The 144,179-nt window shown below is 43.9% G+C and overlaps 3 protein-coding genes across 4 annotated transcripts; 1 reads left to right on the top strand and 2 right to left on the bottom strand.

Moving 5' to 3' along the window:
• Window positions 1-26,849: 26,849 nt before the first annotated feature.
• Window positions 26,850-63,671, bottom strand: ZNF333 (zinc finger protein 333). The gene is made up of 12 exons (XM_027582313.2): window positions 63,483-63,671; window positions 56,676-56,810; window positions 49,922-49,990; window positions 48,167-48,209; window positions 47,735-47,884; window positions 42,012-42,094; window positions 37,721-37,808; window positions 31,267-31,355; window positions 30,512-30,638; window positions 29,978-30,073; window positions 28,880-28,956; window positions 26,850-28,368 (listed from the first exon to the last, which is right to left on the bottom strand). The coding sequence occupies exons 1-12, from the start codon at window positions 63,669-63,671 to the stop codon at window positions 27,274-27,276; spliced, it is 2,241 nt and encodes a 746-aa protein (XP_027438114.2). The 3' UTR covers window positions 26,850-27,273.
• A 1,057-nt stretch (window positions 63,672-64,728) lies between these two features.
• ADGRE3 (adhesion G protein-coupled receptor E3) lies at window positions 64,729-112,860 on the top strand. Of its 2 annotated transcripts, XM_027582309.2 has the most exons (16): window positions 64,729-64,843; window positions 70,663-70,713; window positions 72,061-72,180; window positions 75,132-75,287; window positions 79,376-79,446; window positions 85,620-85,803; window positions 88,250-88,369; window positions 93,499-93,683; window positions 96,413-96,580; window positions 98,792-98,989; window positions 99,270-99,505; window positions 100,206-100,272; window positions 100,499-100,590; window positions 102,132-102,300; window positions 103,584-103,679; window positions 112,666-112,860. In XM_027582309.2, exons 1-16 carry the CDS (start codon window positions 64,819-64,821, stop codon window positions 112,672-112,674), a joined length of 1,947 nt encoding a protein of 648 aa, XP_027438110.2. In that variant the 5' UTR covers window positions 64,729-64,818; the 3' UTR covers window positions 112,675-112,860. The 2 variants fall into 2 exon arrangements, with proteins under 2 accessions (XP_027438110.2, XP_027438111.2); XM_027582310.2 differs by lacking the exon at window positions 75,132-75,287.
• A 6,951-nt stretch (window positions 112,861-119,811) lies between these two features.
• Window positions 119,812-131,020, bottom strand: CLEC17A (C-type lectin domain containing 17A). The gene is made up of 12 exons (XM_027582330.2): window positions 130,909-131,020; window positions 130,679-130,765; window positions 129,204-129,236; window positions 129,062-129,112; window positions 128,938-128,979; window positions 128,705-128,746; window positions 127,765-127,905; window positions 127,617-127,679; window positions 125,156-125,251; window positions 124,794-124,945; window positions 123,830-123,939; window positions 119,812-120,843 (listed from the first exon to the last, which is right to left on the bottom strand). The coding sequence occupies exons 1-12, from the start codon at window positions 130,946-130,948 to the stop codon at window positions 120,711-120,713; spliced, it is 990 nt and encodes a 329-aa protein (XP_027438131.1). The 5' UTR covers window positions 130,949-131,020; the 3' UTR covers window positions 119,812-120,710.
• Between the last annotated feature and the right edge of the window lie 13,159 nt (window positions 131,021-144,179).

Below are 144,179 nucleotides of genomic sequence, written 5' to 3'. Positions count from 1 at the left end.
GATCAACGAAACTAGGAGCTGGTTCTTTGAAAGAATTAACAAGATTGATAAATCCCTGGCCAGACTGATCAAAAAGTAAAGAGAAATGACCCAAATCAACAAAATCATGAATGAAAGAGGAGAGATCACAACCAACACCAAAGAAATACAAACAATTATAAGAACATATTATGAGCAACTCTATGCCAGCAAATTAGATAACCTGGAAGAAATGGGTGCATTCCTAGAGATGTATCAACTACCAAAATTGAACCAGGAAGAAATAGAAAACCTGAACAGACCTATAACCACTAAGGAAATTGAAGCAGTCATCCAAAATCTCCCAACAAACAAAAGCCCAGGGCCAGATGGCTTCCCAGGGGAATTCTATCAGACATTTAAAGAAGAATTAATACCTATTCTTCTGAAACTGTTCCAAAAAATAGAAATGGAAGGAAAACTTCCAAATTCATTTTATGAAGCCACCATTACCTTGATCCCCAAACCAGACAAAGACCCCATCAAAAAGGAGAATTACAGACCAATATCCTTGATGAACATGGATGCAAAAATTCTCACCAAAATCCTAGCCAATAGGATCCAACAGTACATTAAAAGGATTATTCACCACGACCAAGTGGGATTTATCCCTGGGCTGCAAGGCTGGTTCAACATCCGCAAATCAATCAATGTGATACAATACATTAACAAAAGAAAGAACAACAATCATATGATCCTCTCAATAGATGCAGAAAAAGCATTTGACAAAGTACAGCATCCTTTCTTGATCAAAACTCTTCAGAGTATAGGGATAGAGGGTACCTACCTCAATATCATAAAAGCCATCTATGAAAAACCTACAGCGAATATCATTCTCAATGGGTAAAGGCTGAGAGCTTTTCCCCTAAGGTCAGGAACATGGCAGGGATGTCCACTCTCACCACTGCTATTCAACATAGTATTAGAAGTCCTAGCCACAGCAATCAGACAACAAAAAGAAATCAAAGGCATCCAAATCGGCAAAGAAGAAGTCAAACTCTCACTCTTTGCAGATGATATGATACTGTATGTGGAAAACCCAAAGGACTCCACCCCAAAACTGCTAGAACTCATACAGGAATTCAGTCAAGTAGCAGGCTATAAAATCAATGCACAGAAATCAGTGGCATTCCTATACACCAACAACAAGACAGAAGAGAGACAAATCAAGGAGTCGATCCCATTCACAATTGCACCCAAAACCATAAGATACCTAGGAATAAATTTAACCAAAGAGGCAAAGGATCTTTACTCAGAAAACTATAAAATACTCATGAAAGAAATTGAAGAAGACACAAAGAAATGGAAAAACGTTCCATGCTCATGGATTGGGAGAACCAACATTGTGAAGAGGTCAATGCTACCTAGAGCAATCTACACATTCAATGCAATCCCCATCAAAATACCATCCACTTTTTTCCAAGAAATGGAACAAATAATCCTAAAATTTGTATGGAACCAGAAGAGACCCCGAATAGGCAGAGGAATATTGAAAAAGAAAAGCAAAGGTGGCGGCCTCACAATTGCGGACTTCCAGCTCTATTACAAAGCTGTCATCATCAAGACAGTATGGTACTGGCACAGAAACAGACACATAGATCAATGGAACAGAATCGAGAGCCCAGAAATGGACCCTCAACTCTACGGTCAACTTATCTTTGACAAAGCAGGAAAGAATGTCCAATGGAAAAAAGACAGTCTCTTCTACAAATGGTGTTGGGAAAATTGGACAGCCACATGCAGAAGAATGAAACTGGACCATTTCCTTACACCACACACAAAAATAGACTCCAAATGGTTGAAAGACCTAAACGTGAGACAGGAGTCCATCAAAATCCTAAAGGAGAACACAGGTAGCAACCTCTTTGACCTCAGCCGCAGCAACTTCTTCCTAGAAACATCGCCAAAGGCACGGGAAGCCAGGGCAAAAATGAACTATTGGGATTTCATCAAGATAAAAACTTTTGCACAGCAAAAGAAACACTCCACAAAACCAAAAGACAACCGACAGAATGGGAGAAAATATTTGCAAATGACATATCAGATAAAAGGCTAGTATCCAAAATCTATAAAGAACTTATCAAACTCAACACCCAAAGATCATATAATCCAATCAAGAAATGGGCAGAAGACATGAACAGACATTTTTCCAAAGAAGACATCCAAATGGCCAACAGGCACATGAAAAAGTGCTCAACATCGCTCGGCATCAGGGAAATCCAAATCAAAACCTCCATGAGATACCACCTCACACCAGTCAGAATGGCTAAAATTAACAAGTCAGGAAACGACAGATGTTGGCGGGGATGTGGAGAAAGGGGATGCAACACTGTTGGTGGGAATGCAACCTGGTGCAACCACTCTGGAAAACAGTATGGAGGTTCCTCAAACAGTTGAAATTAGAGCTACCATTCGATCCAGCAATTGCACTACTGGGTATTTACCCCAAAGATACAAATGTAGGGACCCGAAGGGGTACGTGCACCCCAACGTTTACAGCAGCAATGTCCACAATAGCCAAACTGTGGAAAGAGCCAAGATGTCCATCGACAGATGAATGGATAAAGATGAGGTGGTATATATACACAATGGAATATTATGCAGCCATCAAAAGGAATGAGATCATGCCATTTGCAACGACGTGGATGGAACTGGAGGGTGTTATGCTGAGTGAAATAAGTCAATCAGAGAACGACATGTATCATATTACCTCACTGATATGAGGAATTCTTAATCTCAGGAACAAACTGAGTGTTACTGGAGTGTTTGGGGGTGGGAGGGATGGGGTGGCTGGGTGATAGACATTGGGGAGGGTATGTGCTACGGTGAGCGCTGTGAATTGTGCAAGACTGTTGAATCACAGATCTGTACTTCTGAAACAAATAACGCACCATATTTTAAGAAAAAAGAAAAAGAAGAAGATAGCAGGAGAGGAAGAATGAAGGGGAGTAAGTCAGAGGGGGAGATGAACCATGAGAGATGATGGACTCTGAAAAACAAACTGAGGGTTCTAGAGGGGAGGAGCGTAGGGGGATGGGTTAGCCTGGTGATGGGTATTAAAGAGGGCACATTCTGCATGGAGCACTGGGTGTTATGAACAAACAATGAATCATGGAACACTACATCAAAAACAAATGATGTAATATATGGTGATTAACATAACAATAAAAAATTTTAAAAAAAGAAGTCCTAGCATCAGAAATCAGACAATAAATATAAATAAAACATATCCAGATCAGAAAATAACAAATCAAACTCTCACTCTTCGCAGATGACAAGATACTCTGTGGAAAACCCAAGACCCCACCCCAAAATTGCTAGAACTCATACAGGAATTCAGCAAAGGGGCAGGATATAAAATCAATGGAAAGAAATCAGTTGTAATTCTATACACTAACAATGAGACCAAAGGAAGAGAAATTAAGGAATGATCCCATTTACAATTGCACCAAAAGCCATAAAATATCTAGGAATAAACCTAACCAAAGAGGCAAAGGATCTGTACTTTCATAAGTGTATGAAAGAAATTGAGAAAGACACAAAGAAATGGAAAAACATTCCATGGTCATGGATTGGAAGAACAAATATTATTAAAATATCTATGCTACCTACAGCAAACTACACATTCAGTACAATCCCTATCAAAATACTATCAACATTTTTCACAGAGCTGGAACAAACGATCTTAAAATTTGTATTGAACCAGAAAAGACCCCGAATAGCCAAAGGAATGTTGAAAAAGGAACCAAAGCTGGAGACATCACATTTCAGACTTCAAGCTATATTACAAAGCCATGACCATCAATACAGTATGGTACTGGCACAAAAACAGACACATAGATCAATGGAACAGAATAGAGAATCCAGAAACAGATCCTCAACTCTGTAGTCAACTCATCTTTGACAAAGCAGGAAAGAATATTCAATGGAAAAAAGACAGTCTCTTCAACAAATGGTGTTGGGAAAATTGAACAGCCACATGCAGAAGAATGAAAGTGGACCACTTTCTTACACCAAACACAAAAATAAACTCAAACTGGATAAAAGTTATAATGTGAGACAGGAACCAATCAAAACCGCAGAGGAGAACAAAGGCAGCAACCTTTTGATATCTGCCACAACAACTTCTTGCTAGACTTGTCACCAAAGGCAAGGGAAACAAAAGTAAAAATGAACTATTGGGACTTCATCAAGATAAAAGACTTTTGGACAGCAAAGGAAACAGTCGACAAAACCAAAAGACAATCTACAGAATGGGAGAAGATATTTGCAAATGCCTTATCAGATAAAGGGCTAGTACCCAAAATCTATAAAGAATTTATCAAACTCAACACCTAAAGAACAAATAATCCAGTCAGACATACAAATGGCCAACAGACATATAAAAAAGTGTTCAACATGACTCAGCATCAGGGAACTACAAATCAAAACCACAATTGGAACCACTTCACACCAGTCAAAATGGCTAAAATTAACAAGTTAGGAAACAACAAATTGGCAAGGATTTGGAGAAAGGGGAACCCTCTTGCGCTGCTGGTGGGAATGCAATCTGGTGCAGCCACTCTGGAAAACAGTATGGTAGCTCCTCAAAAAGTTGAAAATAGAGCTACCCTACAACCCAGCAATTGCACTACTAGGTATCTGCCCCAAAGATACAAATGTAGTGATCTGAACGGGCACCTACACCCCAATGTTTATAGCAGCAATGTCCACAATAGCCAAACTGTGGAAAGAGCCAGATGTCCATCGACTGATGAATGGATATAGAAGATGCGTACATATATGTGTATATATATATACAGTATCATACTGGCACAAATAATATTCCATTGTGTGTGTATACACACACAATGGAATATTACTCAGCCATCAAAAAAATTTAATCTTCTCATTTGCAACAACATGGATAGAACTGGAGGGTATTATGCAAAGCAAAATAAGTCAATCAGAGAAAGACAATTATCATATGATTTCACTCAAATGTAGAAGTTAAGAAACAAAACAGAGGAGCTTAGGAGAAGGGAGGGGAAATTAAGATAAAATCAGAGAGGGAGACAAACCATAAGAGACTCTTTATCGTAAGAAACAAACTGAGTGTTGCTGGAGGGGAGGGAGGTGTGGGATGGGGTAAATGGGTGATGGGCGTTAAGGAGGGCATGTGATGTAATGAGCACTGGGTGTTATATAGAACTGATGAATCACTGAACTCTACCTCTGAAACTAATAATGCACATACGTTAATTAATTGAATTTAAATAAAATAAAATTTTTTAAAAATTTACTTTTCCCCCAGATATTAAATGAAACATGGATACTTAGAAGGGAAAGAAAATGTAAAAAATGAAAACAAAGAAAATCACCCATAAGTCCACTACGCAGACTACTGGGAAATTTTAGGTATTTTTTTCTAATCTTTTCAAATGTATTAGGAATAAATTTTCCGGGTGAGCTCATGCTAGGAAGAGAGCCTGAGCTTCCAGGACCTGGGTTTTTCTTCCCTCCTGTTGCTCCCACTACTTCTCCCTTTCCTTGTGCTATGAGAATATCACAGTAATAATAGCAGTGACCATGATAATAGCTTGTGTTTGACAGTCTGTACTAGTTTACGTGTTCTTCACACACGTGAATTTTAAATCTCACTCCAACTATGTAGGGTAGGTACAATGATTACCCCCAATTTACAGACTAGCAAACTGAGCCATAGAGAGGAGAACATCTTCCCCCCATCACCTCCCTTCACTGTCTCCGTGCCCCTGCACCACCCCAAGTCCTTGTACCATCACAGCTCTCCAACCAGCTGGTGAAGATCTCCCCAGATGAAGAAATGAATCCTGGGGAGCAGCAACAGGTGTTGGCATTGACACACGTGGATTTTGGAGGGCACCAGAGAGCCCAGTCTGTGGAGGCAGAGGTTGTGGGAACAGAGACCACAGTCAGAAGACTCAAGAAATGGAGGGAGCCAGATGCCAGCTGGGGGTCCAGGAGCAGAGATGGGGAGGTGGAGGAAGGAGAGGGATGGCTGCCATTGGAAGAAGAAAAGATAGAAAACTCTGGACGTTTGGGGAGGTAAAAGAAGTCTCTGTTATCTCCAGAAGACCAGAGCCTCACTTGAAGAATATGCCCCCCTTTTCCCCTTGCTGGTGTGAGGACCCAGACCCCCCATACCCAGCTTCTGTCACCAGTGGGGCTGGCTGGGCAAACTCACCACTAGTCTTCTGGGCTGTGGCTCCCAATGACAACAGCAGCAGCATCAAGAGTCCTGGGGCAGAAAAAAACAGAGAGATGACAAAAAGAGGAGATGGAGCTCCAGGTTCAACCCTTGTCCTCACGGCCATTGCATCCTGGGAGGTGGCTCTGATGCTGTGGCCCATGGCTTTCCCAAGCCTCTAGTAATTTATGAAGATTTGAGGACCAGTCCTCTTCCCTCCCTCTCCTCAGACCCCCTGAGGAACCAGTCACTAACAGACCCTGTCATGGAACCTTGGTGCTACAGGTAAGGGGACAGAATACACACAGGTGATGTCAGGGACACAACATAGAAATTCCAGCCTCTCCCAATGGAGGGGGTAAATATTTTTTTAAGAAATATTTATTTAGGGCACCTGGGTGGCTCAGTTGGTTAAGCAACTGCCTTCGGCTCAGGTCATGATCCTGGAGTCCTGGGATCGAGTCCCACATCGGGCTCCCTGCTCGGCAGGGAGTCTGCTTCTCCCTCTGACCCTCCTCCCTCTCGTGCTCTCTGTCTCTCATTGTCTCTCTCGCAAATAAATAAAATCTTTAAAAAAAATTTAAAATTTATTTATTTATTTATTTTAGAGACAGAGGAGAGAGAGCACAGCTGGAGGAGGGAGAAGGGGCAGAGAGAGGGAGAAGCAGAGTTCCCACTGAGCAGGGAGCTTGATGTGGGGCTGGATCCCAGGACCCAGGGATCATGACCTGAGCCGAAGGCAGACGCTTAACCAACTGAGTCACCCAGGTGCCCTGGAGCAGGTAAATCTTGAAGCACAAAGTCCATAGATGGGTGTGTGCTCTGCCCACAGCCAGGTCCTTTGTTCTCTGGCAATGGCAGAAATTTACCTTGAGGATTTCTCTTCCAGGATCACTCCCCTCTGTTTAACCCACATGTTTTGGGACACACAAGAAGAGCATGGGTTTGGGAGTCAGCCAGCCCCAAGTCTGAGTCCCAGCTCACGGTGGTATTGGTCGGTCAGGGAGCCCTGGCATCACAAGAGGGGGAGCTCATGACAGGTGAGGGGTGTGAACTATGGCATTGGCAGTTTGAGCCACCATCTCCTGCTTAAGTGGCCTCTCCAGGTGCAGCACCCATAGCTTCTATGGTTCCTTCCAAGTGAGCTCCTGGCCATCCTACAGTGCACTGAGGGCAACAGGCTTTCCCTTTATCTCCCAGTCTCGTCCTGAGTGATGGGTCACTGGGCAGGCATCATGGTATGAAAACCACTGCAGGTGTGAAGGAATCTACCCTACAGGCAATCACCTGGCCACCTGTTAGAGTCTGTCATTCCATTCATGGGACGCATGATGCTGCTGCAAAGGTCATTCTTTAAATGAGATTAACAGTGAAATCAGTAGACTCTGAGTAAAGCTGATATTCTGGGTGGGCCTCATCTAATCAGTTGAAGACCTTAAGAGGGGAAAAAAGACTGACCTCTTCCAAGGAAGAGAGAATTCTGCTTCCAGACTGACTTCAGACTTAAGATCACCATCAATGTCCCTGGAAACATTGGGTTTCCAACCTGCCCTACAGATTTTGGACTTTCCAACTTTAACAATCTCATAAACCAATTTCTTAAACTAACACATTTTTTCTCATCTCTCTATACACACACATATATACACACACATATATATACACACACACACACTTATATATACATTTCTATACATATATGTACATATACCCAAACTTGGTTCTGTTTCTCTGGAGAACCAGGTCTAATATAGGCCAGAAAATAAGAAAGCTCTGATAAGTCCGAACGATTGCCCTAGAAATAAGTGCCACCTATTTTCTTCTCTGAGAACTTAATATAATTGAGTTAATGCCATTAAAACTTTTTCCTTGCTCTCCCTTATACAGATTGTGGAAAAAAAAAAAACAGAAATAGAGCTAAAGCCAGAAATAAAGCAAAGAACGGAGAAAATTCTCAAATGGGATAGAGTTTCCAGGGAGCTTTAGTTGCTCTATCACTATTATTGTAATTCTGCCTACCTGGCAGCAACCTTAGAAGCCCGTTCCTCATGGTGCAGACACCAGGGAGCCCAGCCACAGAGGATGCCATCTGGTGTTGGTCTGGGTGTGCTGAAAAGACTTCGTGTTTAATTATCTCTAACTCCTTAGTAAACTGCTGGTCTAGACGCTTCTTTCCCCTCTGTTTCCCCATGATGAACATCTCTAAAATTCACCCTTCACTTTTTAAGTATTTCCTTAACATTTCTAGTATTCCTACTGAAAGCCTCCTTGATGGTTTCTATCTTTTTGATATAGGAAGACCTCCCTAACATGAAGATAATTCCACTGGTGTTTTGGCCCCTATGAGGTCTATGGTTCAGAGTGAACAGATCATTTTTTATCTATGATTATCTAGTCACAGAATCTTTATTCTTAAGTTTTTATTTTGAAATAAGCCTAGATTGACAGGAAATTTCAAAAACAATACATGGAGGTCCTTCCCCAGGCTTCCTATAAAAGATACATTTTATGTATTTATGTATCCTTATATAACAATAGTCAAATATCTAAACCAAGAAACTGACATCAGCACAATGGAGTGTATCGTTTTGTGACATGTTATCACATGTGTGGATTCCTGTAACTGTCACTGCAATAAAGTAGATAATATCCCGTCACCACAAGGCTCTCCTTCATGTGACCCCAACATCTCTAAACCGTGGCAGGTCTAGAACCAAGTTGTTTCTATTCTTCAGCAATACTCAACAGTCTGAGATTCATATTCATTGATAAAAGAAAATATTCCTGATATGTTTTAAAAAATGAGAAAAAAGTATCTCCAAATATTTCACTAGTCTCTGTAGTGGAATTGTGATGATTTTCTTCATTTACATTTTTTACATTTTCTTTGTTTTCCCCATGTCCGTGTGTAGTAAAATTGAGCACTGCCATAATAATATAGCATTAAAGAGGTGTCATAAACCACAGAAATTTTTTTCTCAAATTTTTCCTGGAGGCTGGATTCCAAGGTCAACATGTCAGCAGTGTTGGTTTCTGGCAAGAGCTCTCTCCTGACTTGTAGATGGCTGCCTGCACCCTGTGTCCTCATATGATCTTTCCTCTGTGTATGGAGAAAGAGTGGGGGAGAGAGGGAAGGAGGGAGGGAGGGAAGGATAGAAACAGAGAGGGAGGGATGAAGGGAGAGAGAAAACATTGGTGTCCTCTAGTTACAAACCAGAGCTCTTCACTCTGCATCCCCCTGGCCACATGCCTGCACTGCCCTAATCCCCACCACTCTTCCTCTGGCCTGTATTCCTTCCACAAAGTACTTCTGTGCTGCTCCTAGGGCTGAGGACTCCAGATGCCCCATAATCTTGGATGTGCCCCTCCACCACCCTCAAGCCTCTGTACCTTTACAACCCATCATGGGATTGCTGAAGATCTCCCCACAGGGAAATATGAATCTGGATAACAGCAACAGGCAGGGGCACTGAGATATATGGAGTCCGAAGGGCACCTCGAACCACAGACACTGGGGACGAGACGGTGGTCAGAAGCCCCAGGGAATGGAGGAAGCCAGCTGCTGGGTGGGGACCAGAGAGTGGAGGAGGGGAAGGTTGACTGCTATTGAAAGAGGAAGAGTTCAGGAAACTAAGCATTTGAGGAGGAAGAAAGTTTCTCTTATTGCCAGACGAAGACCATATCTGAGGATCTTTCACAGATCAAGCCTCTTCTCCCTGGCTCTCCCCTTGTAGTGAAGGAACCCAGACACCAAGCTTGCCATGCCCTCCATCAATAAAGGGGCCAGCTGGCCAGGCTCACCCCCAAGGTTCAGGGCTGCAGCTCCCAATGGCAACAGCAGCAGTACAGACAGCCCTGGAGCAGAAAGAGTGGTGAACGAAAGGAGTCAAGGTCCAATGCAACCCTTGTCCTTATGGCCACAGCCTCCACACTAGATGGCTCTCACCCTGCGGTTCCCTGGCTTTCCAGCAGGATCCCAGCGTCTCCCCAGACCAGGCTCCCACACTTTGCATGGAGTCTTGGGCTCAACCTCTCCCTTCCATCTCCTGGGACTCCCCAAGGAATCAGTCACGAGCAACTGCAAGCCCTCATGGAATCTCAGGTGCTACCAGTAAGGACACAGAATATATGCAGACCAAACTCCAATCTCAGGGCACCTGGGTGGCTCAGTTGGCTAAGCATCTGACTTTGGCTGGGGTCATGATCTTGGGGTCCTGGGATCGGGCCCCAAGTAGGGCTCCCTGCTCAGCCAGGAGTCCGCTTCTCCCTCTCTCTCTGCCCCTCCCCCCCACTTGTGTTTGCTCTTTCAAATTAATAAAATCTTTTAAAAGACAAAAAAAAAAAAAAAAAAACCTCTCCAGCAGAAGGGGTAAATATTAAAGGAGAAAGTCTTCAGATCAGTCTGCCATTGCCCAGAGCTAGACCATAAGAGAAATCTGCTTTCTCTTTCAGGATTCCTCTCCCTGGATTACTGATCTCCCTGTTCCAGGACATACAAGTGAAGAGTGGGTTTTGAAATCAGCCCCAAATTTGGAGTCCTCACTCGTCCCCTTACATGGAGCTTCAGTTTCACCACTTAAATTTTTGAATCTCAGTTTGCTCAATTGTAAAATGGGTATAATAAAAGTGACAATAGAGTGCCATTATTATAGAAGTATGCTCTCAGGATTGAGATATTGAAATAGCTAAAAGGTAAAAGGAAAAAGCAGCCTTTCCTCTCTTTCTCTACAATTTGTTCTTGACCCGAGACTCTCCTGCCTGTGAGTCACATCAAGGATCTGGCCCTATATGATTCTCTTCTCCTGGTTCTCCTATGTAGACAAGATTCCTTCCTTTTCACTGGTTGCCCTTCTCCCTGGGAATCCTCCTGCCTTTCCCTGTGTGGCAGAGCATGAGGTTCCAGGGGGGAAACTGCACAAGATGGCCTGAGTTCAGCCCCCAACTCTAACACTTTTCAGCTGTGATATTGGGCAAGCCTCAGTTTCCTAATCGGCAAAATGGGAATTTTAAGAGTCCCTACTCATAAGGTGAGTCCCTAACTGTACACATGGAGGAGAAAGCCTGGCACACAGTAAGTGATTAATAAGTGTTGGGCTTTTGTTCTATCCTGCTTGGGTCCCTTTATTACCAAGTGGTGCAGCCCGAATCACTTATCTTCACTCTGACTTTCTTCTTGCAGAACTTTACCATTTTGTTCACAAAGTAGTATATATTCATTATCTGAAAAGGAGACATAAGGATCTAGAAAGGAGACCATGCTGGACTCACTGGGTGGGCCCTAAATCCAATGACTGGTGTCCTTATACAGAGAGGGGAGGACTCAGTGAGGCTTGCAGAAGGAGGCCACATGGAGACAGAAGCAGAGATTGGGGTGATGTGGCTGTAGTACCCGAATCAAGTGTCTCAATTGGAAGGGGCCCCCTAAATATGAGGTGATGATTGGGTGGAAGCTGGTGGTGCAGGTGGTGACAGGAATTCACCCAAGGCAAAATAAAGGAGCTAGAAGTTTACTGAACATGCCACAGGGGAGCGGCGGGCAGGACAGCAGGGGAGAGACTGTCTGCCACGAGGCAGTGGGTGAGGGTCACTTTTAAAGGGGGCGGGGGAGGCAGTGTGGCAATATATGGAATCTTCCCTTTTTGGGGAACTGTGCCTGGTTGTAAGTAGCCCGTTGGTCAGTTAGGGCCTGCGGATATTTTGAGGTGGGCCGCCTGATGGGCCTGTTTTCAGATAGGGGGCTGCTGTGGCCCTTTCTGCGTTCCATTGCCCAAGCCCATTTGCCTAAAAGCAGCCTCTAAGGCGGCCACAAGCCAGGGGGCATCTGGGGCCCGCAGAGCTGGAGGGGGCAAAGAAGGGCCCTCCCCAGAGCCTCCACAGGGACTGTGGCCCTGCCAGCTCCTGGACTTCAGACTTCTGCTCTCCAGAAGTGTGAGAAAAGAAACTTCTGTTGTTTTTGTTATTTTAAGCCACCAAGATTGTGATGATTTGTCATATCAGCCACAGAAAACTAATACAATCCAGAATTTGGATCTGAATCTAGGATATTGGGTCTGGAGCCAGCCTGCTTGGCTTTGAATCTTATTCTATCGCTTACCATCTGTGCATCCTTTAGGGTCACGGAGCTTTCCTAAGCCTTAATTTCCTCATCCATAAAATTGGGCTAATAGTAGCACTTCCCACACAGGGCTGCTGTCTGAATTCAGTCAGTGATACTCATTAACTACCCAGGAGAGTAACTACCACGTAGTGTGTGCTCCCTAAGTGTTACCTGCCATTAATAGTGGAAGCAAGAAGACGCTAACGTGGATATTAGAGTTTGAAGTCTGCTTCTTTTCAACTATGGATGAAATCAGTCATGACTGAATTTGTATCCAATAATCTAGTCCACATTTTTCCTTTCCAGACTGAAATTCTAAGCTCCTCAAGCAGTTTCTTTTCCCTTTTCTCATGATAGCATTTCCCAAAATATGACACCCAAAGCCTTCTATTTTGGATGTGATTTTTACATTTGGTTTACATAGTGGACTGTAGACTCTATTCTTTTTTTTATTATGTTATGTTAGTCACCATACAATACATCGTTAGTTTTTGATGTGGTGATTCCCCATTCATTGTTTGCATATAACACCCAGCGTTGTATTCTATGTAAATGTTTAACCTTTTAAACTCTGTGAAGGCACTAGCTTGACTTTCTATTGCTTTTACCACTTCAACAGCATTTAGACCAATGTTTGACAGGTGGAAATTACCCAGCAAACACAGCCGCTAGTCAAAAATTGCATTTCCTGGGTGCCTGGGTGGCTCAGTTGGTTAAGCAACTGCCTTTGGCTCAGGTCATGATCCTGGAGTCCCGGGATCGAGTCCCACATCGGGCTCCCTCTGACCCTCTTCCCTCTTGTGCTCTCTATCTCTCATTCTCTCTCTCTCAAATAAATAAATAAAAACTCTTTTTAAAAAATTGCATTTCCCATAGCAGGCTAACATAAGTGATAAATGTTTCCCCAAAATCAAGAAACAAATTAGAAAGCTTATATTGAGCACCTACTGTGTGTTAGCTACTCCACCAGGCACCAGAGAGAAAAAAGTCATAGAGAAACTATAGTTGACCTCTCAAGGAGGGCCTTCTCAATTTTACACTATTGCCCTTCAAATTTTTCAATGGCCAACAGGTTAGCCACATCTGATCTTTCTTAACGTATTTGGGGAGCGAGAGGTTACAGGTTTATGGGATTTCAGCTTATAGCATAATTATATGGGGAGAAAAATGAAAAATCCCCACATAAGTACTCTTTCCTTTAACCCAAGTACCAGCCTCTTTTCCCTGAGACACTAATAAAAATAAAGTCTTATTTTTGTTTTCCCCTCTTTTCTTTCATTTCTCAGGATAGCACAAAAGCAAAAGTTGGGGGGAGGCAAAATAACAGAAAAGATTCTCCAACTGGGTAAATAGTTCTTACGTCATTTGGGTGGTAAGGGTAACAAGACACATTCAGTGAGGTGTGTGAAGAGCATAGACCAGAAGTCCCCCCACACAATGAATTTTTATATGTGTGCAAACTTATGTGACCAAGCAATCAAGGCACAAAGTTCCTGCCTCATCTTCCCAGTTGATAACCCCCAAAGGTAGCCACTATTCTGATTTCTCTCACCATTGATTGATTTTTCCTGTTCTTGAACATTTCCAAACAGACTGAAATAGACCATACATGCTGCTATAATTCTACCCAGAGGGAAATGGCAGAGAGCTGCTTCTCAGGGGTCAGAGGCCACCTAGCTCAGCTACGGAGAACTTTCTATCTTTTCTTGTAAGCAAAAAAAATATTTCCTGTTCAAAGGAACCACAGGAGAATTGATATGTGTGGCTTCCCTTGATACACGGGCATGAGAAACATCTAGCATGGATGCTGTCTTCCTCATATTTTATTATCAGGCCCATAGTTTGGCTTTTTTCTTTTCTTTTCTTTCCTTAGCATTACCAGTGACTGTACAGCCAGCCTATTTGGTGGTGCTTTGGGTTTCCTATTGATGAGAGAACAAAGAATACGACAGTGCCCCCCACAAGGAAGTTTCCTGACTAGCTCACGTAAGGGTTCCTACAACTCTGTGAGAGGAGCATCAGTCTATGGCTTCTTCAATGAGAAAACATGTCTGACATCACAAAACCAGAAACGGCAGGACCTCGAAACACATTCCGGGCTCTTGACTGCCAAAGCCTGAACTCTTTCTACTAAATCATTCTCTCTCTTTTTATTTTTAACTTTTTATTTGAATTCAACTGAATTAACATACACTGTATTATTAGTTTCAGAGGTAGAATTTAGTGATTCATCAGTTGCATACAACACCGAGGGTTCATTACTTCAAGTGCTCTCCTTAAAGCCCAAAACCCCGTTTCCCCAACCCCCACCCCTCTCCCCTCTAGCAACCCTCAATTTGTTCCCTAGAGTTCAGCGTCTCTTATGGTTTGCCTTCCTCCAGAGAGGAAGGCAATCTACTACAATATTACACACACACACACACACACACACACACACACACACACACACACACATGCAAATTAAAACACAAGAAACCACTTACACATCCACTAACATAGCTAAAACTAAACAGGAGAAGGAGTTAAGATGGCGGAAGAGTAGGGGACCCTAATTTCATCTTATTCTATTTTTCCTTCCCTTCCCCTACGTTTCTCTGTTTTGTTTCTTAAACTCCACGTATGAGTGAAATCATATGGTTATATTGCTCTCTTGTATAACCAGAGAGGGTGCAGAGAAAACAACTGGGATGGAGAGCCTCGCTGGGTGCCTGGCAACACACAAGAGAGGGATTCAAGGAGGGAGCATCTCCTAAGTCGGCGAGTACAGCCTCAGACTGACCCAGATGCCTAGAAAGTGCCTAAGTGCCTGGTAGTAAACGCCCCACGAATGCCAGGCATCTCCAGCGTGGAGACTGCTGGGTGGTAGCAACTTTCAGGGGCCACGGCTTTGACTCTGTGTTGGTGAGAGGAAGCAGCCCACAGGATCCTGCAGCCTGATGGGTTACCCGGGAGCAGCCGCTCGGTATGAACTCACATAGACTCGGCACCATGCCGAAGGCTTATTTTCTTTTATCGTGGTGGTGATGATGATGATGATGATGATGATGATGATGATGATGATGTTCAGTTAGCTTATTTTCTGCCCAGGGCAGTGGTTGGGCTTAAAGGAAGTTGCACTGAACAAGCTCCATGTGATCTCTGCTTTAAGGGAACTTACAGAAAAGAGGAAGGTGACGTCATAAATAACCAGTTCCAAAAAGGTGTGATTTAGGAAAGAACCTGGTTTCCGGCTTCCGCCTTGGATGTAGAAATCTGCCAGGCACTGCTGCCACCACAGCAACAGGAAAAGGCTGAATAATCAACAAAAACATAACTTCCTTGAACCCATCAGAGAGCTGTCACAGGCAACCCACTAGCCAGAAATCTAGGGGAAGAGAGATGGATAGGAGCACTGGCTCACCTGTAGCATGGGATGAAGACAGCGCCACCAAACAAGAGGGGAGATTTCTGCTAGAAGTTTTAACTAATTCCTAAAGGCCAGGTGTGGGCTGGTGTGAGGGTAGAGAATCTGGGAGAATCAGACACAAGAGGACTTCTCACCCACCAGCAGGTTCTTCTGGGACCACCACCAGGCAGTCATGAGGAAGGTTGGGGGTAGGGCCAGAGATGGGGAAGGCCCCCTCCTCTACCAGATCCACAAGTTCATGGTCTGTCTCAAAAATAGTTTTGCCAATGGTTCTCATACCACATAACCACATAGGCTTCTTCTAACACCTGGCAGCAGGTCCCTTACCTTGTTTTAAGCTGAAATTTCTTCACCCCTCTATAGATGCTTTCTTGCTGCCAGATTCCAAAGTCAATGCCAAATTTTAAGTTTTCGTTACAGCAGCATCCTCTTTCTGATACTAACTTCTGTGTCCTTTACATTATGTGCTCATAAATCTGTGAGTCGGCAATCTGAGCTGAACTCAGCTGAGCAGTTCTACTGATGGTCTCACCTAGGGTCATTCATGCCACTGCAGTCACCTGGAGGCTTGCCAGGGGCCAGATGGTCCAAGATGGCCTCACTTGCATGCCTGGTGGCTGGTGCCCACCATCAGCAAGGCCCTCTTCATGTGGTCTCTCAACCTAGAGGAGGGGTTGGCCCAGGCTTCTTCACACTTTGTTCCTAAGACTCTAACCATAACTTGGGGCACCTGGGTGCCTCATTCAGTTAAGTGTCCAGCTCTTGATTTTGGCTTAGGTCATGATCTCAGGGTTGTGAGATCAAGCCCTGGGGTGGGCTCTACACTCAGTGAAAAGACCGCTTAAAATTCTTTCCTTCTCCCCCTCCCCCATTTGAGTGCGCGCTCTCTCTCTCTCTCTCACTTGCCCTTTCTCAAAATGAACAAATAAAATCTTTTAAAAAAAGACTCTAACCATAACTAAAAGAGGGCAAACCCCAGTGTGTGTTTTACAAGCATCTGCTCCCACCATGTTTGATAATGTTCCATTAGCCAAAGAAAGTCGCATGGTCGAGCTCATCTTCAAGATGTAGAGGAATAAATCCTACCTCTTGATAGGAGGGGCAGCAAAGTCACAATGCAAATAGATGTACAAAAAACTAATGATGTAATGTATGGTGATTAACATAACATAATAAAAAAATTTTTAATAAATAAATAAATTTTAGAAAAGAAAAAAGAAAATAGATGTACACTGAGGGGTAGGAGGAATTATTGTGGCAATCATCTACTACAATATTACACACACACACACACACACACATGCAAATTAAAACACAAGAAACCACTTACACATCCACTAACATAGCTAAAATTAAACAGGAGAAGGAGTTAAGATGGTGGAAGAGTAGGGGACCCTAATTTCATCTGGTCCCTGGAATTCAGCTAGAGAGTTATCAGATCATTCTGAACACCTGTGCAATCAACCAGAGATCTGAGAAAAAAATTGCTGCAATTCTACAAATACAAAAGTGATCACTTTTTGTAAGGTAGGAGGTGCGGAGATGTTAATCAAAGGCGATAAATCAGAGGATACCGTGTGGAGAGGGAGCCTGCTTAAGGAGGCTACTGCAAAGTGTTATAAGCAGAGCACAAAATCAGAACTTTTAGAAGTCTGCTGCAGTGGCGGATGTCCCTGCCTGAAAGGGGCTCAGGTGGTGAAGTGTTGGTCCCACGTGTGACAGCATGGTCTCAGGATCCCCAGGGTCACAGAAAGAATGGGGGTGCCCTAGTGTGGCAGAGTTCCAGGCATCAGAGCAGGGAAGCTAGCTGCAAACAAGTGTTGCCATAAACCACAAACCCCAGCTCAGTCAGGTGACCACTCTCTGGCCAGGGGCCTGGCAAGGGCAGAGCCACAGTGAGACCCCCCACCCCGCCCCAGGAGAAGCTGCACAGGTGTGAGCCACAGAATTCCGTAAAGTTTGGAGACTCCAAATGGGGTCGACTGCTTGAGATAGAAATGCTCAGTCACAGGCTGGGTGAACACATAGTTGGGACAGAAACCAGGGAGACAAGAGTGATTGACTACTTTTCTGTGAGGGCACACTGAGGGGTAGGGATGCGACCTTTCAGCTACCCGGCTGGAGATGGGGCACAGCCATTTTCAGCCCCCCATTAGTGCTAAAAGCCTTGAGGGAGCAACAGCATCACATAGTACAATCTGGAGCCACTTACACTGAGCCACCCCTGGCAAGGGGGGTGCAATTCCACCTGAGCAAAGACCCCTGAGTCAGCCCAATTGGCACCTCCCCTAGAAGACCAGCAGGAAAAACCAGCTAGCGCCAAGTTTACTGATCATAGAGAGATGCAAAACTCCAACTCTCAGGGAAAACAGTATATAGCATTCATGATTTTTTTTCTTCTTATTCCTTAGTTTTTCAGTTTTACATTTTTTTCTTTTCAACTAATTTCTTATTTTATCAATTCTTTTTTTAAGTCTTTTTCAATTTTATTTTTATATTTACATTATATATATTTTTGCATTTTTGGTTTCCTTTTGTATTTTGGTTTCCTTTCATTGTATTAAATTTATTTTTGTATATTTTTTTCTTTTTTCCTATTTTGGTATATAGTTTCTTCTAACAAACAGACCAAAATACTGCCAGGATCTAATTTATTCTTGTGTTCTGTTCAACTTCTGGTTTGATCTCTCTCTCTCTCTCTTCTGTTTGTTTGTTTCTGTTATCCCCCAATTTGTTTAGTCTGTATTTTTCTGGTGTTGTTGCTATTTTTGTATTTTCTCTCTTTCATCTATTATTTTCTGGACATAATGATGAGAGAGAAGAACTCACCCAAAACAAAGAATAAGAGGCAGCACTCAATATCAGGGGTAATCAATATGGATATAAGTAAGACATCAGAACTAGAATTCAAAGCAACTATTATAAAGATACAAGCTGAACTTGGCTAACGGAATTTAAATTTTTTAAAAATGATACAAACTGGGCTTGAAAAAAGCATAGAAGACATGAGAGAATCCCTTACTGGAGAAATAAAAAACTAAATCTAATCAGGCCAAATTCAAAAGGCTATTACTGAGATGCAAGCAAAAATGGAGGCTCTAACTTCTAGGATGAATGAGGTAGAAGAGAGAGTCAGTGATATAGAAGACAAAATGATGGAGAATAAAGAAGCTGAGAAAAAGAGAGATAAACAACTACTGGATCACAAGGGGAGGATTCCAGATAACAGTGATACCATAAAGCAAAGCAATATTAGAATAACTGGGGTCCCAGAGGAAGAGGAAAGGGGGGGGCAGGGGTTTATTTGAACAAATTATAGCTGAGAACTTCCCTAATCTGGGGAAGGAAGCAGGCATTCAAGTCCAGGGGGCACAGAGAACCCCCTTCAAAATCAATAAAAATAGGTCAACACCTCAGCATACAATAGTGAAGCTGGCAAATTTCAAGAGAAAGAGAAATTCCTGAAAGCAGCTCAGACAAGAAGTTCTTAACCTACAAGGGTAGAAACCTGAGTCTGGAAGCAGACCTGTCTACAGAAATCTGGCAAGCCAGAAGAGACTGGCATGATATATTCAGGGTGCTAAATGAGAAAAATATGCAGCCAAGAATACTTTATCCACCTAGGATGTCATTCAAAATAGGAGAGATAAAAAGCTTCCAGGACAAACATAAACCAAAAGAATTTCTGATCACGAAACCAGCCCTGCAAGAAATATTAAAGGGGATTTAATGAGTGAAATGAGAGCCCAAAAGTAACAAAGACCAGAAAGGAACAGAGACAATATACAGAAACAGGGACTTTACAGATAATACAATGGCACTAAATTCATATCTTTCAATAGTTACTCTGAATGTAAATGGGCTAAAAGCCCCAATCAAAAGACACGGGGTATCAGATTGGATAAAAAAAACAAGACCCATCAATATGCTGTCCATAAGAGACTCATTTTAGACCCAAAGGCAGCTCCAGATTGAAAGTGAGAGGGTGGAGGACCATTTAACATGCTAATGGACATCAAAAGAAAGCTGAGGTAGCAATCCTTATATAAGACAAACTAGATTTTAAACCAAAGACTGTAGTAAGAGATGAACAAGGACACTATATCATAATTAAAGGGTCTGTCCAACAAAGAGCTAATAATTGTAAATACTTATATCCTTAACTTGGGCGCAGCCAATTATATAAACAAATTAATAAGAAAATTAAAGAAACATGTTGATAACAATACAAGAACAGTCAGGGACATTAACACCCCACTCATAGCAATGGACAGATACGCTAAGCAGAAGATCAAAAAGGAAGGAAGGGCTTTGAATGATACACTGGACCAAATGGACTTCACAAATATATTCAGAAAACTTCATCCTAAAGCAACAGAATACACATTCTTCTTGAGTGCAATGGCATATTCTCCAGAATAGATCACATACTGGGTCACAAATCACCTCTCAACCAGTACCAAAGGATTGGGATTACTCCCTGGATATTCTTAGACCACAGTGTTTTAAAAATTGAACTCAATCACAAGAGGAAATTTGGAAAGAACACAAATACATGGAGGTTAAAGAGAATCCTACTAAAGAATGAATGGGTCAACCAGGAAATTAAAGAAGAACTTTAAAAATTCATTAAAACACAACTGTTCAGAACCTTTGGGATGCAGCAAAGGTGGTCCTAAGAGGGAAGTATATAGTAATACAGGCCTTTCTCAAAAAAACCAGAAAAGTCTCAAATAATACACAACCTAACCTTACCCCTAAAGGAGCTGAAGAAAGAACAGCAAACTAAGAGTAAATACAGCACAAGAAGAGAAATAATAAAGATTAGAGCAGAAATCAATGAAATAGAAATCAAAAGAACAGTAGAACAGATGAACAAAACTAGGAGCTGGTTCTTTAAAGAATTAATAAGATTGATAAACCCCTAGCCAGACTTATTAAGAAGAAAAGAGAAAGGACCCAAATAAATAAAATCATAAATAAAAGAGGTGAGATCACAACCAACACGAAGGAAATACAAACAATTATAAGAACATATTATAAGCAACTATATGCCAACAAATCAGGCAATCTGGAAGAAATGGATACATTCCTAGGAACATAAAACTACCAAAACTGAAACAGGAAGAAATAGAGAACCTGAACTGAGCCATACTCAGCAAAGAAATTGAAGCAGTAATCAAAATACTCACACAAAAAAACTAGAGTCCAGGACCAGATGGCCTCCCATGGGAATTCTACCACACATTTAAAGAATGCCTATTCTTCTGAAGCTGTTTCAAAAATAGAAGTGGAAGGAAAACTTCCAAACTCTTTCTTTGAGGCGAGCATTACCTTGATCCCAAAACCTGAACAAAGAACCCACCAAAGAAAAGAATTACAGGCCAATATCCCTGAGGAACATGGATGCAAAAATTCTCGCCAAGATACTAGCCAATAGGATCCAACAGTACATTAAAGGATTATTCACCATGACCCCATGGGATTTATTCTTGCACTGCAAGGGTCGTTCTCCATCCCCCAATCAATCAATGTGATATACCACATGAATAAAAGAAAGGACAAGAACCATATAATGCTCTCAAAATATGCAGAAAAAAGCATTTGAAAAACATGGCATCCTTTCTTGATTAAAACTCTCCACAGTGTAGGGATAGAGGGAACATAACTCAATATCATAAAAGCCATATATGAAAAACCCACAGTGAATATCATCCTCAATGGGGAAAAACTGAGAGCTTTTCTTCTAAGATCAGGAACACGGCAGGGATGTCCACTCTCACCACAGTTGTTCAACATAGTATTAGAAGTCCTAGCCTCAGCAATCAGACAACAAAAAGAATTAAAATGCATCCAAATCAGAAAAGAAAAAATCAAACTCTCACTCTTTGCAGATGACAAGATACTCTGTGGAAAACCCAAAAGACTCCACCCCAAAATTGCTAGAACTCATACAAGAATTCAGCAAAGTGGCGGGATATAAAATCAATGCACATAAGGGATGATCCCATTTACAATTGCACCAAAAACCATAAGATACCTACGAATGAACCTAACCAAAGAGGCAAAGGATCTGTGCTCTGAAAACTATAGAACACTTATGAAAAATTGAGGAAGACACAAAGAAATGGAAAAACATTCCATGGTCATGGATTGGAAGAATAAATATTGTTAAAATGTCCATGCTACCCATAGAAATCTACACATTCTATGCAAGCCCTGTCAAAATGCCATCAACGTTTTTCACAGAGCTGGAACAAACAATCCTAAAATTTGTATGAAACCAGAAAAGACCCCAAATAGCCAAAAGAATGTTGAAAAAGAAAACCAAAGCTGGAGGCATCACAATTCTGGAAGTCAAGATGTATTACAAAGCTGCGATCATCAAGACAGCATGGTACTGGCATAAAAACAGACACATAGATCAATGGAACAGAATAAAGATCCCAGAAATGGACCCTCTACTCTACTCAACTAATCTTCGACAAAGCAGGAAAGAATATTCAATGGAAAAAAGACAGTCTCTTCAACAAATGGTGTTGGGAAAACTGGACAGCCACATGTAGAATGAAACTGGACCATTTTCTTACACCATACACAAAAATAGACTCAAAGTGGATGAAAGACCTAAATGTGAGACAGAAATCCATCAAAATTCTACAGGAGAACACAGTCAGCAAGTTCTTTGACCTTGGCCAGGGCAACTTCTTGCTAGACATGTCTTCAAAGGCAAGGGAAACAAAAGCAAAAACGAACTATTGGAACTTCATCAAAATAAAAAGCTTTTGCAGGAAGGAAACAGTCAACAAAACCAAAAGACAACTGACAGAATGGGAGAAGATATTTGCGAATGTCTTATCAGATGAGGGACTAGTACCCAAAATCAATAAAGAACTTACCAACTCAATACCCAAAGAACAAATAATCCAGTCAAGAAATGGACAGAAGACATGAACAGACATTTCTCCAAAGAAGACATACAAATGGCCAACGGATACATGAAAAAATGCTCAACATCACTTGGAATCAGGGAAATACAAATCAAAACCACAATGAGATACCACTTTACACCCTCCAGAATGGCTAAAATTAACAAGTCAGGAAACAACAGATGTTGGCAAGGATGCAGAGAAAAGGGAACCCTCCTACACCACTGGTGGGAATGCAAACTGGGGCAGTCACTCTAGAAAATAGTATGGAGGTTCCTCAAAAAAGTTGAAAATAGAGCTACCCTACACCCAGCAAATGCACTACTAGGTACTTACCCAAAGGATACAAACATAGTGATCCAAAGGGGCATATGCACCTCAATGTTTATCGCAGCAATGTCCACAATAGCCAAAATATGTAAAGGGCTCAGATGTCCATTGACAGATGAATGGATAAAGGTGTGTGTGGGTGTCTGGGTGTGTGTGGGTGTGTGTAATAGAATATTACTCAGCCATCAAAAAATGAAATCTTGCCATTTGCAATGACATGTATGGAACTAGAGGGTATTATGCTAGCCAAAATTAGTCAATCAGAGAAAAACAATTATCATATTATTTCACTCATATGTGTAAGTTAAGAAACAAAACAGGATCACAGGGGAAGGGAGAAAAAAATAAAATAAGATGAAATCAGAGAGGGAGACAAACCATAAGAGACTCCTATCTACAGGAAACAAACTGAGGGTTGCTGGAGGGGAGGAGGGTGGGGGGATGGGGTAACTGGGGGATGGGCACTAAGGAGGGCACTTAATGTAATGAGCACTGGGTGTTGTATGCAACTGATCAATCACTAAACTCTTCCTCTAAATCTAATAATATGCTATATGTAAATTCAATTTAAATTTTTAAAAAGTAATTTAATTAAACTAATGGTAGCATGCATTATCAGGACATGAAGCAAACCAAACTTTCATGCATTGATGATGAATGTAAGAATTGTTTCAACCACTTTGGAAAACTGTTGGTAGTATATACCACAGCTCACGGTCTGCTTACACAAAGACCCAGCGATTCTGCTCCAGGCTGACACCTAAGAGAAATGAGAACATTTGTTCACAGTAAGACTTGTCCAAGAACATTCACAGCAGCTTTATTCCTAACAGCAAAACCTGGAAAGAACCCAAATGTCCATAAACAGAATGGAATGTTTTGGCTGTTGGATATTCAGACAATGGAATATTACCCAACAGTTTTTAAAGAGAATAAACTACTGATCATGTGACAAAGATAAATTTCACAGACACTATATTAAATGAAAAACCAGCCACAAGAGGGTAGAGTGTGGGTTCCATTTCTATGAACAGGAAAAACAAATCTATGGTGACAGAAATCGACACAGCCAGGATGGCTTGGACATCCCCATCGGCCTCGTTGGTGGCTCATCCTGGACTCCTGTGGTTGGGACTAGCCACCCAGACCGTCTGTCCTACCCTCCTCCTGCTGCGGCATCCAGCCCCACAAACGCTGGGGCCAGCGCTGTTGCACATGGGCATTTCCAAGCACCAAGGTTTTGTTTCCTAGTTGAATTTTAGAAATAAACCTGCAGAGTGTCAAAAAAAAAACAAAACAAAAAACAAAAACACTTATTACCTCTGGATGGGGCTTATTGGCCAGGGTAGGGCCCAAGGGAAGCTTCTGGGGAGATAAAATGTTTACTATCTTGTTGTTGTTTTTTTAAAGATGTATTTATTTATTTGAGAGAGCGAGAAAGAGAGAGAGTACATGAGAGGGGGGGAGGGTCAGAGGGAGAAGCAGGCTCCTCGCTGAGCAGGGAGCCCGATGCGGGACTCGATCCCGGGATTCCGGGATCATGACCTGAGCTGAAGTCAGTCGCCCAACCAACTGAGCCACCCAGGCGCCCAAAATGTTTAATATCTTGATATGGTGGTGTAGACATATATAAAATTCACAAGGTGTGCACTAAGATTTATGAACTTTTACACAAGTTATAATTCAATTAATTTTTTTTTAAGATTTTATTTACTTGTTTGAGAGAGAGAGCACAAGCGGGGGCGGGAAGGGCAGAGAGAGAGGGAGAAGCAGACTCCCCACTGAGCAGGGAGCCTGATGTGGGGCTAGATCCCAGGACCTGGAGATCATGATCTGAGCCGAAAGCAGATGCTTAACCAACTGAGCCACACAGGAGCCCCTAGAATTTTAAAACACAAAAACAGGGGTACCTGGGTGGCTCAGTCAGTTAAACATCTGACTCAATTTTGGCTCAGGTTGTGATCTGAGCGTTGTGAGATCAAGCCCTGCGTTGGGCTCCACACTGAGTATGGAGCCTGCTTAAGACTCTCTCTCGGGTGCCTGGGTGGCTCAGTTGGTTAAGCGACTGCCTTCAGCTCAGGTCATGATCCTGGAGTCCCGAGATCGAGTCCCGCATCAGGCTCCCTGCTGAGCAGGAAGTCCGCTTCTCCCTCTGACCCTCCCCCCTCTCATGCTCTATCTCATTCTCTCTCTCAAATAAATAAAATATTTTAAAAAAAGACTCTCTCTCTCCCTCTCCTTCTGTGCCCTCTTCTCTCCCTCCCTCTCTAAAAAGAAAAAGAAAAAAGAAACCCCAACAACACACAAAAACAGACCCCTGTGAGACTGAGAACAGGTACAAAGGAAGAAAAGTTCCCCAGAGTAAAGCACTGTGTACAGCCCCTGGATTCTGGAGCCAGACTCCATCATTTACCACCTGTATGACCTTGGTTAACTCACCTCAACTGGCTTGGCCTTAGTTGCCTCATCCATAAACTGGGGATGATAATAGTATCTACCTCAAAGTGTCATTGTGCAAAATAAGTAACTTAGAAGATTCAAAGCTTAGGGTAGTATCTACTATCTGTTAACAGTAAGCTCCAAACAATGACTTGCTGTTATGAAAATGAATAGTTGAATGTTCATCACTAGGGAGAAAGATGGTCACTAGAAGAATAAAAGGAACAATTTGCTGGAAACATTAAATATCAAAAATCTTCTCATTTGACTGCTTCAAAATATATAAATTTAAAAATTGACAGAATTACAAGATTTATTCAGCAATCATGGTGGGAGAGCTTAACATAGCTGTCTCAGTACACAGATCATAGACGGATGTGGACTGAATGTTTGTGCCCCACCCCCATTCACATTCTGAAGCCTAATTCCCACTGTGATGGTATTAGGAGGTGGGACTTCCAGAGATGATTAGGTTATAAGGGTGGAACCGTCATGAATGGGACTAGTACCCTTCTACAAGTCACCCCACAGAGCTCCCCTGCTCTCTTTCTGCCATGTGAGGACTGGGCAAGAAGATGGCCATCTATGAACCATGAAGCAGGCCTCACCAGAGAGCAATCTGCTGGCATCTTGATCTTGGACTCCAGTCTCCAGAACTATGAGGAAAAAGTCCTGTTGTTTTTAAGCCACTCAATCGATGGTAATTTTGTTATGCAGCCCAAACAGACTGATATTGACCAATATGTATAAATGTGTAGAAGATTTTGAAACACAAATAATATGCTCAAATCTAGTGGACATATATATAATGCAATACGTTGATTTCAACCACCCATGAAGCATTTATGAAAACTGACCCTATACTAAGTGCATCAGATACTGCATTTGGTGGTAATAAACCCATCCTACCCTCTCCCACCCCATCCCCAAAATAGCAATGTCATGTGCCAGTAAGAAGTGCATCTTTTTCATGTCACAAGATGTCCACAAACAAACAGTCCAGGGCAGCTACACAAAGATACCATGGGGAGACGGGTTGGTATGACTTCTGGCCACACTCTCCTTAGCCTGTGGCTTTCACCCTCATGGTCATGGGATGGCTCCTCTAGCACTGGACATCATGTCTGTTTGTACAAAGGGCAAGACGTGGAGGGATCAAGCTAAATGTTCCTTTGCAACATCCTTCCCAGGTATCACACCCAATGACTTCTCATACTTAGAAAGGCGAGGACTGGGGGCGCGGCCCCTCCTCCAGCTGCAAGGACCGGGAGATAGAGGTTTTTTTAACAGTGCACGTTACCAATCTGAACAAAAAAACGTAAGTCCTGTCGTAAGGAAGAAGGGGTAATTCTGACAGGCAACTAACGATACACCACACTAAAAACAGATACCTAACATTCAATAACATAAAGACCACATTCTCTGCTCACAATGTAATTAAATTAGAAACCAACAACAGAAAGTTATGAACTAAAAAAAAAAAAAAAAAACCCATATACATGCAGGAACTCTCCAGAAGGACAGAAATGTTCTATATCTTAAATGGCGTGTAGGTTACATATATATATGCATGCACCAGAGTCTTCCAACTGTACACTTAAGATTTATGCATTTCACTATAAGTAATTATACCTCTATAAAAATATACCCATGTCCTGTTATTCTTAAAATCTAATTACAAATAACTCACAGGCCAAAGAATAAGTGATAATAGAAACTAAGACAATATTTAGATTTCAACCAAAATGAAAATATTATACATCAAAACATGTGACGTGGCTAAACAAGTACTACGAGAGATGATTATAGCCCAGAACGTGTATACTTTTAAAAACTTGGAAGTCAGTCAGCAAGGGGCCCCCCCATACGGATGGGACACTGATAAAGGCAGGCCACCGTTCGCAACATTCTCTCTCCCGGCATGAATCCTTTTATGCACAGTAAGCGAAGAGCTGTGCCTGAAGGCTTTCTCACACTGATTGCATTCATAGGGTTTCCCCGCAGTGTGAGTTCTCACATGCACGATAAGGTGTGAAGACTGACCAAAGGCTCGCCCGCATTCCTGACAGGCATAGGGCTTCTTGCCGGTGTGGGTCCTCGCATGTTTCCTGAGGGATGAGGGTTCACTGAAGGCTCGCCCGCATTCCTGACACACATAGGGCTTCTCTCCAGTGTGAGTTCGCATGTGACTCTTGAGCGTTGAGAGGCGACTCAAGACCTGCCCACAAGTAGCGCACTCATACAGTTTCTCCCCGGTGTGTATCCTCTTGTGGACGTTGAGATGAGTGCTCGTCCGGAAGGGCTTCCCACACTGGTTACACGCATATGGCTTCTCCCTGGTGTGAGTGCGCAGGTGTGTCTTCAGCGACGAGTGCTCCCTGAAGGCTTTCCCACACTGACTGCATCCAAAGGGCTTCTCCCCAGTGTGAGTCCTCAGGTGGCTCCTCAGGGAGGTCGGCTGATTAAATGCTTTCCCACAGTCCTTACACTCATAGGGCTTCTCACCTGTGTGGTTTCGCTGGTGCAGAATCAGGTTAAAGTTCCTTGTGAAGGTTTTCCCACACTGAGCACATTCGAAGGGCTTCTCCCCAGTGTGAGTCCTCAGGTGGCGCCGCAGATTCGAGGAGTACTTGAAGGCTTGCCGGCACTCCTGACATTCAAAGCACTTCTCCGTGGTATGAGTCTTCTGGTGCCTGATCAGGTCGGAGCTGTATCTGAAGGATTTCTCACATTTGTTACATGCGTAGGTTTTGTCCCCATGACAGATCTTGTCAGGCACGATTAGGTGAGCAGGCTGGAAGAAGGATTCTCCACCCTCGTGGCATTTATAGGGGTTGCCGCCAGCATGAATTCTCTGATACTGAAAAAGTGGTTCAATGCCGTGAAAGGGTTCCCCAAGTTCACTGTATTTATAGAGTTTTTCTCCAGTCTGGCGTTGCTCCTGTCAAGTGAGGAAAATAGGAATCTCAAAGACTATTACGTTCACAGACTCTCCCCCAGGTGAATTACATGTAGGGAAAAGGCATTTCTATAGCTGAAGCTTTTACCATTTCAGTGCGTCTGGGCCATTTCTACCCTGAGTCCCTTCAAGTGGATGCTCTGCCACAGAGAGCTGTCATTTTTGTTATGTTTGTGAGGCCTCTTAGACGCAGACTTTTGCCGAGTTAAAGGCAAATTATGTTTTAAACACTTGATGTCTGTTCACATTTATAAACATGGCTGCTTGTGGAAACTCTGGGAAACACATGCCTTGATCTACATGGAGGGTTTTCCCCAACTCATGACATTCACAGACTCTCTCCCAAGAACCTGCTTTCCCCTGAGTGTACACCACTTGCCTTGAATCTCTCTCTCTCTCTCTCTCTCTGGCCTCTTGTGCTGCTTTTCTAATCTACAGCAACCCCAGACTTGTCCTACAACAGAGGACGAAGAAAAATCCTTGGGCACCTTACCCTTTTCATGCCAATGGATGGAATCTCTGCAAAAATATCTTGGTTAGAAATTGGATCTTGGGGTTGATGCTGAGGTTCTGGAATGAATAAGGATAGAAAAATTAAGTACCCGGGGAAAGAAACTGTGGGACCAAGGCAACCAAAACACTAAGAAGAGAACATGTGGATTTTCTTTTTTAAATACCGATTCAAGGGCGCCCGGGTGGCTCAGTTGGTTAAGTGACTGCCTTCAGCTCCGGTCATGATTCCGGACTCCCGGGATCGAGTCCCGCATCGGGCTCCCTGCTCAGCGAGGAGCCTGCTTCTCCCTCTGAGCCTCCCCCCTCATGTACTCTCTCTCTCTCATTCTCGCTCTCTCAAATAAATAAATATTTTTTTTTTAAAAATACCAATTCTAGGGGCGCCTGGGTGGCTCAGTCAGTTAAGTGTCTGACTCTTGATTTTGGCTCAGGTCATGGTCTCAAGGCTGTGAGATCGAGCCCTGCATCAGGCTCCGCATTCAGTAGGGAGTCTGCCTGAGATTCTCTCTCTTCCTCTCCCTCTGCGCCTCCCCCCACTCATGTGCACAAATAAATACTCTCTCTCTCCCACACACACAAATAATCTTTTTTAAAAAATAAAAAATAAATACTGATTCTAACTATGGTAGGAAATTGTGAAGAGGAAGAATGTATCAAAGAGTAAAGGAAATTTTAAGGTATTTGGCCACGTAAGGAGTCACATAACCATAGGAACAAGGAACGGAGATGGTAGATAAGTTACTGAGAAAGAGTTCTCTGAAGACTGAGACTGAAATTGAGAGAATGTATTGGCAAGAAAATACACTGGGGAGGCACCGGATAAAGCATACACACATTGTATACACATAAAATCCACACTGGATAAACTATACACGTGGAAATGATAAATGTGAAGAGGAGGTAGGACAAATCATTCTATGAAACCAGAGTAGAGTATTATGGACAAAAAGGAAGGAGGTGGAATCCAGTAAAGCAGCTCCCGTAAGGGCACTCGAAGTGTTTCCCTTACTGACAATTTCCAAACCTAACACTCATCTTTCAATCAGAGCTGCTGCTCCCTGATCTGCCTGCTGCTCACCTGGATGGGTTCCTGGGAAGCTTCTTCTCTCAGGGGGCCACAGCTCTTCTCCTGGCTCCAAGTGGGAAAACGTACTGGGTTTGCCTAGCTGATCTCCTGCTCATGGGGAAAGATGCAGGGTGTGAGCAGACCGTGCCTGCCATTAACCAGCGTTGATATTCTGAAGTCTTTAGGGGCACTGGGGAAGGGAAGAGCAAAATGAGCCTGCCTACATTCTCACGGGCATGGCAGGGCTTACACTAAGGAACCAAAGTATAAGCTCCCTCACTGGGTCCCAAAGGACAATGGGATTCTCCAGGCCCCAAAACCCAGGGCCTCGCTCAGAAACACACTTGAAAAGCCCAGAAACTTTTAACCATGGAGAAACAGCAGCAAAGATACCTTCATTTCCACAGGGGAGCCCCTAGACTGTAAGCACTATTAGAGCAGGATTTGTCCGATTTTTTTCACCTCTTGATTTCCCAAACCAGCACACCTCCAGGAACGCATAGGTGCCGCAGGAGTGTGTAGATGAAGCAACAAGCCTGGCCTTACCCACGGAGGCCAGGTTCCTATAGTTCTCCAGCATCACATCTCTGTACAGACTTCTCTGGGCAGAGTCTAGAAACATCCATTCTTCTGGGGTGAACAACACAGCGACATCTGCAAAGGTGACTGGTTCCTGCAACACACACCCGTCCCAGCTCAGCCGGAGGCCACCCCCACCAGTACTCAGGAGGCTGGTGAGGGGGCCAGCCGGCCTGGGGAAGGGAGACCCATGCAGAGGATTCTCAGATGGGGCTCTGAGGTCTCAGAATCTGCCCTTTGACTCAGACCCCAGAACTAGAACACTCCTCTATCTACTCCTTCCTCCCTGAGGGACAGCATCCAGACGTGTGGTATCAAAGGACTGAGCCACTGGCAACTAGCCAGGAAGCCCTGGCAGTTTTATTCCCTTCCAGCTCCAGGATCCAGCAGACCTGAGCATGTTGCCGGAAAGAGAGAAGTATTCAGTAAATGACAACTGTTTGCCCCGAGAAACCGTGAAGACTAGGAGGCAAGGACAGCTCACAGCCTTGCTGTTTTCCCTCCTGATGCTCAGCAGAATGAGGCATTCCACAGCTAGGGAAGGTCTGAATGAAGCGGTGGGACTGCTGCCTGGGTTGTCCCAGGCACCTCCCCCTGACACATATTACGGGAGGTCCAGTGCCTGGAGGCCTGGAGACCAGCCCTGTGGGGTCAAGAAGCTCTAGTCCAAGGGAAGAGAACAAGGGCCCAAGCAAGAAGAGCAACAGGGATTTCTTACTTACCCACGGACAGGTGATCAGTACCCCCGGAGCCACAGCTTCGTCCTCTGTGCCCTCCTTCTGGAGCCAGGCGGGGTCCTGGGCAAGCAGAGCTATAGGAAAGGAGGGAAGGCCAGGAGGCCCTGTGAGCACACCCACAGGACCGAAGGTTGCCCACCCCGACTGTGAGTGACCCTGTGTGCACACACATATGCACACACTCACAGGGACACACACACGTACAAGAGACACACACATGCACTTGCACACACTCACACTTAGGGACACGTGCACACTCACACACACATACACGTGCATGCATTCACACAAACATGCAGACGCATATACACACAGACACAAAACATACGTACACGTGCACATACACATACTGAGAAGAACGTGCAAACACCCACATACACGTGCACGTTTTTTCCATTCCGAATCTCTGGAGTCACGGTCTCAATTCACCAACAGACTCTGGAGTTTCTGGGGCACCCCCCACTGCCCCTTGATTCAGGCCTGGGTCAGCATTCCTCCCTAGCTGCTCGGCCCCTTCCTCTGCCCCACTCTGCGGGGCCGGTAGCACCCCAGGACTTACCATAAGGAGGGGACAGAGAAGCTGCCCGCACCCCAAGTCTGCCTGTGAGAAGGCAGCATCTCCCCTTCCTGCCTTCAAATCAACCACACCCCTCCCCTGCCCCGGGCCTCCTGGCTCGGCCTATTACAGACGAGCAAGTGACCCCCCACACACACACCTTCTCTTGTCTCCCTGTGCCCCCACCTCCCACCGCAACGGGACCCTCCCCCTCAGAAATCAATCCTGACCTAAAAAATAATGCATATCATACAAATAAATAAAATAAATTGCAGATAATAAAAAAAGAAAACCTGAACCATGTCCAATCTCTGACCATACATATTCCCCTCCTGGGGCTGGTGTAACAAAGTACCACAAACTGAGAGGCTTAAAGCCACAGATGCGTATTCTCTCTCGGTTCTGGAGAACAGAAGTCCAAGACCAAGGTGTCAGCAGGGCCGCGCTCCCTCTGACGCACTGGGCAGAATCCCTCCTCGCCTCTTCCTGGCTCCTGGCGGTGGCTGTCCGGAATCCTGGGTGCTCCTTGGCCTGCAGCTGCATCCGTCTGATCTCTGCATCTGTCGTCACGTGGCTGTCCTCTCCCCACTGTGTCCCTGTCTCCCCCCGGCATGTTTCTTTTTTTTTTTTTTTTAAGATTTTATTTATTTGACAGAGAGAGAGCAGGGAGAAGGGGCAGAGGCAGAGGGAGAAGCAGGCTCCCCACTGAGCAGTAAGCCCGATGCAGGGCTGGATCCCAGGACCCTGGGATCATGACCTGAGCCAAAGGCAGACGCTTAGCCAACTGAGCCACCCAGGCGCCCCCACATTTCTCTTCTTAAAAGGACACCACCAGTCACACTGGAGAGCCCCCCCCCATCCTGACCTCACTTTAACTCGATGGCAGCTGCAGAGACCTATTTCCAAGTAAGGTCCCAGTCACAGTCACAGGTACCAGCAGCTAATTAGGACGTCAATATGCCTTTTTTGGGGGGCCACAATTTAAGCCAAAACACTCTGCTTTACCCTCTACATACTGTTTTTGTTCCCCACTGTGGGCAACCAACCCACCGTCCATTTCCTTACCTCCTGCTTACTCACGATCACCACCACTCCAAGGACAGGCACCTCACTCAGACCACCAGTGACCCCCCATCCCTGGTGGGGATCCAGTCGATGTGTGCAGTCATCTAATCCCTCCACCCTGAAGTGACCACACCCCCAGCTCCTTCTGTCTCCTGTACAACACCCTCCTCCATCCCTCACCCTTCTCACTTCCTTCAGCCTCTGCCTTGGCAGGTAGCCTCACCCGCTCTGGGCATCAGGTCCCAGCCCGGCTGACCGGGCCCAAACCCCCAGGCTGATTCTCTCCCCTGAACTCCAGACCCACCTCCACACCATCAGCTCAGGTCCCCACTCATCTGTCTGGGGAATTCGCCTTACGACCACAGTGAGCTGGGGGGCAGGGCTGCTGCCACTGCAGGCCTTGAACTTGCCCTGCTGGGTTTCAAGATTGCTTGGGACCCATAACCCCTTCTTTCTCTCCCTTTGGGAGAGGTAGCGTGTAACCTGTGCATGTCCCACCAATGTCTTTTGGAAGCAGAGGACTTGTTTTCTCATTTCACAGGTTCACAGATGAAGAAGAATTTTGCCCCTGGGAGAGACCACACCCCGAGTCTCACCCATGCCTGATTTAGATGATTCATATGGACTTGGGGACTTTTTGAGTTGATGAGATTTGGGACTTAGAGTTGATGCTGGAATGGGTAAAAACTTTGGGGGTGTCAGGATCATCTGACTGTATTTTGTATGTGGGGAGGACATGAATTTGGGGGAGGGGGACCAGAGGGCTGACCGTTATGGGTTGAATTGTGTCCCCCCAAGTTATTTTAAGTTGTAACCCCCCCACTACCTCAAAATGTGACCTTATTTAGAAACAGGGTCTTTGCAGATGCGATTAGCTAAGATGAAGTCACAGTGGAGTGGAGTGGTCCCCACACCCAATATGACTAGTGTCCTAAGAAGAGGAGAAAAGACAGAAGCAGGGACACAGGAGGGGAGAGGGCCATGTGACGACACAGCAATGTAGCTACAAGCCAAGGAACACCAGGGATTGCCAGGAAGGAGCCTCCCCACAGGCTTCACAGGAAGCACGGCCCTGCCAAACACCCTGATTGGAGACTTCTGGCCTCCAGAAATGTGAGATATGAACTTCTGTTGTCTCATCCCCCCTCAAAAAACTGTGCTCATCACCTTACTCTCAAAGGCTGTTCTCCTTCCAGTGTCCCTGATCTCAGGAAGCGACATCCCTGCCTCAGATGGGAAATCTCGCCCCTGACACCCTGCAGACCCCAACAATTAATCCAAAAAAAAAAAAAAAAAAAATCCAAAAACTATACAAAAAAAAAAAAAAAAAACCCAAAAAACAAAAACCACCTCAGTGATGACATCGCTACAGAGAGCACTCATCTCCCGCCGGCCCCACCCACCCTACTCCCTTCCTCCTACCCCGGTCCCCACCATGGCTCCTGCCAACATCAGGCCTTTCCTTTTTGAATCCACTGAAGGATCACTCACTCCCTCAGAGTGCCTCCCCTCCTCAGCATCCTTCTTTTCTCTAGAAGGACCCTCCCCCTTTCCTCACAGCCCCTACCTATTTGTAACCACATGGTTATTGGCTTCCTTAGGTGTGTATTTTCTGCCACTCTCGCAGGATTAGACGCTTCGGAAGAACAAGCTAGACTTCCCTTTCCTTTCACCCCCGCCCTTCCCGCACTGTGCTTGGCACATGAATGCTCTGGCTTGTCTGGTAAATGAAAGCATGCAGGACTCACCAAATTCTCTCAAAGCAACCTCCTGCATATGTCTTAAATCATTCCACAAATCCCTCCCCTGTAGACAAGAATTAACACAACAGGCCCGACTGCTGGCCCTTGGGAACATGGATCTCCAGAGGGTTCCCACCACCCTAACTGGCAGGAGGGGCTCACTCTTTTTAAACTGTTTCTATGAACACTGTGGTTTGTGCTGAACGCCTGCTTTCCTTCCAGGAGTCCAGCGCCTACTGACAGGAGTCAGGTTCATGCTGGGCAGAGGGTGCCGACGTGACCAGCCCCGAGTGAAAAGCCTGGGCACCAAGTCTCTCCTGAGGTTCCCTGGTAGACATCACCTCACATGTGTTGTCACAGCTTGTTGCTGGGGGTATTAAGCATGTCCTGTGTGACTCCAGAAGCTCATGCCTAGACTCCCCCAGACTTCACCTAATGCTCCAGTGGACTGAGCTCTGCGCCCCTTCACTGTGATAAATCACCACCATAAGTACGACTGTGGGTCGAGGCCTAGGAGTCCTAGTGAATGGCCACAACTGGGCATGGTCTCAGGGACCCCGCCACACCCACTCCACACTCACCGCTGGTCAAGGCCACTGCCACCGCATTCCTCACTGCCTCCACCCACCGCTCAGATCCTCCCTGAGGCCCCGCCACCTCCCAGATGTTGGAGGGTTCTGCTAAAACTGCAGATGCACGGCACCACTCACCCAAACACATCCCTGGCTCCCGGCAGCCTAAGCACGCAGGCCGGGATTCTCCTCCCATGCTTCCAGGCCCTGAATGATCTGGAGCCCAACCCTCTGCAGTCAGCTCACACCACTCTCCCCTCCCTCTGCTCCCTTCACACAGCCTTCCGTGGGTCCCTGGGCACACCAGGCTCTCTGCCTGCCCGCCTCCCCCCTGGGAGGAATTTTACAGATGCCATTCCTAGGCCTGAAATCCTCCCCCCAAGCCTTCTCCCAACACCCCAACATCTTACCACACTAAATGATACAGTAAATATCATGATCTAAGTCGATACTCATCCCCCAGGGCACATGTGGCAAAGTCCGGTATCTGTCAGCTCCGCTGCATAACCAAACACCACAGACAGGGCAGCTTAAACGGTAGAAATTTACTTCCTCACAGTTCTGGAGGCTGGAAGTCTGAAAGCGGGGTGCCAGCATGGTCGGGCTGGTGAGAGCGGTCTTCCTGGCTTGTACACAAAAGTCTTCTACTGTGTCCTCACTTGGCAGGGAGCTCTGGTGTCTCTCCCTCTTTTTATAAGGACACCAGTTCTATGGTATTGGGGCACCACCCTCATGACCGCCTGCAACCTTAACCACCTCCTTAAAGGCCCAGCCTCCACCCAATATGGTCACATGGGAGGTTAGGGCTACAGCATATGATCTTGGGGGGCAGGGGGGTGGGGACCAGCCACAGCTTCTGGAGACATTTTCAGCTGTCATGACTAGGGGCTTAATTGTGTCCCTCTAAAAACTCATAGGATGAAGTCCTAATTAATACCCAGTACCTAGGGGCGCCTGGGTGGCTCAGTCGGTTAAGCGTCTGCCTTCAGCTCAGGTCATGATCCCAAGGTCCTGGGATCGAGCCCCACATCGGGCTCCCTGCTCAGGAGGCAGTCTGCTTCTCCCTCTCCCTCTGTCTGCCACTCTGCCTACTTGTGCTTTCTCTCTATCTCTCTGCCAAATAAATAAATAAAATCTTTAAAAAAAAAATACCCAGTACCTCAGAATAGGACCATATTTGGACATGGGGTCTTTAAAGAGGTCATTAAAATGGGGTCAGTTGGGTGGGCCTTAATCCAATATGACTGGTGTCCTTATAAGAAAACAAAATTTGAACAGAGACATATACAGAAAAAGAAAACACAAGAAGACAACCACCTATAAGCCAAGGAGAGATGCCTGGAACAGATCACAGCCCTGAGAAGAACCAACCCTGACAATCCCTTGAACTCACACTTCTGGCCTCCAGAACTGTGAGAAAACAAGTTTTTGTGGTTGAGCCACTCAGTCTGTGGTCCTTTGTTATGGTGGCCCTGGTGGATCAACACAGGAGGCGCTACTGGCATCTAGTGGGTGGAGGTCAGGGATGCCGCTAAACATCCCACGGTGCACAGAACGGCCCCACCACAGAGAAGGATCCAACCCGATGTCAGTGTGCTGCAGCTGAGAACCCATGGTCTGACTTCCAGTTTCCAGAAACTCCTCTCTGCCCCCAAGATAAAGCCCTCGTGTTACATGCTTCCATTGTATTCTGGTCTTCGTTGAAAAATAGGACCGCCCAGGCAGACTGTGAGCTCCACAGGGAAGGGGCCAATGTTTTATTTGAGATTGTCTCCCAGTGCCCACCTCACCACAGGGTGGCCAACTACAGCACCTGAAGAGTCATACTTCAAGAGCACAGGGTACTCCAAGTACTTCAAGAGTACTTCAAGGCAAAGCCTTGCCCAGAAAGCTTACCAAAAATACATAGAAGAGCAACACATAACATAACCTAAGAATTACTTCCTGTCAATGATATAATAGATTCCAAACGCAAGACTGAATGATACTGTTCAGAAACAAAGTTTATTATTCTCACTAGAAGGCAAGATGGAAGGAGATAAATGCCTTGAAATTATAGCTAAGATGTTATTTGTCCCCCAGAATTAATTTTTCCCCCCACTTCTCAGGACATATGGTTTGTTTTAACCTCATTCTTTATAAGCTCAGTTAAAACATATGCCATTTACAGTAAATTCAACTGTCATCTTCAGCATCTACATAACTGTGGAGAATTTAACCTTGCCCAAAAAGAGGTCTGGACTTGGCCACAGCTGAAAGGGATCTGCTCTTTCTTAACAGAAAGACCAAAGACCAAAAAAAAAAAAGATTCCCAGCCCACAATCCTGAAAATGTGCCTTTCCTCTTGAATGCATAAAGAACGGTGACATGACTTTATCTATTCTCTCTTTCCAGTACAGGGAAATGCCTGCGGTCAGAGGAAGGGGGGCGGGTACAAGTTCCCGGACACAACAGAGCACAGGCGGGGACCCCCAGGCTGCCAATTCCACCCGGCGCTCACTCACCAGAACCCCCGGCCGTCCCCAGCTCTGGAACACCCAGTGCAGGCACCGGCATGGCCATCCTCTGAATCTGCACAGCCGCCTTCAGCCCCTAGACAGAGTGACAGGGACAGATCAGAGTCACACGGTCAATGGAATCTGTTCCCAGCTCCTCACCGTGACCGAATTTGCAAGACTGACCCTGCTCTGGAAACACATTGATAGGGCGCCTGGGTGGCTCAGTCGGTTAAGCGACTGCCTTCAGCTCAGGTCATGATCCTGGAGTCCCGGGATCGAGTCCCACATCGGGCTCCCTGCTCAGCGAAGAGCCTGCTTCTCCCTCTGACCCTCCCCCCTCTCATGTACTCTCTCTCTCTCTCATTCTCACTCTCTCAAAATAAATAAATCTTTAAAAAAAAAAAAAGAAAAAGAAACACACTGATAACTGAGACATGCCCAGTGTAGCTTGTCCAGATTAATCCAATCCGTGGGTACAAAACTAATCACTGTGATAGAATTTCAACTTCAAAAAGGAATGGAATATGCACCCCAATGTTCCTAGCAGCAATGTCCGCAATAGCCAAACTGTGGAAAGAGCCGAGATGCCCTTCAACAGATGAATGGATAAAGAAGATGTGGTCCATATATACGATGGAATATTGCTCAGCCATCAGAAAGGATGAATACCCACCATTTGCATCAACATGGATGGAACTGGAGGGGATTATGCTAAGTGAAATAAGTCAAGCAGAGAAAGTCAATTATCATATGGTTTCACTTATTTGTGGAACATAAGGAACAGCACGGAGGACATTAGGAGAAGGAAGGGAAAAATGAAAGAAGGGAAACTGGAGGGAGAGATGAACCATGAGAGACGATGGACTCTGAGAAACAAACTGAGGGTTTTAGAGGGGAGGGGGGTGGGGGGATGGGTTAGCCTGGTGATGGGTATTAAGGAAGGCACGTACTGCATGGAGCACTGGGGGTTATACGAAAACAACGGATCGTGGATCACCACATCAAAAACGAATGACGTATTGTATGGTGACTAACATAACATAATAAAATTAAAAAAAAAAAAAAGGAATGGAGGGGGGGCCCAGGCTGGGGGGAGGCAACCTCTGAGGAGCCTCCAGCAGTGGGGGAAACACTGGAGCAAAGAGAGGCGTGGACAGCCAGCAGGCTGAGGGGTAGTGGGGGGACGAGGTGGACCTCCACACATGAGGCATGGTCAGCAAGTTATTCCCGGAAGGAAGCCCTGTGGTGGGAGAAAGGATCTGAACCCTCCTCCACTGGAGGCTTTTCCCTCAGGGAAGGTGTCTGACCTGACTTGCATTTCTAAGGGCTGTCTCTAGCTTCTGTGTCCAGGGTGGGGCCCGGGAGAAAGAGGGGCCTGTAGGGAGCAGTTCCAGGGGGCGCAGAGAACTAACAGTGGCTCTGGGTAGGGTGGTGGCAGTGAGGACAGCAGGAGCAGCCAGAGGTAAATTATATTTCAGGGGAGAAAAGCTCGCAGGACTTGGTGATGGATGGGAAGAAAATGTGGCAGGTGCCTCAGGGCAGGTAACGGGCAGAAATCCTGAACCGCGGGCCTTCCTGGCTGGCATTGGGCCCTCACAGCAAACGCCCTCCCCGGCTTACTGTATATCCAGAAGACCGAGGTGACACCCAGAGAGCCGGGTGGTCCTCCAGAATCAAAGGTGTCCCCCTGTCTCCAATTGTGGGCCTGATCTGCATCCTCAGGTCCAGCCCCAGCCCCTAGGAGAGGCACAGAGGGGACTGAGCAGGACAGAGGCGGCACTGAGGCTGCTCTGGGCCTGAAGGACCCTCAGATTCGGGGTAGTGCCGTCACAAGGCAGGTATGCAGGTCTGGCAGCTTCAGACCTGGTAACTCCCCCTACTCCACTGTGGGCCCCAACCACTGAGGGTCTCAAGTGTGGGCCCCAGCCACTGAGGACCTCAAGGACTGATCACGCCGCAGACGCAGAGGTGAACCTGACCCTTTCTGGTTCTGGGGGTTAGGCTAGGGGGTTGGGCCACAGGCTCTCAGAGGCACTGCAATACGCTTCACTGAAGAAAGGCTAGGAGCCCTCGGTTCTGAATATGAATGTTGTTCTGTTTTCTTAGAGTCTGTGTTTATCTATTTGGCAGCCATCAGTCGCAGGACCAAACTATTGGCCAGAGCTATTTACATCTGCCCTGCCATTCACAGCCCATCCTCTGAACCCTGTCGCTATCCAAGGCTCACGCAAGCCGGTATGACCCTGCCCTGAAACAGCGTGGAAGGGACATGGCATGGGAGCAAGGGGGGCTAGGACAGTAGAAGGGCTGAGCCTGGAGACCACTTCTTCAGCCTGTTTTGGGGTTCTTCTGGGAGCAGTCCCCAGCCCTCTATGTTCCTGTCCTCCCCTGGCCTAGCTGGCCATGAGGGGGAGGCCACAAGGCCTTATTCTCACATGACAGGGAGGCCTCAGAGCTGAGGATGAGGCCCAGTGATGCCCGGAAGGGCTGGCTGAACCATCAGCGCCTTCAACCACGTGGCGGGCTGTACGATTCCCAGCCAGTAGATCCTGGCAGCTAGGACGGCAATCTCTGCAATTAGAGATCTGCATCCTGGATTTGACTCCCAGCTCCAAATGTGGCTGTACCACTTATGGGCTCTGTGTCTTCATGGATGACCCACTCAGTTTCTCCACGTGTGTCCGAGTAGACTTCCTCTGCCGGCTCAGAACATTCTGTGACCACTCGTTTCCTTGTTTCCTGAGGCTCAGATGCAGCAGAAGCCCTCCTCTCCCACACTTAGTGCTCACTGCTGAGCTGGGAGTGGAACTCTGTGGAAGGTGCTAGAATCCCACACTAAGAGGAAAGAGCCCACAGAAACCGGAGAGGACAGCTGTCCCTTTTGGGTCCTCCCTCCCTCACAGGGTCCATCTGCTAATCAAGACACGGGGGTGGTGAAGGCCTGGAGTACCTGTGTTCGCGCCTTCACTGAACAAGCATTAACTGAGTGCTCTGTGATGATGCACAGAGTGCTCCGCGTGGGGTTACTGCAACGATCCTGTCAGCTGAGGCCCCTGCAATCCAGCAGCTCCAGTGAGGTATTTTCAGACCTCAGGGCCTCCAAAGCAACATGCCCTTTCCCAAGCAGCTATTGGAGGACATTCTCCACCTAAACAAAAATGTGAACCGATGGTGAGGAGGACCTGGGCAGTGAGGAGTGTCTCAGCTGCCCTGGGGTCTGATGCGAGCCATGCAGCGGTGAGGCTTTCAGCTGCCCTGCAGCCCACACCAGGCTGTGCAGGGCTTGAGGCTCCGCATGCTCAGAGCAAAGCAATGAAACAGGTCTCTACCATCCAGGCCCTGCCACCCCATCCACTCGCTGGCGTCTCTTCACCCTGAGTCTGACACCATCCATGACAGAGGTGGAGGGGCACAGACCGAGGGAGCCCAGAGATCTCACTGGCTCTGGGACAAACAGGCCCAGCCTGGGGGTGAAACTGGGCTCTATATGTCCCTCTATCCACACCCTAACCCTCATCTTTGAAATCCCCAAGAACAGGAACCTAAACCTTGGAAATTCCTACAGTGTGGGGAGGCAGGAACTCAGGGCCAAGGTGGGAGTAGCGGGGCTCAGTCTGTTCCCTGGTACACTGGAATGTGCCAGCCGGCTCTGAAGGCTCTTCCACGCTTTGGCAGGGGCTTATTTCTGCTGAGATCTTGATTTGTCTCCTAAGTGGAGAGGGGTCCGCAACAGCTCTCCCACGTCCCTTATAGTCAGGGTGACCCTCTCTCCCACGGTTCTCTTGTCAGGTCTAGGTTAGAGTACCTCCTGAAGCCATTCTGGATGCAGCTGAATCAACTCTCCAGGCAGAGTTTGCTCCTGGCTAGGGGTGAGTGACGACAAAACCCCCGCCAACACCCACAGAGTGCCCAGGGCTGCTCCCTTCCCTGTCGAGGCAAGTTTCTAGCACGTTCTGAGGCGCACCTCGCTTAGGCAGGTTGAGGGCTCAAGGATGTTGAGGGGTTTCTCCAAAAGGCAGGAGTTTCCCATGACTGTTGAGGAGTAAATCATACTGCACACAATCAATGTCTGACTCACACTGATGGCAATGTTTACTCGGGAGAACATTCGAAGAAGGGTCTTGAGTGACAGGGTTTACCCAAATTCAGGAGTCATGGCCACTCCCTTCAGACCATGTGGGAATGTCTTTGAGGAGATGCCCCAAATGTCTCCCTGGCTCTGGTGTGCATCTCCAACTCACAAATTCCTCAACTTCTCCCAAGAGAGGGAATAAGGATAATCCCCCATGAATCTTACCATTTGCATACCATGGGGCGAATTTTCCTCCAAAATATCCTGCACAGGAGTCGACACTTTGGATTTAAGTTGAGATTCCCAGTCTAAAACAAATTAGAAAAAAAAAATTAAGTTCTTTCAGAAATAGTGATATGAAATTGACCAAAATAAATATTTAAGTATTTATTGTTTTAAAATATTGTTTTTTAAATATTGAGCCTAAACTTGGGACAGTACTAAAAGGGAAGAAGGTGTCAGTGAGCAAAGGGAGACTCTGCAGGGTACAGCTGTGTGCAGAGTCTGGCAGTGACAGGAGCGGGGGTGGGGCGGGGATGAGAAACTATGTCTTCTGGGGATTGAGACAGATGTCGCCAGAAAGACAGCCTTATCAGAGAAATAAGTAAGAAGCAATTAGACAAAGAACACACACAGAAATGTTCGCTTTCATGAGGAATTGGACAATAAGTGTGGATATGATGTGGAGCAATTGGAACCCTCAACCACCGTTGGTGGGAATGTAAAATGGTGCACGCACCTGTCTGAGAAAGCACTTTGGTGGTTCCCCAAAAAGTTCAGTAAACGACCCAGCAACTCTACTCCTAAGTGTCAACCCAAGAGAAATGAAAACATACCCACATAAAATCTGGTACGTGAATGTTCACAACACTATTCACAAGAGCCAAAAAGTAGAAACAAACCCAGCATCTGTCCATAGACAAATGGACAAACAAAACACGGTCTACCCATACACTGGGACAGTAGTCAGCCCTAAAAAGGAACAAGGCTCTGACACTCGCTACAATGTGGATGAACTTCAACAACATCACACTAACAAAAGATAAGACACCCAAGGCCACATGTTGTGTGATTCTCTTTATATGAAGTATCCAGCACAGGCAAATCCATAGAGACAGAAAGCAGATGGGGGGGGCGCGCGAGACTGGTGAAGGTGGCACAACTTTGTGAATATACTGAAAACCAGTGAACTGTACACTTTAAAAGGGTGGATTCTTTGGTATGTGAATATCTCAATTTAAAAAAAGAGAGAGAGAGAGATTTGAACAGATCGTTTTCTGAGATCAATGAGAAGTAGGAGAAGGCTAGCAGAAGAGAAAAAACACTAACAGAAACTCACTTGAGAAACCTCACCCCAAAGAGTCTCATTTCCCCTTGCGATAAAGGGCCTCTGAAATGCTCTTAGACTGATCCTTCCCAGCACACCGCCCCCCCAACCGGTGGGCAGCCCACACACACTCACCCACACCCGTGGAGCCCTCAGCTCTTCCTCTGGCCCCACCTGGGAGCCCAGACTGGGTCTGCATGGTGGAATCCCCACTCCTGGACAAAGACACACATGCTGAGGGAGGCAGGGAGGGTTTGCAGTGGGCTTCCTGCTTCCGCGTGGGCTTGAGCTCCTGGCACTGAGCGAGGACCATGGGTAGCAAAGTGATCGTACCCAATTTCCAGTGAACTCAGTGAAGCTCTTTCACAAGGGCCCACACCACAAACACCCTCCTCTCTGCCCCACAGGGATAAAGCCCTGAAACCCAAGGCCAAGTTCAATGAGACCCACGCAGGTTCTGACTATAGAAAGAATGAATACAATACAACAGATGGAGCTCTGTTTTCCTGTGGAAGCCCACACATCTTCCTTGGCCTCATAGCTGGCCCTTAAGAGGCATTAGACACCTGCGTGGGAGAAGGACCAGCCTGATGCTAGCCTTACCCCTGGGGGCCAGGGTCCTACACTTGTCCAGGATCACGTATCGGCACAGGTTCTTCCGTGCACCGTCCAGCATCGCCCACTCCTGGATGAGCCCCACCGCCACATCCTCGAAGGTAACTGACTCCTAGAACAACGCACATATATTCTGGCTCCACAAGGACCACCTGCAGGACAACTGGTTATCACTGGGAAAGGGAGCACGTTCGGAACACTCCCACCACAGCAGGGCTCAGCAAACCTGGCCTGCCTCCTGTTTTTATAAATAAAGTTTTACTGGAACACAGCCATGCCCATTTGTTTGCCCATCTCTACAGCTGGTGTTGTGCCGTAACAGCTGTGACCACGACAGGGATCACATGGCCAACTGAGCAGACAAGACTTCCTTTCTTTTACCGGTTGGACAAATCCGAGAGTGTGAGCTTTGGCTCTCTTTGTCACTTCACACTACCAGTGACTGCCCGAGCCTATTTCTGGACTCTAGAGAGTTTTTCCTAAACTCTTTATTTAAGGCATCAGAAGTTTGGGATTGATCACTTAATTTTCATGAAATCCCTAGAACCCCTTCCCAAGACTTAAGCACTTTGTAATCTTTTATGTCTGTGAGAACAGGACTACCACTGCATCTGAGAAACTTAATGGTCTTTTCATCTCAGAACCCTGTAGCGCAGCATGGTCTGACAGAGCTTCCGTGAGGATGGGAATGTTCTAGGTCTGTGCTTTCCAAAAAGGCAGCCACCAGCACGTGTAGCTATTGAGCACCTGAGTGGTCAGGCAACCAAGAAACTGGGTTTTTAATTTTACCGAATTTTAATTAATTTCAAGTTATCCAGACATGTGTGTTTTTGGGTAGCCCTCCCAAGGGATGGCCCAGGTGTGGAGCTCTGCTGCTGCCAAGTCTAAATGACCCCATTCTGCAGTCAGACTCCGGAATCAGGCACAGAGCCCCGGGGTCACTGTGGGGACCCTTCCCCCCAAGCCAGTTCCCACCAGCGCTCAGGCAGTGAAAGAGACTATCAGGTCCCCTGGGGCAAGGCAGAGGGTGCTCCATACTTCCCCTCCCCTTTCGTCCTCAGTTGGGGGTGGGGAGAGAGCAGACAGGACCCAGAGTTACATAATCATGCTCCCCTCCCCCACTGACTCCGACTCCTCCAGGCCCCTTGCCATGACACCAGCGCCAGGGTTTAAGGTCTCATTAGGCGTCCTCCCTGCAATAAAAGAGACCAAGGTAATAAAAGACAAAGGGGGAGTGAGGGTGGAAGCAGAGCCCCACACAGGGGTTCGGCCCAGGTAACACCACTTCCATGGGCCTCCGGCAGGGCAGCCCAGTGAAAACCCTCACACCGAATCTTTCCCAATAAGCAACATATTGCGCCCAGAGCCACCTTCCAGACTACAGCCCCCATAGTGGTTCCTCTCATCTAATAAAAGGATTATTTCTCCTCTTATAGTCTCTCAAAAATACCTCTAACAGCCTCTACTTTTCCTCCACTGCCTCTTATCAAGTTGTGATTTTTAATTTATTTGCTTAGGTGATTTTGCCTCTCCCTCTCCAACTATAATGTACATTCCCAAAGTACAGACCTGTGTCCCCCTTTTTCAGGACTCCAAATCCTGCCACTAGCAGAGTGCTTGATGCGTACTGAGTACTTTATATATTAGGGGTTGACAAACTTTTTCTTTAAAAGGCCAGAGTTAATATCTTAGGATTTGTGGGCCAAATGGCCTCTAAACCAACAATTTAACTGTGGTTGTAGCACAAAAGCAGCCACAGACAAAAGGTAAACCAAAAAAACACATTTGTTTTTCCATTTAAAAAAAACAGTTTTTATGGAAACCAGCATTGGGTCAGATTTGGCACAGTTTGCCAACCCCTGCTCTGTAACATGTGATAGAATACATCAACCAAATTCTCCCAGCTGCACCTCCTACGTGCTCTCAAACATGCCAACTTTGCCAGTTCCCCAATCATCAGGCCCCAACTACCAGCATGAGTCATGAATTGATTCTAGCTCATATATGGACTTTCCAGACACCCTACTTATGGCCAATTCAGTTTCAATTCCCAGTACTAACATATATGGACTCCCCGTTCATTCTTGTCCATCCTAAACTCCATGCTCAGTCCAGGCGTAGGTGTTTTGTTTAAATCACAAACACTCTGTCACTCTCCTACTTAAAACTGAATCAGTGGTGGGGCGCCTGCAGTCAGTAAAGAATCCAACTCTTGACCTCAGCTCAGGTTTCGGTATCAGGGTTGTGTGTTCAAGCCCCACAATGGGCTTCACCCTGGGTGTGGTGCCTACTTTAAAAAATAAAGAAAATTTTAAAAAACTGAAGGCTTCCCAATGGCCTTAGAACAAGGTCCAAAGTTTACCCCGGCCTTTAGGGCCCTGCCCGCCTCTCCAAGCTGGCTCATCCGTTCCACACTTTGTTTTCTCTACTTTAGCTGTCCCTCTTCTCTCAATTCCTGAAACACACCACGCCTAGTCCTGCCTGAGAGGCCCTGCATCTGGAATGTTCTCTCAAATCTCCTCCCTACCCTACTCCAAAGCCCGACCGCTTGTCTAGCTACATGCAGCTCATTTGGGGGATTCAAACATTTGTCCCTTGTAAGGGGTTTTTCCTGACCTCCTCCCCAAGTTCTCCTGCTCCATGTTTCCTTATCACCCTGGTCATGATTAATTTAAGGGAGGATAAAACCTCCACAGAGGCAAGTATTATATCTATTTCAATCACACTGTTTCCCCCTGTACAAGGCCCACTTCATAGAGGGCATCCCCAAGTCGAAACGTGCCAAACAATCAACACTCCCCCAAAATAACTCAGCATAGCCAGCCTGAGGCATGCACCTGCAGACGCACAGAACAATGTAACCCCACAAAAATCAAATATAAAAATGACTTAAAATGCCTGTTCATATAACATAAATCAACACTAGCTTTCAGAAGTCTTTAAGAAACAATGTTAAGTCCAAGATGGCAAGGCAGAACCTGTGCTCTTTTCGACAAAACACCTCACTTGAAATCTGAAGTCTACTTTTCTTCCAGAATTAATTTTTTTCATGTCTCAAAAGTTAGTTTTAACCCTATTATTTAAAAAAAAAAAAAAAAACACACTCCATTTATGACCAACTCAATTTCAATTCCTAGTACTAACAAAGGTATGTCATCTTTTTTCCTGGAGTCCCATATGTTTTTAAGCCTCGTGGTGATTCATTCACAGGCTTGGGGTAACCAGAGTGGGAGCTGCCGGGAAAAGAACTGAATAATCTTCCTTTTCCTTGATGGTAAGACTTCTGACATAACTGGGAAATAGCTTTTCTTAAGATACCCACATCTCGCAGTGAAAAACACTGATGCTCACAAATTAAAAGCTCTTTTAAATGAAAGAAAGGAATAAAGAGAAAGGAAAGGGAAAGGAAAAATGAAATGAAAGCTAAATTAACAGGCCCTAAGCTAAAGAACTACAAATAGTCACCAAAAAACTAAAAAAGAACAGCAACAACAAACTCTTGCCATCCCTTGATAGAGGGGACATTCCATTTTTTAAATTCACTTGTCACTCAAACCAATCGGCACACGCAGACTCAGGACCTAACTTTCCAGTTGCAGAGCTAGATAACATGAAACGTCCTATGAAATAAAAGGTGAATTACTAATTAACAGCTCCATGCATAAGGGAGGTACGGTAGTGTCCTACAAATCCGGGAGGATGGGTGAGGGCTGGGCCGGCTGGTGGTACCACATTTCTGAGCTGCGGGACCTGGACTGTACTACGTGATTTCCCTTTTGATGGATGGGCGACCGTCCTGTCTGCCCGGACAGGCGGTACCCGAGGGCAGCGGGCCGGGCCGGGGGTCAGGGGTGACGGCTGCGAGGCCGAGGGGTACGGGCCCCATCCCGGCGCGGGGTGCCACCGCGGGGAGGAGGCGCCGCCGCACGGACGGCGGTTCAGGGCCCTCCGGCCCCTCCTCGCGCCCGCAGGGCCCTCCCCGCCTTCCCGAGGGGCCGGGCCGCACCTGCAGATCGGCCGGAGACACTCCCACCGCAGCGCGCCGCGCAGCCCAGCACACCCGCCGCCGTCCGCTGCCGCCGTGCACTTCCGCTTCCGGCCTGGAGGTCGCCGGGAGCGGAAGTGGCCGGGGCTCCGGTTCTCGGGACTGGAGGAGCTTAAGGCAGTGACAGAAATGTTGACCCCTTCTTCATCCGGCCTCGGAGAGTAAATCCTAGTTTCCTTCCCCGCGGGGTGAAGTTAGGCTCTGGCATGGGGTCGGACTGGACCTTCAATGGGGCGGGTGGAGGTGGGTCCTGAGCCTGACTGACGAGGCTTGGCCGGGGGCGATGGGGGGGAAGGGGGGCGCGTCTAGGTTGATGGGCGGGGCCCGGGCTTGGTGGGCGAGGATAGGGGTGGGATCTTCCTGGCAAGTTGGGATGCTCCGTGTTTAACTTACCTTCGCCCACCTCCGCTTTGATCGTTTGGTTCAGCCCATGCCCCTACAAAAACATACCCATGGGTAAAATTTCTTTTTCAGATTTTCTAATTTCTTCTAAAAATAGGATTATATATTTTATGTCACCTACAACCTACTTTCTCACTGAAAATAAGATGTGAAAAAATGTTCAAGACAATAGAAAATCTGACTCTCCTTTTTAAAATCTAATATGGGGGCGCCTGGGTGGCTCAGTGGGTTAGGACTTGGCTCTTGGTTTTGGCTCACGTCATGAGCTCGTGGGTCACGGGATCCAGCCTCCCCACCCCCCCCCACTCCCCGTGGGGCTCTGCGATCAGCGTGGAGTTGGCTTGAAAGATTCTCTCCCTCTGTCCCTCCCCCAACTCGCGCTGGAGTGCTCTCTCTCAAATAAATAAATTTTTTAAATATTTTATTTATTGATTTGTCAGAGAGAGACACAGGGAACACAAGCAGGGGGAGTGGGAGAAGGAGAAGCAGGCTTCCCTCTGAGCAGGGAGCCGGATAAGGGGCTGGATCCCAGGACCCTGGGATCATGACCTGAGCCCAAGGCAGATGCTTAATGAGTGAGCCACCCAGGCGCCCCAATAAATAAATATTTTTAAAAACAAAAACTAATGTGTTTGGTATATAGTATACATAATACATACACAGAGGAGTTCAAATGGGGCGGGCGTCTCAACCCATCTCTAAATTTTCCCAGAAATAACCACTGTAACCAGTTCCCTGATAGTCTTTATATATCAAGCACATGTGTGTATTATTTCTTTCAATTAATACTGATATAGCATCGGTGGATTGCTACATGCTAAGTGCTAGGATTACAAAGTGCCTTCCTGCAGGGGAGAGACGGTGAAAGAGATGAGGTTGATCCATTCCAGTAAAACTAAGTCAACACGTTGTAGTATGTGCTATGTTAGCAGAATTTGAAAAAAAAAAAAAAAAACTGATAAGGAGATGAGGCAAAATCAAGAAATTTGGTATGATTGAAAGTGGGTCTTGAAGGATGAATATCAAGCCATGGAAATGGTTATAGGAAATGTTGCAAGTATGGGGTATCGTGTAAGCAAGAATACAGCAGCATAGGGGAAATACACATTCTGGGAATACTAAATAACGTGTTATGGCTAGAAATTAAGGGTATGTTTGTGTTATTGTCACAAACATAGACAAATAGATCCAAGACAAAACAGCTCAGAAGCAGATTCAGGCATATATGGACATTCAGTATGTGTTAGTATTTCAAGTCAATGGGGAAGGGAAGCTCTTGGGACAATTGGCTAAAGGATTAAGTTATTAGATCTCTATTTCCCATCATTCACAAATAATTCCTTTATATTCTACATGTTCCAAAATCTCACTATGATCTACTCAGTAGGCTTGTTTAATATAGAAACGAATGTGTTTCAGCTCTAGGAAATTGTTTTATATTATTTCCTTGAATAATAGCCTCCTTTCTGTTTGGTTTTTTGTTTGTTTCTTTCCCAAATTTCTTAAGCTTTATGTTTTTGGTCTCCTTGCAGATTGTCACCACTTTATATCTTATCCTTCTATTGAATTTTTATGTTGGCTGCCATAACTTTAATTTCTTAAAGCTCTTCTTTATTCTCTGAAGATTCCCTTTTCCCCCAACTATTCTGGTTTCATCTTGTTGAAAATACAAATTAAAAGTCTGTTTAGGAGTTCTCTTTGTTCCCAGAATTAGTTTGGACACTATGGAATCTACCTACTGCTCACATTGTCAAAACTAGGAATCCCCTGAGGTTGCGAATTAATCTGCAGCCTCTGCAGCTGTAATTCTGCTATCTGCAAAATAAATTCTCAGGTTAGTTTTAGAGTTATTTCAAACTTGAGGCTATAAGAAATAAGAGATTGGGTGGTTCAGCATTCACAAATCAATCAATGTGATAGAACACAATAAGAGGAGAGAGAAGAATCATATGGTCCTTTCAATTGATGCAGAAAAAGCATTTGACAAAATACAGCATCCTTTCCTGATTAAAACTCTTCAGAGTATAGGGATAGGGGGAACATTCCTCAAGTTCATAAAGTCTATCTATGAAAAACCCACAGTGAATATCATCCTCAATGGGAAAAAGCTGAGAGCCTTTCCCTTAAGATCAGGAGCACGAAAAGGATGCCCATTCTCACCACTATTGTTCAACATAGTACTAGAAGTCCTAGCAACAGCAATCAGACAACAAAAAGAAATAAAAGGTATTCAAATTGGCAAAGAAGAGGTCAAACTCTTCGCAGATCACATGACACTTTATGTGGAAAATCCAAAAGACTCCACCCCCAAATTACTAGAACTCATTCAGCAATTCAGTAATGTGGCAGGATACAAAATCAATGCACAGAAATCAGTGGCTTTCTTATACACTAACAATGCAACTGTAGAAAGAGAAATTAGAGAAACGATTCCATTTACAATAGCACCAAAAACCATAAGATACCTCGGAATAAACCTAACCAAAGAGGTGAAGGATCTATACTCTAGGAACTACAGAACACTCATGAAAGAAATTGAAGAAGACACAAGAAGATGGAAAAAAAAAAAAAAAGATCCATGCTCATGGATCGAAAGAATAAACATTGTTAAAATGTCTATGCTACCCATAGCAATCTATACCTTCAATGCCATCCTGATCAAAATTCCAATGACATTTTTCAAAGTGCTGGAATAAACCTAAAATTTGTATGGAATCAGAAAAGACCCTGAATCACCAAGGAAATGTTGAAAAAGAAAAACAAAGTTGGGGGCATCACGTTCTCCGATTTCAAGCTGTATTACAAAGCTGTGGTCACCAAGACAGCATGGTACTGGCACAAAAACAGACATATAGACCAATGGAACAGAATAGAGAGCCTAGATATGGACCTTCAACTCTACGGTCAAATAATCTTTGACAAAGCAAGAAAAAACATGCAATGGAAAAAAGACAGTCTCTTCAATAAATGGTTCTGGGAAAATTGGACAGCTATATACAGAAGAATGAAACTCGACCATTCTCTAACACCATACACAAAGATAAACTCAAAATGGATGAAAGACCTCCATGTGAGACAGGAATCCATCAAAATCCTAGAGGAGAACATAGGCAGTAACCTCTTTGACATTGCCCACAGCAACTTCTTTCAAGATACATCAAAAGCTAGCAAAACAAAAGCAAAAATGAACTTTGGGGACTTCATCAAGAGAAAAAGCTTCTGCACAGCAAAGGAAACAGTCAACAAAACAAAAAGGCAACCCACAGATAGGGAGAAGATGTTTGCAAGTGACACTACAGATAAAGGACTCATATCCAAGATCTATAAAGAACTTCTCAAACTCAACAAACAAAAAAACAAATGATCAAGTCAAAAAATAGCCAGAAGACATGAACAGACACTTCTCCAAAGAAGACATACATATGGCTAACAGACACACGAAAAGGTGTTCATCATCATTAGCCATCAGGGAAATTCAAATCAAAGCCACACTGAGATACCACCTTACACCAGTTAGAATGGCAAAAATGGACAGGGAAAGAAACAACAAATGTTGGAGAGGTTGTGGAGAAAGGAGAACCCTCTAACACTGTTGGCAGGAATGCAAGTTGGCACAGCCACTTTGGAAAACAGTGTGGAGGTTCCTCAAAAAATTAAAAATAGAGCTACCCTATGACCCAGCAATTGCAGTCCTGGGTATTTACCCCAAAGACACAGATGTAGTGAAAAGAAGGGCCATATGCACCCCAATGTTCATAGCAGCAATGTCCACAATAGCCAAACTGTGGAAAGAGCCGAGAAGCCCTTCATCAGATGAATGGATAAAGAAGATGTGATCCATATATACAGTGGAATATTACTCAGCCATCAGAAAGGATGAATACCCAACTTTTACATCAACATGGTTGGGACTGGAGGAGATGATGCTAAGTGAAATAAGTCAAGCAGAGAAAGTCAATTATATGGTTTCACTTATTTGTGGAACATAAGGAATAGCACAGAGGACATTAGGAGAAGGAAGGGAAAAATGAAGTGGAGGAAATCGGAGGGAGAGATGAACCATGAGAGACTATGGACTCTGAGAAACAAACTGAGGGTTTTAGAGGGGTGGAGGGTGGGGTTATGGGTTAGCCCAGTAATGGGTATTAAGGAGGGCAAGTATTGCATGGAGTACTGGGTGTTATATGAAAACAATGAATCGTGGATCACTACATTACAAACAAATGATGTACCCAAAATCATAAGGTACCTAGGAATAAATCTAACCAAAGAGGCAAAGAATCTGTACTCAGAAAACTATAAAATACTCATGAAAGAAACTGAGGAAGACACAAAGAACTGGAAAAACGTCCCATGCTCATGGATTCGAAGAACAATTATTGTGAAGATGTCAGTGGTACCTGGTGCAATCTACACATTTAATGCATTCCCTATCAAAACACCATCAACCTTTTTCAAAGAAATGGAACAAATAATCCTAAAATTTGTATGGAACCAGGAAAGACCTCGAATAGCCAGAGGAATGTTGAAAAAGAAAAGCAAAGCTGGTGGCATCACAATTCCAGACTTCAAGCTCTATTACAAAGCTGTAATCATCAAGACAGTATGATACTGGCACAAAAACAGACACATAGATCAGTGGAATAGAATAGAGAGCCCAGAAATGGACCTTCAACTCTATGGTCAACTAATCTTTGACAAAGCAGGAAAGAATGTCCAATGGAAAAAAGACAGTCTCTTCAACAAATGATGTTGGGAAAATTGGACAGCCACATGCAGAAGAATGAAAGTGGACCATTTCCTTACACCACACACAAAAATAGACTCAAAATGGTTGAAAGACCTAAATGTGAGACAGGAGTCCATCAGAATCCTAGAGGAAAACACAGGCAGCAACCTCTTCGACCCCCCCACCCCTCGCAGCAACTTCTTCCTAGAAACATCGCCAAAGGCAAGGGAAGCAAGGGCAAAAATGAACTATTTGGACTTCATCAAGATAAAAAGCTTTTGCACAGCAAAGGAAACAGTCAATAAAACCAAAATACAACCAAGAGAATTGGAGAAGATATTTGCAAATGACATATCAGATAAAGGGCTAGTATCCAAAATCTATAAAGAACTTATCAAACTTAACACCCAAAGAACAAATAATCCAATCAAGAAATGGCCAGAAGACATGAACATTTTTCCAAAGAAGACATCCAAATGTCCAACAGACACATGAAAAAGTGCTCAACATCGCTTGGCATCAGGGAAATCCAAATCAAAACCTCAATGAGGTACCACCTCACACCAGACAGAATGGTTAAAATTAACAAGTCAGGAAACAACAGATGTTGGAGAGGATGCGGAGAAAGGGGAACCCCTCCTACACTGTTGGTGGGAATGCAAGCTGGTACAGCCACTCTGGAAAACAGTATGGAGGTTCCTCAAAAAGTTGAAAATAGAGCTACCATATGACACAGCAATTGCACTACTGGGTATTTACCCCAAAGATCCAAATGTAGTGATCCGAAGGGGTACATGCTCCTCAGTGTTTATAGCAGCAATGTCCACAATAATCAAACTATGGAAAGAGCCAAGATGTCCATCAACAGTTGAATGGATAAAGAAGAGGTGGTATATATACACAATGGAATATTATGCTGCCATCAAAAAAACTTGAAATCTTGACATTTGCAACAACGTGGATGGAACTAGAGGGTATTATGCTAAGCGAAATAAGTCAATCAGAGAAAGACATGTATCATATGATCTCACTGATATGAGGAATTCTTAATCTCAAGAAACAAACTGAGGGTTGCTGGAGTGGTGGGGGTGGGAGGGATGGGGTGGCTGGGTGATAGACATTGGGGAGGGTATGTGCTATGGTGAGTGCTGTGAATTGTGTAAGACTGATGAATCACAGACCTGTACCTCTGAAACAAATAAGACATTATATGTTTTAAAAAAAAAAAGAAGAAGAAGAAGAAGAAGATAGTAGGAAGGGAAAAATGAAGGGTGGGAAATTGGAGGGGGACACAAACCATGAGAGACTATGGACTCTGAGAAACAAACAGGGTTCTAGAGGGGAAGTGGGTGGGGGGATGGGTGAGCCTGGTGATGGGTATTAAAGAGGGCACACACTGCATGGAGCACTGGGTGTTATATGCAAATAATGAATCATGGAACACTACATCAAAAACTAATGATGTATGGTGATTAACATAACATAATAAAATTAAATTAAAAAAACAAATGATGTATGTTGAATAACATAACATAATAAAATAAAATTTAAAAAAAGAAATAAGAGATTATTTTAGTGAAGTAATACAAAGGCTCTGATTCCCTGACAGTGGCTTGAGTAAATATTTTATGACTTTGAGCTTGCCATGCTTTTAAGCTCCCTGTTACATAGAGAAGGAACCAACTGACCCAGCAGTCCTCAAATTCGTCACCTGCTTCTTGCTCTTCAATGCCAGTGGCCACTTTCCCCAAGCTTTCAGTGACCACTCCTTCCAGATGATGAGAGGTCATTATTTAACTTTCACAGTGACTGGCACCCCACCCCTTAACACTAATGGGATTTTCACTGCCTGTAGAGCCCTCACCAGACCCCACTGACCAATCCTTGATGACCATTTCATTGAGGATCTGTGTTCTGCAACCACTCCTGGTACTACTTTCTATTTCAGCGAGGGATCTTAGTTCAAAAAAAATAGAAACCCACCCCAAATACTTCATGCTAACCACGAATTTATTAATGGATATGAATAGCTCAGAGACTCCAGGAGTTTATATAAACAGGAGTAGGGCCCCAAATGAAACTTCAGAAATAATGTAGAGAAAACCCTGTCAGCACTGTCGGGCATTATGATACTCTGGGTACTGTTTGAGACTCTATCTGCTATAGAAATCAAGAATACAAATGGGACACATGAAACTTATCAGATGTGTTAAGTGTAGATAGGTTACTAGCTTACAAGACATAGGTAAAATTCATAAGATACGTTAAATAAAATTGAGTAAGCAGATCGTGTATGTGTTAGACATGGAAAGTGATATTCTGATTCACTGCATATATACAAAGCATACAAAGCATTCAGTGTTCATTCGGTCTTCAGCCACCCATCAGTAACACCAATTTGGACCCACATGTCTTGTGCCCAGAAAACACCATGGCCACTCAGCAGGCTACTTGGCAAGCTATGGTTGTGGTGAGGTGTATTGTCCCCTGCATCTCTCCAGTAGAGCAAGTGTATGTCTTTTTGATTCTTCTGTCTGGGGACCGCTCGCTCAAACCTCAGCTCTGTCTTCACAATCACATTGGCAGCAGGGAAGCATGACATGGAGGGAAAGAGATAAGACCTACAAACATTCTATATCCTATGAGTCAGCTTGATCTGTCTAATCAGACCCTAAGTGTGCTAATTTACTCCATCTCTCCTCTTATTTCTCACTGTGTTTTTGTTTTGAGAGTGTGTGTGTGTGTGTGTGTGTGTGTGTGTGTGTGTGTGTGTGTGTGTACAAGAGCAAGCAGGGTGGGGGCAGAGGGAGAGAGAATTTTAAGCAGGCTCCACACTGGACGTGATGCAGGGCTCCATCTCACAACCCTGAGATCATGACCTGAGCCAAAATCAAGAGTCGGATGCTTAACCAAATGAGCCACCCAGGCCCTCCTCTCACTGTGTGTTTTAAATTATTTAGTAAATCATGTGATTTAAGCTTTTCAGTTTGGTCCGTGAGCCTTTCTATTCTGTGACCTCCAACATGGCTTGCCCAGTGATGCAACTGGAGGCTGTCTTGGCATTAAGGCAATTTCCCACTTGCACAGACACCACAGCCTGTAAGCGGATGTGGCCAACCCTGGGTGCTGGATGCTAACTCTTGATTGTCTAGCAAAGGCATCCCTGGGAAATCTTGTGTGCCTGCTTCTACCCTTGCTCTCTGCACTGCTGGATTGGGATCCAGGTGAGGTTGCATCTGTTTGGTGGAGCCTAGACCTTTGCTACAGGAGAGGAAGGAAAGGCAGGATCTGACTTCTAGAGTGAGAAGCACAGACAGTGATAAGAGGAGCTAAGCACTCAAAGAAAGACAAATATTCTCTACAGCTGATCCGGTCTGCCCTTCTTCTCTCTGCATATATGCAGACAGGGATAGATGATGGGAGGCTGCCCATCAGCATCAACCCTGGTTGTTTCTAGAAGGTGAGCTTTTGCATTATTTATTGTTTTCTTATTTAGACTTGACTATATTACAGTAGTCCCTTCTTATCTGCACAAGATAGGTCCAAGACGCCCAGTGGAAGCCTGAACCCACAGACAGTACCGAACCCTATACATACTATGTTTCTTCCTATACATACATACCTATGATAAAGTTTCATTTGTAAATCAGGCACAGTAAGAGGTGAGCAACAATAACTAATAATAAAATAGAACAGTTACAACAGTATACCGTAATGAAAGTTATGTGAATGTGGTCTCTCTCTCAAAATATCTTGTTGTACCATACTCACCCTTATTCTTCTTGTGATGATGTGAGATGACAAAATGCCTACGTGATGAGGTGAAATGAGGTAGATGACACAGGCATTGCAATGTAGCATGAGGCTATTATTGATCTTCTGATGACTCTTCCAGACCATGGGCAACTGAAACCATGGAAAGCGAAACCACAGATAAGAGTGGAATACTGTAGGGGCACCTGGGTGGCTCAGTTGGTGAAGCGACTGCCTTCGGCTCAGGTCATGATCCCAGAGTCCTGGGATCGAACCCCACGTCAGGCTCCCTGGTCAGCGGGAAGCCTGCTTCTCCCTCTCCCACTCCCCCCTGCTTGTGTTCCCTCTCTCGCTGTGTCTCTCTCTGTCAAATAAATAAATAAAATATTTTTTAAAAAAAAAGAGTGGAATACTGTACTAAAATTAAGGTCCAGTATTACGTGTTGCCTTAAAATCTGGGGGAAACTGGGATGGCCTTGAATGACCTAACCATGAGTTTGCCTCTCCAATCTGCTCCCACGGAAAAGATCTGCTATCCAAACAACCCTCCTTATCATGGGGACCAGATGCAATTGCTGCTAATTCCTGAGTATCAGGTTTCGGTGCTCTGCCAGCCTGCAGAATGATGCAGACAAGCCAACTACATCTTCCCGTTGGGATGGGGTGGGGGGAACCAGGAGGCACCTCTTCCTCTTGTTACTACAAAGCCTGCCTCCCACAACTCCTGGCTATTCACTCTGTTCCCAAGTGCAACTCTATGGGGCCCCATGTGGCATGTGGCATCCTCCTTCCCTGGACTATGAATATATGCGGCGAATAAACTGCTGTGGATCCCATCTGTCTGGCGTCAGATGTCATGTGTTCGACTGTCCCCGCAAATGGCAGGCAGGAATCCCTCCTTCAGCAAAGAGGTGAAGAAGAGGCCATCAAAGCAGGAGGGACTATAAATCATAAATCTTATTAAAGCACCACTGGGACAGACTAATCAGAATTTCAAATATGTTTACCCTTCGACCCAGTTTCAGTGAATTATCCTGTAGAAATATTTACACAGGATCTCAGTGTCAAAACACATAAGGCTGTTCATTGCAGCATTTTTTGCTATAAGATAAAACTAGAAGCAGTCTACATGTGCATCAGTAAGGGACTGAATAAGTACTTCCATATAGTGCAATATGGTGAAGTCATTAAAATTGAAGTGGTAAAACAATACCGAATGATGCAGAAATAATTTCACAATATATTTAACAATAGCTACTCAAAATATGCCAGTGTTATGAGTTAATTAGGCAGCAACATCCTATTTTTCTCCCATAGCATTTATCTATTCCCAAACTTGCCCTGCACCATCTCTCTGATTTTATTCCCTAGAACTGATTCCATAAACATATATTTTTTAACAAATAAAGGAAGAAAATCAAATTTTGTTAATGCCATGGATGTATATTTTTCCCTGAAGAGTAAATGGATTGGCAAGATATTAAATGTGAGAAAATTAAGATTGAGTAAAATTAATCGGTCTGACATGAAATCACCAAACAGAGAAGGTATATCTCAAACATTTGTTGGATGGATGGATGGGTGGTTGGATGGACGATGGAAGGATCGTGGATAAATAAATGTGAAAACCAGGTTCCATGCACCTATTAATTAAATTTAGCTTATTAATTCAATAAGTATCTTTGGACCTGAATTCCCAAGTGCAATAAGAATATATCATATGGTTTCACTTATTTGTGGGACGTAAGGAATAGCAGGGAGGACACTAGGAGAAGGAAGGGAAAAATGAAGAGGGGAACCGGAGGGAGAGATGAACCATAAGAGACTATGGACTCTGAGAAACAAACAGGGTTCTAGAGGGGAGAAGTTTGGGGGGATGGGTTAGCCCGGTGATGGGTATTAAGGAGGGCACGTACTGCATGGAGCACTGGGTGTTCCACAACAATGAATTGTGGATCACCACATCAAAAACTAATGATGTATTGTATGGTGACTAACATAACGTAATAAAATAAAATTTTAAAAAAAGAATATAACAGTACATTTCTGAAACTAACTTTAAAAAAGAATATAATAGTATATTCAAGGTAATATAAAACAGACTGGATAATGAATATCTTTGTAGGATTTGCCTCAGCTCCTTATACCCTAAAGGTTTAAATCATTTTCAATCCTGCTTTATACACCAAGCATTTGAAGCATTGAAGCATTGAATTTCTTATTCCTTAGTTTTCCCGGAAGGTGGCGGTATGATGTAAAGACTAAGTTCTCTATCTAGGTCCAAATAGGATATTTAACCATCTTCATCATCATCGTCATTGTCAATAAAATTATATTGCTAAGGGATCTTGTTTGTGCCTTGGCATAATATTATTTTTAAATCGTATTTCAGAACAAAATCAGAAAGAGTTCGGAAACTTGAATTATTTTTTCCTACTTTATTTTGATGACATAACCAAATAAAGGAGGGATTATGTTAGGTCAGGATCCCTAGGCTTGTGATTTACTGGGGACTGCTCTCAGGAGAGAGAGAATAAGGAAAGCAAGATAAGGCAGAAGAAGGGGTTGAACAAAGATAAAGGTTGAGCTGCAGTCAAATATCAACCTGACCCCATGCGGAGCCCTGGAGCATGAGCGCCACCCCACAGGTGTCCCCACTTAGAGACAAGGGGCTGAGCTTTTGTACTCCCGTCTCAGATCAACGTTGGCTGCAAGAAGCCCCCTAGGGATGAGGGTCATAACTTTCCAGAGCAGTTTCAGTTCAATTGAAGGCAATTCTCTGGAGAAAGAGGCAGATATGAGTGATAACAACCAACTCGAAAAAGCTGGGGTATGGGGACATAAAGAAAAATCAATTTGTTCTTTAGGGGAAAGAAATCCATCCATGGAATTAACAATATTTGTTTTTAAAAAAAAAAATACACTTTACAGGTGCCTGGGTGGCTCAGCCAGATGAGTGGCCGACTCTTGCTTTTGGCTCAGGTCATGATCTAGGGGTCCTGGGATGGAGCCCCATGTCGGGCTCCGTGCTCAGCAGGGAGTCTGCTTCTCTCCCTCTCCCTCTACCCCTCCCCCCATGCACACTCACTCGCCCTCTCTCTCTCTCTCTCTCAAGTAAACAAATAAAACCTTTAAATAAACAAACAAACAAACAAACAAATTACACTCTCATGGAAATGGTTTTATGGAAGAAGCCAGGAAACAGGATCTGGGTGAGGCACCAATGGCATCTTCTGTATCTACAGAAGATTGGAGGGATTATGTTAGGTCAGGCTCCCTAGGCTTGTGATTTACTGGGGACTGCTCTCAGGAGAGAGAGAATAAGGAAAGCAAGATAAGGCAGAAGAAGGGGTTGAACAAAAATAAAGGTTGAGCTGCAGTCAAATATCAACCTGATATAATCCAACATAATCTGTTGGATCTACACCAACGCATGAATTAAGCCTGACTGACAAACTGCCATCATAATCCTTGAGACTTTAAAGAATTAAGAATCATGTGACCAATGTATAAACTTGTTCAATCACTATGTTGTACACCCCTGAAACTAATGTAACATTATGTGTGAACTGCACTCAAAAGCAAAAAAAAAAAAAAAATTTTAAAGAATCATGTGGAAGCTGCTCACTTTCAGTTTCATCATGTGATGATGCTATGCGGTACATGGGAAATCACTGTCATTTTGAGCACTTTAAAATAAAGAGAAAGTGACGTTCATACAGAGAAAGTTTTGAGCACGGTAGTGGGTACTCCTGGTGCTCTGCCTAGATCCCATCCATCACTGTGCCTGCCAGGTCTTATCCCAACCCCACCCCAAGGGGCAGACCACAGCCAGTGATTGACCCAGGGGATAAAAGGCCTTGCCTCCAGATAGACCAACTCCACAGTGCGCACTCCAGAACTCCCCTAAGGAATTAAGCTGAGGCTAGACTCCTGCTGAGACCACCTCCTTATTTAGCTCCTTCCCCTGCCTATCATGTTTCCTTAGTACCCTTCTCCCAAGAGCCCACTCCTCCAAAAACTCATGTGCATCCCAGCCCCTACTCTCCCCCAACAAATTATGTGCATCTGACCCCAATTCTCCCCCCAACACAAAATGTGTATCCCAATTCCTACCTCGGGATCTCCTTACAGGCAACTGGCCTAAGACAGCTGCACTGTGAAGAATTTTCTATCAATTAGTATAGACCAACTTTAGGACTACTGTGAAGGTTTTCTGGGCTTGAGGAGCTAGGAGGGGGACTGGCATTAGAAAGAGAAAGAGAACTCCAGGTAGAGGGAACATCATGTGCAAAAAAAAAGACTTTATGAGAATGGGGGTTTTTTGTCTGTTTTGTTCACTATTTTATCCCTTGTGCCTAGAATAGATCAGTGCTCTCTGGGGTTAGGACAGAGATTGACTCTGGACTCTGAGGTATATAGATACCTGGAGATTCCCATTGTTGAGAGCCAAGCTGCTGGCCCTCCACCACCAGGAGACCTCTAAAGAGCTAGTCAAGAGAGTCAGGAACTTGAAGTCACCAAGGGTAACCACTTTGGAAAGTGGCTGATAACTGCCCTCCAGCAAGACCTTTGTGTCCATTCGTTCATTAAATCAATATTTATTGAGCATCTACTGTGTGCCAGTTGCTGTGTGAGGTACAGGGACTACAGCAATGAATAAACCAAACCAAATTCCTTGTCCTGTAGAGCAATCATTCCAGTAGGGCAGAGAGACAGCAAACAAAATAAATGAAGTAGATAAGCAAATTGTTTTGTGTATTAGAAGGTGGTGGGTACAATGAACAGAAATAACTAAGCAAAGTGGATGGAGAATGTGTGTATGAGAAAGATTGAGAGAGAGAGAGAGGGAAGGAAGGAGAAAGGAAGAAGGAGACAGAGAGAGAGAGAGAGAGATTTTAGACAGGGGGGTCAAGGGAGGCCTCACCAACAAGTGGACACTTAAACAATGACTTGAAGTTAGCCAGGGAGCCATGTAATTACGTGCAGGAATCTGGAGGAAAACATTTAGGAAGAACAACATTATGTAGAAAGCATTTAGGGAACAACAAGTACAAAAACCGAGGCAGGAGTGTGCCTGGCATGTTCAAGGAAAGGCAAGGAACTGGTGTGCCTGAGGCAGAGAAAGCAGAGGGCAGGGTGGGGGAGACTGGGAGGGGATGAGGGCAAGGAGGTGACAAGGGAAGATCACATAGGGACTTATGGGCTATGGTGAGAACTTTGGCTTTTATTTTAAGTGAAGTGGGAGTCAAAATAAATAAGTGAAGTGGGAGTCATGAGGGCTCTCAGCAGAGGAGGAACAGGATCTGACTTAGATTTAACAGGATCACATTACCTTTGACCTCAGTAAAGCTTTATTAAACATCACAGCCTGGCTGAGATGTGCCAGGAGGAAGCAGAGAGAACAGCATTTCCAACCTGAGTCTAGGGCTAGGATGTCAGGGGTAGGAATCAGCATAAGACAATGAACAGACTGTTCATTGAAGTCCACAGTAGCAAAGACAGCCGTCTGTCATTGAGGTGAAAAATCTAGGAGGTATGGATGGATGGATGGATGGATGGATGGAGTGAGGGATGGATAGATGGACGGGTGGACGGATGGATGGATGGATCGAGGGATGGATGGAGGGAGGGATGGATAGATGGATGGATGGAGTGAGGGATGGATAGATGGACGGGTGGACGGATGGATGGACGGATGGATGGATGGATGGAGTGAGGGATGGATAGATGGATGGGTGGACGGATGGATGGATCGATCGAGGGATGGATGGAGGGAGGGATGAAGGGATGAACGGAGGGAGGGAGGGATGGATGGACGGATGTAAAGGAGATCTGTGAGCTGAACCTGCAGGAGACTCTCAAAAATAACTGAGAAGACATTTTCAGAGGGTCCGATTTTCAGCAAAAATCCCCTGGAGTTTTATGCTGTAATGTTGTTACAAAAAGGAATTATCTCATTTTGTATCAGGTAAACGGCTAGGGACACTCTGGTTTATACTTAATGCGCTTTATGAAGTGGTGTGAGGATAATAGAGAGCCAGCAGGGCAGGTGGGCAGCCTAAGAGAGAAGAGTGAGAGATGAGTCTGGAGAGGCAGACTGGGGCCAGATCTGATGGGCTTTTTGACCCTACTAAGCACATTTATCTTGCAAAGTATCCATGGGGCTGTGAGGCAGGGGTGTGATGGGCTCAGATTCATACTTCAGAAAGCTCTCCCAGCTGCAGGGTGAAGAATGGGGTAGAAGGACAACCAGCTAGGGGACTATCAAAGTTATCTCAGATCAGAGATGCCTGGGGGACAGATGTTGAGTGACTTTCCCAAAGTCACCCAGCTAATACGTGGCGGAGCTAAGATTTGAACCGAGGTGGTCTGGCTCTAGAACCAACACTCTGTAATAGCATAGGCCTGGCCATTAGGTGGCACCACCTGTCTTTCTTGATCAGCTCTTCCCCCGACTATCACCACACTCCCAGAGGACCACTAGGGAGAAAGAACAGGAAGCCCCACTGCATGGCTGCTGGGCCACAGGGGATGGTGGGATGCTGAGAGCCCAACAAACTTATTATGCAGGACTTGTGGTTGTGATAACCCCAAGAGGCAGCAAATTCCCGCATGCCCCAACTACCCAAGGAAATCTGTCTGTTCTGTTTCCTTGCTCACATACTTGCCTCCAAGTGTCTCTGGAGTTGACTATACTTGCTATCTCCCCTTCTTCACCTCCCACTTTCCCTCAATCACCTCCATTCTGACCTCCACGACTATCATCGTCATTATCACTACCACCATCACCACCATCATCATCACCTCCACCATTCTTACTACCATCACCATCACCAATACCATCACTGCCTTCATCCTCATCACCAGCACCACCAGCACAACTGTCCCCACCACTACGATCACCTGCACAACCACCTCTACCATCTTCAATACCACCATCATTATTACCATCACCACCACCATCTCCACCACCTTCATCGTCATCATCTTTACCATCATCACCACCATCATTCTCGCCACTGGAACTTCTCTTGATAAGAATACAACCTCTCTACTGCTCTGTCCCATGAATATCTTTCAGTCTTAATTCAATCTGGTCTCTTTCCTTTCCCTCCATGACAACATACTCTGCTCATTTCCCCCCATCTGTCTAGCCACTCTTGGCCTGTCTCCTCCACTTTCTGCTCCTCCACTCCCTGATTTTAAAATTACTTACCCAAGGCCCTCTCCTCTCTCTACTACCTCTCCCTACATGATTTCATCTAGTACTATGGCTACAATTACCATCTAGTGACTGGGGGAAAGCCCTCTCTTTTGTGAATGAGACTATACATGTAAGGAATGTTGAAATCACAGTACCTCAAAATCAAATTATCCAAAACTTAATGCCATCTGTCCCCAAAAACATGCTTTTCCTCCAAGTTCCCTTTCTCTGTAGTTCTATATAGAAAAGATTATGTTAACTTTGTTCACTGCTGTGCTGTAACACAGATCCTGTCACTAAATAATATTTGTCTTAATAAATAATTTGTTGAAAGAGGGAAGGACTTAGATTCTCTCCCAAATCCTGCAATTAGTTTGGATTTCCCCAAATAACCAAATAGTTTTATCACCCTCTACTGGGTCTACTTTGAGTCTCTAGCTAGATCTGTTGAGTGTCATCTGTTAAGGCGGTAAAAATGCCAACATTTGTGAAAAATGACTCCTCCAGTAACTTTAGATACCAACAGAGATACCCTAAATTCTGGCTTACCCAGCTCAAAACCACAGGGTTATTTAAGCTTTATTTTGACCCCAAAGTCACTAACCACTCCTCAGACAATGCTCTGTAACTAAAAGGCATTCCTTTCCTAAGGTCGACCGATTCTGTCACCCCAAAGGCAATCAACAGTAGCTACGAAAACCTACTACCAAAGAAGCATATGAAAACAAGTGCAGAAAACAAAGAAAAGGAACAAATAAAAAAGCAAAAAAAAGCAGAACCATGGCTCTGATGGTGAAAGACAAGAACGAGTTCCCTTTTCTGATAGAAATTTCCTTAGTCAGCTAACCTATGTGTATCAATTCTCATAAGATTTCCTTGAGATAGGAAAAGTGGTCAGCAAAAAGCAATAAGGAGCTTCAAGAGCCGAGCGGCAACGGTTACCTGCGTGCAGGAATGCGAGGGCCATCACTCCTTCCAGGTATGTGTAACCTTGGGAATGACTGTACCCTAACCTACCCACTATCAGGAGCTACTCAGTTCAACAATTAGCTGTCTTTTCCTTCTCCTCTTTCTTCTGCTCTGCTTTAAACATTCTCTCTTTCCCCTTGGATTGTGGTTTCCTTCCTCACCACCCTGTTCAAACTGTGCTGTCAAATATCCCTAAAATTTTCCTGATGGCTCCAATCCAAGGAGTTGTTCATCTTCATTTTCAAAGATTTTGTTTTCTAATTAACATCCTCTTCTCCTTGATAATTCTGTGCCGACTTTTTCTCTGCCTCTCTTGCCATTCTTTCCTTTCCCCTCCTTTTTCTCTGTCCTGTACCAAGAATATTAATATTATCCCCATCTTAGGGATGAGAAAACTTGGGCACAGAGTGATTGTAGTACCTGCTTAAGGTCACACAGCTTGTAAATGGCAGAGTCAAGATTCAAACCCAAGCCGCCTGGCTCCAGATCTTTGCCATAATGTTCCTCCCACAGGATTCTACTCTGATCTTCTCTTTTTCCTGCTCCCTGTCCTAGAGGAAACTCTTGATCCCGTGGCTTCAATCGCCACCTCTGTGCAGATGGTTCCCCAATTCTGAAGTCCCATCCATCCTTCTGGTTCCAGATCAAGTAACAATATCAATAGCCACAATATCAACCTTACATTTATTGAGCACATATTTTAGCTTGAAATTGTTTTACCTTCATTATTGTACAACACCTTCACATTACAGATGCAAAATAGCATCGAGGAGAGATTGTAGGACTTGTTTAAATTCTCACAGCTGTTTAGTTGCAGAGGCAGATAGTAGATCATAAAGTCTATCAAAATAATATAAGCTTCTTGAAGGCAAATGCCTTGTGCCCTCACCTTTGCAGCACCCTCCATATCTTATATATAAGAGGTGTCTGATATATATCTATGGAATCAAATTTAAGTGAGAGAGTGTGCAATTTTTAATATATCTCAATATATATATATTTATACATCTATATATAAATATTTATATCCATATATATCAATAAAGCTTAAACAAAATGTAAAAAAAGAGAAGCTCAAACAAGATGTTTCCTGCTTTTTGGCAACTAGAGGCAGAGTCCTGGACACTTCTAGAATGGATTATTTGTGAATTCATTTACCTGTGAACTCTCTGCCCATATCACTGGATGCAACAGACAGTGTAACAAAATGAGCATCTGGCCAAGAATAAGAATAGGACTCTAGTGCAAATAAAATGGTAACAGAGACAGCTAGCATTTATGGAGTGATTCCTGCCAGACATTGTGCTTCACGCATGCCCTTGTTTATGTCCTCACGCCCAACCCCAGGTGGTAAGCAATGCTGTCACCATGTTTCATATAAGGAAACAAGTTAAACAATTTGCACAAATAGTGTCCAAGCCACTTGACCTCCAGGCACCTGTTTCCTCATGGACAAAAAGAGTCAGTGGATGATTTCTAAAGTTTCTTAGCAGTCTGGGATTCAGGCATGCTCATGACTCTGGGGAAACCCTAATTTAAGATGCATGCACATATTACTGAGCACAGGGTTACTGGCTGGACTGGAAGGAGATCCTGAAGACTAGCCTTGAGGAAACATCATGGTGCCCAGACTGCCTGAGCTTTAGGAACTAGGAAATGCCTTTTAACCTTGTATGTGTTACTAATTGGCTCTGTGAGCTATAGTCATCATTCGGGCAGGTGTAGTGTTAGTGCAGCTTCTACAAATTAATTATTACACAAAAGTATCGGTAGGGAAATTTAAATTCATTCAGAAATATGCCAGGGCCCTGCCATTAAGCAGTTCACAGCTCAGCTGAGAACATATTCATTGGACAAACAAAAATATTCAAAATGCTCCATGAATGCAGTTGTAAAACTGATAACAACTGGCACCTTCTTTGATGAAAGATGGGAGCACAGAAGGATGAATAACAGCTGCCCAAAGATGTCAATATCCCCATCACCTGGAACCTGTGAATATGTTACCATAAATGCATAGGGGAGGAAAAACTTCACCACCACCCTCTTAGGGTCTCTGGCTGAAAGTAAGAATTAAGCTGACATAAGACAAATTAGTAGGAGAGAAGCATACAAGTTTTATTAAATTGAAACACGTACATGAGAGACTTCACAAGAGAATGAAGACCCAGGGAAATGACCAGAGCACAAAGTTTTTGTGCCTTTTCGACAAAGATATGAATTTGTGAAATGACAAGGCGAAGGGGTTTGGGCTAGGAATGGTGAATTGCGAGAAAGTGACTAGGAGGTCTGTGGGAGGGAAAGCTGGAGGAAGACAAAGACTATTTCACTGAGTGTGTTTGTACAGATCCATTTCAGTGTTCATTCCCAGTCTCTGGTGATAAGGACACTCTTTTCTTCCTGGCACATGGAGGGCGTCTTTCTCAGGGGAAATTTTATGGCCTGATTTTAAGTAAGAAAAAGTAGGTCAGAAAGCGCGTCCTGCATGTGCTGTTTCTCAGGTGCCTTCCACTCCAAATAACCAACACGCTAAAGCGGCATATTTGGGGGTGACATGTTGTGAGCAACATCACGTGGTCAAAGGGACTTTACAGATATGGATTAAGCTAAGGATCTTGGGATGGGGAGATTATCCTGGATTATACAGGCAGGCCCATTATAATCATGAGGGTCCTTATAAGAGGGAGGCAGGATGCCAGGAAGGAAGGAAGGAAGGTGCTGCTGGCTCTGAGGATGGGAGAGGAGACTGTGAGCACGGAATGTGGGTCACCTCTGACCACTGGCAGTGGAAAGAAATGGATTCTCCCCTAGAGTGTCCAAAAGGAAGCAGTTCCGCCAACACTTTAATGTCAGCCCAGTGAGACTAACTTTGGATGTCTGGCTTACAGAACTACAACAGGAGTACATTTCTGTTGTTTTTAAGCCACTAAATTCACGGTAATTTGTTAACAATCAGAAACTCATACAGGGAAATCCAAAAAGAGTTAGTACTGCCCTCCCTCCCACTCTTAAAGGGTCACTGCTAGCCCATAGGGTTTTGTCTTCCAAATCCTGTGATCAGTCTAGAATGCCCCCAAATAACCAAGTAACATATCGCACCTCCTACTGGACTGTCACATCTGGGGAGCAACATCTACTGGAAGAAAAGGCACCCTTTCCTCAGGTCACTGTCACTGGAAGCTTGCCAATCTCAGCGGCAGCTCTTATGCATGCAGCTTGTGTGGGATTTCTGCAAGAGAGGTTGTGCGGGGTGGTAGGTTATCAGCAGGAACCCAGCACCTGAGTTTATTCTCAGCTCTGCCACTGACTAGCTCTGGGAAATGGAGCAAGTACCTTAGACCCTCGGTGCCTCTGTTTCCTTTTTTTTTTTTAAGATTTTATTTATTTATTTGACAGAGACACAGTGAGAGAGGGAACACAAGCAGAGGAGTGTGAGAGGGAGAAGCAGACTTCCCGCGGAGCAGAGAGCCCGATGTGGGGCTCGATCCCAGGACCCTAGGATCATGACCTGAGCAGAAGGCAGACACTTAATGACTGAGCCACCCAGGCGCCCTGAGCCTCTGTTTCTTAAAGTTCACAACTGGGATCATGCTAATAGCACTCATCTCCTAAAGTCGTTGCAAAGTTGAATTAAGTTCATGTGCCTGGTGCTTAGAATAATGCTTAGCATATTGTAAGAGTTCTTTTCCCGTTAGATGTTGTAGAGGCTGACCTTCATATTTTGCCCAGCTCCCCACCAAGGAAATCCTCTCTCCAAGACATAGTATCTCTCTCCAAGGAAGGTTTCACTGGTGTGTTTATGGGCAGGATAGAGGAGTGGTTGCATCATAGGGCATGCTGCATTTTACTCCCAAAATTCCCATCTCCTCCAAGTCTTGCTTCAGAGTGGCCAGCTGCCACATCTCCTGGGCTTCCCCAGGAAAGACACACACACACACACCATCTTGTCCAGACTCTCAGCCTCAGACTGTCTCTTAATCACCTGATCCCAGTCCTTCATGCACAAGATCGAAGTTACCCCAGTCCCACCTAACTAGTCCATCCTGACCTACACCTATCACCCCACTTGATAAACAGAGACCCTTCTATTATCAGGACCCACTTTCTTTTTTTAATTTAGCCATATTGAGGTATAATCTAGGCACAAAAAAATCGCATACATTTAATGCATACATCTTGCTGAGTTTTTATATATATGCATACACCATACATCCATAATACCATCATCACCACAATGAAGGTGCCAAGCATATCCATCACCTCCAAAAATTTCCCTCTGCGTGCGTGTGTGTGTGTGTTTGGTAAGAACACATAACATGAGATCTATTCTTTTAACATATCTTGACAACAACACCGTATTGTTAACTATAGGTACTAGGTTTTATGGCAGATCTCTAGAACTTACTCACCTTATATAACAAAAACTTTATACCCACTGAAAAGCAATTTCCCATTTCCCCCTCTCCCTAGCCCTTGCTAACCATCAATCTATTCTCTGCTTCCATGAGTTTGACTACTTTAGATATTTCCTGTAAGGGGAATTATGCAGTATTTGTCCTTCTGTGCTGACTTATTTCACTCATAATAATGTCCTCTAGTTTCATAGATGTTGCTACAAATTACAGGATTTCCTTATTTTTTAAGGCCAAATAATACTCCATTGTGTATATATACACCACATTTTCTTTATCCATTTATCTGCAGGATCCACTTTCTCAAGGGGTAACCAAAATTGCAAATAAGGTGACTGGTCACCAGAGCTAAATTTCAACTTCAACCAGTGCACACTAGAAGAGCCACTGGTTGGTTTTTCGTATTGAAATAGTCCCACACCATTTGTAAATAATCATTGCCCAAAACCAGCTCCCACCACACTCCTGCCAGCCCAGACCCTGCCCTGAGACGCCATCCGCCTCCGCACAATTCAGCAGCCAAAATAACATTTGCTACAACAGAGAAGGGTCTCCATTGTCCACTCTGATTGGCCAATTCCTGCACCATACCAGCTGTTAATACTGCCCTTGCAAATGGCAAATAATTCTAGACATTAGTAGGTAATAAGGGAATGAAAAGAAGGTGAGGAGAAAACTAGCAATCAGTGTGTTGTCAGATTTCTCAGGAAAGGGAAAGAGAAGCCACCCATCCATCCAGTAGCCTCAGGTCTTTGCAGAAGCAGGAACATGGCTGCTGACCCCACCAGCAGCTGGGAAAGTTTAGGGAAGAGAAAAGAGCACTTTATCAACCACGGTAGAGGCAGCCTGCATTTCCCAAGAAAACAAAAAAAATACTTCCCTTCCAAGAAGCGTTTCTAGAATCTTGCCAGTTCTCCCTCAAAAGGAAGACTGATTCCTATCCACTTGAATCTTGTAACCAAGAGAACGTGGTGGAAATGGAGTTGCATGGTTTCCAAGGCTGGGTCTTAACAGGAGACGTGGACTTTTTGGCTGGGGCACCCCTACTTAGAGCTCTGAACCACCATGGAGCGTGCATGCCTGAGGTCGCCATGTTGGCAGGAAGGCCAAAATCCCCAAGTCTGAGGCTACATGAAGGGAGAGCAGCACAGAGCCAGTTCCCAGGTGCTCTAGTCCCAAACACTGCCTAACTGCGACTGTATAAGGAACCCCAAACCAGAATCACCCAGCTGAGCCTTTTCCAGATTCCCAAAGCACAGAAACCATGAGAGATAAGAAAATGGTCGTTGCTGTTTTAAGCCATTACATTTTGTGATGGTCTTTATGCAGCCGTGGATAACTGATACACAGTCCTTGGAGACTTTCCTGATCTTTCCTCATTCAATTCATGTGTCTCCCTTCTGCTTCCCTGTTCCAGGGCTCTGTTTTCTGCTGAGTTTATCAGAAGTCATGGATCAAAGGAGCATAGGTAAGTGCTCAATACCTGACTTCTCCACAGCCAGAGACCAGGAAGGGTGTAAACCAAGGGCACACCTGGGACCACTCACATCCTCCAAGGGACTAGAGCAAAGGTGCTTGTTCTGGGAGCAGAACTCAGGGATGCTTGCTCCTGTCATTCTTTTTAATTCATCATTTCATCAATTTTTAATGTATCTTTTTTAAGTTTCATTTACTTAAGTAGTCTTGAACTTACAACCCCTAGATTAAGAGTCACATGCTCTTCCAACTGAGTCAGCCAGGCGCCCCTTAATGTATCTTTTTATTTTACTGTCCTTTGTCTGTTTGTTTGTTTTCAGTAACCACAATGTGCCCAATGTAGGAATAGAACAGTGGCTAAAATACACAGCCTCACGAAGTGAGCAGTCCAGTGGGGAGAGACAGAGCATGATGGTAACCATTCCATTCTGATCATAAGTGAGGCACCAAAAAAAAAAAAAAGAAGAAGAAGAAGAAGATGATGATGATTTCAGGCTAACTTTAATCCCTCGAAGATCTCACTAGATTCTGATTCAGCAGGTCTAGTGTGAGGCCTGAGATTCTGTCTTTCCAGCCAACCTTCAGGGGACAACTTCTGAGTAGCCAGATTGCCCAATGTGGCCCGCATCAGGTTCCCAGCCCCCACTACCTATGAACACTGAAGTTCCCAAATTTCTCCACTAGACCCAAAGCTCGAGATCCTTCCTCAGCTCTGTTCACTCCCAAGAGGGCTCGAATTAAGATCTTTAGTGTCTCTCTGTCCAAATGAAGTTATACATAGGGTTACAAAGATAATGTGTACCCATATCAGAATATACTTCCTGTGGACCCCTACGAATTCAAATTTTTATAATCCTAGCTGATACTTATTATGTGCCAGGCACTGCCCAACACACTTATATGTATTAATTCACTCACTCTTCACGATAACCCAGTTTACATATGAGGGTATTAAGGCACAGAGAGATTAAGACATTTGTGCAAAGACACATGGCTGGTAAGTGGCAGAGTCAGAATCGAACCCAGGGCCTTAACCAATTCATTCCCCCTTTCATAAATTCTGCAATGATCTTGAGAATAGCACAATTTTATCACATTGAAGTTTTTGTGTTAAAATTAATTTAACTGCCAACCTCGGTCTTTATCATGAAAACAAATCTCTTTTTTCTGTAACTTGGGTTTGGTATCTCTCATTTTTTAATGTACTGAGATCTCACAAGAGAAAAAGGGTGTAGGCTTCCTGATCCTCAAGAGGTCCTGGTCAGAGGCAAAAGCAAATGATAACAGGACATCTCTTAACCCCAGCAGATGTTTGATCTGTTCCTCCTTCTCCCTGCAGCTCCCTGTAAGTGCCCCCCGAATGCTGACTGTGTCAATGGCACTTACTGTACATGCAAACATGGATACACTTCTGTGTATGGGAAGGAATTATTCACATTTCCCTTGGCTACGTGTGAAGGTAAGGGATAATTTTTGAACCACCCAGAGGTAGGAGTGGAAGGGGGACAGCATAGGGATCATGGGGAGACAACTGCCAAAAATGTGCACTGCTAAAAAAAATCTACCAACTCCACCCTCATCAAGAAATTAATGCTTTCATGAAATCAGCATTTCCCCTTTATTTTTTTTTAAGAGAGAGCAAGCATGAGTGGAGGGTGGAGGTAGGGGCAGAGGGAGAGAGAGAATCCCAAGCAAGCTCCGTGCCCAGCAGAGGCTCGATCTCACAACCCTGAGATCATGATCTGAGCTGAAACCAAGAGTACAATGCTTAACTGACTGAGCGACCCAACCGTCCCATCATTTCCCTTTATTTATTTGGAAGTCCTAATATACTTTTCCACCCCATTCATGGCTACCTTCTCTTAACTTCATAATCAGACATGTCTTTCTCCACTATTATTTTTTTAAACTCATCATTTATTTCCCCTCCCAAGATGTACTGTTTTCCCCATCATTTCATGTGAAGGGGATGAGAGTACCCTCACTGTGATGAGCACTGAGTAACATATAGAATTGTTGAATCACCATATTACCCACCTGGAAATAATATAACACAGTATGTTAATTATACTGGCATTTTTTTTAAAAAGATGCTTCATTTCACCCTCACTTCCCCTCCCCCAGTAAAGAGATGAGATCTTTAAAATACTGTAATTTCACCCCCACCCCATCTCCCCTGCCACACCCCCCATGATTTTAACTTTATCTCAAAGTTCACTGCTCACCTCTGCTTCCTCTTACCTTCATTTCCCCCTTTGTTGAGCTTTCTGTACTTCCTAGTTTCATACTTGTTAATTTGTTTGTTCGGAGCACTTTCTCTCACATGCTTTCTTCAAACTGGTCCACATAGCTAATGTCTCTCTCCATGAATGCATCATCTCACATCTCTTTGGCTCTAAAGAGTGGGTTCAATCCTGCCTCGGTGGGGGGGACATTTCGTTCCATCCTCTTCTCCAGGTGATCAGTGAATATCCCAGCGATCACAGAATCAACTGTCTTCAAGCTTACAGGGTTGCAGACAAAACTTCCAACACCAGTCTGAGTCTCATCCCTTTGTAGTGACTTCTGTCTCAGGCTTAGGTCTCTTGCAGATGCCCCAGGAAGAACATCCTTACTTTTCATTGGCTAGGGGTGCAATGTGAAAGCTGGAAGGAGGCTGGAGGGGGGAGTGCCTGGGAGGTGGGAACAAGACGGCCTCCTCCAAATAGAATGGTTGTTGAGTGGGCAACCGAGAGCATCTGCTCTATTATATCACAATCTGAAAATTCCCAACTTCATATTTGCCATACCAGATTGGGAAGTCACACATCTTCACTACCCACCTGACATTTGTAAAGGGGCTCAGGCCTGGAGACACATTGACTTAATCAAGACATTCTAACTCAGTTAGTTAATCTAGCAGGTGTATTACTCTGCTTAGGCTGCTATGACAAAACACCACAGACCGGGTGGCTTAAACAACAGAAATTTATTTTCTCCACAGTTCTGGAAGCTAGGAAGCCCATGGTCAAGGTTCTGGCAGTTCCACTTTCTCAGGAGGCCTCTCTTCCTGGCTTGAAGATGCCTGTCTTCTTGCTGTATCTTCACATGGTCTTTCCTCACTCTGTGCACAGAGTGGTCAGGCAGGTGGAGAAGCTCTCTTGTCTCTTCTACAGACACTAATCCTAACAGATCAAGGTCCCATTCTTATGACCTCATTTAACCTCGGTTACATCCTTAGAGGCCCCATTTCTAAATACAGCCACACTGGAAGTTAGGGTTTCAACACGTTGAATTGAGGGGACATACATACAGTTCATGACAACAGACATAGTCAGTTTCCCACTTATATGCTCTCAGCACTTGACATTCTTTTGCACACCAAGTCTAAGGCTCTCTCTGGCTACTGGAGACCACTCAGTTCATGCTCAGGACAGGTGGAAGTACTGGAGAGTTAACTATCCCTGCAAGCATTTCTCTGCCAATGAATGATAAGATTTGGCAGATAGAAGCATTGTCAATAATGGCCAAATTATGGAAAGAGCCCAAACGTCCATCAACTGTGAATGGATATATATGCAATGGAATATTACTCAGCCATCAAAAAGAATGAAATCTTGCCATCTGCAATGACATGGATGGAGCTAGAATATATTATGCTAAGCAAAATAAGTCAGTCAGAAAAAAACAAATACCATATGATTTCACTCATGTGGAATTTAAGAAACAAAACTGAGGAGCATAGGGGAAGGGGGGAAAAAGAGAGAGGGAGGCACACCATAAGAGACTCTTAACTACAGAGAACAAATTGAGGGTTGCTGGAGGGGGGTGGGTGGGGGATGGGCTAGATGGGTGATGGGGATTGAGGAGGACATTTGTTGTAATGAGCACTGGGTGTTGTATGTAACTGATGAATCACTAAATACTATTCCCAAAACCAATATTACACTATGTGTTAACCAACTACAATTTAAATAAAAACTTAAAAGAAAAAAAGATTTGGCAGATAAATACCCCAGCCCCCTCACCCCTCAGAGTCACTCTGCAGCGTGTGCTCTACACTGCCTCCCAGAGGGTTCCAGAGGAATTGAGGACACGATGGAATTGTGGGAATTGCCCACAATGGAAACTTCCCTCTTTACTTTCTGCTTGGCCTTCCCTGTCTCATTTCACCACTTCCCTTCCAGTGTTTTCTGGGATCACCTCCCACATAAAGTACTTGAACATGAATTCTTGTCTCAGTGTCTGCTTCTCAGAGAATCCAACCAAAGTCAAAGAGAAAAGGGAAGAACAAAGACAACCCACTACCTTAACTAAGTTGTCCTGGAAAGCCAGAACAGATTGGGTGGAAAGGGTATAGCCTTTGGCACATATTAGAAGTTCCATAAGTCTTCATCAAATTAATGGCCAAATTGCTCTTTTGTGTTCCAGATATTGATGAATGTAAACCACCCATTAGTATATATTGTGGAGCAAATGCTGCATGTCAGAATGTCGATGGAGGTTTCCACTGTCACTGTAATCCTGGATACAAACTCCTCTCTGGGGGTACTCAATTCCAGAATTCCAGTGAAAACACTTGTCAAAGTAAGGAAATTCTTGTCTTCTTGTCTCCCTTCTTATTTTTCATTGAGTCTAATGCCAGAAAATATATATATATATTTGTGTGTGTGTGTGTGTGTGTGTGTGTGTGTGTGTGTGTGTGTGTGTGGTGAAGCTAGTACATGTTTCCATTTTCTGGAGGTAAATGAATGATGGAAAGAGGAGACCAAAGGAAAGAAGGGAGTTTAGAGAAATAATGAGGTTAATAAGACAAGTGGACTTTGGAAATGGGGGTGACAATGTGCTGATTGAGATATGATTCTTTGAATTGCAAAGAGAAGCACACTCAGGCTAACTTAAACAGAAAAGATGAGTTTATGATAAGGATGCATGGATGTGTCTTGGAACTCAAGAACAAGAACAGAGCAGAGCTTCTGGAATGAACTGAAATGGAGACTTCACACTGTCAAGACACCCCAGGCTCTGAAGCTCTTTGGGTCTACTCCTTTCTTCTTTTTCATTGCAAAATGGCTTTCTCTGCCTTCTTAGCCCACAGGACAGGAAATATGGCCACCAACAAGTCCAAATTTTACCATTGTTAATGATCAAACCACCAAAGAGAGATCAACTGACTCCCTTTTGGACCTAAGTGTAAATACTTTGGAAATGTACCAATTAGTCCAGTTTGAGTTATATGCCCACCCTTGGATCTGTGTCCAGGGGGAGGCACCATCTTGTATAAGCATGAGCACTCTCTTGGAAGCCACATAGTTAGGGAAATCTATGCACAAGAAATATGGGAGATGTAACTGGGAGACACAAGGCGAAGATGGTGTGGTAGGAACATCCTGAGCTCACCTCCTCCCTTGAACACACCAAGGTTGCAACTACATATAGAGCAAATCTCTCTGAGAGTGACATGAAGACTAACAGAGCATCTCTTCCACAGCTAAAGATAGAGATAAAGCCACATCAAGAAGGGTAAGAGAGGGCACCTGGGTGGCTCAGTTGGTTAAGCAACTGCCTTTGGCTCGGGTCATGATCCTGGAGTTCTGGGATCGAGTCCCACATCGGGCTCCCTGCTCAGCAGGGAGTCTGCCTCTCCCTCTGACCCTCTTCCCTCTCGTGCTCTCTATCTCTCATTCTCTCTCTCAAATAAATAAATAAAATCTTTAAAAAAAAAAAAAAGAAGGGTAGGAGAAGCAAAGAGATGGTCAGATCAGGAACCAAAACCCCTAGTGTGGCAACAAGCTGGAGGAACATTACAAGTGCAATGGTTCTCCCTGAGCAGCAAGGAGTTCAAGCTCTCACTCACCGGGGACTTGCACCAGGAAGGCAAGCCCCCATAATGTCTGGTTTTGAAAATCAATAGGGCATATCTATCAATAATTACTTTAAATGTAAGTGCTCCAATCAAAAGACATAGGGTAGTTGAATGGATTAAAAAAAAAAAGATCCATCTATGTGCTGCCTACAAGAGACTCACTTCAGACCTAAAGACATATACAGATTGAAAGTGAGGGATGGACAAAGGTATTCAAGCAAATGTAAACAAACAAGCAAACAAAATCTAGGGTAGTGATACTTATATGAGACAAAATAAACTTTGGAACAAAGACTGTCATTACATAATGATAAAGGGATCAACCCAACAAAAGAATATAACAATTGCAAATATCTATGCACCCAACATAGGAGCATCTAAATATATAAAGCAAACATTAACAAACATAAAGGGAGAAACTGACAGTAATACAATAATAGTTGGGCGCTTTATTTTTTTTAAGATTTTTTTATTTATTCATTCGAGACACAGAGATACAGAGAGAGAGAGAACATGAGCAGGGGGAGAAACAGAGGGAGGGGAAGAAGCAGGCCCCCTGCTGAGCAGGGAGCCTGATGCGGGGCTCGATACCAAGACCCTGGGATCATGACCCAGGCTGAAGGCAGATGCTTAACCATCTGAACCACCCAGGAACCCCATAGTTGGGCACTTTAATACTCCACTTACATCAATGGATATATCATCCAGACTGAAAATCAATAAGCAAATAGTGGCTTTATGTAATCTCTGCACCCAACATGAGGCTTGAATCATGACCCTGAGATCAAGAATCACATGCTCTACCGACGGAGCCAGACAGGAGCCTCTGACCTAAAATCTTTGCGACATAGTAAAAGCAGTTCTAAGAAGGAAGTTTATAGTAATACAGGCCTACCTCAAGAGACAAGAAAAATCTCAAACAATAAAACCTTACACCTAAAGGAATAGAAAAAAAAAATAAGAACAAAGCCCAAAGTTAGTAGAAGGAAGGAAATAATAAAGATCAGAGCAGAAATAAATTAAACAGAGACCAAAAAAAAAAAAAAAAGCAATAGAAAAAAGTTAATGAAACAAGAGTGGGTTCTCTGAAAAGATAAACAAGTAATAAACCTGTAGCCAGGCTCATCAAGAAAAAAAGAAATTAATTAATTCATTAAATCAGCAGATACACCTCACAGGGTATATACCCCAGAGGGCTGTTGCAAAGATTAACTGAGGCATAAATGAAACACTACCATACAGGGCACTTAAGACAGTGTCTACAAATGTTTGCTAATGTGATTCACATTTCATCTGATTCTCCAAAATATATATATATAGACTCCCTCTCCTTGGGCAGAAGACATGAATAGACATTTCTCCAAAGACATACAATGGTCAACAGACACATGAAAAAATGCTCACCATCACTCAGCATCAGGGAAATACAAATCAAAACCTCAATGAGATACCACCTCACACCAGTCAGAATGGCTAAAATTAACAAGTCAGGAAAAGAAAGATGTTGGCGGGGATGCAGAGAAAGGGGAACCCTCTCACACTATTGGTGGGAATGCAAGCTGGTGCAGCCACTCTGGAAAACATTAGGGAGGTTCCTCAAAAGTTGAAAATAGAGCTACCTTATGACCCAGCAATTGCACTACTGGGTATTTACCCCAAAGGTACAAATGTAATGATCTGAAGGGGCACTTGCACCCCAATGTTTATAGCAGCAATGTCCACAATAACCAAACTATGGAAAGAGCCTAGATGTCCATCAACAGATGAATGGATAAAGAAGATGTGGTATATATATATACAATGGAATATTATGTAGCCATCAAAAAATGAAATCTTGCCATTTGCAATTATGTGGATGGAGCTAGAGGGTATTATCTAAGCAAAATAAGTCAGTCAGAGAAAGACAATTATCATATGATCTCACTGATATGTGGAATTTAAGAAACAAGGCAGAGGATCATAGGGGAAGGGAGGAAAAATTGAAACAAGACTAAACCAGAGAGAGAGACAAACCATAAGGGACTCTTAATCTCAGGAAACAAACTGAGGGTTGCTGGAGTGGAGGGGGGTGGGAGGGATGGGTGGCTGGGTGATGGACACTGGGGAAGGTATGTGCTATGGTGAGCACTGTCAATTGTGTAAGACTGATGAATCACAGACCTGTACCCCTGAAACAAATAATACATTATATGTTAATAAAAAATAAAATAAAATGTTTTAAGTGGTTAAAAAAAAGAATATGAGTTCAAAAGAAAAAAAAGGACAAACAAAAACCAGACTCTTCAGGCGCCTGGGTGGCTCAGTTGGTTAGGTGGCTGGCTTCAGCTCAGGTCGTGATCCCAGGGTCCTGGGATCAAGCCCCACCTCAGGCTCCCTGCTCAAGGGTGAGCCTGCTTCTCCCTCTGCCTGCTGCTCTGCCTACTTGTGCCCTCTCTCTCTGTGTCAAATAAATACATAAAATCTTTAAAAAAACAAAAACAAAAAACAGACTCTTAACTATAGAGAACAAACCGGTGGTTGCCAGAGGGGAGGTGAGTTGGGGGTGTGTGTGGAATAGGTGATGAGGATGAGGAGTACACTTATCCTGATGAGCACTAAGTAATGTACAGAATTGTTGAATCACTATATTGGACACCTGAAACTAATAGAATACTGTATGTTAATGATACTGGAATTTTAAAATTAATAAATAAAAAATTTTTAAATAAAAATTAGAGCATGAGTTCAACCCCTCTTTTCACCTTCCTGTCTACCTCTCCACCCTTTTACTCTCGGTTCCAACAGTAACTTCCCTTGATGTTTTTTACAGAAACCACTTCCTCAGCAACAACCAAAGGCATGGAGGATGTGAGCAGAAGCCCAGTCCCTGAACCCAGCCAGGTAACAAATGTTTACAAACCCCAAAATTAGCAGGTGGATGTGGATACTATATATTATATGTCTACTATGCACTGTATATCATCTATGTACCATAAATGTGTGATATGTCATATACATTATATATTATATGTTATGGTATGTACTATATGTTAATATAATGGTTTTTAATTATAGTACAATAGAAATTAATTATAACACAATAGTACAATGTTATGTATAATTTATATGATGTATAACTGAAATATATAAATATATCACCATCTATCACTATATGTATATTGCTATATATCTCACGGTAGAGATAGAGTGTGTATGTACATATGGGTGTGTGTGTGTGTGCACACACACATGTGTGTGCACATGCACGTGTGTGTGTATACTGCCCCCTAAAGATAGGATCGATCCAGACCAAGAAAGACAGACTAAGTGAAACTGTATTAGGGTATGCTGAGCTGCTACAACAAAGAGGCCCAAATACCCAACAGCTTTAAAAAGATGGATCTTTATTAATTTCTGAGTTAATGGTCCAGGCTGGTGAAAGGACTCTGCTCCATGAGGCCATTAAGGGTACTCACATTCTTCCCATACTGCTGCTCCACCATCCCCTGGCATCTTGTCCTCAATGACATGACCAAAACTGGGTTGCTGCAATGTGGTGTTTGTACCAGTGGATAGAGGGGAGATGAGTCCAGGGCAATTTGTCTAGAGCACAAAGTGAAGACGGGAGAGTGGAGAAAAAGGATACATCTACTCACTTGATTATATGCTAATGAAGTTGTGATAATTTCCTTGGAGATCTGTCTTAAAGCAACCACCCAGAAATTGAAGGTATCACGGCCAAAACTAGCTGCAAGGGAAGCTAGGACAATGTGGTCTGTATATGGGGAACATGGTCCAGGAAAAATTTTAAGGAATTCATTCAATTAGTAAAAGGAAGGGGGAGAGGAATGGATATTGTAGGCAGTTACAAGAGACAGACCAAGAATGTGCCTGTTAAAACAGAGGAGCATAGAGGAAGGGAGGGAAAAATAGAATGGGACAAAATCAGAGAGGGAGATAAACCATAAGAGACTCTTAACCAAACTGAGGGTTGCTGGAGGGGTGGGGGCTGGAAGGATGGGGTAACTGGGTGATGATCATTAAGGACGGCATGTGATGCAATGAGCACTGGGTGTTGTATGCAACTGATGAATCACTAAATTCTACCTCTGAAACTAATAATACACTATATGTTAATTAACTGAATTTAAATAAAATTGAATTAAATTTAAAAAAAAAGAAAGTGCCTGTTAGGTAGTAATCACTTAGTGTCTGTAAACTGACTCTGAATGTTAACAGAGAGAATGACCCATGTCTCCAAGAACCTAAAGTCTAGCAGAATGGGCTCATCCCTTCCTCTCCCTACTCCCCACCCTCACCCTGCTCTACTCCAGAGGGACAATTCACATCTTGCCCTCCAAGTTCCAGGCCTCCAAGTACATGCTGTTCTCTCTGCCTGAAACTCTGTTCCCAGTTCCTCACCTGGCTGGCGTCCTTCTACCCTTCTCTGCTCAAGACTCAATTCAGGTTTCACATCCCCCTGGATGACCTCCTTAAACCCTTCCATATGAGTTTATACCATGTTCTTCCCCATGTTCTTCTGTGGAGGTTAGAAGTGTAGACAGAGGTTCAAATCACAGCACCACAGTGACAAGTAACATGGGCAAAATGACAAAACCCTCTGTATTAGTCAGGGTTCTCCAGAGGAACAGAACCAATAAGAGACATAGATAAAAGAGATTTGTTATAAAGAATTCATTCATGCAATTATGGAGGCTGACATGTCCCAAGTTCTGCAGTAAACAAGCTAGAGATCTAGGAGAACCAATGGTGTCATTCCAGTTCAACTCCAGAGACCTGAGACCATGGAGAGCTGATGTTTCAGGCAAGCCTGAACAAAAAAAAAAAACAGTGTCCCAGCTCAAGGCACTCAATCAGTCAGGCATTCAGGCAGGAAATAATTCCCTCTTACTCAGACATCTTGTTCTGTTCAGGCCCTCCACTGATTGGATGAGGCCCACTAAAATTGGGAAGGGCAATCTGCTTTACTCCATCTACCCATTCAAATGTTCATTTCATCCAGACACACTCTCACAGACACACCCAGAATCATGCTTGACCAAATATATCTGGGTACCCGCTGGCTCAGCCAAGCTGACACATAAAATTAACCATCACATTCTGCAGGATTGATTTACTCACCTGTAAGATGGGGGTCATCATGTCACCTACCTCCTTGGAAGGATGGGAAGATTAGATGAAATACTATATGTAGAGTACTTAGCACAGTGCCTGGTCCAGAGTACACCTTCCATCCAGGTTATCCATTGTTACCTCTGGTGAACTCAACATTTCCATGATGTGTCATCACCACCTAGACAGTGAGCTTCTTGAGGGCAGGAATCAGCCCAAGCCCACACTGGGAGTTCAACAAGTGTTCGTGGAAGTCATGAACAAATAATCATGTAATTAACAGGAACATTTCATTATGAAGTTTCATTGCCCATTTCCTCAAAATTTTAAACATAATATTCCCATATGACCCAGCAATTCCACTCCTAGGAATATACCCAAGAGAATTAAAAGCAGAGGCTCAAACAGATACTTGCACGCCCATGTTCCTAGCAGCACTGTTCACGGTAGCCAAAAGGAAGAAAGAAACCAGATGTCCATCAATAGATGAATGGATTTGTTTTAAAGTAGTATATACATACAGTGGAATATTATTCAGTCATAAAAAGGAATAAAGTTCTGATTCATGTTACAACATGGATAAACCTTGAAACCATCATGCTGGGTGCAAGAAACCAGACACAAAGGTCACACAATGTAGGATTCCATTTCTATGACATGTCCGGAACAGGCAAATCCACAGAAACAGAAAGCAGATTAGTGGTTGCCAGAGTCCAGGAGAAGGGAAAATGGGAAGTGATCACTTAATGGGTTTTATCTCAGGATGATGGAAATGTTCTGGAACTACATAGAGGTGGTGGTTGCACACCATCATGCATATACTAAATTGCTACTTCGTTGTACACTTTAAAAGGGTGCATTTCATGTTGTGTGAAGTTCACCGCAATTAACAAATGCTTTGCCAGGAAAAGGTACAAAGCCTTCATGCTGGATCAGACACTACAATAGTGGTAGCATGGAGGACATTAGGAGAAGGAAGGGAAAAATGAAGGGGGTGGAATCAAAGGGTGAGATGAACCATGAGAGACTATGGAATTTGAGAAACAAACAGGGTTTTAGAGGGGAAGGGGGTGGGGGGATGGGATAGCCCAGTGATGGGTATTAAGGAGAGCACATATTGCATGGAGCACTGGGTGTTATATGCAAACAATGAATCATGGAACACTACATCAAAAACTAATGATGTATTGTATGGTGACTAACATAACATAATAAAATAAAATAATAAATGAATAAAAATAAAAATAAAAAATACAATACACACCAATTCTGAAGGGCAAATGCTTTGGTCTCTACTCTGTACGAATGAGTTTAAACCAGGATGATTTCAGCTGTGATTTAGAGAACAAAGGTGTGTTTTCTATATTGGGCAGGAATGGGAGGCTGCTTGTAAACTAGCAAATTCAGCTCAGAATTTCCACAAAGACTCAGACCGAAAGAGCAAAACCTTGAAAAGATTTATTTGAACCCTGGCTCTGAATGTTTCTCCAGCCTTTTTGATATATCACTCTGCTTATAACTCTTTTGTGCAATAGTATTTTCCTCCCAAGAGCATTCATGCAGCCCATGAACACTTACTGAGCATCTACATTTGCCAAGGACTGTTCTAGGTACCATTTTGTGAGCAAGGCAAAGTCCCTATCCTATCCAGTACTTTGTTGTCTAGTACTTTAACATACAGGCATACCTCATGTCATTGTGCTTCATTTTATTGTACTTGCATTGCAATTTTTACAAATTGAAGGTTTAGGGAACCCCGCATGGAACAAGTCTATTGGTGACATTTTTCCAACAGCGTTTGCTCACTTCATGTCTCTGTGGCACATTCTGATAATTCTCACAGTATTTCAAACTTTTTCATTATTATCATATTGGTTGTGGTGATCTGTGATCAGTGATTATGACCTGCTGAAAGCTCAGGTGAGCATTAGCATTTCTTAGCAATAAAGTGTTTTTTAGTTAAGGTTTGCGCATTGCTTATTTAGATTGACTGATTGATTGATTGATTGGCTTTTTCTAATTTTTTATTTTAAGTCCAGTTAGTTAACATACAGTCTTATATTAGTTTTAGGTATACAATATAGTGACTCAACACTCCCACACATCATCTGGTGCTCATGGGTGAAATAGGTGATGGGGATTAAGGAGTGCACCTGTCGTGATGAGCACCAGGTGATGTAAGGTTTGTACGTTTTTTAGACAGAATGTTGTTGCACACTTAAAAGACTACAGTATAGTGTAAACAAAACTTTTATATGTTCTGGGAAACCAAAAACCTTATTTGAATAGCTTTACCGTGATATTCACTTTATTGCGGGAGTCTGGAACCAAACCTACGGTACCTCTGAAGTCTGTCTGTGCCCACAAATCCCCTCAGGATCTTGTTAAAGTGCAAATTTGGACTCAGTCCCCCAAGAGGCTGCATTCCAAACAGGCGGCCAGGTGATGCTCATGCTGCCACCCCAAAGACCACACTTTAAGTACAAGGATGTGGGGGTTCGCATAAAAATCTTCTTTCAAATCACCTGTATTACAATTAGATTACGCCTATATTTATAAAACTTCACCTTGGCTCTCCATTCTTCTCCCCTCTGGTTCATCACTTTGCTTTACTTCATAGATAAATTTCTTGACTTAAAAAGTCCAGTTAGAATGTCTTTTGTGCTATAACTCTACTTTGCATTTTTTCAGCTTTGGCACCATTGACACCTGAGCTTGGGTCACTTTCTGGAGAGGGTGGGGGAGGCACGGTCCTGTGCATTATAAGGTGTTGAGCAGCATCCCTGGCCCCCACCCACTAGATACCAGTAGCATCCCTCAGTGCGGGGGATGTCTCCAGACATTACCAAATGGCCCCAAGGGGTCAAAATCGCCCAAATGGAGAACCACTGGTCTATTTCTGGCAACCTTACCACTTCCCTGTTGGTAAAAGATGTTCATAATAACTAACCCTCATCTGGTGTGTACCAGGCACAGACACTGTTCTAAAGAGGTAGCATCTCTTAATTCATTTAATAATTCCAAATACTCTATGGGGTCCTTTTATTGTCCCTATCCTAATATGGGAAAACTGAGGCACAGAGCAATTGGGTGATTTTTCCAAGTTCACACAGCCGGTCAATGGTGGATCAAGATTGAAACCGGGTCAGCTGGCTCCAGAAGCTGCTTTCTTGTGCTTTCTACTTTCCCTCAGGGTGTGGGATCTATCAGATTGGATTTGTATTCTTTTTTTTTTATTTTTTTATTGTTATGTTAATCACCATATATTACATCATTTGTTTTGGTGTACTGTTCCATGATTCATTGTTTGTTCATAACACCCAGTGCTCCATGCAGAACGTGCCCTCCTCAATACCCATCACCAGGCTAACCCATCCCCCTACCCTCCTCCCCTCTAGAACCCTCAGTTTGTTTTTCAGAGTCCATCATCTCTCATGGTTCATCTCCCCCTCTGACTTACTCCCCTTCATTCTTCCTCTCCTGCTATCTTCTTCTTTTTCTTTTTTCTTAAAATATGTTGCGTTATTTGTTTCAGAAGTACAGATCTGTGATTCAACAGTCTTACACAATTCACAGCGCTCACCGTAGCACATATCTTCCCCAATGTCCATCACCCAGCCACCCCATCCCTCCCACCCCCGACCACTCCAGCAACCCTCAGTTTGTTCCTGAGATTAAGAATTCTTCATATCAGTGAGGTCATATGATACATGTCTTTCTCTGATTGACTTATTTCACTCAGCATAACACCCTCCAGTTCCATCCACGTCATTGCAAATGGCAAGATCTCATTCCTTTTGATGGCTGCATAATATTCCATTGTGTATATATACCACATCTTCTTTATCCATTCATCTGTCGATGGACATCTTGGCTCTTTCCACAGTTTGGCTATTGTGGACATTGCTGCAATAGTATTCTTATTCTTTGTATCTTCAAAGCTGCAACATGTTGTTGAGATATTCGAGTCACTGCTCACTAATAACACTCTACCGGGAGCGGGAGAGAAGAGCAAAGTCGCATCTTGGGCTACAAATGTTCTCCAGACTGTGGAATCAAATGCTCTAGAAACTGCCTTGAAATTCCCGGAGCAAAAAATCCAGAAAATCCACAACAGTACTGTGGGTAAGAAGAGGATATGGCCTGATGCACACAGGGGATTCTTTCGTTGTAAGCTGGAGTCTGGGTTACACAATTAGAAAAATAAATATCCTGCCTGGGTCCATTTATACAGACTTCTAGAAAATGCAAGTTAATCTATAGTGATGGGTGGAGGGGGGAGGAGGGAGAAAATTCGAGGAGACTGTTGGGTATGAAAGACATGTTCAGTACCTTGATTATGGTGTTGGTTTCACAGGAATATGGCATATACACAGGTATATATACTCAATAAAACTCATCAAATTGTACACTCTATTATGTGCAATTTATTACACATTAATCACAGCTCCATAGACCTGTTCAAAAAAAAGAAAGAAAGGGGGCGCCTCGGTGGCTTGGTTGGTTAAGCAGCTGCTTTTGGTTCAGGTCATGATCTTGGGGTCCTGAGATCAAGTCCTGTGTCAGTCTCCCCCTGCTCGTGCTCTCTCTGCTCTCTCACTCACTTGCTCTCACTCTCTCTCAAATAAATAAGTAAAATCTTCTAAAAACAAAAAGAAAGAAAGAAAAGATTGCCAATGGTTTCCAGTCCTGAGTCTGGGATTTTGGATTCAAAGTAGTTTTTTGGGTTTTTGTTTTTGTTTTTTTAATCCAAAGCCTAATACCTACTGGCACATATCACAGTTCCATCCCAGAAGGAACATCTTACTTCTGGGACTTACTTACTTTAACATCTTTAATAAAGATATTAAAACATATCTTTTAAATAAAAATACCTTTATCATACTTGTCATACATATTCATAATGTAACCACGTGATGAGATATTATGGTAAATAGTTTGATCTTCATAATCATTTCACTATTTTAAAAAACAAAAATAAATAAATATCATTACAAAGCCAGGTATTAAATTTAAAAAAAAAGAAAAAAGAAAAAAACATATAGACAAAACTAAATTTAGAACAGCCAAATATGCCCACAACCCAATCTTCCTATCCTATAACCATGTAGATGCATGTCTGATGCAGATGCATATTTGCTGTGTATGTGATGTTGTACATACAATTTTCACACATTACATCGCCAACATCTCTCCATGTAAATTATATACATCATCAGTCCCTATATTATTGTCTTCAATGGTTTATCAAATTGCATTGTATATAATTTATTTATACTGTATGTTTATTTATACTGTATTTATTTCCCTATTCTGGGAAATGTAGGTTGTTGCCAAACAACTCCGTGAACAGACCATTGAAAATTTATCTGTGTATATTTGTTTGATATTTTCTTAGGATAAATTCATAGAGGAAGAATTGTCAGGTCAAGGAGAAAAGAAACATTTTATAGACTTTGATACATATCACTATATTGGCCTCCAGAAATGCTGTTTGCTGTGCCTTTATTCGGCCCAGGGATATCAAAGGATCGGTGTATGCCTAACTAATCATTTTGCTTTACCAATTTGTATGATAAGATAGTTTACATTCTATAAAAATAATAATAAATTTTTATAAATTTTTAAATATAAAATAGAATCCCATGCCTAACCTTCTTGGGAAACTGGAATCAGGACTTATTCATTAATTTATTCATTCATTTCATTCATTCATTTCATTCAAAATTAAACCATTTTTCAGATTACAATAGCTCTCATCTTTCCTGATCTGGCCAGGTCCTAACTGATGGGGCAGACCAATGCCCTCCCCTCATTGGGTTTCACTCCCCTCATCTGTGAATGGACAGACACAGCAGGAACCCGACTGTACCTATCACCCAGTTTCAACAGTTTCAAACTCACAACCAGCCTCCAGCCGTCTGCTAATATTTAAGTTAAATATTTTCATGAGCTTGTTTCTTGATGGCAATTCTCCTGTGACTTCATTTTCATTGGAAGCATGGTTCCCTGTTATAGAGATAAGCTGTCAATTATTAAATCAATTCCTCCTTGTTGAACATTTAGATCATTTCCTATTTTTCACACTATCATCTCTGCTGCTGAAAACTGTCTTGTAGCTAAATCTACCCTCCCGTCCATGATTGTTTTCTGAGAATTAATTCCTAGAAACAGAATTGTTGCTTCAAAGATGATTGCTAGAGGGGGCGCCTGGGTGGCTCAGTCAGTTGAGCCTACCACTCTTGACTTCGGTTCAAGTCATGTTCTCAGGGTCGTGCTTAAGATTCTCTCCCCGCCCCTGCCCCTCCCCCTGCTCATACTCTCTCTCTCAATAAGTAAATAAATAAAATATTTTTTAAAAAAAAGATGATTGCTCGAGAACTTTAGTTAAGAACTTGTTTCAGGAGTTAGGGTCTTACCTCGTTTGGATAAGGGTCCCTCATGGGGCTATTTGACAATGTACAGTGCCTGGCACATCCTAGACATTCAGTAAACGTAACCTGTCCATGTTGCTATGCACATTTTTAAAGCTTATAATAATGGCAAACTTGATTGTTGTTTTTCTCACCAGCTATTGAAACTCGAGTTGTTACAGACAATTGCTCTGAAGAAGGAAAGATCTTCAGCTTGAACACCCACATGAACTCAGTGAACATCCACTGCAATGATGTTGTGCAAGAAAACATACAAGGTACATATGGTGGCTGTATTCAGAACCTCTAAGACACACAGATCAGTATCATTGTATGAGTCACAAGGAAAGTCGCCAACAGGCTCCTTCCTAATGGGTTTGTTACCCTAAGACTGTGTCATTTGAGTCTTTTCCTTAAAAAATCTTCCCAAAGTGAAGGCTTTCTATTCTTCAGCATGGAAGACACTTCTTTGCAATTTGGGGGCAGTTCTGTCCTGGTCTCAGTTGAGGTTCACCCAAACGCAGTCCCCGAGAAAAGTGTAAGTTTATTTGGGAGGTGATTCCAGGAAGCATCAGTCAGTGTATTAGTCAGGGTTTCCCAGAGAAACAGAATCAATATGGTGTGGGGGGCAGGGGGATAGAGAGAGAGAGAAACAGAGATAGAGATTTTAAGAAATTAGCTCCTGTGATTCTGGATGGTAGCAAGTCTAAAATCTAGCCAGCAGGCTGGAGACCCAGGAAAGAGTTGATGTAACTGCAGACAAAGACAGGCTAGAGGCAGAATTCCCTCTTATTTGGGAGAAGAGAGTCTTTTTCTTAAGGCCTTCAACTGATTGGAGGAGGCCCACCCACATGGTGGAGGGTAATCTGCTTTACTCAAAGTCTATTGATTTAAATGTTACTCTCGTCTTAAAAAAAATGCCTTTACAGCGACACCCTGACTCTTGTTTGACCCAATATCTGGGTAGTATGGCCTAGCCACATTGACACATATAATTAACCATCCCAGTAGGAGGAGAAAAGAAATGAGACAGGGAAGAGGAGACAGCCAATACAGGTATTACTATGGTAGTGAGTAGGTCACTGATGGTGGTAACTGTGACTCATCCCACTGAGCTCTCCCATTCAAAGAGGGAGAGCTGCTCTGATCCACCAGTGGTTGAAGGCCCTGCCATTCTGCCCTGTGTACCAATCCAACACATTCACTGCAGGGAATGCTCCCAGGCAGAGAGTTGCAGTTGCTTGCAGGAAAATTCATCAGCATATAAGGAACCCAAGAGTGCCAAGCAAATTAAGTTAGGGTGCCTACAGCATTTGCTACAGCCTGTGTATGAAGGAATGGATTGTTACTATTAATTGTCCCAGTGTTGCCAGACTTTCTGATTTTTCAAGAGAAACCAAAAATTGGGTTGGTAAATGAATACCTTCAATTTTTAAGTTTGGCCTTACAACAGCTGCCCTATCATTATAACTGCTATAGCATGACAAATGGGGTCTTAAAATCCAGTCCTATGAACATGGGATACCTCTGGTCTGTACTATCAGTGAAAGGCCCCAAGTAAAGTCATCAAAATGTGGACAACTAACCATATGCTGAACTGAGGAAGTGTCATGAGACAATTAGTTCCTATCACTTCCTCTCCTCCCCCAAGAAGATAAGAACTTGATTCTGCCTCGTTTGAGAATGGGCCAGGTGGAGGATGGAAGCCAACTTCCAACCACACAAGTTCATGCTTGCCTTGTCACCAGGAGTTTCTTCTAAAACTCACAATTTGTAGAGAGTGTGCAAGACTTCACAGTGCAAGCCAAACAAAGCACATCTGCAGCCGCACATGTTCTCCGATCACATTCGAATATACTGGGGATTAGGATTTCACATGTGAATTCAAAGAGGACACAACTCAGCTCATAAGAACTCCCTCCGCTGAATGTTTAAGTAAGTTGCAGACATCATAATGTGATTACATGTGCCTGAAGGGGCTCCTGGCATAAAAGTGCCCAGTGGAAGGCTATTTATCCTCCCCCGGTGGGCCCTGTAGTCTCACCTCTGAGCATTTACATTGGCTGTTCCTCTACCAGGAATGCCAACCACCAGGCCACCGGGTGAACTCTTACTCTTCAACGTGGTTCAGCTTTCACCTCCTCCATGAAGCCTCCCAGGACTGCCCACTTCCACCACAATACCAAAGTCAGGCCCTGCCTCCTCTGCACGCCCCCCAGCCTCTTGAACCTGCCTTATCCCAGCATCTAACATGTTGTGTTGCATCTAGATTGCCACGTCCTTGTCTCCCCCACCATGGTGGAATCCCCATTGGGATGGCAATCATGAATTATTTTTCTCTAGAGTCACCATTACAGGCTCATTACGTAGAGAACAGTGATGAATGTTCTCTGAATGAAATCCACGTTTAGGTGGAGGTCTCAATGTTCCTAAGGAGGGAAAAGAACCCATTGACCGATGTGTGACAAGCTCCCAGAGGGACATTTCTCTGTCCTTCACGTCCTGTCTAGGGCAGGATCCTTCTTTGTCGTGGGGGCCACCCTGTGCCCTGTAGGATATTGAGCAGCACCTCTGGTCTTTATTCACTAGACACCAGAAACAAACACCCAGTGTGGCAACCAAAAATGCGTCCAGACATTGCCCAATGTCCCCAGAGGGGGTTAGAATCAGCCCCCCACCCCCAACTGAGAATTGCTCGCAGGGAGCGACCTTATAATTGACCTTCAAACAGCAACAACTTTAAGACTGAAAGGAGGTGCTATCGAGTTACACCCACACACCCATCAGAGGTAACACGAGACACAGAATCCCATGACATCCCTTCCCGGTAAAACATCTCAGAGAACAAAACCCAGCCACCGGAAGCTGACCGTGAACACCTGCAGCCACCCTTCTCTTTTCTGCTTGTGCTTTTGCTCCTAACCAGAATACTTCAGCCCAAAAATAAGCTATTTCTAAGCACAAGAACAGACGGACGTATCACCTGCCCATCTTTTCCAACCACCTACCACTGTTTCATTCTGACAACTGGAAACTGTCATTAATTCGGAGAAACAGCAACGAATTGCTTCTGATCCCTCAGGCAGGACCAGAGAAGCCTGATTAAAGAAACCTACGGAGGAATTTATTCCAATAGGATGGGCTGCATAGCTAGTAAATGGCAAAGCTGGGATTTTAATCCAGAAACCTAGTAACCTATTTCCTGTCTCTACAGTCCTAACTGCTTCATATATATGGCCTCGGCAGTGTGGACTTCTTGGCAGCTACAAAGAATAAAGAAAACTTATTGACATCGGAATATGGTCATAACATCCTATAATCCTATAACCCACCATATTCAAACTAACTACAAATATATATGTTTGTTTATATATATATATGTGTGTGTGTTAGTGGCTAACATATATAACACATATATACATATATGTTATATGTATATATATATATATATATATATATATATATATATATATATATATATATACAGGAGAAATTTATTTTCTCACAGTTCTGGAGGCTAGCAGTCTGAGATCAAGGCATTGGCAGGGTTGGTTTCTTCCGAGATCTCTCTCCCTGGCAGATGGCCACCTTCTCCCTGTGTCTTCACATGGTCTTTTTTCTGAGTGTACATCCCTGGTCTCTCTTTGTGCGTCCAGATTTCTTCTTCTTTCCTCTTCAGTACAGGTCAGCTTTCACCTCTTCCATAAGGCCTCCCAGGACTGCCCACTTCCATCACAGCACCGAAGTCAGGCCCTCTCTCCTCTGGCCCTATCTTTATGAAGGCCCTGTCTTCAAACACAGTCACATTCTCAAGTACTACGGGTTCAGACTTCAACTTAATTTGGGGCAGGGGACACAATTTGGCACATAACACTATCCTACTGATACATGTCATGTGTATGTCCTTCTAATATATAATAGAATTACAAATACATGGTATAAATATAGCCTGTACACATATATTTTTTAGTCTATTAAAGTATGTTAAATTGGGGCACCTTGGCAACTCAGTCGGTTGAGTGCCTGACTCTTGATTTCGACTCAGGTCAGGATCTCAGGGTCGTGAAATAGAGCCCTGTGTCAGGCTCTGAGCTGGTCATGGAGCCTGCTTAAGATTGTCTCTCTCCTTCTGCCCACCCCCCCCCAAATAAAAAAAAAATAAAGTATGTTAAATTATGGCTTTCCTTTGCTTAAACTGTCTTAAAATAAAAGCAAACGTCCTCCTCAAGATTCATAAAGCCCTATAGGATCTGCCCCCATCACATCCCTGCCCTCACCCCCTCCCGCTCTCGTACACACACACTTCTTCAGCCACACTGGCCTCCTCCTTGTTCCCTGAACCAGCTGGGCACGTTCAAGTCCCTGGGACTTTGTCCCTGTTATATCAGATCTACCTAGAACATTCTTCTGTGAGGCCACGTGGCCCCCCCCTCCCTTCACACTGCTGTCTGAAATCTGTCTGAAATAGCATCCTCCAAGTCTCTCTGTCCTCCCCTTACCTCACTTAATTTTCTCCCTGGGACCGATCATTTCCTGACATACACTTTTACTGATTTGTTTATATTTGTTTGTCTCTGTCCTGCACCAGAAAGATCTGTAAGAGCAGAAATGATTTCTTTGTCCCCCACTGTATCCCCAGAAGAGTGTCTGGACCCGAGTAGGCATTCCATCAAAAAAAAAAAAAGTTGAATAAATGAATAGATAGATAGATAGATAGAGGTAGTGGCCTAAATTTCTATAAACATTATTTTTTTCTGAATCTGGTTTACATATAGAATATATGGGAGAAGATGATCACATTCACATGTACATACAAAGAGATAGACATACATGTAACCCAACTGTTAATGGATTTCTTTGAGTCCAGTCTCAACATTATGCTTCATCTGAAAGGAATGCAAAACCAATTCTAAAAGTCTTGAAAAATAAATCAGCCTTTCCGGAAGTCTCTTCAGGAAGTGGAATTACATCACGGAAGGCTTACCTAACTCCCTAAGCTTCCTCTTCAAGGCTGACCCTTCTGGCTCCTCTCCTCCTCCCTCGAAATTCCATCTGCCTCTTTTTTGCCTTCCTCCCATCTTATTTGATGCATTTTCTCCTAAGGCTACAGCCATGTCCTTTCTGATGCAAATCAGTGTAACCTCTCTTGGTTTGTCCAGTTCTTTTCTTCGAACCCCAAGTTTTACCCCATTCAATACAAAAAAGGGTTCAAGGCCACAAACACAATGTCTGTCTCAGAGGTGAGAAAGGGAGAGACGGTGAGAATCTCTATTTCATTTGACCCTCATATAGGTGACTATGCGTGCATATGTATACTTGTGTGTATATCATGTGTGCAGGCATGGTAGGTGTGGGGAAGGAAAGGTGGCACTTTTAAAGCCCCCCCCCCATTTTTCTGTTTTCTCAGGTCCCACGGCAATTGCCTTTATTTCTTATTCTTCTCTTGGAACCCTCATAAACGCAACATTTTTTGAAGAGGCAAATGAGAAAGACCGAGTGTACCTGAACTCCCAGGTAGTGAGTGCTGCTATTGGACCCCAAAGGAACATATCTCTCTCCAAATCTGTGATTCTGAGTTTTCAGCATGTGAAGGTGGGTCAGAGCTGCACTTTGAACTTGCTTAGGTTTCTTGGAGGTAGAGTGAACAATGTGCGTATACCCTCGCCAGTCAGTGCCTCTGGGCTGTGCTGTCCAATCAATACCTTAGCCAGGAGCCTCGTGTAACAATTGAGCATTTGAAATTTGGTGCCTCTGGGAATTGAGATTTTGAAGACAGTATTTCCAGATTTAGACTTGGTAGTTCCAGATTTTGAAGTTCTCATAAGAAAAAAGCATGCAAAATATCTCATTAATGACTTTTAAGGGGCACCTGTGTGGCTCAGTCAGTTAAGCATCTGCCTTCGGCTCAGGTCATGATCTCAGGGTCCTGGAATCAAGCCCCATGTCAGGCTCCCTGTTTAGCAGGGAGTCTGCTTCTCCTTCTACCTCTGTCCCTTCCCCCCTGCTCATGCTCTCTCTGTCTCTCTCAAATAAATAAATAAAATCTTTGAAAAAATAAATAAAAATAAATAAATAAAATATTTTTTAAGAAAAATAATGTGGGGCGCCTGGGTGGCTTAGTCGTTAAGCGTCTGCCTTCAGCTCAGGTCATGATCCCAGGATCCTGGGATCAAGCCCGGCATCCAGCTCCCTGCTCCGCAGGAGGCCTGCTTCTCCCTCTCCCACTCCCCCTGCTTGTGTTCCCTCTCTTGCCGTGTCTCCCTCTGTCAAATAAATAAATAAAATCTTGGGGGGGGAAAAATGCTTTAAAAAAAAAGAAAGAAAAATAATGTTTATATTGATTGCATATATTGATTTATATTGACATACTAAAAGATACTGTTTTGAATACAGTGGGTTACATAAAATATATTGTTAAAATTAATTTGAAATGGGAGGAATGAAGGGGGGTAAATTGGAGGGGGAGACGAACCATGAGAGATGATGGACTCTGAAAAACAAACTGAGGGTTCTAGAGGGGAGGGGGGTGGGGGGATGGGTTAGCCTGGTGATGGGTATTAAGGAGGGCACGTTCTGCTTGGAGCACTGGGTGTTATGCACAAACAATGAATCATGGAACACTACATCACAAACTAATGATGTAATGTATGGTGATTAACATAACAATAAAAAATGTACTAGACATAAAAAAAGAAAATTCAACTAAATAAACCCCCCAAAAAATTAATTTGAAATGTTCCTTTAGCTTTTTTAATATGGCTAGCAGAAAATTTCAAACTACACAAGTAGCTCACATGATATTTCTCTTGGGCATCATGATTCTAGTGCATGGGATTATTTTAGTTGGAGGTACCTCCAATTTTATTCTGTGAAATTTGAACTGAGACATAGCATTCACTCCCACACAAAAGCCTGGTATTAATTATTAAGACTACATAATTTGATTGGAAAAAACATTTTTATTTAATTCATTCCCTTTTCCCCTTCTCTGCCCAAACTCTTAAAGACAGAAAGGTCAGTAGCCAGACCCAGATGTAATAAAATTCGTCTCTTCCCTTGCCTTTCAGCTTTGTCATAAAAGTAAGAGTTGAAAGAAATCCTGCCATTTGCAACAATATGGATGAATCTTGAGGGTATTATGCTAAGTGAAATAAGTCAGACAGAGAAAGACAGATACTGTATGGTCTTACTTATATGTAGAATTTCAAAAAGCCAAACTCATAGACACAGGTATTTTGGGTTACCAGGGGTGGGGGGATGGGAGAGAAAAAGTGCAGAAGGTCAAAGGTACAAACTTCCAGTTACAAGTAGAATAAGTTCCGGGGATGTAATTAATATACAGCGTGATAACTCTAGTTAACAATACTATATTGCATACCTGAAAGTTGCTGAGAGAGTAGATTTTAAGTTGTCGCCACAAAATAAAAATTGTAACTACATGAGGTGATGGATATTAACTAACTTCATTTTGCAATATATGCATGTATCAAAAACTTATGTTATATGCCTTACAGTTACATAATTTATATGTCAGTTATATCTCAATAAAGCTGGAAAAAACAGATAAAATTATTTTTTAATTTTAAACAAAATAAGAATGGGGGGAGTAGGAAATGTAGGATTTCTCTATCGGATGCATAAAACCTAAGTATGGAATTTTTTTTTAAAGATTTTATTTATTCGTGAGAGACAGAGGGAGAGAGAGAGAGAGAGAAGCAGAGGGAGAATCACGCTCCCAAGGAGCAGGGAGCCCGATGCGGGACTCGATCCCAGGACCCTGGAATCATGACCTGAGCCGAAGGCAGACGCTTAACCATCTGAGCCACCCAGGCACCCTGGAATTTTTCATATATGGCATGGGGCAGTGGGAGTGGAGCAAGAAATCTGGAGATGGTCTAGTGGATATTATCAAAGGAGATACAGCCCCCCAAACAGGAGAATGTGTGACTCGTCTTCTTGGCCCCATGAAGTGATGCTCTGGAACAAAAAGAAGAGGTTGAGGGGCGCCTGGGTAGCTCAGTCGGTTAACCGACTGCCTTCAGCTCAGGTCATCATCCTAGGGTCCTGGGATCGAGCCCCGCATCGGGCTCCCTGCTCTGCGTGCGGGAAGCCTTCTTCTCCCTCTCCCACTCCCCTGCTTGTGTTCCCTCTCTCGCTGTGTCTTTCTCTGTCAAATAAATAAATAAAATCTTTAAAAAAAATAGAAATCACCTGAGTCACTTTTAAGCCACATATCTCCTCGCTTGCCACCCCAGTGTAGACGGATATTCTGAGAGTTGTCCCTCCCAAGGAAGAACATGATGAGCCCTTTCTACTTTCAGAGGAAGCCCAGTAGAGGAAAGGCCTTCTGCGTATACTGGAAGAGCACGGGGGGCCACGGCCAGTGGTCCAGGGACGGCTGTTTCCTGATCCAAGTGAACAAAAGTCACACCATATGCAACTCCACCCACCTGTCCAGTTTCGCTGTCCTCATGGCCTTAACCAGCCAGGTACAATGTATACATTTAATTCCTCCAGCTAATCCTGTGTGAGCTCCTGCTGGATAAGTACTCTTTTAAAAAAGGGGGGGGAGAACACAAGGGACTAAAGTGAGGGATTGCAGAAAGCATGCTGCTTTCCATAGAAAGGTCAGGGTGGCCTCTATGAGAATTAAGCATTTGAGCTGCAATCTGAATATTGAATCAGTAGTGTTGCAACATGGGTGAGCCTCAAAAACATTGCACTGAATGAAAGAAGTCAGACACAAAGGGCTACCTGTTGTATGATTCCACTTATATGAAATGTCCAGAATAAGCAAACCCAGAGAGTCAGAAAGTAGATTACTGGTTGCAAGGGACTGGGGGAGGAAGAAATGGCGGTAAGTGTTTAATGGACATGGGATTGCTATATGATATTCCCTTGCATGGCTGTACTACAATTTACTTATCCGTTCTACAGTTAATGTGCATCTAGGTTGTTTCCCACTGGGGGCTATTAAAAGCAATGTTACAGGTGGATGGGGATTGGCTAGATGGAGGATGGGTATTAAGGAGGGCACTTGTTATGATGAGCACTGGGTGTTGCATGTAAGTGATGAATCACTGAACTCTACTCCTAATGCCAATATTATACAGTATGTCAACTAACTAGAATTTGATTAAATATTTGAAAAGGAAAAAAAAAGCAACGCTACCTTTCTGGGATGAGGCATAGAAAATCCCATGTGGGATCCCCCAGGGTGACAAGAAAGCAGCATTCTCCAGATGGTGTAGCTACCAGATTGTAAAGACTCTGTTATCTTGGGTTTCTGAGTGACTGTGTGGAGCAGAGTATATTTCCATCTGTACAAAGTTTAAAAACAGACACAACTAAGCCATATTCTTAGGGATTGCATACTTCAGTGGTAAAACTATAAAGATAGGCAGGAACTGCTTATCATAAAAAGATCATGGTTACCTCTGAGGAAGAAGGTGGTTTGCAATTGGAAAGAGCTTCTGGGATAATGTCTACAAACTAATGATCTTACAAATCATTTAATAATTTTTAATCGTGTGATACACTTATGTGTATGCTCTTTTCTGTATGTGTGTTATATTTCACAATTTTTTAAGGTTAAAAAAGCAAAGAATTAAAAAGTTCTATAAAGTGATATTGAACCAAGTGCAAATCTGCATATCATTATAAGGGATGGCAACTATCATTTCCTACTGGTGAGTCTTACTCAGTCTGCGTGGCTCACCAGATTCCTGGCTCCTGTCTTTAAGGAGATGAGTCGCCAAGAGCTGAATTATACAGATGTCTTAGTTTGGGATCTCCTAAAGGCAGATCCTGAGACAAAAATTTGAGGGCAAGTAGTTTCTCTGGGAGGTGACCCCAAGACACATCAGTAGGACAATAAGGAAGTAAGACAGAGAAGAGAGGCAGCCAGTAAAGGTTGTGTTAAGGAAAGTTACCCCCATGGACAACTGGGACCCAATCCCATTGGTTACTTCTGGGAGATATCACAGAACACGCATTTCAGAGCCTTCCCACATAAAGGTGAGGGAGCTGAGGTATTTATCCACCAATGCCATTACTTTTATTGCTTGAGGGCAGCTTTCAATGGGCATTAACATCCTGGTATTTGTGACTCCTTCTCGCATGTCCAAGCATGTTCATGTGGCAGGAGAAATACTCTCAGGCAGGGTCACTGGATTTCACAGAAAGCAGCCAAAGAGCAGGTACCAATGAGTGTGAAGAGGTTAATAGCCTCTGCTACACAGGGCTTCCTACAGCTCTTGGGTGCAAGACTTAGCTTAGCATATTCATTCATTTCAAGGTGAGTCTGCCGTACAACATGGAGCCTATAGTTAATACAAAAATTGTGCACTTAAAAACTTATTAAGGGAGTAGATCTCATGTTGTTTCTTATCACGGAAAGAAAAAAGCAAAATGACACAAGATCTTGGAGGTGATGGATACGTTTATTACCTCGATTGTGGTGATGGCATCATAAATATGTGCTTATGTCCAAACTCATCAAAATGTGTGCATTCAATTAGTGTAGTATTTTGTATATTAGGTATCCCTCAGTAAAGCTGGGGGGAAAAGACTTAGTCTGACAGATACTTCTTACACTCTCTATCATCTGGAGTCATGCCTATGTTTGGGATGCCCCATTCCAAGGGGGAGGGGGATTAATCCTGGAGACTGACCATGATGTCCTCTTTGCTGGGTCCCAGGAGAAGGATCCCGTGCTGGCTGTGATCACCTATGTGGGGCTGGGCCTCTCTCTGCTGTGCCTCCTCCTGGCAGCCCTCACCTTCCTGCTGTGCAAAACCATCCAGAACACCAGCACCTCGATCCACCTGAATCTCTCAATCTGCCTCTTCCTGGCCCACTTGCTCTTCCTCACGGCCATCGACCGGACTGAGATCAAGGTACTGACATTGTCATAGGGGAGCCTCTGCCCTGTCCCAGGGGTGCTCAGTTCATGGAGCTGTGCTGCAATGATATCTTAATAAACTGGCCTTGGGTTCTGTGGAGGGTAAAGGGGTAAGTAGTCTATTTCACACTGACTAATGAACTAGAAGACAAACCCTCTCCTGACAAATCAACCATCTACATGACAGTTCTCTCCAATGGCAAAGTATGGTACAGGTCCTGGGGCCACCGTCCTCCCTGACAGTCCCTCCTGGTGACACCTTTCTCCTCCCCCAGGTTCTGTGCGCCATCATTGCCGGTGCCCTACACTATCTCTACCTGGCGTCCTTCACCTGGTTGCTGCTGGAGGGTCTGAACCTCTTCCTCACTGCACGCAACCTGACAGTGGTCAACTACTCCAGCGTGAGCAGGTTCATGAAGAAGTTCATGTTCCCTGTGGGCTATGGAGTCCCGGCTATAATTGTGGCCATTTCTGCTGTGATCAAGTCTGACCTTTATGGAACACCTGATCGGTGAGCTCAGCTCTCACCCTATGCTGCGGACAGTTTTAAGGGCAGTGTTAACGATGATGATTGGGATATCTACATCGAACCCACTCTCCTTTCCCCTTGGCTGTAACAGCTCTAACCTCTTTCCTGATGAGGCAGAGAAAGATGACAGTAAAAGTGTGGAAGGTTTGGGGTGCTTGGGTGGCTCAGTCTGTTAGGCATGCCTTCAGCTCAGGTCATGATCCCAGGGTCCTGGGATCGAGTCCCACGTCAGGGTCCCTACTCAGCGGAGAGCTGTTTCTCCCTCTCCCTCTGCCCCTCCCCCTGCTCATGTTCTCTCTCTCACTGTCAAATAAATAAATAAAATCTTTAAAAAAAAAAAAGAGTGTGGAAAGTTCTGGAAAGAGGGTATTTTGTGGTTAGGTCCCAGCTTCATCCTTCCCATAATTTGGGACCTCGAGTCCTCAAGTCTCTGTGCCCCCATTAGCGAAACCGGGATAACAGTTGTCCCCATGGTCCCACCCTCACAATGCTGCTCTAAAACTTCAGCAGGACTGTGCTTGTAAAATGTTTAGTGTAGCATTAACATGTGGTAGTGAACAATCAAAGCCTTCGTTGTCATCCGCTGACATTTTCAGGAGATGTTGGAAAAGCATTGGGAAAAGTGTTCATTTCATGTGCTTTCTCTGATCTTTCTTTGTGCCCCTTTTCCCATTGTTCCCAGCTGCTGGCTCAACCTGGACCAGGGATTCATCTGGAGTTTCCTTGGCCCCGTCTGTGTCATTATCTGTGTGAGTGACTATGTGGCTTCAGGGTTCCCGACCGAAGAAGAAGCACAGGGCATGCTGGGTGCAAGACAGCATAAGGGGCATACATTTTCTCAGCTGTATGAATTGATTTTTCCACCTGCTACCAATTCAATACCACATGCAGGGAGGTGGGAATTGTGTGCAATTTACAGCGGACACGGTGCATTATTTTAACTTGCGTTCTGCATGATCTGTGTCATTCCTGCAGGTGAATTTAGTTATTTTTCTCCTGGTCTTTTGGATTTTAAAAAGGAAACTTTCCTCTCTCAACAGTGAAGTGTCAACCATCCAGAACATGAGGTAAGGTGGGGTAAATGGTATTTTCTGACCCCCCTCTTTTCTCTACTTATGCCCCATTGGTCCCTCCTACATATCCACACACACATATACCCCACAACCAAGTTCCAGGAACTAGCAAACCCAGCGTCACAGTTAATGACAGGCTGTACTAGCTGTAGTACAGGCTAAGCTTCAGTAACAAAAAGACCCTAAGAAAGGAGTAAAATAAACGTTTATTTCATTTGCATGTCACAGTCCAAAGGTGAGCAGTCCAGGGCCAGTGGGGAAGCTCAGCTCCACAAAGTAATCCAGAGACCTGAGTGCTTTCTAATTTGTTGCTCCCCATTCCCCAGGATGTTCCCTTGCCAGTATACCATCCATAGGAAGACGCTGCATGTTCCACATTTGCCCGTATCTCAAGGGCTAGACCTTGATCACCCAATGACACCTACCTTCAAGGCAGGCTGGGAAATGTAGTCTCTAACTGGGTAGCCATGTGTCCTTGATAAAACTCAAAAAAGGAAGGATCCAGCACTAAAATGAAGAAGAGGAGAATGGGGGAGGGGAACAGCAATTTCTGCCACATAACACAAGATGCAATAGGTTTGAGAAGGATTTCTATTAAAATATATTTTGTATGATGTAATATATGGTGATTAACATAACAATAAAAAATTAAATATATATATATATTTTGTATGATACTGTTTCACAAGATTTTGGACGATGAGGACTTTTTCATCTTGCAGCATCCATTTTATGTGAACATGTAATTTGTTGTTGGTTTCATTGTAATCACAAAAATAGTGCATTTGTTGAAAATTTTTTCAAAAGTTTTTAAAATATATAAAGTAAAATCTGAAAGGAGCTAACTCCTCCCTTTCTTTTCTCCTTCTACTTCTCAGGGAAGCCAGAGGTAACAAAGTGTATGATATGTATAATATTTTCCCCAGACCTTTTTCTGGGCTGTGCATTTTCTGTGGAACAGACAGGCATGCACCCAATAGCGTCACACTATGCAAATTGCTCCCCAACTAGCTTTTCTCACTTATGTATTACTATATTTTCTAATTAGGGATATATAGATACGTAAGTAAGGTGACCTTACATCCTAGTTTGCCTGGGATGGTCCCAGTTATGCCTGTTGACCCATTGTAATTATTAATTAGCACCACATCTGCCTCAAAAGCCTCCCTATCTGGATAATAAGTTATATGACCCTTCATCTATAAATGATATAATGAGAGAGATAAAGAGCACCCAGTTTTAGAATGCTTTATATATGTACTAATTTTGCTCTACATACTTTCCTAAATACTTTACATATGTTAAAGTCCCATTTAATCTTGGCAGCAACTGTGTGAAATAGGGTTATTATAAAGATGAGGGAACTGAGTTATTGAAAGGTAAAGTAACTTGTCCAAGGTCACAAGCTGATTAGTTCTGCCTTGGGTTTAAACCCAGCCAGAGTAGCTCCAGAGTCCTCACCATTAATAACCACACAATAGGGTGCCCATGTCCATTATTAGCTTTTTCACATCATTGTGTATGACTCCCTTCAGGATGCTGACACTCAAAACGACAGCTCAGCTCTTCATCCTGGGCTGCACGTGGTTCCTGGGCATCCTGCAAGTGGGTCCAGCTGCCCACGTCATGGCTTACCTCTTCACCATCATCAACAGCCTGCAGGGCTTCTTCTTCTTCCTAGTGTACTGCCTCCTCAGCCAGCAGGTAAACAACGACCCCTTTTGTTATTGTCATAAAGAAAAGAAATATTTGGAGGTATGTACATTAATGAACATTTAAATCTATGTTCTCTAAATTTTCATATGAGCTGTGAGCCATGTGTAAACACTATCCATATCTTCTCTACTTTAAGATGTTATTGATTGTAAGATACATCAATTTATTAACAGCTTTCAGAAAGTAAATAATTGCTACATCAAGGAAATATGTTTTTCTTCAGCTTTCCCGTTTATAATGGTCTGCTATTGCTGGGTAACAAACAACCTCAAAAATCTCAGTAGCCTAAACACAAATATTTACTTTTCTCATTCTCAAGTCTGAAGGATGATTGAAGTTCAGCTGATCTTGTCTGGATTCAGCTTGGCTTGGCTCCAGGATGCAGATCATGTTCAGGTCTGCTCCTTGTGACTCATCCTGAGGCTCGGCAGAAAGGGAGTGGCAACCTAGGATATGTTCTTCTCATGACAGTAGCTAAATCACAAGAAAACAAGCCCGACTGGGCAAAGCCATTTCAAGCCTTGTGGTCCTGCTTGCATCACTTCCACTGATATTCCATTGGCCAAGGAAAGTCATATGTCCAAGCCCAAAGTCAAGGAGAAAGAACCCTCCACCCATTATGAGGCTAAGTATTACACCACGATGGTGTACTATGACAGAGGAGTGAATAATTGAAATCCATAATGCAATCTGCCACACCACTTAAACACCTGAATTCTTAAACACATTTCCATGTGAGGGTATAGTCTCCATACTAATATGTTTTAATAGCTCTATGATGGCATTACATAATGTTAATTTTTCCAACATGTTATTATGAACATTTTCAAGCATACAAAAAAGTTAAAAGAATTAGGCAATGAACACATATATGCCAATCACTTCGATTACCTTTGTAATTATTTGTGTTATCACATGTCTATCCACATATCCATTCTCCACTGCTAAGTCCCTGGTAACCACTATTCTACTTTCTGGCTCAACTAATTTGACTCTTATAGGGATCTCATCTATGTGGAATCAGACATGATTTGTCCTTTTGTGTCCGGCTTCTTTCACTCAGCACGACGTCTTCATGGTTCATCCATGTTGTAGCCTGTGTCAGAATTTCCTTCCTTTCTAGGGCTCCATAAATAATATTCCATTATACATATATATCACATGTTGTAGGGAAAGTCTTTTTAATAATGTCTTTATTCTCCTCCTGACTCAATGATTTTCTCTTCACCAATGTCAACAAAAAGTTTCCAGCATTTTCTTTGATATTCCAGGTGCGAAAGTGGTTTGGAGAGATCACGAAATCTAAATCTGAGTCTGAGACCTATACACTTTCCACCAAGTTTGGCGCTGACTCAAAACCCAGTGAAGTAAGAGAGCTTGTGACTTACTCTAATGCTTCCCCCCCCAACACCCCAATCCCCTCTCCCTGTCTTAGTATGAGCTCCCTTGCCCAGCAGGAATGGCAAAGAGCTCTTCCTGATGACCTGGCTTGCATTTCCCATTCTCACTATATTGTTCCTCAGTGACTCTTCCCTGATCACTGATAGTGCTTAAGCTAGCTTGGATATATATTCTTGTTATGCTAAGGAATAGGGGTAAGACATATCACCAGCACCACTACCATCTAAAGTAGAGTCTTTTGGGGGGTAAACTTACAATCACCGATATAGCACAGTGGTCATCATCCTCTGAAATCCTGCTGTCCTGTGGAGAGGTGAATGTAAGCCCAGTGGGATTGGTAGATACCATGGAAAAGAGAGGGACTCCACCCTAGCTGTTCTACATAATTATAAGGGAGGGGTACATGGAATAATGGGAACTGCCTGGGAAAGGAAATGGTCCCATTAGTAAGAAGACCTCTGTGGAACTGAGTGGCTGGCATCCATCCACTCTTCCATTGATTTAACTCAGGCTCAATACACTACCTTGCACCCCTCTATAGTTGTCCCTTATTTGTCTTTTTGGAGAAATGAGAGAATACACTTCTTTAAGAAGGCATGCCCCTAGATGAACAAGATGGGCTCCAAAACTCATAATCCATAAAAATGTTCCCAGTTTCATTTGTGTACCCCCACGTGTACACCCACCACATCTGCTAGCCAAGGAGCCTTAGAATGTATTGTTTTTAAAATGAAAAACATTGAGAAATTTCTGACACATTGTCTTCTACTTTTCTTGAGCTAATATGTGATATTCTCAGCATTGGAAATAGTGAGTCACTAAAAACGCATGTCTCCCTATTTGGAGGGCAGAAAGGAGAATTCATTCTAAATCTTTCAAAAAGGACCAAAAGGAAAACAAGACCAGGAAAAAAGGTTTAGAGCATGTCAAGTGGTCAGAAAAAAATTTATGAATATTAGGTTTAATCATGCCCAATAAAAGTAAAATTATAAAAGGTGCTGGCTGCTGACTATGACCTTTGAAAGACTTCCCAGATAATCCAAAATAATTTCCAAAGTTTCCAGCACTCCAATAACTGGAGATTTTTTATTATCATTACTTAACATTGTGGAAGTTGATTAAGATGATTGTATCTTTGAAAGTTGGCTATATATATTAGTTACCTGTAAGAAATACATTCACTTTAATTTTTTGTATTTGTATCTATTTTATTTTTTATTATGTTCAGTTAGCCAATGTATAGGACATCATTAGTTTTTGATGTAGTGTTCAATGATTCATTAGTTGCATATAACATTTGCAATTTTAATTAAAATAATTTCTTAAGCTTTTATTTTTCTAGGCACAGGATATGATTAAAAAGCTAAAAAAAAAAAAATCCCTTCACTCTCCATGGACAAATTTGCCCTTGGGTTAAATTTCTAGTTCTGTTCCCTAGAAACTTGTTAACATTGAAAGGCCAGTTGTGTAACCAGGCAATATTGTTGGTGGAAAAAGTCATGTTTGACTGGGCAGGGAGTTCTGTGACTGAACCATAAATAATAGAAGGGGAATGATACCTTTGGACTTCCTGCATACAATGACTCATTCCTCAACCAGGCCAGGAAATTCTATCCTCATGGGCTGCTGTAGGAGGTATTGGTTTTCTTGTGGGACTTGGGGCTTTTAAACAAAGCTATAACATATGGTTGGTAAAAACTATAGTTGTTGAGTTCTGCAATGTATCAAGATACTGCAGTAGATAATGGACCTACAAAAGGAATAAGACCAACACAGTCTCTGCTTTCACAGGGCTTAGGGTCTAGCCTTTCTTCATAGACGCAAACTAACTTAAATTCTGGAGCAGGCTACTATATCTGAAATTTTTTCAAAAAAAACAAAGAATTCTTCATCTGGGATTTTTGAAAAGTCCTCCCAGGTAGGAAGGAAAGATGGCAGAGGAGTAGGGGACGCTATTTCAACTGGTCCCCGGAATTGAGCTGGATATCTACCAGACCACTCTGAGCACCCACGAAACCAGCCTGAAATGTAAGAAGATCTGGAGCTCTGCAAACAGAATATCGCGGGCGGTTGGTTTCAAGGTACTAAGCGGGGAGCCGTGATTCTGCCGGCAGATATCGGAGGATAAACAGCAGCAGGAGGGAGCCTGTCCGTGGGGATCCTACACCGCCGGTGAGCGACAGCCTTGGGCGTTGGGGACGGGGCACAGATTTGCAGACCAGTAGCAGCGGGGAAAGGACTTTAGGGCAGCCCCCAGGGCGGAAACCCAGAGCTGCAGTGTCGTGCGAACTGGGAATGGCTGGCAGTTTTAGAAGCACAAAGGGCAGAGACGTGCCCCAACCTGGAGGCAGGACTAGGGGCACTGCAGAGGGGCACACAACCCAGGCCACTGCAGTTTATAGCAGCACATACAGAAATGGAGACGGTGTGGCCTGGAGAGCTCGCGGAAGAACAGACTGAGATCTTTACTCTGAGGCAGAGGGTTGGAAACGGTCTCTTCTGCTCTGACTCGCAGACGAGAAGCGGAAAGCTGCCAGGGAAAGCCACCAGAGAACAAAAGCCCCCAAAACTGATTCCCACTGAGCCCATCCTCCGCCACAGGGGGGCAGGGCAACTCTGCCCAAACAGGGTTGCCTGAGTAACAGCATGGCAGGCCCCTCCCCCCAAAAATAGGCTGGGAAAACAAGAGGCCAGCAACCCTAAGGTCCCTAGAAAACAGGTGCATCTTGCTTGGGTTCCAGTCAATAATTTGGACTCTATACATTCCCTCAAACACCCATCAACAGAATGACTAGGAGGAGGAACCCCCAAAATAGAAGAGACTGAGAGATTATGACTTATGCCACAGATTTACAAATGGACGCAGATATAACCAAGATGTCAGAGATTGAATTCAGGCTAGCAATTGTGAAGACAATAGCTGGATTGGAGAAATCAATTAATGGCAACATAGAGTCTCTAAGGGCAGAAATGAAAGCTGAATTGGCAGAACTTAAAAATGCTATCAATGAGATCCAATCCAATCTAGATAATCTAACAGCTAGGGTAAGCGAGGCAGAAGAACGAATAAGTGACCTGGAAGACAATATAATAGATAAAAAGGGAAAAGAGGAGACCAGGGAAAAACAACTCAGAATCCATGAAAATAGAATCAGAGAAATAAGTGACACCATGAAGCATTCCAATGTCAGAATTATTGGAATCCCGGAGGGAGTGGAGAGAGAGGACTAGAAGATGTATTTGAGCAAATTGTAGCTGAGAACTTCCCTAATCTGGGGAATGAAACAAACATTCACGTCCTAGAGGCAGAGAGGACCCCTCCCAAGACCAAGGAAAACAGGCCAACACCCCGGCATGTAATAGTAACACTTGCAAATCTTAGAACCAAGGAAACCATCTTAAGGGCAGTTAGGGGGAAGAGATTCCTTACATACAGAGGGAGGAACATCAGAATAACGTCAGACCTATCCACAGAGACCTGGCAAGCCAGAAAGGCCTGGCAAGACATATTCAGGGTACTACATGAGAAGAACATGCAGCCAAGAATACTTTATCTGGCAAGGCTGTCATTTAGAATGGATGGAGAGATGCAGAGCTTCCAAGACTGGCAGAAACTGAAAGAATATGTGACCACTAAGCCGGCCCTGCAAGAAATATTAAGGGGGGTTCTATAAAAGGAGAAAGACCCCAAGAGTCATATACAACAGAAATTTACAGGGACAATCTATAAAAACAACGTCTTCACAGGCAACATGACAACAATTAATTCATGTCTTTCAATAATCACTCTCAATGTGAATGGTCTAAATGCTACCATAAAATGGCACATGGTTGCAGATTGGATAAAAAGACAGGACCCATCCATATGTGGCCTACAAGAGACTCATTTCGAAACTAAAGATACATCCAGACTGAAAGTGAAGGGATGGAGATCCATCTTCCATGCCAGCGGACCTCAAAAGAAAGCTAAGGTAGCAATTCTTATATCAGACACATTAGATTTTAAACTAAAGTCTGTAATTAGAGACACAGAAGGACACTATATCATTCTTAAAGGGTCTATCCAACTAGAAGATCTAACAATTGTAAATATCTATGCCCCCAACATGGGAGCAGCCATCTACATAAGCCAACTGTTAACCAAAATAAAGAGTCATATTGATAACAATACGTTAATTGTAGGAGACCTCAATACTCCACTCTCAGCAATGGACAGATCATCTAAGCAGAAAATCTACAAGGAAACAAGAGCTTTGAATGATACACTGGACCAGATGGACCTCATAGATATTTACAGAACATTCCACCCTAAAACAACAGAATACTCGTTCTTCTCAAGCGCACATGGAACTTTCTCCAGAATAGACCACATACCGGGTCACAAATCAGGTATCAACCAATACCAAAAGATTGAGATTATTCCCTGTGTATTCTCAGACCACAGTGCTTTATTTTTTTTTAAAGATTTTATTTATTTATTTGAGAGAGAGAATGAGGGAGAGAGAGAGAGTACATGAGAGGGGGGAAGGTCAGAGGGCGAAGCAGACTCCCTGCTGAGCAGGGAGCCCGATGCGGGACTCGATCCTCGGACTCCAGGATCATGACCTGAGCTGAAGGCAGTCGCTTAACCAACTGAGCCACCCAGGCGCCCCGACCACAGTGCTTTAAAACTGGAACTCAATCACAAGAAAAAATTTGGCAGAAATTCAAACACTTGGAAGCTAAAGACCACTCTGCTCAAGAATGTTTGGGTCAACCAGGAAATCAAAGAAGAACTTAAATAATTCATGGAAGTCAATGAGAATGAAAACACATCGGTCCAAAACCTATGGGATACTGCAAAGGCAGTCCTAAGGGGGAAATACATAGCCATCCAAGCCTCACTCCAAAAAATAGAAAAATCCCGAATTCACCAACTAACTCTACACCTTAAAGAACTAGAGAAAAAGAAACAAACGATGCCTAAGCCACGCATTAGAAGAGAAATGATTAAAATTAGAGCAGAAAGCAATGAATTAGAAACCAGAAACACAGTAGATCAGATCAACAGAACTAGAAGTTGGTTCTTTGAAAGAACTAATAAGATCGATAAACCACTGGCCAGACTTATCCAAAAGAAAAGAGAAAGGACCCAAATTAACAAAATTATGAATGAAAGGGGAGAGATCACAACTAACACCAAGGAAATAGAAACAATTATTAGAAATGATTATCAACAACTCTATGCCAATAAACTGAGCAATCTGGATGAAATGGAGGCCTTCCTGGAAACCTATAAGCTGCCAAGACTGAAACAGGAAGAAATTGACAAACTGAATAGGCCAATAACCAGTAACGAGATTGAAGCAGTGATGAACAACCTCCCAAAAAACAAGAGTCCGGGGCCTGATGGATTCCCTGGGGAATTCTACCAAACATTCAAAGAAGAAATAATATCTAGGGCACCTGGGTGGCTCAGATGGTTAAGCGTCTGCCTTCAGCTCAGGTCATGATCCCAGGTTCCTGGGATCGAGTCCCGCATCAGGTTCCCTGCTCAGTGCAGAGCCTGCTTCTCCCTCTGCCTCTGCCATTCCCTCTGCTTGTGCTCTTCTGTCTATCTCTCTGTCAAATAAATAAATAAAATCTTCAAAAAAAAGATTTAAAGAAATAATATCTATTCTACTGAAGCTGTTTCAAAAAATAGAAACAGAAGGAAAACTTCCAGACTCATTCTATGAGGCGAGCATTACCTTAATCCCCAAACCAGGAAAAGACCCCATCAAAAAGGAGAATTTCAGACCGATATCCCTGATGAATATGGATTCCAAAATCCTCAACAAAATCCTAGCTAATAGGATCCAACAATACATTAAAAGGATCATCCACCACGACCAAATGGGATTTATCCGCGGGATGCAAGGGTGGTTCAACATTTGCAAATCAATCAATGTGATAGAACACATCAATAAGAGGAGAGAGAAGAACCATATGGTCCTCTCAATTGATGCAGAAAAAGCATTTGACAAAATACAGCATCCTTTCCTGATTAAAACTGTTCAGAGTACAGGGATAGAGGAAACATTCCTCAAGTTCATAAAATCCATCTATGAAAAACCCACAGCGAATATCATCCTCAATGGGGAAAAGCTGAGAGCCTTTCCCTTAAGATCAGGAAGTCGTCAAGGATGCCCACTCTCGCCACTATTGTTCAACATAGTACTAGAAGTCCTAGCAACAGCAATCAGACAACAAAAAGAAATAAAAGGTATTCAAATTGGCAAAGAAGAAGTCAAACTCTCTCTCTTCACAGACGACATGATACTTTATGTGGAAAACCCAAAAGACTCCACCCCCAAATTACTAGAACTCATTCAGCAATTCAGTAATGTGGCAGAATACAAAATCAATGCACAGAAATCAGTTGCTTTCTTATACACTAACAACACAACTGTAGAAAGAGAAATTAGAGAAATGATTCTATTTACAATAGCACCAAAAACCATAAGATACCTCGGAATAAACCTAACCAAAGAGGTAAAGGATCTATACTCTAGGAACTACAAAACACTCATGAAAGAAATTGAAGAAGACACAAAAAGATGGGAAAATATTCCATGCTCATGGATCAGAAGAATAAACATTGTTAAAATGTCTATGCTACCCAGAACAATCTATACCTTCAATGCCATCCCGATCAAAATTCCAATGACATTTTTCCAAGTGCTGGAACAAACAATCCTAAAATTTGTATGGAATCAGAAAAGACCCCAAATCGCCAAGGAAATGTTGAAAAAGAAAAACAAAGCTGGGGGCATCACATTGCCCGATTTCAAGCTATATTACAAAGCAATGATCACCAAGCCAGCATGGTACTGGCACAAAAACAGACAATATAGACCAATGGAACAGAACAGAGAACCCAGATATGGACCCTTGACTCTATGGTCAAATAATCTTTGACAAAGCAAGAAAAAACATGCAATGGAAAAAAGACAGTCTCTTCAATAAATGGTGCTGGGAAAACTGGACAGCCACATGCAGAAGGATGAAACTCGACCATTCTCTAACACCATTCACAAAGATAAACTCAGAGTGGATGAAAAACCTTCATGTGAGACAGGAATCCATCAAAATCCTAGAGGAGAACATAGGCGGTAACCTCTTTGACATCGCCCACAGCAACTTCTTTCAAGATATATCTCCAAAAGCTAGTGAAACAAAAGCAAAAATGAACTTTTGGGACTTCATCAAGATAAAAATCTTCTGCACAGCAAAGGAAACAGTCAACAAAACAAAGAGGCAACCCATAGAGTGGGAGAAGATGTTTGCAAATGACACTACAGATAAAGGGCTGGTATCCAAGATCTATAAAGAACTTCTCAAACTCAATCCCCAAGAAACAAATAATCAGGTCAAAAAGTGGACCAAAGATATGAAAAGACACTTCTCTGAAGAAGACATACAAATGGCTAACAGACACATGAAAAAATGTTCATCATCATTAGCCATCAGGGAAATTAAAATCAAAACCACATTGAGATACCACCTTACACCAGTTAGAATGGCAAAAAGGGACAGGGAAAGAAACAACAAAGGTTGGAGAGGTTGTGGAGAAAGGGGAACCCTCTTACACTGTTGGTGGGAATGCAAGTTGGTACAGCCACTTTGGAAAACAGTGTGGAGGTTCCTCAAAAATTTAAAAATAGAGCTACCCTGTGACCCAGCAATTGCACTTCTGGGTATTTACCCCAAAGACACAGATATAGTGAAGAGAAGGGCCATATGCACCCCAATGTTCATAGCAGCAATGTCCACAATAGCCAAACTGTGGAAAGAGCTGAGATGCCCTTCAACAGATGAATGGATAAAGATGTGGTCCATATATACAATGGAATATTACTCAGCCATCAGGAAGGATGAATACCCAACTTTTACATTAACATGGATGGGACTGGAGGAGATTATGCTAAGTGAAATAAGTCAAGCAGAGAAAGTCAATTATCATATGGTTTCACTTATTTGTGGAACATAAGGAATAGTATGGAGGACGTTAGGAGAAGGAAGGGAAAAATGGGGTGGGGATTGGAGGGAGAGATGAACCACGAGAGACTATGGACTCTGAGAAACAAACAGGGTTTTAGAGGGGGGGGATTGGTTAGCCCGATGGGTATTAGGGAGGGCACGTACTGCATGGAGCACTGGGTGTTATACGAAAACAATGGATCGTGGATCACCACATCAAAAACTAATGATGTATTGTATGGTGACTAACATAACATAATAAAATTAAAAAAAAAAAAAAAGTCCTCCCATATAAGCTGCAGAAGGCCACACCTGACGTAGGATTCCAAAATGCTAGATTGTGTCATCCTTGCATGCTGGTTGGAGCTCTTGTCACTAGGGACTTACTAACAAGCTCTGAACAAACCATAATAACCCAGTTTTTGACCAGCTTGATCCAGTTCAGATGCCATCTTAACCCTCCAGATGACTTCAAGATCATTACCGTCTAATTATAATAACAAGAAACATAACTACCAGCAACATGACAGATCCCACTGTGCCTATTTAAGGGAAGAACAGAGGTGGCACTCTAATCCTAGAAGCCTCCTCCCCCTTCCTTGAAACACCCCACCCCAGGTCAGCTTGCTTACCAGTCCCTTAATTACCCTAACCCCAGAAAACCCTAACAATGACCTAACTGGGGAGAAGGTGCCTTTAGAACATGAGCTCCCCTTCCCTGTTCTCTGGCCATTGAACAAATCACCTCCTTGCCATCAAATACTGTTTTGTTATTTGGCTATTCGGCAAATGGTATTGAGTAGGCAAAGAACCTACCACTTCGGTAGCACTCTCTGCCTTTAATCCACTTCTGCTCTTTCTTTCTTTTTTGTTGGCAGTAGTAGTTTGTTTTGTTTCATCCTTACATCTACCTTTAATCTAAACATCTTTTGTGGGGGGATGTTTTTTCAGAGCAAGTGAAGAGAAAATATTCAAACTAGAACATTCAACTCCACGTGGAAAGTCACACCCATGGATCTGGTTGGCATGGTGAAGAACAAAGCTGAGGACAAGGGAAATCATTACAGATGTCATCCTTGGAAAGGAAAGGTTTAGCCTTTACTTCCTGAAATGTTTGTTCTGCATATTGGGCTCTCAATAAATGTGTGTTTCATTGGATTTCTCTTCACTATCATGTGTTCAGTTAGTGCTTGTCCCTGGATGCCCGAATAATGGCCTTTACAAATACTCCCTTGATATTTTGTAAAAAAGGTAACCCCTTCCAAGGCCTTTCCTCACTTTCTTATACTCACTCATCCTGACCCTGTTCTTTAAACTCATCCAGTCCGGGTGCCTGGGCGGCTCAGTTGGTTAAGCGACTGCCTTCGGCTCAGGTCATGATCCTGGAGTCCCGGGATCGAGTCCCGCACCGGGCTCCCTGCTGAGCAGGGAGTCTGCTTCTCCCTCTGACCCTCCCCCCTCTCATGCTCTCTCTATCTCATTCTCTCTCTCAAATAAATAAATAAATAAAATATTAAACTCATCCAGTCCTTCAGACCATCAGCTTCTCCCAAACCATCAGCTTTACCTCCTTTCTTATGCAGGCTAAATCTCATGATCAACCATGTCAAGTGATTTTCTCCCATACTTTCAACACATTGCTCCCTCATTCTGATTCCATAACTAGCTGGGAAAACCTCAATCCAGGACCAATCCAACAATGGCAGTACTGCAGATTGTCTGCTCAGCAGTCTTCACCAAATCATATGCTCCATATTAATAGAACCTTCATTGTTTGCAGACTTGGGACAACAATATGCTTGGACACATGGGGCCAGTTGAGATTGGTTTAAGCCCAGTTATTCTCAACTAGAAGTGATTCCCCCCACTGGGGACATCTGACAATGTCTGAAGACATTTTTTTATTGTCATGACTGGAGAAAGGCAGGGAATGCTACTGGCATCTATGTGGTAAAGGCTCGGAATGCTGCTAAACATCCTACAAGGCACAAGACAGCTCCCACATACACACCACAAAGGATTATCAATCCCCAAATGTCAGTAGTGCTGAGGTGGAGAAGCCCTGTCTAAACTAAGCATAATGATTGTATTCTTATTTGCTAGAGATTGTTTTAGGATGGGTGCATTTGGACCAACTCTAGACAATGAGATATAAGAAACACCTACGGGAAAATACTTTTTCTCCTTGATAAAAACAAAACAAATTCAAGAAGAACCTGCCCATTACTTCCTGGTTTTGGTTGTTATACAACAATATGATGCTTAGAGAGAAGGTACCACATAAATACTGAGGATGGAAGAGTGAAAAGATTAAAATAATCTGGGCTTTTATGACATTGTTGAGCTGCTGAACCAAACCTTGGACTTCCTCATATGTGAGACAAATAAGCCCCTATTATTAAGCCACTTCGGGTCAGGTAATGTTACTTGCAGTCCAAAGCATCCTTCCTTATGAACAGACCACATCTCTTAAACACTTTTCCATCAGGGCAGTGAGATCCCAGAATCACTCATCTTGGAGTCATTACAAATATATACTTTCTGATCTAAACTAGACTCTCCATGCTACCTGGAACTTGCTCTTCTTATCCTGAGTTAACTTCCCCTCATGGAAGGTTACAGTTTTTCACTTCCTTCCTCAATCCTCATCACCTTTCCCTTTATGTGAGGCAAAAGACCTTGTCTCCTACTTCACAGCGATGATAAACACCAGCTGATGGAAACTACCTTAACTTCTTGATATTCTTTACAAATACATCCACATCCATACCCACCCACCCTTGCCTCCTTCCCTCATCAATGCCAATAGTCCCCTCCTCCATTCTTCTACAAGGGCAAAGAGGTCCCTCCTCTTGTTTAAGGCTAATCCTTCCCTCTATGCTTTGCTCATCCCCTCTTGCCTGTTTGGGGAGCTTTCTCCACTGATATCTCCTCTCTCTGTCTTGAGTCTTCCACCTCTCTGACATCCTCTCTCCTGGTTCTTCCCCAGTGGTATTTAAATATGCTAAAAAGAGGTCAGGAAACTTTTTCTGCAAAAGGCTGAATAACAAATATTTTAGACTTTTCAGAATACGTGTGTGTGTGAGTGCCCCTTAGAAATATAACAACAATGTCTAGCTCGCTGGCCATACAAAAACAGACTGCACTAAGGATTTGACCTCCTCAAGGCATAGTTTGCGGGCACAGGTGCTAAAGAAAGAGAAATGTTAGATGCTAGGAAAATGGCCACTTGTACATTTCTCAATTCCTCTCTACCCCCTACACTAATATATCTACTCAGCAAAAGTCTGCTGGGACCAATGGCAGCTGGGTAAGGATGAGAGTGGTATCTCTGGGGAAATCCCCAAAGGAAAATCTGGGGTTGAAATGTTTCCCCCAATAAAAAATTTTAAAAAAAATGTCTCCCCCATGCACCAGGTGGAGAGTCCCAAGATAAGCTGAAGAGCACTCTAGGCTGAAGATCAGACACCATCCGTTCCAGGAAGAGTCTGGCCCACAGGGGTCCATGGACCTCCTGGGATAGGCCAGCAACACTCCCGTGTATGTATGTGTGTGTGTGTGTGTGTGTGTGTGTGTGTGTGTGTGTGTGTGATCCCTCTGGCCCCCAACAGGAATCCTGCTAATAAGTCTAGAAGGGAGCAAGGAGACTGGGGAGCAAGGAGGTGCCAAGGAGGTGGAGAATCCATTTCCTTCCATCATTTGGGAAACTGCCCCTGCTTAGAGTTCTCAACCCCCAGGTCTGAGCCCCAGGAAGAAATGACAACATTGAGAGGTCCTAGTAGCTGGAAAAAGGATGGACTGATGTGATTGATACACAACAAATAGAGCTGCTGGAGTAGATAGACAACTTAAAACAAGAATAATTCCAATAAGAATTGAACACAATAAAATAAGAATGTAAGGAGATTCAAGTACAGCACCAAAATGCTTTATGGAACTAAATAAAAGTGGAATAATTAAAAAGAGAAAATTTTCTGGGTAAATTAAAGAAGAGTGTGGTCACTGTCAAGAGCCTAGTCAGTGGCTTGGAAGACCGCATGGAAGAAATCTCTTAAAGCACAGAGCAAAACGCCAAAAGAAGAAAATTATGAAGGAAAAAAAAATTAGTCAGGGAGTCCCAGGAGATCTGACATGAGAATAATAGGGGGTTTGGGAAGAGTAGGGGGGAGGCATTCAGGTCCCTTCTAACCAAAAAATTCTCCCTGCTGTAATTACCTCTCTCTTTCTCCCTCTCTCTCTCTCTCACTCTCTCTTCAACAGTCAAAATTCTAGAAAAGTTGTTTATGCTCTGCTGTGCCCACTTCCTCCCACCCCCTCACTGCTCAGTTACTATAGTCTCATTTCTGCCTCCAACACACCCAGGAATGGCTCAGTGTCCCAAATGCTTCCTCAGTGCTAAGGATGGAGGCTTCTCCATCTATTCTAACTTGACATTTGGGTCACAGTTGACTCCATTAGTCCTCTTTTCTTCTTTTTTTAATAATCAAGTATTTTTATTTTATCCAAGTTTTCCAGGTTTATTTTTATTTTTTCCAGGTTTTTTCCAGGTTTATTGGCACCTCCTTGCTCCCCAGTCTCCCTGCTCCCTGTTTATAATTAACAGATAAAAGTTGTACAGCAGGATGGTTTGATCTACATATGCATTATACCCTCTACTTCTGGAAGCTTTCTCTTCTGTTGGTTTTCTTGGTACTGCACTATCCTATAAGGGCGATCAACTGATCCCAGTTTGCCCGGCATTTTCCATCTTTAGCACTGAGAGTCCCATGTCCCAGGAACCCCTCCATCCCAGGCAAACCAGAACCACATCACAAGCCCGTCTTCTCCTGGTCCAGAGTGTCTCAATTTGGGTTCACCCAAGAGCAAACACCGAGACAAGGATTCAAGTGTAAGTAGTTTTTTGGAGGTGATCCCCAGAAACACCAGCAGGAGGATGAAGAAGTGAGTCATGGAAAGAAAGGCAGCCAGTACAAGATGTGTTCAAAGATGTGTTATCGAGGGGCCCCTGGGTGGCTCAGTCGTTAAGCATCTGACTTCGGCTCAGGTCATGATCCCAGTGTCCTGGGATCGAGCCCCACATTGGGCTCCTTGCTCCGTGGGAAGCCTACTTCTCCCTCTCCCACTCTCCCTGCTTGTGTTCCTTCTCTCACTGTGTCTCTCTCTGTCAAATAAGTAAATAAAATCTTAAAAAAAAAAAAAAAGATGTGTTATCGAACAGGCTACCACTGTAGGCGATGGAAGCTTAATCCCAGTGGGGACCTCTGGGTGAGCACAGGGACACACTTCAAACTCATCTCATCTGAGGGGTGAGGGAGCTGGGGTATGTGTACACTAAGTCCAGGCTTTGGCTGAGAGCCCTTCCAGAAAGCGTTTCCCTGCTAGCCCTTCTCACCTGCCATGTGCCAGACCAGGAAGACTTTGGTGGAAGTAGCTGAAAATATGAGGATCAAGGATCTAAGTAGGCCATGATCACATCTGCTGCACACAAGATTCCATTCTTGAACTTCAGCAAGAGTTCATGAACCACAGAAATCTAAATGTGTTCAGGGGCACCTGGCTGGCTCAGTCAGCAGAGCATACGACTCCTGATCCCAGGGTCGGGGGTTCAAGCCCCACCCTGGGTGTAGAGATTACTTAAAAACAAAAAATTTTAATAAATAAATAAATGTAAGGGGATACCTGGGTGGCTCAGTCAGTTAAGCATCTGACCCTTGATTTTGGCTCAGTTCATGATCTCAAGGTCCTGGGATCGGGCCCCGTGTCAGCTCCAAGCTCAACAGGGAGTCAGCTTGAGGATTCTCTCTCTCCCTCTGCCCCTCACCCTGCTTGCATGCTTTCTCTCTGTCTCTCTAAAATAAATAAATCTTTTTTAAAATTTTTAAATAAATAAATGTGTTCATAAGCATTTTTTCTTCCTCAGCTCTAGGTATTAATAATTCCATCTTTCCTGTTGATTAAGTTGAAAACTTTGGGGTAATTCTTTACTCCTCTCTTCCTCTCACACCCCACATTTGATCCGTCTTCAAAATAGATTAATTTTCTTCCTAGCTGGTCCCTTTTCTCTCTCACCTGCATTATCATAATAGCCCCAGGAGAGCCACACAGATTATTATCAATAGACCCAGAACTCCATTCCTAGTCCCCTACCTCAGCCCAGGATGTCTGTTCCACCACACCACTCAGGTCCCTTCCCATAAGTGCCAGCCAAGATAAGAACTACAAGGTTGGGGTCCTCAGGGATAATTCAGGTTTACAGACAGTCCCTTGAAAGGTGGCAGGTGCTACAGAAAGAGATCAACCATTGGAGGCACAGATTGAGTCCAAATATCAGCTCTGCAACTTATCCACTCAATGACAATGGGCAAGGCTCCATTTCCCCAGGTATAAAATGGGGTTGGTAATTGTTCCAACCTCACAGAGTCATTGTGAAGATTCAGTGGGAGCTACTGTTTCTATCTAGCACACAATACATGCTTGATAAACTGTGGTTTTTGTTCTTTTTATTCACCAAGAATGCCCAACCTGTGCTCCCCTGGACCCAAAGTGGTAAAGGGGACCTCCTTCACACTTATCTCTCTACCTAAAATTAGACAATCATGAGAGATGTGGAAGGGAGATAGGTTTGAGACAGCTCCACTGTGGAACGCCCCCAGCGTGACTCAAAGACGTGACCACAGCTCCATTTCCCCATTTTTCAACACACTGGGGGAAGCTAAAGTTTCCTCTTCTGAGATGCAGAAACTTCCCCGACCCAGATAAACAGTCACTTGGACCAATGATCCCTGGGTAGAGGGCTTAGAACAGGATGCCCACCCACTCTGCAGTCTATAGGCTACATGGAGGGCTGGTTCCAGTACTGGTGAGTTGGGGCAGGTGTGGTGGTGGGAGGAGACAAGTAGAGATGGGAACAGGAAATGAAGTGAATGCTAACCTCCCCCACTGCCCCTCTGCTCGGAGCCTCCTTGCCATAATCACCTGCTCTTTTGCAACGACGTGGATGGAACTGGAGGGTGTTATGCTGAGTGAAATAAGTCAATCAGAGAAAGACATGTATCATATGACCTCACTGATATGAGGAATTCTTAATCTCAGGAACAAACTGAGGGTTGCTGGAGTGGTCGGGGGTGGGAGGGATGGGGTGGCTGGGTGATGGACATTGGGGAAGATATGTGCTATGGTGAGCGCTGTGAATTGTGTAAGACTGTTGAATCACAGATCTGTACTTCTGAAACAAATAACGCAACATATTTTAAGAAAAAAGAAAAAGAAGAAGATAGCAGGAGAGGAAGAACGAAGGGGAGTAAGTCAGAGGGGGAGACGAATCAGGAGAGATGATGGACTCTGAAAAACAAACTGAGGTTTCTGGAGGGGAGGAGGGTGGATGGATGGGTTAGCCTGGTGATGGGTATTGAGGAGGGCACATTCTGCATGGAGCACTGGGTGTTATGAACAAACAATGAATCATGGAACAGTACACCAAAACAAATTATGTAATATATGGTGATTAACATAACAATAAAAAATTAAAAAAAAATCACCTGCTCTCAGTCAATGCAAGGATTCTGCTACTCAAAAAGGGTAGTTGTTGATCAATAAATTGATCAGTTTGGAGAATGTCTACCTACCTTTGGATACAATTCAGGGATTGTCCAAAGGGATTGCCGTGTTGTGTTGTGTTCAGTTGCAGGGTAGTACCAGCCCCCTAGGGGGTGCTTTTCATTGTCATAATCACTGGAGGAACATCAGTCAATTAGTGGGTATTAAAGGCTGAATTGCATCTCCCCCAAAATTCGTGTTGAAGTCCTAACCCCCAGTATGTCAGAATGTGACTGTATTTTGAGGTAGGGTCTTTGAAGAGGTAATTAATGAAAATGAAGTCATTACAATGGGCCCTAATCCAATATGGTCTGTGTCTTTATAAAAAGAAGAGATTAGGACACAGATACACACAAGGGGAAGTCCATGTGAAGACACAGGGAGAAGGGGGTCATCTAGAAGTCAGAGATGCCTCCCCAGAAACCAACCATTTCGACACCTTGATCTCAGACATCAGCCTCCAGAACAGTGAGACAATAAATTTCTCTCATTTAAGCCAGTCTATGGTGCTTTATTATGGCAGCCCCAGCAAACCAAGACAGTGGTCAAGGACCACACTGCAAACTGACATCCTGAGTTCTAATATTGCAAGAGCTAATAGCCCAAGAAGGTCCGCTCAGAAATGAACCACATCTCCAGTGAATCACCTGCTACAGACTGAATTATGGGCCCTCACCCAAGTCATTTGTTAAATCCTAACCCACAATGTGATGGGCCTTTGGGAGGTGATTAGGTCATGAGGGTAGAACTCTTGTGCCCTTATAACAGGGACCCTAGAGAGCTCTCACTCTTTCCAGCATGGGAGAACACAGCAAGAAGATGGCCATCTGTGAATCAGAAAGTGGGCCCTTGTTAGACATTATGCCTTGATCTTGGACTTTCCAGCTTCCAGAATTTCAATAAATAAACCTCTGTTGTTTATAAGCCACTCAGTTTACAGTTTTCTGGTATAACAGCCTGAACAGACAAAGACACCATCCGACTGAACAAGTCCACGGGGCTCCTGGGTGGCTCAGTCGGTTAAGCGTCTGCTTTCAGCTCAGGTCATGATCTCCAGATCCTGGGATTGAGCCCCGCATCGGGCTCCCCACTCAGCAGGGGAGTCTGCTTCTCCCTCTGCCTCTGCCCCTGCTTGTGTGCACTCTCCCTCGCTCACTCTCTCTCCCAAATAAATAAATAAAATCTTAAAAAAAAAAAAACCAAGCCCTCAAATCCTCACCCTAGAAATGCTCTCACTTGCACCCAAGGGGACTTGCAACATCCAAGCTCCTGGTTCCATCTTAGGTATATCCATGTCAGCTCATGGAGAGGTAGAGTCTTCCGTGGAAGGGCAGAAGGTTCTCATCCCAAGAGCCAAGGAGCACTGGGTATGGACCCACACCCACCCTCAACTGTAAGTTTCAACAGGAACATTTCCTCTCACAGATCCAATATGTAGTCTTGTCACAAGAGAGGTCATTCCAGGTGCCACCTTTGTTCATGCTGGCACAGTCCTCATCATAGATGTTGTTGGGTTCCTCTGGGTCCCAAAAGCTGGAGGGAGGAAAAGTGGGCATGGGGAGGGATGAATAGGTGGAGCTCAAGGGTTTTCAGAACATCATATGCGATACTGTGACAGTGGATACATGACATCATACGTTTGACAAAACTCATAGAATGCACAGCACTTGGAGTGAACCCTAATGTAAACTATGGACTTTAGTTCATAATAATGTATCTACATTGGTTCATCACTTGTAACAAATGTGCCACACAGAATGCAACAGGTTAATAATAGAGGAAACCCGATGTGCAGGAAAGAAGGAGTATATGAAACATTTCTCTGTACCTGCTGCTCAAATTTTCTGTAAAAAATAAAGTCTTTTAATTAAAGAAAGAATATGGAGGGGGGAGAGAAGGCAAGGCCTTCGTGGTTCAAGGCTCTTCCATCCTAATCATTTCTTCAGCTTTTCAGAATTACCTGAAGCTGCCACATTATCCCCTTCACCCCAGCTTGTCTGCCTTAACTCAGCCCCACCTCCCCGTTCGCCAGGACAGTCTCCTGCTCCTAAATCTGGTCCGTTTCTGACTCCTCTTACAAAGAACCCTTCCTTCGCCCCTGCAATCCTCCCAACCTTCCAGGTATTATAGTGTCTTGGATCACATTCCCTTAAAGCAGAGCCTGATTTGGCAATTCGGGTGCGTGGAATTTATTAAGAGATGCTCTCAGGAGAGAAGGAGTGGGAGAAGCAGGTTGGGGCAGGGGGAGGAGTTGAGCAGAGATGTGGGTTCAGTCAGGTCTAGCCTCAGCCTGATGCGACAGGGAGTTGTGGAGTATGAATAACACCACAGAGTTATCTCGACTTGTGACAAGGGATCCAGGCTTCTCTCAGCCACTCATTGGCTATGGGCTGACCCCACTGGGAGTGGACTAACCTTCGAGCTGAGCAGGTCTCCACTGAGCTGAGGACAACTCTCCAGAGAAAGCAAAACCGTGAGCCTTTAGCAGTCAGTGCCCCCTCCTGGAGGAGGGCTGCACCAACCCCATGAAGGGGTCTGAGCTGAGCACCACACTAAGCCACGCCTTCTCTATTCACAGAGCTGTGCCTTCTTCCAGGAATCTTTTTTTTATTTTTAAGATTGATTTATTTATTTATTTATTTATTTATTTATTTATTTATTTATTTATTTCAGAGGGAGAGAGAGATCATGAGCGGGAGGGGCAGAGGGAGAGGGAGAGACAATCTCAAGCCGACTTCACGCTGAGCGTGGACCCAAGAGGGGGCTGGATCTCACAACCTTGAGATCATAACCTGAGCTGAAATCAAGAGTCATTTAACCAACTGCACCACCCAGGTGCCCCATTCTTCCAGGAATCTTTAATAAAAAATGAGATCCCTAGCCTGGTGATGGGTATTAAAGAGGGCACATTCTGCGTGGAGCACTGGGTATTATGCACAAACAATGAATCATGGAACCCTACATCAAAAACTAATGATGTAATGTATGGTGATTAACATAACAATAAAAAAATTTTTAAAAATGAGATCCCCTGTCAGGACACTAATATCTCTAATATATAAAGAGCTCTTAAAAATAAATAAGAAGGGATGCCTAGGTGGTTCAGTCAGTTAAGCGTCTGCCTTAGGCTCAGGTCATTATCCCAGGGAGCCCCATATCAAGCTCCCTGCTCTCACTCTCCCTCTGCTGCTTCCCCTGTTTGTGCTCTCTCTGTCAAATAAATAAATAAATACAATCTTTAAAAAAAGAAATAGAAATGGGGCGCCTGGGTGGCTCAGTTGTTAAGCATCTGCTTTCCGCTCAGGTCACGATCACAGAGTCCTGGGATCGAGCCCTGCATTGGGCTCCCTGCTCCGCGGGAAGCCTGCTTCTCTTTCTCCCACTCCCCCTGTTTGTGCTCCCTCTCTCACTGTGTCTCTCTCTGTCAAATAAATAAATGAAACCTTTTTTTAAAAATAAAAAAGAAGAAAATCTCAATATAAATATATACCAGTGATATGAACAAACACTTCACAGAAAAGTTAATACCTGTGGCTATTAAACATATGAGAAGATACCCAATCTCAGTCATTATAAGAGAAATGCAAATTAATATTATATTGTGATTTCATTTTCACTTACAATTAAGCCATCAAAAATTACAAAAGTTAGATGAACTTCTGATGAAGAAAAATAGCCAAGCCAGTGAAAGAATAAATTGGTATAACCACTATGGGGGGCAATTTGTTAACATTTACCCAAATATAAATACATGCACTCCTTGAGAAAGTAAAGTATAAGGGCTAAGAGTATAGACTTTATTTTTTAAGATTTTTTTTTTAATTTACTTGAGAGAGAGAGCACAGAGGGAGAGTGAGAAGGAGAGGCAGACTCCCTGCTGAGCTGAGAGCCCAACACAGGACTCGATCCCAGGACCCTGGGATCATGACCTGAGCAGAAGGCACATGCTTAACTGACTGAGCTACACAGGCACCCAAAAGTATAGACTTTAAAGTTAGGTTGGTTGGCACTACCACCTGCTAGCTCTCTGACCCGAGGCAGGTTGGTTAACCTCCCTGTGCCTCAGTCTCCTCATCTTTAAAATGGAGATGACAAAAAATAGAATAAAATAAAATGGAGATGATAATAGTACTTCCCTTATAGGATTATTAAAAAGATTAAACAAATGGGTTAATATATGTAAAGTGCAGAGAGTCAGAGACAGAGACACAGAGATCCGGTTCATCCTCTTGGCAAATCAAAAGCTTCCTCTTCCTCCTGCGTTGTAGCCACACTTTCTTTCTTTTTTTCCCCCCAGCCATTGACCTGGGGACCTGATGTATTTGAGCAGTTGTGCTAAAAGGAGGAGATGTTGCAATGGAGGAAAGTTTTAAAGGTACAGGGACCAGAAGCCCTACTGGCAAAAAAGCACCCTTGAGCCTCCTCTATCCAGCCTGGTCTGGGATTCTAGAGAATCTTCTGGCTCGGACTGCACAAAGACCCACAGGGAGCAGAGACCCAAAGAGCCCTCGATACTTGCCTCAGAGTGACAGGTGACCCATCCAGCCACTTCCAGTCCCCTTCATGTTCCCTGTCATTCAGCCCCAGCCAGTACACCCGTGGAGAGCCATGAGCCTTGGCCACAAAGTTCTGCAAGTACAAACTCCATTCAGCTATCAATTTAATTACATCAAATATAAGTGATCTAAAAACACCAATTAAGAGCCAGAAATTGTCAGATTGAATTTACAAAACAAGACTCATCTATATGCTGTCTCCAAGAAATCCACTTGAAAATAATGACACAGATAAATTAAAGTAAAAAGATAGTGAAAGATAAACCATGCAAACATCTGGGCTCAAATCCCAGCTCCGACACTCGCTAGCTGTAAGTGACCACAGGCAAGTTTCTTAAATGTACTGTGCTTCAGTTTCTTCATCTGTGAAGTACAAATAGAATGTACTGTGTACAAATGGTTTTGCTATCTAACCGTGGTAGCATCAAATCATTGCAGTTGCTTACAAAATGCCAATTCTCCTCCACAGGTGGAACTATTTCCCTACCACCTAAAAGCATAGGAGGACCTATGTGACTTGCTTTGTGAGTACAAGTAAGTGGAAGCTTTCAGAGTTGCCCCTTAACTTTCACCATTGGGTTACAGGGGCTGTCTGTTATTTCAGCAGAACATAACCTCTCCTGATTCACACACTAAGTAACAGGGTTGTTGTGAGGATTATGTTAATGTAAGATATAAGACGTTTGGAATACAGCCTGGAGAATAGAAAGTGCTAAGAGATAGCCATTATTATATCTCCAGGTTAGAGAAAAAGCTGATACTCAGGATAAGAAACAATCAGGATTTAAACTTAAGTATAGTATGTCCTCTCAACCTTGCTATTAAAAGTCTTAGTGGCTCAAAAGCAATTCCAATTTCTCTCCATCCAGACCAGGGAAGGATATGTGATTCCCACTGATTCTCAAGGGCTTGGAAGGGACAGATCACCTGTTCAGCAAAGCTACTGATGATGACCAAGTGAGAGTAATTCTCCTGGCAGAACTTCCGGGCTTCATCCCATGACTTGGTGGTTGGGGAGAAGTAGTAACACTTTCCCTCAAAGAGTAGCCAACCCTCCGGGCAGGTGACCTTGGTACAGTCTGGGGACAGAATAAGATGCTGTCAGAATGGCCCCAGAGCCAGGGTCATGTACATGGTATGCCATATACAGTTGTGCAGGCCGTGCACAGCTCAATTCCAGGGGGCACCATTCAGGCAGACTGCAGTGAGAATTGCCCCCCATGGATTTGTGCAATGTGCCAGCTCTGTCATGCCCCCCATCTCAGGGCAGTTCCCCAAGTCCCACTCACCTAATAAGCCCCGAAGTTCTACTAGGGACTGGTTGGTGTAAGTTCTTATGTGGTCAATGTCCTTCTTCAGGCCAGCTATCCCTGCCGTGCCAGTCACTGTCAGTAGAGATGGGCTGGAAGGTTAGAAACCCAAACCCCCATCTACCCACCCACCCACCACTGACTGCAAACACATAAGACAGAAGCAAGATCTGTACCCCCTACTGCACCCTCTTTCTAGTGAGTGCTGCTAGAACTCAAAATGATATGTGCAGTTCCTAGAGAGAGTCCTAGAGTGGCTCAGAGGAGGAACTGATCTCTGAGCCTTGGGGAAGAGAGGAGATGGGGGACTATCTGGAGGAAGATGGTAACTCAGTATCTGTGAGAGGGAGAGGGAGCCTCCAAGGGCAGGGGCCACCTTGGAAGCCAAGGTAGAGAGGCAAGTGTGTTGGGGAAGGCTGCAGTGGTAGAGGTCAAGGCAAACCTCACAGGAGCTAAAGCTCAAAGTAGGATGAGGTCTGATGTCCAGGTCCTTGAATGCCAAGCCAAGAGTTTCGTGTTGGAAATGTTGAGATGTTGTGGAGAAAGGGGAACCCTCTTACACTGTTGGTGGGAATGCAAGTTGGTACAGCCACTTCGGAAAACAGTGTGGAGGTTCCTCATAAAATTAAAAACAGAACTACCCTATGACCCAGCAATTGCACTTCTGGGTATTTACCCCAGAGACACAGATGTAGTGAAAAGAAGGGCCATATGCACCCCAATGTTCATAGCAGCAATGTCCGCAATAGCCAAACTGTGGAAAGAGCCGAGATGCCCTTCAACAGATGAATGGATAAAGAAGTTGTGGTCCATAAATACAGTGGAGTATTACTCAGCCATCAGAAAGGATGAATACCCAACTTTTGCATCAACATGGATGGGACTGGAGGAGATTATGCTAAGTGAAATAAGTCAAGCAGAGAAAGTCAATTATCCTATGGTTTCACTTATTTGTGGAACATAAGGAATAGCAGGGAGGACATTAGGAGAAGGAAGGAGAAAATGAAGGGGGGAAATCGGAGGGGGAGATGAGCCATGAGAGACTATGGACTCTGAGAAACAAACAGGGTTTTAGAGGGAAGGGGGGTGGGGGGATGGGTTAGCCTGGTGCTGGGTATTAAGGAGGGCACGTACTGCATGGAGCACTGGGTGTTATATGAAAACAGTGACTCATGGAACACTACATCAAAAACTAATGATGTACTGTATGGTGACTAACAACATAATAAAATTAAATTTAGTTTAAAAAAAAAAAGAGTTTTGTGTTGGACTCTAGGCAGTGAGAAACCATCAGTGGGTTTTGAGCAGAACAGTGGCCTGATCTGAGATGTGCAGAGAAGGCATGCACATATAATGGAACTATTTTCAGACTTCAACAAACATGATGAAGGCTGTACCAGCCCAGAAGACTTTGCTACAACTAATGTGTGTATTCCCACTGGTCCCACACAAACGTGCCTTCTTCCAGCTTGACACGCTTCCCTCTTACTCACTGCCATTCCCAGTCCATCTCTAGGTCCAGTCACTTTTACCTCCTAAACCTTTCTGCTCTACCCACTTCTGTTCATCCTCATGGCCACAACTCTCATCCAAGTCACCATTACCTCTCACCTGTCCAACTGCACCATCCTCCTCCCTTGTATTTATGATGTTGCCTCCTAAACACAGGGCCTTTGCATATACCTAAAACCCTCAACCTCTCATGTGATTAATTTTTTCTCTTCCCTCAATAGCACTCTTTCCCTAGGGAAGCACTGTATGACCCTCCCAAAGATAAGGTCAAGATCCCTAATTAGATTTTTTTTCATAGAATGATCTTCCTTTGGACTGACTATTCATTGAGATTTGGAATTGTATGCTCATTTGAGTGATAATTTGGTAAATGGCTCTCAATACCTGCCTGTGCTGTCCAACAGAAATAAAATATAAACCACATACATAAATTTAAATGTTTTAATGGCCATATTTTTAAGAGTCAAAAGAAGCAGGCAAAATTAATTTACTTTACTTATCCCAATATATCCAAAGTATAATTTCAATGAGTAATCAATATTAAAGATTATTATTATTAACATTGTTGAGATATTTCACACTCTTTTTTTGTAGCAAGTCTTTGGCATTGGTGTATATTTCACAATTACAGCACATCTCAGTTTGGAACAACCACACTGCAAGTGCTCAATAGCCAGTGATTCATGGCCACCATATTGGACAGTGGAAGTCTAGACACACATGCACACAAACACACACACACACACACACACACACACACTCCACAGGAACAGGAACTGTGCCTGATGTATTCACTCTCCTACCCGTGCCCCAATACCTAACACAAGGCTTGGCAAAGATGGGATTGGAAGTGGTCTTGGAGTTGGGTTTGAGGGGTCACATTGGGTGTCAATATGGATGGCATGAAGGGACAATTGAAAGCACTCACCATTTGCTTGCCACGCCATCTGCTGAAAGGTTAATATCTTCAGCTCTTCCACCATCTCCTGGTCTATGAGGAAGAATCCATCTTGAGCCCAAGTCCTTCCATGCCCAATGCTCAGTTTCTCCCCATGCCCCATCCTCTTCTTACTCACACTTAATCAGGGTCACAGCCAGACCAGTGCAGCCCAGGAGCAGTGACACCACCACCAGCAGGCACAGGTACACCACCAGTCTCTCCTCCTGGTAGCACCCAGGACACCTGGACTTCTGACTGAGGTGGGTCACTGGAGTTACTGGGGGATGAGGACAGGGACAGAGAGACCAATATTGGTGCTTCAGAGAGTGAGGAAGAGACACTTGAGCCTCTCTCCAAAAGCAGAGGGACAGAGATCTGTGGTCATGACTGTATCACCAGATGGGGTCAGCAAGAGAGGGTCAGGGGAAAAGAACCCTGAAGAAGCCCAGAAGAGCACTTACTGTGCTCCAGGGCCACCCCTTCCCCAGATGTAGCCCCCTCCCCATCTCCAAATGAAGCCACACCTCCATCCCCATCTCCACTTCCAAATCCAACACCATCACTGTAACCTAACACAACTATAACCTAACCTAGAATGCTGAAGAGAACTTACTATGTGCCAAGTATCATGTCACATCCTTATTATCTTATTGGATCCTCATCCTTATGACATAGATGCAACTATTATTCCCAATTTGCAAATAAGTAACCTGAAGGCTTGGAGACGTCATGTGTGACTTGGACCCAGCACTGCTCCTAACATTTATAATGCATTATCTTGTATTCTCCAGCATCCCCTGCCCAAGCTGCTCCCCATTCTAGGATGCTTAAGGGCTTTTGCATCAGGGGCAGAGAATGTTTCCCGTACCTTATGCAAGTAGGAGTTGGGGCCTGAAGAGTACCAGGCAGACACCCTGGGTCCCTCAGGGTCTGGTCTAGACTCAGAGAGGAAGAGCTTCTGAAAGGACACTTTTCTGTGCCCCAGGGTCTCCCTCTGGGGCCATAGGTCTGACTCAAGCATACTTGCAATCATGAGAGGGAAGATAGGGGCCCACCTGTAGGGCATGAGGACTTACTAGCTAGGGATGACTGGAACGGAGGATGCTCCAGGTTGACACCTGGGAGAAAGGGAGAGAAAAGTTTATTCAAAAGTTTTTTGGGGGAAAAAAGTTGTTGAAAGACTCTGTCTTCCAAGATCAACACCTCCCCCAACCCATCTGATTTGTTCTCTGGTCAGAATTGAGGAACTGGAGGGAAGACTTCCAGGTGTCCCCTCCCAGACTTCTTAAAGGGTCTTCCGGCTGCTCACCCAGTTGAGGAGACGTGCGGGGGACAGGGGTGAGGTCCAGGCCTAGAGGGGTCAGAAAGACAATAGTTATGCAGACCAGGGCTTCATCCAGGTAAACCAAAAGGCCCCAGCCCTAGATTCTCACCTTTGATCTTTGGGGACTTGCAGGGAAGTGGGGGGTTCTCCATTTTCTTTCCTGGGGGGGGGGGAGGGGGAGGAATGGTTGCTCGGGCCCAGAGCAGGACAAAACCAGCACTGGGTCTCCTGTACCCCCAGCCCCAGCTCACCTGCCCTCGGAGGCCTTGGTGGAGCCATTGAGTCTGTAGAAGAGAAGTTCAGAATTAGAGCTGGTATGAGGGTCAGAAACAGACTGTGATGGAACCAGGACTGGGACTAAAATGGAGGGCTAGGGATAAGGTTGAGCATAAGAATGTAATTGGGGGTAGGGATGGGGTTACCGGGGGGTAAGGATGGGGGTAGACGATGAGGGTTAAGATAGAGTGACCAACCATCCTGGATCACCCAGGACTTGCCCAGTTTTAAAACTGGAGGTCCCACATCCCAGGAAATCACTCAGTCCTGAGCAAACTGGGACAACTGTTCACCCTCAGTTAAAGACACAGGTGAGTTTGGGCTAGGGTTGCAGTCAAGCTGTGGTTGGGATGAGGATGGAATTGAAGATGGGTTGGGGACAGTGGGGGACATGGCATTAGGGTTGTGATTCAGGATGTGGTAGAGATAAAGATTGGGCTGGAGCTGCACTGGAGTAGGAGGAGGAAGTCACAGTTAGGTTTTAGTTGTGTTGAAGTCGGGTGATGACTTTGGATTTGGGAAATAAAGATGGGGGTGGAGATTGGGCTGCAATCGGAGATGGGGAGGGGGCTAACTTTGGGGAAGGGATAGCATTGATGATCAGATGGAGGAGTCCATCTTGGTGGTGGGTTTGAGAACTGGATGGGACCAAGTGGGAGCTGAGAGACAGACAAACAGCTGAGCCTAATTCACCTCCTACTTCATTCTGGGCTCCACGGTGCCCAGGGACCTCCCAGGTTGGTCTCACTCCAGATTAAATAGTGGTGGATTCAGCACCCCACCCCTCGTGGAATGGCCACTGTCCAAGGACAGCAACACAGCACAGTCAACCCTCAGCGGCCCTAGTGGGAGTTGGCTCAGGGAAACCTCAAAGTCTTCACTTTTTTTTTTTAAAGCCTTCACTTTTATACACACTTATCAGACTCTTGTTGAGTCCTGGGCCTGGCATGGAGCACCCAAGTCTCAAGGTCGATCTGGGCCCAGAGTGTGAATGTGAGGAAGTTGGGGAGCCACTGGTCCACTCACAGTTTTATGAAACACCAGCTTTCATGTCCCAGGACCTTTGCATCCACCAGTTCTCTACTGGGCTTCTCTTCCTAACAAACTCCAACTCATCCTTTAAGTCCCACTCCAATATCCTCTCCTCTGACCCCAATCTCCCACCGCTCAATTCCCCTTGAGATATCCCCATTCTCTTGGTCCTTCCCTTCTCAGACCTGCTCACCTGAGGCTGTGCCCAGAACTGCCTCTCCCATCAGACAGAGAGAGCCTCAAGGGCAGGGTGGAGACACAGACACATACTCCTGCCAACATGGTGCCTGGCACGAGCTGGGTATGCAGGAGGCTGACTGGGTGTCTATAATGCCCAGCTAATGTCCCCTGGGGACCCTGCTTTCCCCAGGTTACAGAACACACATTCCTTCACCTGGCCTCTGAGAAGTCCTCTTACCTGGCTTGGGAGGAAGATCCTTGTATGGTGGCGCCATGTTCTCATAATCATCACCATCTTCCTCCTCCTCCTCCTCCCCTCTGGTCCCTTCCAGAGGAAAGGCAAGTGAGAGCCCAGCCCATTCCCTCCTCTGTCCCTCAGGCCCTAGTTTCCAGCCGCAGGGTGGGGAATACTGTAATCTGGGTCCCGACCATCCCTGACCCCCAGCTCAAGCCTGGCCAGGGCCATACCTGGCAGGTCCTGGCACCCAGAGTTGGTATACATGTACATGGTTGCAGCTCACCCAGGAGCCTGAGGGCAGAGGCAGAGCTGGACAGCTTCTGCCTCCTATACCTCCTGCTCAGGTGCCTGGGGCTTCTCTCAGTTCCCTTTTTCATCAAAAGTCAAGTACATGCAAATCCACCTTAAGGGGAACCACCCAAACCACATATACACACAGACATTCACACACACACACACACACACACACACACACCTTTCTCCCAGTTTGGATTCACGCACAGGAGTGACAAAGACAGCAACCCCTGCATTCCAGTGCGAGGCCCTGGGTGGAAAAGATGGGTAAGCTCCTTCCTTCAAGGAACTTTCCATCAAGACAAGACAGACACTGAACTAGCATAAACATAGAAATAAACAATATGGTTTGGTTTTTTATTTTATTTCCAGTAGTCACTAAGCATTATTTAAAACTAAAATTAAATAGAGTAAGGGGATAGGATAGGGGCTAATGTAGAGTGATAAAGAGGGAAGGCACCCTGGAAGTGACATTTGCAACAAAATGTTAAAGTGCTAAGTGCTAAGTACTCCTGCATTCCACAGTGAGGTGCTAGGTCACTGGCCCAGTTATCTCTGACTGCGTAATGACAGCAAGCACTTACCATCTCGCAGTTTCTGTGGCTGAGTTCAAGAGCAGCTTGTCTGGGTGGTTCTGCCTCGGGACCTCTCTTTTATACCCACTTATCAGACAAGTAAAGAGGCTCCCTGGGGCTGTGGTCTCTGGCGGCTGTGCTGAGGCTGGAGGATCTGCTTCCAAGATGAAGCGCTCTCTAAAAAGGGCTGATTGAGCATCCCCCCAGTGTGGCAGAGACCACAGTGGAAGCCATTGACCCCTTTTATGATTTAGCCACACAAATCACAAACTATGGTCTCTGCCCTTTTTTTCACATGGACCGGCTCAGAGTCGTGATGGGAAGCGACAACGCGAGGGTATGAACAACAGGATGTAAGGACGCTGGTCACCACCGTCATATACACAGAACTTGCAAAGGAAGGTTTTTCACCCTGAGCTTGACACTAACTGGAAGTTATTTAAAAAGTGAAAATTAAAGACAGAAGTCTGTTCACCCCATGGGTAAAGCAAGGGGTGAGGTTTTGACTCATAACTCAAACAGCAGAAGCAAAAGCATGGACTTGGGGGAAAGGGCTGTAAGGAGGAATGGCTGCATTTTTTGGTTTAGCATGGATGTGGGAGTTCCCTGTGAGCCAAGTGAAGGCGGTAGAATAACCAGTCTGGAGCCATTTGGGGAACTCTGCCCATGAAGGCAGCCTGCCTGTGCTTCTCCAGAGGACAGCCATCCGCCTTTGGAGCCTACAATCTTAGAATCATCCATCACTCCTCTCTTCTCTCATTCCATGACTCTGGCAAATTGAATTTTCAAAAGATGGCTGCAACGGTATCTCTTTGTGCTACATGTTCTTATGCAATGTGACCTTGCCACTCCATCAAGAAGTAGAGTCCAGGGGCTGCCCGGGTGGCTCAGTCAGTTGAGCATCTGACTCGATCTCAGCTCAGGTCTACGATCTCAGGGTTGTGAGTTCAGGCCCCACATTGGGCTCCATGTTGGGTGTAGAGCCTACTTAAAAAAAAAAATTTTTTTTTTAATTAGAAGTAGAGTCCAGTTCTCCTCCCCTTGAATCTGGGATGGTGTTAGTGATTCCCTTATAACCAACAGAATGTGGTGGAGGTGAGGCAGCCTCCATCTGGCTCTGTCAGAACACATGCTCCCAGCCGCCATGTTGTGAGGAAGCCCAAGCCACACGGAGGTGACCCACTCAACAGTCCCAGCTGAGGCCAGATTTCAAGTATCCCAGCCCAGGTCCCAGGCATATGAGTGAAGGTACTCCTGATGTTTCCTGACCCCAGGACAGTAGAGTCACCTCCAGCCTGCTAAGTCTTCCAATCTGAAGCTCCAGAACATTGTGGAGTGGAAACCAGCTGTCCCATAGAATCTGTGAGCTGCTGAAGTGATTTTTTTTTTTTTTTTGCCACTAAGTTTGAGGTGGTTTGTTCGATAGCCTAGATATTGGAAATCTGACAAATCTGTTAGAAATTCTGGTTGGCTCTACCTTTGCGATATACCCAGTGTCTGAGCCGGGCTCGCCTCCCAGTCTGACCATCAGCAGCTTTCACTTGGATTACAGTAAGAGCCTCTGCCTGGTCTGCCTACTTCTGACCTTGCCCTCCATATAGTGGGACCCATAGAAGCAGACAGGTAGTCGCCCAGGGCTGGGGGAGGAGAAAACTGGGTAGATGTTGGTTAAGGGGCACAAAGTTTCAGTTCTGTAAGAGGAATAAGTTCTGGAGGATCGGTGTACAACAATGTGACTATAGTTAAGAGTATTGTACTGTGTACTTGAAATTTGTTGTCAGGGTAGATCTTGAGTCTTCACACACACACACACACACACACACGCACACACACACACATAAAGAAAGCAAGAAAGAAAAAAGTAAAGTGGTAACTATCAGGTGATAGATATGTTGATTGGCCCAGTTGTGGTGAATATTTCATAATGTACATGTATATCAGATCATCAGTTTGTACATTTTAAATAACATGTAATATCTAATTTATCTTAGGGGGAGGGGAAAGAAGTCTGAAATCAAGGTGTTGGCACAGCCATGCTCCCTCCAGAAGCTCTAGGGGAGAATGCTTTCTTGCCTCTTCCAGCTTCCAGGGCTCTTGGCGTTTCCTGGCTGGGGCCACATCCCTCCAATGTCTGCCTGCGTGGTCACCCCGCCTATCCCTGTGTGTGTCTGTGTCTCAAGCTTCTCTCTCCTTTTTCTGAAGTTTTATACCATCCTGGTGGCTTTGAAGATGAAGGGAGGGGCCACGAACCAAGGAATGCAGCTCTAGAAGCTTGAAAAGACAAGAAAACAGATTCTCCCACTAGATCCTCTGAGGGAGCGTGGTCTTGCTGACACATTTCAACCCCATCAAGCAATTTGAACTTCTGACCTCGGGAGAACTATCAAAGAGTCCGTTACTGTTGTATAGCCACTGAATTTGTAGAGATCTGTGTTGGTAACCATACTGCAAGGGGCAAGACCCCAATTCCCCCTCTAAGGGTCTTTCCGCTAAAAACAAAAGGAATCGCAACTCAAATTGGCCTGAGCAACAAGGAAATCCCATCAAGACTGTACACAAGTTAGAATATTAGGCTGGGCTACTCTAACAGAAGTTCAGAACAAGAGCAGCTTAAAATAGAATTTCTTGCCTCACAGATCAATATAAGCAACCCACAGTCTCCAGAAGCGGAAAATCTTCACCAGCACATGAGGAAGGAGTGTGACCCAGCCCTAGATGAGGTGGGGGGGGCAACAGACCAGCTTCCCTCTCCAGAGAAAGCTCACCCCAGGGGCTGGGCTTTCCCCTGTTAACACTGCATGATGTAATTAATGTGCAGAACCTCCCCATCCTGCCTGAGGTGTACATGCAGCCATTCCCATTCTACAGATGGAGAAATGGAGACCTCTGAGAAAGAAGGAGCCTGTCTGCTGAGCACACACAGGACCATCAGGCTCCAGATGGATAAGTGGGGTCAGAGGGGAGGGAGAGGACGGAGGTGGGGTTACACCAGCCAAGTGGACTGATAGCATCTCTGCCCATCAAGGGCGCCCCTTGAGGTGAGTGGACCTAGGGCAAGGAAGTGCAGTGATGGCTGGATGGTCTCACTGTGAGGGGGTACTGGCCACAGCCAACGCCATCCTTTGGGACCTGCCACACAGTAGGTGCTCAGGAACTAGTAGAGCAATCCAGTCCCATCAGCTAGATATAACATAAGGCCATGAGCCCAGGCTGACCCCAGCTACGCCCCATTCTTGCTGTGTGACCTAAGGGGAGTAGAACATCTCTGAGCAAAGGTCTTCTGATATGTCCAATGGGGAGTGGGGATTCAGTTGTTCATTCATCCATTCAATAGATATGTATTGACAACCTACTATGTGTTAAGCTATGTTCCAGGTACCAGGGATATAGTGCTGAACAACAACAACAACAACAACAAAAAAATCCCTTGCAATAAAAAGGAAGATCGCAGAATGGAAATCTTACCGAGCATGTTTTCAGACTAGAACCGAATTAAATTAGAAATCACAGAATGATATCTGGAAAATCCACAGGTATTTGGAAATTAAGTCACACCCACAGGTCAAAGAGGAAGTCAAAAATTAAAAATATTTTTAATTGGGGGCAGCTGGGTGGTTCAGTTGGTTGAGCCTCTGACTCTTGATTTCAGCTAAGGTCATGATCTCTGTGTTGTGAGATCCAGCCTCATGTCGGGTTCCATGCTGAGCATGGAGCCTGCTTAAGATTCTCTCTCTCCGGGGCACCTGGGTGGCTCAGTTTGTTAAGTATCTGCCTTCAGCACGGGTCATGATCTCAGGGTCCTGGGATCGAGCTCCACATCGGGCTCCCTGCTCAGTGGGTAGCCTGCTTCTCCCTCTCCCTCTCCCTCTCTCCCTCTTGTGCTCTCTGCCTCTCTCTCTCTGTCTCAAATAAATAAAATCTTTTAAAAAAAATATTCTCTGTCTCCTTCGCCCTCTGCCTTTGCCCCCCGCTCGTGTGTACTCGCTCTCTCTAAAGAAATATGTTTTTTAATTGAATGAAAGTGAAAGCGTTACATATCGAAATATGTGGGGTGCAGCCAAAGTCGTGCTAAGGAGGCAACATAGGACACTAAGTGCTTATGTTTAAGCAAGTGATCGAGTATATTGGAAAGTTGCTAAGAGTCCTTTTGTTGTTGTTTTCAAATAACACTCTTGGGAACATCTGTTTTTACATGTGTTTCTAGACAATTCTCTACATGCATTACAGAATTGCCTACACATCCATTCAGTAACACAATTCACAACTAGCCAAATAAGGAACACTCATAAAAACATGTCTTTTCCCATGTGTCATTAACTACACCTCTCCATGAATTACAGAATTACAAAATGGTCAGCACATGCTTTGGCTGATATGATGCTCCTTCAGTTCTCCCTGAACAGTTAACACTTCCAGAGCCATCTTTTTACATATATCTATAAACATTTCCCTACATGCATTACAGAATGTATGCCCAACTCTTGTCCTGAAATCATTCTGTGTTCATAGACAAGATCTTAAAAATTCTCACCACAAAAAAAAAAAATTGTAACTCTGCATGGATGTTAATTACACTTATTGTGGTGATCATTTTGCAATATAGACATGTGTGGAATCATTATGTTGTGCACCTGAAACTAATATAATGTCGTATGTCATTTACATCTCAATTTTTAAAAAAAGAAGAAAAAGGTGATCGGAAAAAGCCTGAGAATTGAAATAGATGGGGAGCGCCTGGGTGGTTCAGTCTGTTAAGCATCTGCCTTCGGCTCAGGTCATGATCCCAGGGTCCTGGGATGGAGCCCTGTGTTGGGCTCCCTGCTCACAGTGGGGAGCCTGCTTCTCCCTCTGTCCCTCCCCCTTGCTCATGTTCTCTCTCTCTTTCTCTCTGTCTCTCTCACGTTCCTTTTCTCTCTCAAATAAATAAATAAAATCTTAAAAAAAAGAAGAAAGAAAGAAAGGAAGAAAGAAGAAAGAAAGAAAGAAAGAAAGAAAGAAAGAAAGAAAGAAAGAAAAAGAAAGAAGAAAGAAAGAAAGAAGAAAGAAAGAAAGAAAGAAAGAAAGAAAGAAAAAGAAAAAGAGAAAGAAAGAAAAGAAAGAAAAAAGAAAGAAAGAAAGAAAGAAAGCAAGAAAGAAACAAACAAAGAAAGAAAGAAAGAAAGAAAGAAAGAAAGAAAAGACAGAAACAAGAAAGAAAGAAAGAAAGAAAGAAAGAAAAGAAGGAAAGAAAGAAAGAAAGAAAGAACGAACGAACTAGACTGAAGGAGGTGGAGGAAGGCCATGGATAATATGTGGATATCTGGAGGAAGGCCATTCTGTGCTGCGCAAAGGCCCTGAGGACAGCAAGTTCCTGGTGTGTTTGAAAAACAGGAAGTGTCCCCTTCTACATGAGACTTTCTAAAACAACCGGCCCATACACTCCATTCATTATAATTCTCCTTAATAGCTATCACCATCTGACATTCCATATATCACTTCTTTATCCTGTCCATTGCCTGTCTTCCCCCCATTAGCAGCTCAGCTCCACTGCCTGGCACACAGTAGGTGTCCAATGGGTGTTTGTGGAATGAATGAGTGACTGTCCAGCCTGCCAAGCCCTGACTAAGGCCACCCACAAGACGAAGCTCCTCCAAGCTCACTTATCCCTCCAACACCAACCAGCCAACCTCAATGTAGGCAGCTGCCTTTCCCGGACAGCTCCCGGGCTAGATTAGAGGCACCATCCTGTCTGCCCCATAGGCAGATTAAGGCCTTCCCCAGGGGCTTTCTAGACCTCGCTGACCTTGTTTTTCTCCTCCCCCTGAACTGAATTACCCAGAGCTTCCAATCTCCCATCCAGCAGACCGTGGCAAGCGCAGATGCCACCCAGAATTTCCTTCTCCGCCCCCGGGGCCCACTTGGGCCTCTGAGACTGTTCTGCTCACAGAATGTTAACACAGCCCCTGCCTGGGGGCAGGCCAGATGGGACCAGAGAGGATGGCGAGGGAAAGAAGAAGGTGGGGTGGGGAAGTTGTGAGCAGTGAACCAGGGTACGTGGGGGGCTGTGGGCAGGGGACACCGGAAAGTCTCCTTGTCAAATGACTGGTAGAGAAAAAACAGGAAGGTTGAGTGGCACAGGTGACCAAGGCCCAGCCCCTTCCTCCACCCCGGCACAGGCTGCCTGAAACCACCCTCACCCTAATATCATCTCCTCCAGGTCCCAACTCTGAGTATGGACAGGCCAGACTGAGGCAATGGAGTCCAGGGACCTCGGGACAAAATGGGCCACATCCCCCCAGCCACCCAGAATCACCCATGGCTTGGAGCCCTTCAGCCTCTACTGAAATGACTGGTCCCAGGAGTCTCTTGCTGTCTTGGTTGCCCTCTGTTAACCTGAAAAATAAAACAGCCAGTTATTTTACCAGCAACATGAGTGTTTTTGGGAATAGCAGAGAATTGCAATCAGGGACTTGAAGGCTGTGGCAAGGCTCTAGGCAAGTCCAGAGAACCAAGTTGAAAACCACTTTTTTATGAAGGAAAGAGGGAGTTGGGAGGGGCTGTTATAAACAAAAAGTCCACTGGAGGGGCAGCTGCACCCCAATGTTTATAGCAGCAATGTCCACAATAGCCAAACTATGGAAAGAGCCCAGATGTCCATTGACAGATGAATGGATAAAGAAGATGTGGTATATATACACAATGGAATATTACTCAGCCATCAAAAAATGAAATCTTGTCATTTGCAATGACATGGATGGAACTAGAGGGTATTATGCTAAGCGAAATAAGTCAATCAGAGAAAGACAATTATCATCTGATCTCACTGGGATATACAGAATTTAAGAAACAAGGCAGAGGATCATAGGGAAAGAGAGGGAAAAATGAAACAAGAGGGGTGGAACAAGATGGCGGAGGAGTAGGAGACCTGGATTTCGTCTGGTCTCAGGAATTCAGCTGAATAGGGATCAAACCATTCTGAACACCTATGAACTCAACAGGAGATCGAAGAAGAGAGTAGCAACAATTCTCTGAACAGAGAAGCGACCACTTACTAGAAGGTAGGACATGCGGAGAAGTGAATCCGAGGCGATATTCGGGAGGATAGACGGCGGGGGAGGGGCCTCCGTCGGCCGCTTCTGGCAAGTGCTAGAGCCACGGAGCACAAAATCGGAACTGTTATAAGTCGGCTCCGCTGAGGGACGTCGCTCCAGTGGCTAAGCAGGGGGTGGAACCCTCGTGGGACAGTGTGGTCTCAGGACCCTCAGGGTCACAGAAAGACCGGGGGAGCCTGAGTGCGCCAGAGCTCCCAGGGATTGGAGCGGGGAAGCCGGCTGTAGAGACGGAGCCGAGGCGCGGGCTCTCAGCTCGGGGTTGCCATAAACTGTGATCCGCGGCCCAGTCGGGCCACTGCTCCTCCAGCAGGGACCCAACAAGCAGCAGAGCTGGGGAGACTCCCCTTCCTCCCCGGGGAGGAGCAGCGCGGGAGCGCACCGCAGGGATCTGCTGGGTTTGGAGACTCCACACAAGGTCGGGTGCCAGAGGTAGAAACGCTCGTTCACAGGCCGGGTGAGCGCTGAGTGCGTCCGGAGACCAGGGACACGGGAGTGACTGGCGGCTTTTCTCTGGGGGCGCACTGAGGAGCGGGGCCCCGAGTTCTTGGCTCCTCCGGGCAGAGAGTGGGAGGCCACCATTTTCACCCTGGTCCTCCAAAGCTGTACCGAGAGCTTGCAGGGAACAAAAGCTCCTGAGAGCAAACCCAAGCAGCTTCCTTGACTGACAAGGGCGGGGCAATTCTGCCTCCAGCAAAAGACATTTGGGAACCACGGCAACAGGCCCCTCCCCCAGAAGATCAGCAAGAACAGCCAGCAAGCCGAGACCAAGTTTACCGATCAAGGAGAACGGGAGAACTCCAGCGCTAGGGGAATACTGCACATAGAATTCATGGCTTTTTTACCATGATTCATTAGTTTTTCAAAGTTAATTTTTTTAACTGTTTTTTGTTGTTTTTTTTTTTTAATTTTTCTTTTTCCCTTTTTCAACCAACATCTTATCAATCCCTTTTCAAAAAACATTTTTTATTTTTCCTTTTTAGAGTCATATTTTATCCCTTCATAGTAGCCTTATTTTTGGCATATATATATAAGTTCTTCTCTCTTTAAAATTTTGATATGCAGTTTCTTCTAACAGATCAAAATATACCCTAAATCACTAGTGTATGGCTTTGTTCTAGTCTCCTGCCTGATCACAGTCTCTCCCTTTTTTTTTCTTTTTTCTTTTTTTTAAATCTTCTTTCTTCTTTCAAACAACTTCTTATCAATTCCGTTCATAAAACCTTTTATAAGTTTCATCTTTACAGTCATCTTCCATCCCTTCATTGTATGAACCCTTATTTTGTACATATATGTCTTTCTTCCTTTAAAATTTTAGGAGGCACTTTCTTCTAACAGACCAAAATACACCCAAAATCTAGTGTGTGGCACTGATCTATGCACTAGCCTGATCATATTTGATCATATTCTGTTTTTTGTTTTGTTTTGTTCTGTTTTTGTTTGTTTTTATCTTTTTCTTTTTCTTTTTCTTTTTTTTTTCTCTTTCTTTTTTCTTTCTTTCCCTTTCTTTTCCCCTGGTTTCAGGTCTTTTCTGATTTCTATAGAGTATATTTGCTGGGGACATTGTTAACCTGTTATCATTTTGTTCTCTCATTTGTCTGTTCTCCTCTGGACAAAATGACAAGATGAAAAAAATCACCTCAGCAAAAAGAACAAGAGGTAGTACCGTCAGCCAGGGACCTACTCAATACGGACATTAGTATGATGTCGGACCTAGAGTTCAGAATCATGACTTTAAAGATACTAGCTGGGCTTGAAAAAAGCATGGAAGTTATTAGAGAAACCCTTTCTGGAGAAATAAAAGAACTAAAATCTAACCAAGTCGAAATCAAAAAGGCTATTGATGAGGTGCAATCAAAAATGGGGGCACTAACTACTAGGATAAATGAGGCAGAAGAGAGAATCAGCGATATAGAAGACCAAATGATAGAAAATAAAGAGGCTGAGAAAAGAGAGAGAAACAACTACTGGATCACGAGGGCAGAATTCGAGAGATAAGTGATACGATAAGACGAAACAACATTAGAATAATTGGGATCCCAGAAGAAGAAGAAAGAGAGAGGGGGGCAGAAGGAATATTGGAGCAAATAATAGCAGAGAACTTCCCTAATGTGGGGAAGGAAACAGGCATCAAAATCCAAGAGGCACAGAGAACCCCTCTCAAAATCAATAAAAATAGGTCAACACCCCGACATCTAATAGTAAAACTTACGAGTCTCAGAGACAAAGAGAAAATCCTGAAAGCAGCTCGGGAGAAAAGATATGTAACCTACAATGGTAGAAACATTAGATTGGCAACAGACCTATCCACAGAGACCTGGCAGGCCAGAAAGGACTGGCATGATATCTTTAGAGCACTAAATAAGAAAAATATGCAGCCAAGAATACTATATCCAGCAAGGCTGTCATTGAAAATAGAAGGAGAGGTAAAAAGCTTCCAGGACAAACAAAAACTAAAGGAATTTGCAAACACAAAACCAGCCCTAAAAGAAATATTGAAAGGGGTCCTCTAAGCAAAGAGAGAGCCTAAAAGCAGCATAGATCAAAACAAGATCAGAAAGGAACACAGACAACATACAGTCACAGTCACCTTACAGGCAATACAATGGCACTAAATTCATATCTTTCAATAGTTACCCTGAATGTAAATGGGCTAAATGCCCCAATCAAAAGACACAGGCTATCAGATTGGATTAAAAAACAAGACGCATCAGTATGCTGTCTGCAAGAGACTTATTTTAGACCCAAAGACACCCCCACATTGAAAGTGAGGGGGTGCAAAACCATTTACCATGCTAATGGACACCAAAAGAAAGCTGGGGTAGCAATTCTTATATCAGAAAAATTAGATTTTAAAACAAAGACTGTAATAAGAGATGAAGAAGGACACTATATCTTACTTAAAGCGTCTATCCAACAAGAAGATCTAACAATTGTAAATATCTATGCCCCTAACATGGGAGCAGCCACTTTTATAAGGCAATTAATAACAAGAGCGAAGAAACACATTGACAACAATACAATAATAGTGGGGACTTTAACACCCCCCTAACTGAAATGGACAGATCATCTAAGCAAAAGATCAACAAGGAAATAAAGACTTTAAATGAAACACTGAACCAAATGGACTTCACAGACATATTCAGAACATTCCATCCCAAAGCAACGGAATACACATTCTTCTCTAGTGCCCATGGAACATGCTCCAGAATTGATCACATCCTAGGTCACAGATCAGGTCTCAACCGATACCAAAAGATTGGGATTATTCCTTGCGTATTTTCAGACCACAGTGCTTTGAAACTAGAACTCAATCACAAGAGGAAAGTCAGAAAGAACTCAAATACATGGAGGCTAAAGAGCATCCTACTGAAGAATGAATGGGTCAACCAGGAAATTAAAGAAGAATTTAAAAAATTCATGGAAACCAATGAAAATGAAAACACAACTGTTCAAAATCTTTGTGATACAGCAAAGGCAGTCCTGAGAGGAAAGTATGTAGCAATACAAGCCTTTCTCAAGACACAAGAAAGGTCTCAAATACACAACCTAACCCTATACCTAAAGGAGGTGGAGAAAGAACAGCAAATAAAGCCTAAACCCAGCAGGAGAAGAGAAATCATAAAGATCAGAGCAGAAATCAATGAAATAGAAACCAAAAGAACAGTAGAACAGATCAACGAAACTAGGAGCTGGTTCTCTGAAAGAATTAACAAGATTGATAAACCCCCGGCCAGACTTATCAAAAAGAAAAGAGAAAGGACCCAAATCAACAAAATCATGAATGAAAGAGGAGAGATCACAACCAACACCAAAGAAATACAAACAATTATAAGAACATATTATGAGCAACTCTATGCCAGCAAATTAGATAACCTGGAAGAAATGGGTACATTCCTAGAGATGTATCAACTACCAAAACTGAACCAGGAAGAAATAGAAAACCTGAACAGACCTATAACCACTAAGGAAATTAGAGCAGTCATCCAAAATCTCCCAAGAAACAAAAGCCCAGGGCCAGATGGCTTCCCAGGGGAATTCTATCAGACATTTAAAGAAGAATTAATACCTATTCTCCTGAAACTGTTCCAAAAAATAGAAATGGAAGGAAAACTTCCAAACTCATTTTATGAGGCCACCATTACCTTGATCCCCAAACCAGACAAAGACCCCATCAAAAAGGAGATTTACAGACCAATATCCTTGATGAACATGGATGCAAAAATTCCCACCAAAGTACTAGCCAATAGGATCCAACAGTACATTAAAAGGATTATTCACCACGACCAAGTGGGATTTACCCCTTGGCTGCAAGGCTGGTTCAACATCCGCAAATCAATCAACGTGATACAATACATTAACAAAAGAAAGAACAAGAGTCATATGATCCTCTCAATAGATGCAGAAAAAGCATTTGACAAAGTACAGCATCCTTTCTTGATCAAAACTCTTCAGAGTATAGGGATAGAGGGTACATACCTCAATATCATAAAAGCCATCTATGAAAAACCTACAGCGAATATCATTCTCAATGGGGAAAAGCTGAGAGTTTTCCCCCTAAGGTCAGGAACGCGGCAGGGATGTCCACTCTCACCACTGCTATTCAACATAGTATTAGAAGTCCTAGCCACCGCAATCAGACACCAAAAAGAAATCAAAGGCATCCAAATCGGCAAAGAAGAAGTCAAACTCTCACTCTTTGCAAATGATATGATACTGTTTGTGGAAAACCCAAAAGACTCTACCCCAAAACTACCAGAACTCATACAGGAATTCAGTAAAGTAGCAGGATATAAAATCAATGCACAGAAATCAGGGGCATTCCTATACACCACCAACAAGACAGAAGAGAGACAAATCAAGGAGTCGATCCCATTTACAATTGCACCCAAAACCATAAGATATCTAGGAATAAATTTAACCAAAGAGGCAAAGGATCTGTACTCAGAAAACTATAAAATACTCATGAAAGAAATTGAAGAAGACACAAAGAAATGGAAAAACATTCCATGCTCATGGATTGGAAGAACAAACATTGTGAAGATGTCAATGCTACCTAGAGCAATCTACACATTCAATGCAATCCCCATCAAAATACCATCCACTTTTTTCAAAGAAATGGAACAAATAATCCTAAAATTTGTATGGAACCAGAAGAGACCCCGAATAGCCAGAGGAATGTTGAAAAAGAAAAGCAAAGCTGGCGGCATCACAATTCCAGACTTCCAGCTATATTATAAAGCTGTCGTCATCAAGACAGTATGGTACTGCAACAAAAACAGACACATAGATCAATGGAACAGAATAGAGAGCCCAGAAATGAACCCTCCACTCTATGGTCAACTAATCTTTGACAAAGAAGGAAAGAATGTCCAGTGGAATAAAGACAGTCTCTTCAACAAATGGTGTTGGGAAAATTGGACAGCCACATGCAGAAGAATGAAACTGGACCATTTCCTTACACCACACACAAAAATAGACTCAAAATGGTTGAAAGACCTAAACGTGAGACAAGAGTCCATCAAAATCCTAAAGGAGAACACA

This window comes from Zalophus californianus, chromosome 1, assembly GCF_009762305.2.
Source record: "Zalophus californianus isolate mZalCal1 chromosome 1, mZalCal1.pri.v2, whole genome shotgun sequence".
NCBI classification, from domain to species: domain Eukaryota; kingdom Metazoa; phylum Chordata; class Mammalia; order Carnivora; family Otariidae; genus Zalophus; species Zalophus californianus.
This window is presented reverse-complemented; position numbering and strand designations above follow the sequence as displayed.

Excerpts from the sequence above, each read along its gene's own strand:
- ZNF333 (XM_027582313.2), bottom strand. The coding sequence starts at position 63,671 with ATGATGGTGGTGATGATGGTAAAGATGATGACGATGAAGGTGGTGGAG. Across the intron at positions 56,811-63,482 it reads TGGTATTGGTGATGGTGATG|TTGCCCATGGTCTGGAAGAG; the intron begins GTAGTAAGAATG and ends CCATGGTTTCAG. Across the intron at positions 31,356-37,720 it reads GGGGACGGCCGGGGGTTCTG|CTCTGCTTGCCCAGGACCCC; the intron begins GTGAGTGAGCGC and ends CCTTTCCTATAG.
- ADGRE3 (XM_027582309.2), top strand. The coding sequence starts at position 64,819 with ATGCGAGGGCCATCACTCCTTCCAG. Across the intron at positions 79,447-85,619 it reads CAGTCCCTGAACCCAGCCAG|CTGCAACATGTTGTTGAGAT; the intron begins GTAACAAATGTT and ends GTATCTTCAAAG. Across the intron at positions 99,506-100,205 it reads CTTTATGGAACACCTGATCG|CTGCTGGCTCAACCTGGACC; the intron begins GTGAGCTCAGCT and ends CATTGTTCCCAG.
- CLEC17A (XM_027582330.2), bottom strand. The coding sequence starts at position 130,948 with ATGTACATGTATACCAACTCTGGGTGCCAGGACCTGCCAG. Across the intron at positions 127,906-128,704 it reads GTTCCAGTCATCCCTAGCTA|TAACTCCAGTGACCCACCTC; the intron begins GTAAGTCCTCAT and ends CTCATCCCCCAG. Across the intron at positions 123,940-124,793 it reads TCAGTAGCTTTGCTGAACAG|AACTTTGTGGCCAAGGCTCA; the intron begins GTGATCTGTCCC and ends TTGTACTTGCAG.